At 53.0% G+C, this 141,401-nt stretch overlaps 2 protein-coding genes across 4 annotated transcripts; both read right to left on the bottom strand.

Moving 5' to 3' along the window:
• Positions 1 to 8,821: 8,821 nt before the first annotated feature.
• IL11RA (interleukin 11 receptor subunit alpha) lies at positions 8,822 to 31,922 on the bottom strand. Of its 3 annotated transcripts, none has more exons than XM_041468701.1 (13): positions 31,789 to 31,922; positions 13,902 to 14,001; positions 13,489 to 13,549; positions 13,224 to 13,390; positions 12,941 to 13,055; positions 12,089 to 12,121; positions 11,538 to 11,701; positions 11,232 to 11,395; positions 10,982 to 11,123; positions 10,462 to 10,557; positions 10,182 to 10,281; positions 9,479 to 9,558; positions 8,822 to 9,366 (listed from the first exon to the last, which is right to left on the bottom strand). In XM_041468701.1, the coding sequence occupies exons 2-13, from the start codon at positions 13,999 to 14,001 to the stop codon at positions 9,347 to 9,349; spliced, it is 1,242 nt and encodes a 413-aa protein (XP_041324635.1). In that variant the 5' UTR covers positions 31,789 to 31,922; the 3' UTR covers positions 8,822 to 9,346. The 3 variants fall into 3 exon arrangements, with proteins under 3 accessions (XP_041324635.1, XP_041324637.1, XP_041324636.1); XM_041468703.1 differs by having other exon boundaries at positions 8,822 to 9,363; XM_041468702.1 differs by lacking the exon at positions 31,789 to 31,922 and adding an exon at positions 22,297 to 22,316.
• A 24,487-nt stretch (positions 31,923 to 56,409) lies between these two features.
• CNTFR (ciliary neurotrophic factor receptor) lies at positions 56,410 to 140,963 on the bottom strand. Its single transcript, XM_041468692.1, has 10 exons — positions 140,957 to 140,963; positions 140,678 to 140,682; positions 139,052 to 139,137; positions 112,782 to 113,012; positions 79,191 to 79,308; positions 78,214 to 78,380; positions 70,991 to 71,154; positions 60,150 to 60,330; positions 58,496 to 58,640; positions 56,410 to 57,600 (listed from the first exon to the last, which is right to left on the bottom strand). Coding segments are annotated over exons 3-10 (1,089 nt in total). The 5' UTR covers positions 139,134 to 139,137; positions 140,678 to 140,682; positions 140,957 to 140,963; the 3' UTR covers positions 56,410 to 57,599.
• Between the last annotated feature and the right edge of the window lie 438 nt (positions 140,964 to 141,401).

Below are 141,401 nucleotides of genomic sequence, written 5' to 3'. Positions count from 1 at the left end.
CCAAGATGTGCTTTGAGGAAGGGTATCAGAATTGCTGATCACAGTACCGGTCACCATGGGCTGTGCTGGAGCTGTGCAAAAGGAACCTGTGCTTCCCTTTGCAGCTGATGTTCCAGTGAAGGTGGCAGATCCTTTTTGTTTTTTATCTTTGAAGTGACTGCCTTCCTGAATAAATGAAAGCATGAACTTTCAGGCATCCGTATACTTCCTCTGGGCTCCAGATCCCAGTTCTAACACTTTTATAGGTTTCCAGCCCTGCAGAACAAGGAGCACTGTAGAGGTGAAGCAGGTCTGTAGATCACCCATCAGGTTTTCACCAGGAATCCTCAGGCCAGAGCTTAGGAACTGCTGCTTTTAAAGGATTGTGGTGTGAAAAGGAAGAGAAAGAGGCTATTTTCTGCAGAACTGTGCCCTGGAGCAGAGCCAAGCTCCTATGCTGATGTAATAAGAATAAGCAAACAGCAAAAATCCCGCAGGAAGGGAAGGCCACTAACCCACTGCAGGATCTGAGACACCAACAGTGTTCACTTCTTCCTCTTTTCTCCAATTGAGGCTTTGGTTTCTGCTGGGTTCCCCTCCTGCTGGGCAGCAGCAGGCTGCCCTCCCAGCAATGGTGGCACACAAATTGTACTGTGCTTCCTTTCATCTGCCCTTCCAGAAGCCCCTGAATTCAGCAGCTCTCTTTAGCCAGGCTACAGGCAGGAGCCTGACCTTCTTGACTGTCCCAGTCCTCCTGAAGATAAAGGGGTGCCCACTGCAGGGCATCAGGGCTGCACAGGTGACAGCAACTGAAGCAAATGCCCCCTTGTGCTGGAACACTCTGAGTATCATTTCCAGCAGGTTTTGGCCCAGGTCAGCTAGCCTGACCCCAAAGGCAGGCAATGTTCCCACCCAGAAGGCAGTCCTTGGCAGAGCTGATTTCTTAGTGCAAACGTAGCTGGAGCGTCCTTGCTCCTCTCTGTGCAGGCCTGGGTGCTGGTTTCTGCACGATGATTCTGCTGGGGCTCTTGGTGTGCCATGGTGGCTTACTGCCATCACTCTGCCACATGGGGTTGGAGGGGCTCATCCCTCAGCTCTGCACACAGCAAAAGCATTTCTCCAGCTCCTTCGGCTACCTTGCCTGCTCATGCCTCTCATCCATCACCTGCTGGGGCATCTGAACAAGCACAAAAGGGATGTCCAGCCCCAGAGTCCCCTGCAGCCTCTTTGAGTCTGCCACCAGTGCCCCACATCATGTCAAAATATCATGCCATGGGAGAGAGGTGCAGGTCCTTACCTAAAGTAACTTGGCACAGCTCTACCAGATTTTCTGAAGCATTACCAGCTTCATGCTTAGAGGATTTTCTCACCAGGCAGCACGAGCTGAGGGATGTGGATGGTGTCACCCTGCTGCAGATGGGAGAGAACATGGCTCCCAGTTTGCTTCAGCCCCTGGCTTGCTGGTTATCTTGAGAGCACTCCTGAGAGGGCCCAGCCTCCGGGTATCTGAGACAAGGCCTAAAGTAAGACTGGGGGGTGAGAGGGTGACTGCTGCCCATAGCAGCCTGCCGCCAGTTAGAGATGCCATGCAGAGGAGGAAGCATTTGTTTGGTGGGAGCCACCCCCAGAACCCTGAGCCTACAGAGAAGGGACAGAAATGCTCCCAGACCTGGACTGGAAAGCTGGAATCAGGCACACATCAAGGCAAAGAAATGACAACTCCAGATATGGGGACTTGTCCATTCCTTGGCGTCTTCAGGTCAAGGGGTCAAACCCTCCTGGACTGGCAAATCTCAGCTTCAGGAGTGAAGCAGCCACATCTGTGCTTAACTTCTTCTCTGCTGCCTGTAGAGGCTGTGAGTTTCACCAAGGGAGGGGGAAGCCTCAAGCCACAGGGGTGCTGCCCCAGAGCCCACACCATCCATGTTGTCACTGCTGTCCCTGTTGTCCCCAGCCATCAGCACATACCAACACAAGGGTTGGCAGGAAGCCCAGCTGGAAAGGGCCAGAAGGGCTTTCTACCTGCTTGGCTCATCACGATCCTTCCCTGGCTTGCTGCCCTGAGCCACACACTGCAGACTGACTACCAACAGCTCCCTCAGTTTCTATTCCCCAGACACATGATTCCTTTCATTTTCAAGAGCTTTCTCTGTGACTATAAATAGCCTTGTGAGGAGTTGCCAACCCTCGTGGAAGAAGAGGCAATGATCTCTTCCTGAAGGAAGTGGCCAGGACACCTGCAGGATCCTTCCAAGCCAAGTGTAAATGTTACCAAACAATGTGCCCAGGAGGAAACTGAGGCAGGGAGGGCAGAGGAAGCTGTGAGGAGCAGGGCTCCAGAGTGCTTTGAGGAGGGAATACAGCTGCTGCCGTTACTTAATTAAAGCTTGGTGAGGGACTGCCATTGCTGGGGATCCATGGTGCTCCTGTCTAAGCATTGCTGAGCCACAGGCTTGCCACAAAACCAGGCCACAGGCTTGCCACAAAACCAGGCAGCATGCTGTGAACAGCCAATAGTCCTGTTGGAGGTCTACAAGGAATGTTTTAAGTGAGATGATTTACTACTTCTCATTTGCCAGCTCGGCACTGGAGATGGCTGCCATCCCCTCCAGCCAACCAGAGGTCTGCATTCCAGAAAAAAAGTCTTGTTCTGAAAAAACTGTCCTTGTCCCACAGGTGAAGGTACATGCAGGGTGGACTGGAGGTCTGCAGGAAGGTCTGCATCCAGCATCTTTACACTTGGCTGGTGTTAGGAGCTGCTGATCCTGCAGTGGCAGGATTTTACCCTTCCACAGAACCTCTCCTCCATACAGGACAGACACAGCTGAGATGACACAGTTTTCTCTTGACATTCCCTTATTGGCTTGATTTGTCCATATTAAACATTTACCATCCACAGTTAGCTCCTTCATTAGCTATGACACATCATGTTTAACCACACAGCAATATTGCATCAATGCCAGGGCCAGCAGCAAATACTCAGGAAACTTCTGCACAAGGATAATACAGAGACCATGAAAAAATCTGAGTCTGAATTAAAACTTAAACAAGTCTGGAAATACTTCTGAGTTGGTAGAAGACCTCAGACAAGTGTGCACATCCCCACGCACAGCCTTCATCCCTGCCTCCCTTATTTACACACAGCATAATGGCTTGCCTGTGGACCTGGGTACTTGCAGAGAGGAATGAACACTCATTTAGTTCGCAAACCACAGCGTAATTAATTCCCAGAAAAGCTTCTGGGCTTCACTCTCTGGCTGTGGAAGTTCAAGGTGCTACCCAGGGTTAGCCAGAGGCTTCTCCCGCACGCCCAGGGTGCTCAGTCCCACCAGCATAGGGCGAGGGGTGGGTCTTTCAGGACCAGGGAGAAACCAGGCAGCTGGGAAAGGAAAACCATTTCAGAAATGACAGAAAAAGCAAGATGAGGAGCATGCCGGGGTCCCTGCCACCCCCAGCCCCACGCTGAAGAAGCCTCAGGCCTGTCACCCCCAGGGCTTTTCCCTGAGCGTTTTCTCAGCCTCCTCTCAGAGGGATGGACACAATTTCTCCGAAGGCTGTTTTTGAAGGCGATGTTTGCCATCTAGTGGGAAAACAGAGTCTGTGTATCACGCCTGCAGAAGGACGCGAGTTGTGGTTATTTTGGCAGTAGCTGGGAGCCACACGCCCCCTTACCCAGAGCTGGGCAGCGGCTCCCGGCTGGGAGTTCCGGGGAGGAGGGAAACTGGAATAGGTGCTGCTGGTTCAGCTTCTTCCAGGCGGCTCGCCAGGCTCTTTGCCGCCAGCCATAGATGCCTGCCTGAGTGTGGATCCCTAGCCCAAGCCCTTGGAGAGGACCCTGGCTGAGCCGCTGCCCAGTGTAAGTGGGGAGCTGGGAGAAGTGCTCTGCAGTAGGGGAAAAAGCACCATGAATTGTGCCTTTCAGATCAGCAAACCCCTGGGGATTGGCGCCTTCCAGACTGGCATCCTCCCAGGCATCTCTCTTCCAAGTTAGTCTCCTCCTGGGGATCAGTGCCCTCCAGGCTGGCATCTCCAGCACTCCACTGGCCATCAGCACCTTCCAAGTCAGCATCCTCTCTGGCATCAGTGCCTTCCAGGTCAGCTTATTTCTAGTGATCAGGATTTTCCAGGTTAGCTTACCCCTGGGAATCAGTGGCTTTAAGACGTGCAGGTCATCCTGAGGATCAGCCATGATCCCAGGAGGGGATCTCGGGCTGATCAGACGCTTTTGGCACCTAGCAACCTCCAGATCCATCAGCACAGAGATGACTATGCTGGTGCCAGTGCCTGGAATTCATGTGGAGCTCAGCTGCTCCCACATCTGGTGGTCTCCCAGTGGAGAACAAAGGCTGGGAGTTGCCTGAATGTAATGTGGCCCTGCAAAGAACACACAAGGCTCCCAGAGGCACATCTAACTGGGATCCATCATATTAAGGATGCAGACAAAGGCATAGCTGTACAACTGTCTGGCCAGTGCTTGCTCCATGGAATCCTGGAAACATGGGGAGCACTGGAGTGCCCCAGCTGGTTCGGAAGTTTCTGCAGAGGTCTGGGCCATGCTGTTCATACTTGTTTATTCTGCCCATCACAACAAAGCAGCTGATGTGGCAGTGAAGGAAGGGAAGGAAAAGGTGCAGCTGGTGGGAGGAGAGCAGGTAGAGATGCTGCCCAGGGAAGCTCCCAAAGTGTGTCCTGCTCTGTTTTAGTCCCTGCAGCTGGAGGAGAAGATGGAGTTCCTACCATGGGGAAGGGAGGAGATCATCTCCTCTGAGCAAGTAACATGGCAGTAGTGAGGAGGTGTAGTCCTCAGAAATGTGTGCATGGGGAGCACACAGCACCTGTCCCCTAGTGCCACCACACTCCAGGGCAGGAACACAAAACACTGGGAACTTCTGCTTGGACAGCAGGACACAAAACACTGTGAACTTTTGCTTGGGCAGGAGAACTGTTTCCAGTGCTAAAAGGGATTAAAAATAAAGAAATAAAGGAAAAAGCTAGCAGGAAAATTGTGGGCTGCTGCTGCTTGGAGCAGGGAGCAGCCATTTCCCAAGAGCATCACAAGCAGCAGTGCTTGGGCAGAGCTGTGCTGCTGGCTGTTGCCTCCCAGCGTCTCTGTGGCCAGGTGCTTAGCATTTCCCATCTGTGAAACACCAAAAGCATCCTAGAGGCAGGGAAGGGGCCAGCCCCAACAAGCAAAAAAAGAAACAACCCATTTCTGGAGGGAGAAGCTGACAATGCAGCAGCAAGAGATGGCTCAGGGCTCTTCCTTCTCCACATCTGGCCTGGCAGTTCATGTCTCCTCTTCTGTTTCAGGCAAGAAGGGCAAGGAATGTTCAGGCCTGTGGCAGCTAGAAAGGGAGGCAGATGAAGAAGAGGAAGTATGGGGGGTTGCAGGGGTCTCTAATGGGTTGAGTCTTGGATCTCTAGCAAGTTCCCATGCAAAGGTATCGACATGGAGGTGAGATGAAAGCCATGGTCAGGGTGAATGCTCAGCATTACATTTTTAAAGCATTCAAGTTTGGATTGACTGTGTCTGTGGGCATAGTCCCTGCTGTTCCTACTCTCTCAGTGCCTGGGCAGTGTGAGATGGAAGTGGCTCCTGTGGGGGATGCAGTCCCTCTGGAGATGGCCCACATTCTCCCCAGTACTCTCAGGACCTGAACTGGTGACAGTTCAGGCTCTGTCTCCTCATGTTAGCTGTGATGCCATTTATATGAGGACTTGGTGCATAGGTCACACCCAAGACTTGTTCCCAAACACGGTCCTTGCTCTCTGCCCATGGGCCTCTCATCCCTCTTCACAATCAGCCCCTGCAGAGCGAGCATCTTTGATGCTTAGGATGGTAACTGAGTGTCCAAATACCTATCCATACATTCATCTAAAATTCATCTATCCCTTCCTCTGTCTGACAATTGATCTACACATCCATATATACATCTTCATGTCTCCTTCCCTCAATCCATGCATCCTCCTTCCCTCCCTGCCGAACCACTGACTGTGTATGTACCCTTTTCTCTCTGCATCATCTCATGACACATATAGATTGATGTATGTTTCATGGCTATTCTGCTGAAGCTGCTTTCACTTCTTTCCTTGGCTCAGGATTTGGCACAGAAGGAAGCAGAAGCAGCCATGAGAGGTAAGTTGAGACTGTTTTGCTTCACAGTCCTGTGCAACTCGCCTCCTCCCCTGCAAAATGCGGGCAGATCCTGGCAGCGAGGGAGGGAGAGGAGGAGGCTAATCCTGAGGGCTAGCTCAGAAATTTGGCAGGGTTGGTGGCAGTCAAACAGCCCAGGCAGTGCTGCACAACCGCCCACAACCAGTGCCCTCCTGCAGAGGCTTTTGCCAAAGCTATGGATTTCCCAAACAAGCCCCTGCCTGAGATGTGATCTGGTCACCCACCCTGTGCTGGATGGAGACAGTGGATGTGGATGTCTCTGTGTCTCAGTGCTGGGGACCTTCCCTGGTGTGTAGCATTGGCCAATGGAAATTTTTCAAACCAAGTATAACCCAGGCCATGTTCTCCTGCACTTTTTTCCTGCTGGGCTTGGGCTGGTCCCTGTTCCGTGCCAGGAAGCTGGACCCATCCCTGCCTTATGTGGATGCAGTCCATGGGCTGCTTTGACCTGGCACATTCTCAGCATCTCCAGGCCTGGCTTGTACCAGCTCCCCTGGCGATCTTGGCACAGCATCCACCCTGGGGTGGGTGGGATATGGCAGCAAAGGCAAGTTTGGATGTGCCTCTGCCTACTTGGGGCAGGGTGCGTCCAGGCAGGGCTCCAGCCTGCAGCAGGAAGCCTCCTGCTCACTCAGCAGCTGTGTGAGCCACCAGAGAGCCCAAGACCGGAGGAAGTGCCCTGGCCCCACAGTGGGACAGGGAGGTGCCGGCACTGGGACTGGTCTCATGGTCCCTTCCTGTTTTTCTTCTCCACAGCTTGAAGACAAAGTTGATTTTGGCATCTGGATCCCTCTCCTTTATTCCAGATTGCTGCTCACCCCAGCCCTCCCCTTGCATCTCCTCAGTGTGCTGGAAAGCCCTGTTTGCCCACATCCAGCACCAGTACATCTTCTCCTTTGGCAACAGGGAGGGCAGCACCCATCACCAGGCATCTTTATTCCCCAAAGCACAGAATTTGCTGACTCCTTTGGGTCCCCAAGGCTTGTATGTCAGATTTACAGGCTGCTGGGCAGGGAGCTGAGCCATGGGGCATCCCAGCAGGAAGCTGCAGTGCAGGCAGGCAGGACTTTGTGGTGGCATGCAGACCACCTGCCTCCTCCTGGTATCTCCATCTGCCACGTGGATGGCAGGTCATGACTCCTTACATCAGAGAGGAAAGGGGTCACCCTCCAGGGCCATGGGCAGCAGGATGCAGTGATGAGGACCACATGTGCCTCTCCTGCCCTCAAGCTGCCCTGGTTCCTAGAATTGGGTCTCCTTACTGCCTGGCCAGGCAAGCCCCAGCTAAGGAAGGGGACACAGGGCTTGGCACACAGGGACAACAGATCTGTGGGTTCTCCAGACAACAGCAACAAACTTCTGTTTGGAGAGTGCATGCACTTTCTGGAGTTTAAAAGCAGGCAGAATTCAGGGGCCAGAGCTGCTGTGTCCCATTTTCTGGCTGCTGTGCTGCTACATCTCAAGCAGGCATCAGTCACTAAACCAGCACCAGATGCAAGTTGTTTGCCAACACTGGAGCCACAGCTATGGGATGCACATCACCTCTGTTCCACAGCATCTCTGGACAACCAGTGCCTTGATCCCTTCCATGGTGGCAGAGTGGGACCTGGTAGTGATAAGAGGAGGCTTCCAATCCAATGGTGAAGGCTGCCCATGCCATGCTGGGGACTGAGAAGAGACAAGGGTGACTGTGACATGACAAGGGTGACTGTGTGACACACCAGAATGTGTGTTGGTTGGGTTGGGTGCTGGGGACCAGAGCACAGTGGATGACGGCAGTGTGCTATACCTGGAGCTGTCAAGCTATGGGATACACCTGGGAGAGGTGATGTGGCTGCTGGGCCTGGAAGTCCAGGCAAGATCTGGCTCCTTACACCTCCCCAGCTTGGTGACCTGCCTTACCTGCCCTGTGGAGAGCTCTGCTCTGGTCCAGGGATGGTGCCATGCCAGCAGCACACTGCAGATGGAGGGCTGACCCCCATGTCTCTCACTCAGTGTGTTGGGACAGTGAGGGGCTACAACCCCACAGACCCAAGCATGGAGAGCCCTCATGACCCCCAACCAGGGCACCCAGTGAGAGCAGCAGAGCCTGTGGGCACACAACACATTGCAAAAGGCACAGCCTGTCCCAGCTCCCTCCAACCCAGTCCACACAAGGAGCCTTTGTGGTTGCCCCAGTCCAGGCTCCCTCTGCATCGTGGGTCCATGGGCAGCCTCAGGGCCCAGGTGGGTCCCCACCCTCCACTAGCTCTGCTGCCTGTGCTCCACGCGTTGCCTCTGTCTGAATTTCCACCCAGCTCCATCTGGATCTCGTTGGGCTGCTGGCACTGAGCACCGGGCTCTGGAGGTGCCAACACATGGAAGCCATTAGAGGGGCCGGGTCGAGGTGCAGCAAGGGGGCCACATGCACAGCAAGGGGGGCTGTGCAGAGGGTCCTGTCTCAGCTGTCATGCTGGTGAGGGCAGGGGAGATGTCCCACACAGCTGCGTGTCTGCATCCTCTTCTGGCACTTAGCCTTGGGTCTCTCTCAGCCCCTCCATGCACCTGGGGAGAGGGCTGAAGTTTGGGAGGCAGCCTTGCTGTCCGTGCACCTCCTGCAGGGACCATTCCCAAGCTGGCACTCACCCCTCCCTTGGCCCAGCATCATCTGCAAAGGGGTTTTGCCTGGACAGTGCCAATGATAGCATTGGCATATCCCCTTTATTGGCATCTCTGCTCCGTCCAGCCACAGCACGGGGGATTGGGGCAGAGGGGAGGGGCAGGGGGTGTTCTCTTCTGCCTGCTGGCAGCTGGTGGGGGGTGACAGGCAGGGATCAGCACCCCTTGGTCTGGCACTGATGCCCAGCACCCCCGGGAGCCTACACCCATGGTCCCCCTCAACACTAGGCAGTGAAGTGGGGCTGGCTCAGTGTCTTATCCCCATTTGTTTAGCAGCGCTCAGAGGTGGAGCTGGCCTGTCACCCTGAGCCTAAAGTGACTCCAGCTGGCTCCTGGTGGGCTCAGGCAGTCCAACGCTCCTGAGAGCAGAGCCTCTCTCCTTAGGATCCATCCTGCAACCCCAGGGTGTTGGGGGCTCCGGCAATGTCCACAGCTGTGGGGTGACCCGGGAGGCGTGGGGTCCTTGGGGGCCAGTGGCATCAAGTCCCACGCGTGGGCAAGCGGGTGCAGGGAGCAGGGATCGGCCAGGGCTCACTACAGGATCTGAGCTTCTGCTGAGAGAGAGGACAGGAGGTCAAGGGGGACACTGGAGACACTGACCTGCCCCATGCTCCGCATTCCCTGCCCCACATTCCCCCCCATTCCCCACCCTGCAACCTGACTCACTTGGTAGTGCCTTCAAGTGGGTGGCAGCAACCAAAAAGCTGGGTTTGGTCTTGTCCTTGCCATGTTTCCTCACCCGGAGCCTGGGGATGAGAGCAATGATGTCTGAAGACCCCAAGCAGCCTCCCTGAGCATCAGGATTGCCCAGATTCCCAGTGATCCTGCTGTGTTTCCATCCAGCTGTGCCTAACTGTGCCCAGCTCAGCTTAACCTCTCCAGCGGGTCAGGGCTACAGCAGGAACTGGTCACCAGATGGAACAGGACTGGGATGGGAACAGGGACTGACAGCAGAGCCAGAGCGTGGCAGGGAGATCCCATGGTGGGGGAATCAGGGGGGACCTGGGGACAGGATTCCCAGGGAGCAAAGGCACATGGAGGGATGTCTGTGCTGACTCTGGAGTGTGAGACTCTCCAGCAGGAGCCTCTGGGAGGATATTAGAAGGAGCAGCATCTTGAGGGGATTCAGAGAAGGGTCCCTTGGATCTGGGGTCGTTAGAAAGAGCCCAGGCAGTAATGGGTGTGCTGGGAAGAGGCAGTGGTGTGGCACAGGGGCAAGGGGAGCATAAACCACCCCACAGGGCATCAAGTGTGTTTTGGCAGGAACCCCAGCGCAGGGCTGGGGGATCACAGGGCACTCCATGCTGAGGGTTCAGGATAGGATGGGGACAGCAATCATAAAGCCCCTCCTTCTCCAAACCCAGCCTACCAGATGAGGATGGTGATGACAAGAACAGCAGCCAGGATGAAGAAGGCAAAGATCCCAAGTGACACCAGGACGGCCATCTTCTCCAAGGGGTCACTGCGATCTGGGACAGAGAAAGTGTCACAGCTGAGGGATGTCACTGTCCCCAGCACCCAGAGGACCCTATGGCAAGCTCCTGGACACTCCAACAGCCCAGCCACACATGGGCTTGGGGCAAGAGATCCCTCCCATTGCTCTTAGCAACACACATGGCCCTCCTGCCCGCCACCCTAGCTCTACTCACTGATGGGCTCAGGGTTGGGAGCCTGGGAGGGCTCCTCAGCCAGGCTCTCCAGTCTGGCATCTGTAGTGGTTTCTTCACTTGCTGTGGAGGCCAGGTCTGGAAGGACAGAAGGGACAGAAACACTCACCAAAAGCATATGCAGCACCCCAGGGACCCACAGAGAGGAGTGTGGAAGGGTATCTTTGTGCCCCAGAAGTCCCACGAGCCCAAGGGTGCCATTGAGGTGCTAATGCTGCCTTGGAAGCCCCTCTCTGTCCCAAGCCTGTGGGGGGCAATCCCCAAAGGGCATCAGCACAGCTGCAGGCTGACAAGGGCTGGGAGATCTGGGGAGTTTTGTCCTAGTGCAGCTCTGCCTCCCAACCTTAAGTGGCGCTGGAGTTGAGACTCTGGCTGATATTTGGGGGAATGAGTGCCATGGGGAAGGGACTGAAGAGGGGAAGTTCAGAGTTCTGGAGGGACTTTGGGGAGGGATGACACAATGTGGTAGGCTGTTGAGGGCTGCAGCCTGTCCCTCTCTCACCTCTGACTGGTGTTGCCCGGGCCTCAGCACTCCACTCACTCCAATTCCCTGCATCCAGGAAATCCTTGGCACTGACTTGGACCACGTGCTCCAGCCCAGCGAAGGCATCTGTGATAACCTCAGACAGGTTCACCGTCTCTACCTGTGCCAGGCAGAGGGGAGGTGAGCTGTGGGGCAGGCAGGGGCACCTCTCCCTGGCCCAATGCACACCCTGCTCCTATGCTGGCCCTGCCTCTCCTTGCACACTTACCACGGACCAGGAACGGTGGATGACGGGTCGGTACTGGAGCCGGAACCTTAGCTGGAAGTGGGGCTCCTTTGGCCAGGAGGAAGGGTACTTCCAGCTCACATGGAGTCGCCTGGGGGCCAGGGGGACGGGCTCCACCACCAAGCCCTCTGGAGGGTCTGGCTTAACTGTGTGGGAAAGGACAGGAAGCCCTTGTCACCCCACACTGCCGTGCTCGGGGGTGTAGGGTGCCCCCCTCTCACCCACAGGTAACTGCCCAGGGATGGACAAACCATTGACAGACAGATGGGTGGATGGAAGGGGACTCACTGATGGCCTGCATGGTGACATCAAGAAGGCGGTAGCTGAAGCCCAGGGGGTTCACCTCGGTGATGTTCAGGCGGTAGGAGCTCCAGAACTCTGACCTGTGGACGGTGCAGGTGCCGGGGCGGGATGGATCCTGCAGGCACAGCCCCACGTGCCCATTCTTGTTCCTGCAGACAGGGAGGCAGGCCGGTGACATGTCCTACCCACCCACCATGCAGTTTCCAAATGCTGCCAAGGAGGTGCCATGGAAGACCCTCATGCCAAGACCCGGGTGGAAGAGGCAGCCCCTCAGGCTCAGCTGCACTCATCCTTCCAGTGTCTGGCATATCCCTCTGAGCATGACAGAAGGGACCCTCATCCCAGCTCCACACTCTGCCTGGGAAGATCCCTGAGGCAAACTCTTCTCCCAGACTCCCAGGGGAGCTGGGAAGTAGCTGGCCCCCTGATGGGGACCCCCAGCTCTTGCTCTGGGGTCCCTGCTGAAGACAGCAGCAGAGGCTTTGGGATGGGGGCCAGTCCCTAGGGAGCAGGAGCAGGGTGGGAGTCAGTCCTACCTCCGCTTTTCTTCGCCTGTCAGGGATTTCTTCCTGCCATGGAGACAGATGGAAAAGCAGATGATTAGGATGAGGGGGCAGTAGAAAGTGAACCCCACCATGACCCAGAGGAGGGACAGGAGCCGCACTGCAAAGCAGCCCCACACTCCCACGCTGACATACACATGTGACAGCATGGGGGAAAGAGCTAAAACCATGTCCAGCTCTTCTAGTGAACAGCCTGGCAGCAGGAGCTGGCAATCCCAGGGAAAAGAAATGGGACATCCTTCCCTGCCTGGGATTTCATCACACAGAAGCAAAAACACTGATAAAAGCAGCTCCCCAGAGCCTGGCTTCACCCTCCCCCTAAAGCCTGCCAAATCCCATGCTTCCACTCCCCCTCCCTGTGGAGCCCCCGATGCTCCACTCAGCCCCCTCCCCACCAAGCCCTCGGCTCCTGCAGCTTTCAGCAGGGCTGTGCTTTATGAGCTCTATTGGACTTCAAAGCTTCCTGCTAATTTGGCTTGCAGGGATAATTAGAAGCAGCAATGCTGTCAGGGCTCCTTTCATCCCAAAGCATGCTGGGGTGTGGAGGCTTGCAGATGACCTGCTTCTCTATTATTGCCCCTCTGGTGCTGGCAGAGCTGTCAGCAGGGAGCTGACAGCCCTCCAGTGCTGCTGAGACCCCTACTGAGAGCAAGCAAGGCTTGGTGCTCTGCTCACCCCAAAACAGGACCTGCTCTGGGGTGCAGCACGGTCCTTGGGGCAGAAGGTGAACCCAGGGCATGTGTGGGATGGCCAGATGGATTTGGTGGTTATCCTTGGCTGTGACCCAGAGCTCACACCATAACAAGCCCTATGGAGATACCTCACCTGTACGTGGTGATGTATCTGGTGGGAAGGAAGGTATCCACACTGGAGGTCCAGGAGCAAGAGAAATTCTCATAGTCAGATGCTCTGCAGGACACAAAGGGAACTCCAGGCAGGTCTGGGGTCCGGGGGAAACAGCAGTCAGCGAGGAGTCCCCCATCCCAGAGCCCATCCAGCACAGAGGGATGCCTGTGTCAACACCAAGCCCCCTTTTGGCAATCCCCTGGCAGGGCTGCAGGCCCCCCACTCCCCCTAGGACAGCCCAGCTCACAGGCATGCTACTCACGGCCCAGCCGCAGGGACACGCTGTGCAGGAGGCCGCCGTCCTCGCCATGGCAGCTGTATGTTCCCGCGGAGGCCAGGCTGGTGCTCAGCAACACCAGGGATCCCTGCTGGATGGCTGAGCCCTCTGGCAGTGCCGTGGCCCCTGCTCGCCTCCATCGCACGGGTGAGCTGAGGAGGAGACACCAGGCAGGCTGCGTGAGAGGACAGGCCCACCCTATCAACCATCCCATTGGATAGATCCCTTGATGTGCACGGGAAAGTCTTACCTGGCACGGACACCAGGGCATGACAGGGTCACGTCGGTCCCCAGCTGTCCATACTGCACGCCTGGAGGGACACACATTCCCAGATGGGTGTTAGCACTCCATACCACCCCACGCCAGGCCTGGGGGGGCAGGTGGGGAGCCCCTGGGGCTGTATCCCACAGCGGGCACTGGCTATGGGGCCTGGCTTCATGCAGGTACCACCACAGGGGCCTAGTAATGACTAGTAATTGTCCCAGTCGGGGCTGGGCAGTGAGCAGAAACACAGGTTGGCCATCACTGCAGGATGTAGGGCTGTGTTTCACGTAGCCCTGGTAGGTCTGTTCCTGTCCGGGGGAAATGGGGTGCCCTCAGGGTCCTCTTGCCTGGGACATGGGGAGGGGTGCTGCAGGGGGGGCGCTTGGTGGGGGTCTCACCTTCTTCTCCCCAGTCTTCAGGGATTGCAAAGGAGGCTGATGCCAGGGCTGCTGCGAGGAACACCATCACCCTGCCCAGGCCTGGGATGGAACTGCGCATCTGGAGGAGGCAGACAAGGGGAGGAGAGAGTGTTATTCCCTGCAATGGGGCAGCTGTTACAGTCCACAGCCCACAGTATTCCTGCAGGGCCTTGGCTCCTGCATCTCCCTCTCATCTCATCCCATCCTGCTGGGGACAGAACAGGGACTGAATCCCAGGATCCCAGCTGGGACATCTGGCAGTGTCTGTGCCACAGTCACAGCTGGTTCCTGGCTGCTGAGCAGTTCCCATGCCTGGAGCAGGGACACAGGGGGCAAACACTGACCAGAAGCTTAGGGCTGTGTGGGTTGGGGGGATTAAGGGTTCTTTGCCATTGCAATCCTGTGCGGGGAACCTTGGCTGGCTCCCAACCCCAGGGTGGTCCAGAGACCTGTGCACGTGCAGCTGGGGTGGGAAGAGACCAAGGAGAAGTTCTGGCCTGTATTTACATGGCAGGTGACAGCAATCTGATCTAAACAGGCTCACACAGACAGGGAGAGCAGGGCTGTGGTAGCTCAGGTTGTAGGAATCTCACATCACTGCCCCTGCCTGCACCCACTGTGAGGCTGGTCCAGGTAAGTCTCCATTTGTGGGAGAGTGGCACTGAAATCCCTTCCCCACACTCAGTGATCACCAGTGAGAGGGGCAGGGGATGCGGGGGCAGGGATGTGTGCCCTTTCCATCCCAACCTACACTACTGTGGGCACATCAGCCAGTGCCATCCTGGCCAACACAGCCAGGGTTGCCCTGTCCTGCCCTACCACTGTCACCCTGTCCATCACAGCCAGCAGTGCTCCACGACACCCACCCCATCCAGCATTCTTTCTGTGCCAGCCAGCACTACCCTAAAGCATCCAGACCCATCTGCAGAGTCCTGCATCAGCAGGACATATCAGCCAGTTTCACCCTGTCCATCCCAGCCCCATCTGTCTGTGCCAGCAAGCATCACCCCAGGGCATCCGTCCTGGCCAGCATCACACTATCCCTACCAGGAGTGCCACACGGTCTCTGTCAGTCAGAAATGAATGATTTCTCCCTAGAAGACTTCCTCTGCCCACCCCTCACAACTGGACAGGCCTGTTTATTTACACCCACACTGTTGGGCTCTGCTCCCAACTGCAGGCAGGGGCTGAGGGCACATAAGGCAGTGAGCTCCCTGCCAGCCCCAAGAGCAGGCATAAATCTGCAGGCATAAATCTGCGTCCCCCTGGGTTGCACAGCTGACAGAGTAGAGGGAGGGTTGCTCCAGCCCAGCAAAGGCACCCCAGAGCAGCAGCCAGTTCCCCTCCTGTGGCCGACTGCCCATGGCCACAGACCAAACCGCCTGGCGAAGGAAGCAAGAGCTACAAGGCAATCTGCTGCAGGGGGGAAGGCGTGCGGCACCCCACATCAACCCCGCGCTGAGCATGCCAGGCAGCCTCAAACACAAGCCCCAAATGTAAATAATTTCATGAGACTGTCATAAGCTTTTCCTACCAAACCACCCTAGAAATGTTCCCAAGAAATATCAGTCAAAAAGTCTCTGCCAAAACTATGCTGGTAAGTAACTGGGAACATTTGGCCTGAAAGTAAAATATTTTGGTGATGGAAAAAAAAAAAAAAAAAGAAGAAGACAAAAATGAGTGTATTTTTTCTTAAAAGCAGGAACCAAAAATAACTCCAAAAAGCACGTGGGCTAGAGTGAAGGAATAGTTCTGGGGGGAGGAGGAAGGGGAGTGGGTGTATGTGTGTGTGTCAGGAAGAAGGGAGAGTGTGTTAATATACAGAGAGAAAAATAGCTTAAAAGTAAAACCATTTCTTCTCATGACCACCCTGGTTTTTCATTCAAACACTGCAAAGGGTATCCAGCCCATCTCCATAACGACCCTAATGGTTAAGCCTGGCTAGGGATCACTAACCTAGACCCCAACCCTAGTGCTCCCTAACTCTAACACTGAACCTAACCCTAAGACTGCTCATCCTGATGGCCAGTCCTCATCTTCCACCCTTCATCACCCTTTGTCCCAGGGTCCTCCCAGAGCTCCCCATCCTTACCCCAGCACCCGAAGAGCTCCCCTGCCAGCTCCCTCAGAGGGGCACCCCTGCCAGCACAGTGTGAGAAGGCAGCCCCTCCAGACATGCTGACTCAGTAAATGACCCACATGAGCACTGCCAAAAACTATCCCTGGGGACACAGAATCACTGCAGAGAGAAGGAGCAAGCCCTTTCTTGCCTGCCCAAAGGCCAAAAACAAAAGAGGAAAGAGCCACAGAGCCGGAGAAGACCCAGAGCCCTCGTCTGCCCCAGGTGCAGAAGCAGGGCAGGGGGCCAGGTGCTACAAGACAGCCTGGCCAGAAAGGATCCCCTTATTTTCTGCCACCAAACTCCCTGGCCAAGGGAAAAACAGGCGTGCAAATGAACACAAGCATGTGAGTGGCCAGGCCTACCTTCCTTGGTGGCTCCACAACCCCACAGATGGGCACACAGGCAGAGAAAACATCCCTTGATGCTTGCACCAGCAGTGACACATTCTGGGGACACAGAGTCCCGGCACAGTGGTCCTGGAGCCGAGCCGGGACAGAGGGAACAATCAGAGCTTTTCTTCCTCCCTTCATGCTAATCCTGGCCAGAGAGACGCCTGCCGCCAGCCCGGGGCTGGGTGACATCCCGTTGCCACAGCCAGGGTAGAGGGACCCAGCTCAGCCCGGGGGTGTGGTTTGGTCCTGGTGGGAAGGGCAGCAGTGCTGGACCCTGCTCCCTCAGCACGGGATGCTCTTGTCACTGGCATGGCCAGGCTGACCAGGCAGGCTCTGGCACCCGTGGGTGTGAGCCAGAAATGTAAAATTTTACTCTCCATACCTCCCTGATCCTGCTGCTCTGCTGGGCACCATTTGAGCTCATGCAAAAGTTTTTGAGCAGTGGTGGGGAGAAGTCCTCACATAAGCCCCATCCTGCATGCAAACTGAAGTGCTATAAGCCAAAACTTCCCTCAAAACCATGGGCATGTGCACCGGCACCAATGCCCACATCGGGTGTGACAGTTCCCTTGGCATAACTGATCTGTGCCATGCCCTGCCGTGGCCTGGCACAGCCCAGCAGAGATTCCTGGGGGAAGCCAACTTTCCATTGTGTTCAGTGCTTTGAAAGACATTGGGTTTTGTTTTCTTAGGTTTTTGTTGTTTGGGGTTTTTTTTTGTTTTTTTTTTTTTTTTTTTTTTTTTTGCTTCATTTGAAGTTGCTCTTCAAAGCAAATGGGCTGCACACAGAGCTGGGTGATGGGGACAGGGACAGAAGCAGATGACACAGTGCCTCAGTGCCTCAAGGCTGCAGATGGCAGTGTGCAGACTTGGGATGCTCCCCACTGAGCACAGAAAGCTGGGGTGCCTCTTAACCTCTTCCTAGGGTGGTCAGGGGCAGCATTGCTGCAGCAGAGATATGGCACATAACCCAAGAGCACTTGGCAGCTCTGCCTACCCTGTGCCAGGCCTTGGTGGGAGTCACCCACCTGCAAAAAGCAATGGGCAGAGGCCCAAAGCTGGCTTTAATGTCCCAGAGATGGCACCACTCTGAGCATCCCCTGAGCTGGGGGAGCATCCCTGGCCCTGTGCTACAAACTCTCCTGTCTGCCAGTGATTGCTGTAGGAAGAATGTCCTACGCTGAAACACAGAATACTGCAGGAATTCCCCTCTCCTTGTTTCCCTGCAGGGAAATGTGCCTCTGGAGCTGTGCCTTGATAATCCCTCTGTACCTGACAGGTCTGCAGAAGCACCATGCCTCGCTCTGAGGAGCCATGGCATGGTCTGAGTACATCCCTGTGGCTGCTGATCTGCCCAGGGCCCTGGAATCACCCCATCCCTGCAGCACTGTTGACTTCCACCATCACTGCATGAACGTGTGCCCGTGAGGGGAGCATCAGCCCCACTGCTGGATGGTTCCCTGCAACAGCCACCCCCAAATGCTGCTGGCACCCTCCCTGGGTGCCCAGAGAAACCCAGCAGTGGGTGCTGGAGGGAACCATGTCCCCCACCACCACCAGGGCCACCAGGGCCATGCACAATCTCCAGGACTACCAGAAAGCACTGAGGCAATACCTTGCCCACCTTGGGCACCATGGGGGTGATGCTCTGAGCACTGTCCCTATCCCAGTCCCCAGTGCCTTGGGGACCTCAAAAAGGGCTGTTTTCCTCTGCACCACTTCAGTAGGGTGCATGGGCCCCCATGCCTGCTGTGTGTGGGGTGGGGGGGGGGGGTACCATGCATGCTGGGCTGTGCCAGAACACACACATGTATAGCTGCAGCCAGTGCAACCCCAGTGCACTGGAATTACCGCAGTTAAACCAGTAAAACCAGTTGGAGTCTTTCCCTGTGAGGCCAGTGCAGACCCATAAGACCTGTGCACAGTCTGAACATAGGACTAAACCCAGAACAGTCCTGATGCAGGGCTTAACTAAGGGCAACTCAAATATTGGATTATGCCCCACAGCCCAGAAGAAGAATTAAATTCCACCCAGCCCAGGAGGACAATTAAATCCAGTGCAGTCTAAATGTGTGGTCAAACTCAGCCCAGCCCAGGAGTGAGGCTAAACCCAGCTCAGCCAAAATGTGAGGCTGGACCTAGCAGAGGTCAAACATGTGGTTATGCCATGCTAGTGTGGGGTTAAATTCAGCACAGCTCAGGAGTGGAGTTGACCCACAGCTCAGCTCAAACACAGGGTTAACCTCAGCACAACCCAGTCATGGGGTTACACAGTTCAAATGTGGGGCTAAACCAAATGCAATCCTGGCTTAAGGTTAACCCCAGCTCAGCCCAAACACAGTGATAGCCCCTAAGTTGTCCAGGGAACCAGTTATCTCCACAGCCAGATACAATGCACATCTCCATCCAAACCAGACCAACCCCTTGGTGATACCCAGCTGACCCCAGCCCCACTGGTGTCCAAAGCCAAGCCCAAACCCCTCCATAACGCAAGGGTCACCTCTCTCCTCTGTGGGGCCAGCAGCTGCCAGCAGTCCCTGTGCTTGGGGCTGGTGCTTGGGGCTCCTACACACCTCAGCGTGCCAGCAGCCCCACGGAGGTCAGGCTCTGCTCCTACCCCAGCCAGGAAACTCTCACCCCAACACCCTGATTTCCGCTCTCCTCTGCTCCATCCTGCAGGAAGAAGTCTCTGGCTCCCGGCTGTAACTGGAGGCATCGGCAAGGGCCAAAACAGCAAGGGCTCTGTTAGCAGCCAGCAGCCCTGACACTGTGCCAGCTGGCAGAGCTTGCATTCCAAGGGGGGAGAGAAGGGGCGCCCCCCTCTCCATCCCCATCCCCACACTCCTCTCTCCAAAGCCACGTGCCAGAGACATTCCTAAAAATAATCTCCCGGCTGTAAAGACACCTACCAGCGCTGTAGCTGCAGTGCTGGTGGGTTTCTTTACAGCTTGGAGATTATTTTTAGGGTGGAGGCATGCAAGTTGGTGGGAGGGGGTGCTGCATCCCCACTGTCCTTGGCACATGGTTACAGGACAGGGATGGGCACAGTGCTGGATCTGGGGACAGGGGTGGGACCTGCCAGCAGAAAGCTGGGCCACCCTGTGATTACAGCAGGGTGGGAAAGGCTTTTCCTGTCCCAGGAACATTTTGGGATTTGGGACATTTTTCTGCTCCTGGGCTCAGTCCAGGCTGGCAGAGAATTAAGTGAGCATGCAGCTTCCAGTGCGGCAGAGCAGCCGGGCACCAGCCTGCAGCCTGCTCCCCCGGGACCATCTGCACCTCCCAGAACAAAGTTCCCCATAAGCTGGCCCTGGAGCTGATACAAGAGCGCATGCATCCACAAATGCAGGGGACAGACATACACGTACATACCTGTGAACACCCCAGGCACACCCAGCTCCCTCTGATGCTCCTCATGAACTCCAGCCTGGGGCTGGGAACTCTGATCAGGAGCAGGGCCCCACAGCATCCCCCACAGGCGATGCTCCCCCTTCCCTCCCCTCCCCCTGCTCCAAAGCTGGCCAGAGCCCAAGAGCCATCAGGCTCAGCTCCATCCCTGAGGCACGAAGGCGCATGGGTCAGCCAAAACGCAGCGGGGCCAAAATAAACAGCTCACCTTACACAAATGCTCCCCCAGCTAGCAATTTGCTGTCACTCCTTTTGCAAAACAAAATCCCTTTTGGGCAAGAGAAGGATTTCAGGAGTCATTAAGGACCACCTGGGCAGCCATATAAAGCCATCAGCAAGGGGTGGCCCAAATAAAGCCACCAGCAAAGGGCGTCCCATTAACCTCCTGTACACCACCAGCAGTGTCCCTGTGGGAGAGGGGCAGGGGGATAGAAACTGCAGGTCCCCAACAATGTGTGATGTGGGGATAATGGTGCCAGTCTCCTTCACCTGGTGGGATAACCATGACCTGTCTTCTCCAAGCTTGGAGTCAACCCTACCTGCTTTTATAGAATCACTGAATAATTAAGGTTGGAACAGACCTCTGAGGTCATAAAATTTGCCACGTGGAGGTGGCTCAGGGGTGGCAGCTGGTTGCAAGGCACATGGAAGGAACAGAGGCTGGGAAAACACCTCACTGAGGGCAGCATCCATGCTCCCACACCACACTGCTTCCCAAGCCAATCAGATGGCGTGCCCAAGCCAAAAGGAGATGGAAACGTGGCAAAAAGTGGAAAGAAGGGGAAAACATGGGGGCTGTAGTACAGGGCCAGGAGATGGGGGCTGAGCCTTGCCTAAGTTGAGAAGGTTGGAAAAACACCGTCCGGCTCATTTTTTGCAAGGGGAAAAAAACCCAGCCAAGTTCTGAAAGATTAAGTGTGATTGTATCCAAGAGGGGGAAAGCAGGGCCATGCAGTGAGTGTGCTGACACATCTCCTTCCCCAGTGCTGGAGAGAAGCCCCAGCCTCACTCGGGGCCAGCTCTGTTTACAGGCTCCTATTGTCTCTCTTTTTTCATTTGGATTCCCCCCCTCCAATGTTATAGTTCAGAGTAAACAAAAGCAAGCAGCCTCTCGCTCCAAACATTTCAGCCATCCCAAACTTTCTCTGGAGGGGGGCTGCCCGTGGAATTTTCCTCATCCAAAAGAATTTCGAAATGTTCCCGTTGCAGCCTGCTCTGACTGGAGGCCAGGACAGCTCTAAAATTCTTCACGAAATGCTTGAGCTGCCCTGTGCACTGCCACAGCTCCGGCTGTGCCCCAAAGCTCCCCCCATGCACAGAGAGATCCTCTGGCCTGGCCAGAGGGAAAGAGAGACACATTCCAGCCTGGATAATTCCCCATAGCTCATCCCATTCACCTGAAGTGAGACAGCAGGCCTAGGTGAGGCTGGATCCTACCTTTCTATTTTAAGCTGCCGCTTCACTTCTTATTGCTCCAAGTCAGCAGCGCTAGTGCGAAGTACTTGGGTGCACTGGGGGGGTGTGTGTGGCAATGCACCCCAAGAAAACACGGTACTACCCTTTGCAGGCAGCATCTCCCTAGCACCAGGCAGAGGGGAGAGGGTGCCGTGGGTGCCAGAGCTCCACCCGGGAGGAGCACCTTGAGCACCAGGAGCGCTTTTTGCAGCAGTGAAGCCTCTTCGGTGCTGCTGCGTGACTGCAGGGCAGGTGGAGAAGGAAGGGATGGTGTGCTGACACACCCCCGAGGATGGAGTGGGGGCACAGCACTGTGCCCTGCACACCCCTGTTAGATGGTGTGTGGAAGGGAGGAAAAAATGTACTCCAGGATGAGCCACGTGCTGGGTGACACCTGAGTGTGCTGCTGCTCCTTGGCACACGTCGTGCTGTCAGGGTATGCACCCCGGTCCCAGAGGAGATGAACCAGGGACCCCCAACAGCTCTCTTGCCTTTGGCTAAGTACAGATATGAGGTGCAGCCCATGAGATCCTGGCATAAGAGTGCCAGCACTGCTCTGCCTGCTGGTAATGGGGGCACTGGAGGTAGACCCTGAAACAACTGGAAGGGGAAGAGCCTAGCTAAGAAGCCCCAACACTTGCAGGAAGAAGTACCTAAAGCTCAGTTCAGTGTGGATTCGGATGTCAGTGCAAGCCATTGGAGTGGCCTGGAATGCTGATGTCCCTTGTCTGCTGTTCAGAACAGCCCCTAAATAGGTTTCACTGGGTAGGTGGTCCTGTAGCCCGAAACACAACCCAACATGCTGGGGAACCCCCACATCCTCCCTCCCCAGGCACACACAGATTTTGGGGACTGCAACCCCTCGATGAACATGCTGTTCTCCACCCCAGGAAGGCAAAACATTGCTGGTACCTGCTGCACCTCCCACCCACAGCATCCCACCCTGGTGGGCACAGAGCCCTGTGCCACCACAGCAGCACTGGCAGGGGAGAGATACCTCAGCTCCACGCCGGGCTGGAATCTTGCTGTGGGACAGGGCTCTGCCGGGTGCCCCCGCTGCCTCTGCACCATCTCCCTGCGCCGCCTCGGTGGGTTCTCCTCCTCCACGGAGGTTGCTCAGTGGTTTGGCGTGGGAGCGGTCCTACCCCCCCAACCCCAGCAGCCCCCTCCCCTATAAAGGGGCCAGGCAGCGGCTGTGTGGGGAGCAGAGCCCCCGACACAGCAGATGGGGTCTGTAAAGTGAGGCTCCCGCAGGTGTGTTTGCCTTGGCCGGGGCTCAAGCCCGTCCAATTAGAGCTATAGAAAACATATCTTACAAAAAAACGAGGGGGGAAAAATAATCCTCTCCCCTGCGCTGGGGCCCAGGGTTTGGCCGGGGTTTCTCGGCAGGCCAAGCGCAGGCGATGCAGGCTCTGCTGGCAGCAGCCCGGGGAGGGCGGGATGTTTGTGGATATTAAAATGCAGTCGTAAAGTAGAAGAAAAGGGCAGCCTTGTTTCAGAACGAGTCTCCGAGGCTTTCCCCTCTCCCGTCATGCTCGGCACCTGGCCGGCAGCACGATCAACTCCCCCTTCCCACAGCCCCCCCAGCCACCCCCAGCTCACCCAAGGGCTGAGGTGCTCTCAGTGAGACCCCATCCCTCATGGACTGAAACTCATTGTCTCCAGGAGGGAGCAGATTTGGCAGGGTCTCCCTCTACAGAGACCCATATTGGGTCAACATTACAGCGGTGATTCTGTAAAACCCACCCCTGCACCCTTCCTTATCACCCTTGCAGCTCTCTGCTTTCCCTTGTCCATTGCCCTGCCTGCTTGGAGCCAAGGCTGCCAGGCTCCAGCTCCTTGGCAGCAGCCACATGGCAGCACCACTGTTACTCCACTGGTTGGCCTCTCCCTGCCTCCCTGCTGGAAGTAAAATAAGCTGGATGGTCTTTTGGTCAAGGCTTCAAATTATTCACAGGCACCCAACACCCTGTGCCCACGCAAAACAAGGGGGACATGGCAGGGTCCCGTGGGGATCCTCCCATTCCCAGGGACCCCAAAAACCTTTGGAGAAGCCCTCTCCTTGGGATATCTCCCCAAATCCACCCCTGAAGCAGGATGCTGCCCCTCCACAGCATCACCTCTCTCTCCATGCTGCCATGTCCAGCTCTGGAAAGTCACAGCAGGAGGCTGGGAAGCAATTGCAGGCATCAGCTCAGTGAGGGTGGCTCCATCCCGGCCCACCTGCTCAGCTGGAGATGCCCAGCGCACATCTGGCTTCACCACTGCCTTCTGCCCCCCTTCCCAGCCTAGTAAGGAGGGACTTTGTGCTGCCAGCCTGGAAGGCCCCCCTTCCCCATCCATCCCGCCCCCATCCCTCTCCCTTTGCCTGTACAGGCTCTCCAAGTCCCCGTCCCCCTGCCCCACGGGGACCCGAGGCACATCGCATCCCCAGCCACGGCCCAAATGACTAAGGCCCCAGCGAGCGAACCGGGTGCCGCCGGGGCGAGCAGGGCTTGTCCCTTGGCTGCGCTCCCTCCCCGCAGTGGTGAAATCACGTCTGGAGAAAGCCCGGGGAGTGAGGCGCCGGGCCCCCCCGCTGCTTCCCAGCGAGGATGCTCGCTCCCCGCCTGCCGGCCCCTGCTCTGCAAACCCCACATCCCAGCAAAGGGGTGCTCCAGGCACGCAGCCTGCAGCACAGCCTCATACCTCATCTCCTCCTCCTCCTCCTCCTCGCTCCAGATCCCATAGCAGCATCCCAGCTGTGGAAGTGGCTGTGAGAAGTGGAAACGCAGCAGCGAGCCCCAGATGCTCGTAAAAGTGCTCCCGGGGAGTGGACAGGAACCTCTAATCTCCCTGTAACTTCTGTGAACCCGCCAGAGGCTGGGGGGCAATGGGGGGTGGAGCGGCTGGCGGGGGTCCCCCTCTCGCTGACACAGCACCCCCTCCACGGCAGAGCAAGCTGGCTCATGGAAGGAGCTGGTGGCTCGGGCTGCCTGGAACCAGCCCCGGGCAGCACCAGAGGGGACAGCGAGGGACGGGCCACCAGCGCTCGGCCTCGAGCTGTCACGCGGCACGTGCCGGCTGCCACGGGGGGTGACAAATGCGGCCCTGGAAACGCCCCCGCCGGCACGGGAGCGTGGCTCCGGGTTAGGGTTTAATTATCTGCCTTCCTCCGCAGCCCATGCTCTGCGCTCCCTGAACCGCCACAGGGACCCCGGGAATGTTGTCCATCCCCCCGCTGGCCGGGGCTGCTGGCATGCAGTGAGCAGGGCTGCGGCGGGGAGCTGGCTGGGAGCACGCCGAGGCTGCAGCTGGGGGCTATAAAAAGCACGGCTGTGGTATGCAGCGAGGCACTGAGAGGGGAATAAAATAAAATCAGGTGGTGGATGAGTCGGGTGCTTGCTTCTGCACCGGGTCTGGAGACGGTGCTGCTCCCCATCACCCCTTCCCTGCTCCCTGCCCGGCTGACTCCCGGTGAGGCTGGGGCAGAGCGGAGAGCTGGGATTTGGCAAAGGGTGGAAGATGCACGGTTGGGTTGGCAGGGAGTGGAGGGGGTCAAGGCTGGGGAAACAATCGCTGGCTGTCTCATACATGGGTTCCTGCCCGGGATGGAAGCATTGCAGCCACCCCTTGTCCAGCTCAGAGACGCCTGATCCAGGCACTCAGTCTTCTGGCAGCTCTCACCAGAGGATTAACTGTGTGCTGATGGACGGCCAGAGCTGTCTTTGCCAGGAGAGAGCCCCACCATCCCCCAGCACCCGGGTCCTCGTGGGGACCCATCCAGAGGGAACAGTAACGCCGCAAGCTGGGTACAGAGAGGGCTCCCCTGAGGCCAGCAGGAGCTCCCTGCCCACGGACGAGCCGTGTTTGCACAAGTCTGAGCAGGGGAAGGTCAGATAATTTTAAACCTGAATAAACAAGGAGAGAAGGCAATGCCAGAGCTCGCCCTTCTCAGTGGGGATGCCCAGAAGCAGAGCACAGCACCCGCAGCACAGCTCTGCCCTGCCGAGGGGTTCATATCCCCCTGAGAGAGCTGGAACAGAACTACAACCAGGGGCCTCCCTTTTCCACAAGGAGTTCCCAGCTGAGTCAGTGTTGGCAGCAGGGAGAGCAGCCCCTGCTTGGTTCTACAAGATTCCTCTGGTCTCCACAGGGAGGCACCCCACCCTGGGACCCCCATCCCACTGGGAACAGCACCAGGGCTCTCCTGTTCCCTGGCCACAATGCACAATGTGGTCTTGGGAATGAACAAAGAGGAGAAAAGAAAATAGTAAAATTGTTTGTAGGTCAAGAGGCAAATGAAAAAAAAAGAAGTTTGTGTTTTTCATGCCAAAAGGAAAATGAAAACCAAAACATTTTGTTCTAAATGATAGGCCTTGTTTAGTTTTCAGTGGTTTTACTTTTTAAAAAAGGTTTGAGTTAAATCGAGCTAAATTTGTCTTCCAAACATTACCTTGGGGCAGGGAATAAAATAAATTGGAAAAAAAAAAAAAAAAAAGAATAAATCAAAACATCTCATTTGGAAAATGTCAAGCGCAAAACGCGATGGCTTTCCAGCCTGGGAGAACCGCAGCCGGGCGCTGAACCCAGCCTCAGTTCACAACTTGTGATGGCCCCCCCCCACCCCGAAGCAACTGTTTTTTCCCAGAAAATAAAGCAACTACTGTGCCAATTGATGGCTGGCATGGCTCGTGCCCTGGTGCCTGGCTCCCATCAGGGATGCCCCCACTGCCCATGCCAGCCCTCAGGACCTGCTGGAGCATGGAGAGGCCCTGCTACAATCAGCAGCCATGTGCATGAGCTGAATCTGAGCTGAGCTGCTCTCCAAAACTCCTCTTTAAATGTCTCTTCTATTAGGTCAGCATTCCTGCGTCGCCCAGGGAAGGTGGTTACGGCCGGCAGCCCGGCACACAGGCTCCTCGGTGCTTGCTGCTGGCTCTCCGACAGCAAGCAGCCTGCCCACGCTATTAAATTACTGAGAAAAATGGATCGTTTCACCAAAAATTAGGTGCAGGAACCTCTCACACAGTGGCAAAGCGAGCTGGTAATTGGAAATTCATAGAGCTGGCCGCAAATGCTGCCTCTGGCTCTGCTCCACCCTCCTCTGGTTGTGGTGAGGGATGGTAGAGAGGCATTTGCTGCCATCCCTGAAATGCTGCTGCTGATGGAGATGCAGCAGCCACGTTGCCAGCAGCAAATGTGAGGTCCCTCACATATCATTGGAGGGTTAAATGCTGCTGTACAGTCCCTCTGACCTTGATAGGTGGGGAAAATAGGTGAAAAAAGCTCTCAGAGACCTTTCCAAGCACTGGAGGAAGAAAGTTCTTCATGCACAGCTCACCATCAAGCACCCTGCTGGGGACATGTCTCATGGGGACATAGTTTGGGGATGCAGCAGGACACGCTGCCCCAGCACCATTCCATTCTTAGAGCAGCACCCCAGGGGTGCTTCCCCACAGACCATGCCTTGCTCATCCATCCCTCATGCATCCCAGGCACAGGGTAAGCACCACTGCTGCTCCGTCTGAGCTTGGGCATCTCACCATCCTCCTGAACCACTCTGAGCCCAAGCCTCAGAGCCTTGAGAGCTCAGAGCTCTCCAAGACATCTTCAGGGCCAACCAGGCAGCTTCAGGAGCTGCCAGACAGCCCAGTGCATATCTGCAAAAAGCTGGGAAGGAGGAATGTGGATGTGCAGCAGATCAAGAGCTGTGTCAAGGTACTCTGAGAGACCAGTCCCTCACACTGACTGCTCCCTGTGCCAGCACAGGAAATGGAGGCACTCATCTTCCTTGCTATGTCCACTGTTTTTTGTATGCTGGGGTGCAAAGACTGAGGGCACACTCCCAGCTGGAAAGGGGAAATGGAGCTAGGCACAGGATCAGGGAGGCCAGAGAAAACGGATGCCTTCCCTGGCACAGCCACGCTCCAGCCATGAAGCTGCAAAACTCAAAGCCAGGATGGGGTGGAGCAGCCTCAAGGGGGCCATGAAACAGCCCAGCGGGAGCCTTGCAGGAGCTAAAAAAATCAAAAGCAGCCGAAGCACTGAGGAACCCCCGGGGCTGCATGTTGGCCCTTGCAAGACAAGGATGGAGCAATAGCTGGTTGGGTCCACCACCTCCTCCTAAGCCTTGAGGCCTCAGGCAAAACTCATGGAAAGCAAAGACTCCTGCAGACCTCCCCAGCAGCCGGGGGCTGGCCCTGGCCCTGTAAGGAAGTCTGGAGAGGTGCCAGCTGGCCTGGGCACCCTGCGTGACAGCGGCTTTTGCAAAACCACTCTGGGCCACTGGGCCGGGCCATCCCTGGAGACCTTTGCAGGGCTGTTGCAGCACAGCTGTTGTGAGCTCTGTCGCAACACTGGCACGGCACTGGGCTGGAACACAACGAAGACCCTTCATGACAGAACCCTTTCTGGTTCTCCCTATCTATTTTTGCAGGAAGATAAGGGCTGAACTGCGCCTTTCATGATGTTACTGAATTCAAAAGGCACTGATGCCCATGCCAACCTTCATAAAAAAGGGACTGGTGATGTGCCTTTGGGACTATTGGTCTGGCTAGGATGAAAGCCTTCTGTCCCAAAGGAAGGGGATGGTGAAAGCACAGGAAGCCAAAGGAAACAGCTGGACAGGCACAGCCACGCCAGCCTGGGGGCTCCAGGGATGCTGTGCCAGCCCCACTGCCTCCCACGTGCTCTTCTGTGAGGACATCCACACCCCCAGCAGGATGGCAGGCAGCAGCCCCAAGCCCTGTCTGGAGCTCCCCAAGGTGGGATGACACTTAGCTACAGCTGAGCACAACATTCCTCAACATCAATGGGCCAGAACACTCGCCCCAGACAGCTGCAGAGATGATGGTCCACCAAAGCTGGAAGCTTCTTCCTTCCCTTCTTCCCCTCAGTGTGCCATCAGTGCTGGCTTCTCAACATGGGTTGGCATGCCTTGTTTTCACTTGGGAGGTGAAATAAACCAGAAGATGCCCAAATGATTTTCTTTCCACCATAAGGATTTCATTAGATGGTGGAGCCCTGAACTTTCCCACCTCTCCCTACACGGCAATCTCTGTGGGTCCATAACCATTTTAATTAGGCAGTTTCTATTTTGGCTGTCTCCATACTGAGAGGAACGGACCAGAGCTGAGCAGCCTCTGGGGAGCCCCAGGCTGATTTCCAAAGTGCTTTCAGCATCCTCCCTTCTCCTGACCAGTGCAGTCTTGCCTGCATGCAGGCCATTGCTATCTGCATGGGACAGCCCCATGTTCAACCACATCAGATCTCCTGAGGTCCCTCCAGCCTCCTTGTCCTCCCTAAAAACATCTTTAGGAAACATGCATGAGCAGGTGGACATGATCTTCCCCTGCCCAGACTCTTCCAAAATTCCTCAAAAGCCTTTTCAGCAATGACCAATGCCTGCTGCAGCAAGCCCAAGCTGTGCTGGTCAGATGAGAGCAGTGAGACCTCAGTGAGCAGTCCTGGTAAGACAGAGCCAAATCAGGTCTTGATATATTTCTTGTCCCTCTTTTCCTGGATGCCCCAAACTCAAACGAGAGTAGGAGGAGCATTTTTCTGCCATGCCTCGGATTTGTACCACTAGAGGGAAGGAATTGCACCTTCCAGCTCAGCCATCCACCTGTACTGGACAGCTTGGCAGATGCTCCAGGGGCTGCAGGTGCTGTGACCTTTCAAAAGAGCCCAAAGCTCACCCCATCCCACTGCCATGCCAGGGTGACTCAGAAACTGGGAAGTAGTCAAACTTGAGAGATAATTCCTAATCACACACTGATCCCTGCAAACCTGCTACTAATCTCCAGAGGAATTTTCCTTTTTCCAAGGAAATGGTCCACGGGAATCTTGCTGTTGGAGAAGACTCAACCACAACTGCAAGGCATCTGCCCTTCCCCACCTTCATAACCTGGATGGGAGAAGAAAACCACCACTGGGAGGTGCAGAGAGATCTGCTGGTAGAAACTCAGGTTATAAGGTCATGGCATCCCTGGCCAGAGAGATTTGGTGATTTTCACACATGCGACGCTGTTGTAACCACAGGAACACTTAGAAAAACCAAAAACTCTCTAAACATCCCAGCAAGCCAACTCAGACATCCCAGGGCTAATCCCTTATGCTGGCATTGTATCAGCATCCCAAATGCTGCTGAAGATCCCGTGTGTTGCCTATAGGGAAGAGCTTTCATACCATCCAAGCTCTGCCCTTGGCCATATCTTCAGCAGGGGCAGAGCCACCCTCTTTCATGCCTAAACAAGAGGAGGGGAAACAAGCTGTGAGAGATGCTGAAATTTTCCAATGGGAGAAAAGCAGAGACACAAGCCGGCACCTGCCCCTCCCGCGGGAAGCATCTCACAAGGGGTTTTCCTCCAGAGCCAAGCCAGCGGGAGAAGAGGAGGCAAGAATCCTTTGGCTTGCTTAACCTAATGAGGAAGCTATAAATATAGCAGGGTAAACACCAGAGAGGGAGAAGAGGTCTTGAACTAAAAGCACAATGTTGGCACAAACCCATAGGGGAATAAGCTCTCCAGGAACGCATTCGGCAGGAAACCAGAGGGAGGTTGAGGCCTGTGTGAGCAGGAAGAGCCTGGAGTTGCCTTTGAACAAGAGCAGAGTGGAAATAAAACGTTTAAACTGAATGCTCAGCTAGTTCATGGCAGGTGAGGATGCCATACACTGTTGCCATCCATGAGGGTTTCCCCACTCAGGATGGTCCAGGTGAGCTGCGTGAGAAGGGCAGCAGAGGCAGGACACCTTCACCTGTGGGCTGCAGCTGTGGGCCACCTCAGTGCCCACCCAGCATGACAGCTTCTGATAAGCCCAGCAGCTGCAAAGGGGAACTGCTGCTGCTGCCATGATGAAAACGGCGGGGAGACTCACTGTGCCATGAGTCATTCATTCATCCTTCACAAACAGGGCCTGCACTTGGCCAAGCATCCTCCTCCCCCCGCCGCTGGGACAGCTTGCTGGGACAGGGAAAAAGTGGCTTATTAGATATAATCAAGTCAAGTTTTCCCCTCCCTGTGAGGTTCCTCTTCCTGGAATAGGAAGCACAAGACCAGAGCTGCTTTTCTTCCACCTTCCTGCAGGCTCTGCTATTAGCTGCAGCCTCCAGGGAGTGCCCCCCCCCCACCACCCTACTGAACCCCACATACCCTGTTCACCCACTGCAGGTGACATCCAGCCCTGAGCACAGCCCTGCTGTCACCAGTTTGACCCTGTTCCCCACCTCCAGTCCCACTTTGGCTGCCAAGGTCGGTTTGCAGCTCTCTGGAGAGCACATATTGCCTCTTGTTTCTGCCCAAAAGGTGCCAGGTTGGTGGAGCAGAGGGTGTATAGGTGATGAGGGGGCATTGTGGCCATAGCTTATCCTTGTCCCTACTACAGGAGGTCCTCCATTAGCTCCCAGCTCCCTGTTAAGATCCTTTCCCTGTGCCAGGCTGGGATGATATGTGCCTCATGTCACTGCACACGCCGTAACCTTGCTGCGACCTGCCCTCCTGTAAACAGATGAGTGCAAACGCGCCACCTCCTCCTGCAAACACAACAGCCAGACATGGGGCAGTCACCTCCTGGCACACAAGGCGCTTGGGCAGCCCCAGAAGTCTCAGCTCTGGCTATGACACCAATGCCAGCCAGTCCAACACCATTTTGTGTGCATGGCAACACATCTGTGAGCTGCTGCAGCGCTGGGTTTCTTCCCATCCATGGGGACCAGGCACAAGGTACCCTCAGGCCCCATCACAGTGGGGTCACAGTTGCTGACAGTGATGTCCAAGCCAAGCTCAGCCCCGTGGACACCTCTGACAGCCTTCACCAGCCCGGAGGCAGAGCTTGGAGGGGACCTTGTGGGTGACACAGCCAGCCGGTGAGGGTGGTGGTGGGCACAGCCCAGGGCTGGTCACTCATCAGGGCTGGCACGGGACAGACAAGCTGGGATTGACACAGCATCCCGGGGCAAGGAGAGACAAGGCAGGCAGAGCCCTGCCAGCGCCCGCGCATGGGAAAGCGCCTCTCTCAGCGCCTCTCCTAATTGGGAGCAGCTTTTCCCTGGACCCCCCAGGAGAAGAGGGGGCCCTGCCAGGGGGGCGCTTTGCCTGGCATTCCAGTCTTTCTCCAGAAAACTCCCTTCAGAGACAGCAGGGGTGTCCAAATCGGGAATGGTAGGGGGTGGTATGTGGAAGCTGGGGAAGGGGCTCAAACATCCCAGCCCAGGAACATCAGTCCCCCGAGCATCTCCGGGCAAGGCGGAGGCGCGGAGGGCGGAGAAGGGGAAGCAGCACTGGGAACCCACAAGCAGCCGGGAGGGACCGGGAGGGCAAGTCCCGGCAGCTGCTTTGCGAGGGGGCACAGACACACGGACATCCACACACACCCGCACAACTTTCTCCACCGGGCAGCAAACAGCTCCGGGAGCTGCCTGACCGCAGCCGCGCGTCCCTCACCGCGAAGCCGGGGCGGCGGCGCCTCGTTCCCCTCGCGGGCTGGGGACCGGGGGACTGTTCCCTACCTTCCTGCGTGGCGCCGCGGCTATGTGTCCATGGCCCTAGCGGAGCGGGAGCCGGGCCGGGAGCGGGAGCGGGATCGGGATCGGGAGCGGGAGCGGGGCGCCCGCACCGGGCTGGCTGGGGCCGGTAGCGCAGGCGGTGCGAAGCCGCCGGGGCTGCCGCCGCCGCTCCATTGGAGCAGGGCTCTGCCAATCTGCCGCCACCACCCCGGGACGCTTCCTGCCTGTGAGCCGCCCCCCGGGACCGGGAGGGATCCGAACCCGCGGCCCGCTTCTTGCCCGGGGTTCGCGGTCCCCCCGGGGATCCCCTTCTCAGTCCGGCCGCAGCGCTGGGATGGGGATCCCACCGTGGCGCACTGATGTGCGGTGCCCTCCGGAGCGCCGGTGTCCCCCCGAGGCTCAGGAACCCCCCGAGAGTGCACATCCCTCCCCGGTGCTCTCGGGGGTCAGCATTCACCAACCGTGCCTGCTCCCATCCCTGCATCCTGGAGGAGTGGAGGCAAGCAGGTCCTGCCTGTGACTCAGTTTCCCTTGCCCCTGGGCTGGCCATTTCTTTGGGGTTTATTATTGTGGTTTATTTGATGGGGAGCATGCAGAGTGAAATCTTGCCTCCAGGTTTGTGTCCCTGGGTTGAAGAAAATGCTCATTCCTCCTCTCAGCTTGTGGTGTGTGTTTGCATCCCTCTTTTGAGGACACGTCCACCACCCAAGCTGCTTTCCCTTGGAAATAGGTTTGGTTTGCCATTTTATCACAGTGAAAATTCTCAAGAGGCAAAAGATTTGTTGGAAGTGTGCAACAGGAAGCCAACTGGTGAAGACCCACTGGGAACTTTCCTCCAGGTCTTTTTTGGGGCTTCCCCCTGTGATGCCACAAAGGCTGGCACTGCTAGAGCCCTGGGATGGACCCAGTATTTCCCACCCCACATTGTCTCTGCCTGTGCAGAGATAATGGCCACATATTCCCGGTGTGTGCAACACCCACGCAGCACTTCCCCTGCAAAAACAGAAGGCTCTCTAGGTTGGCAGGAGTGAACAGGGTCAGAGATGCCTTCTGCAACCCTACAGTGACAAACTGATCCTTGCCATATCCAGGCACATCCCTGAGCCCCTGAACCTACAGTAACAAAAGACCACCTGCTGTTGTCCAATCCTGTCTCTTTAACACCACAAGAACATACCCATGAGCTATCCCACCTCCTGTGTATCCATATCATAATAAACTAGTGTTTTCCTTCATCCCAGCTCTCCCATGCAACCCCACCATATCAGACTTTGGGAGAGGTGGAGGCCGTGTGTGGGGTGAGCAGTTCCTGTACTGGGTCCTTGCTGCTCTGTGAGTGTTCAGCTCAGCCATGGTTGAGGCTTGGGGTCCACATCGCCTGAGGAATTGCCCAGTGTGGCACATCTGCTTGTGGCTGAGGCTGCTACCTCACCAACCACATGTGGCCAGATCCATCCCACCTGCACTACAAGAGCTGGGGATGTGCCAAGGCTGGGGATGTCCCTCCTTCAGTCAGCTCACATGGCCTTTCAGGTGCTTTGCGGGTGGGGTCTGGTTCCACCAGCCTGCTCACATCTTCCCTCAGCTAGTGGCTCATATGGATTTTGGGAACCTGAGGATGTAGGAGGGGCTGGCCTAGGCACAGAGAGTTTTCCTCCATCCAGCTCCAAACTTTCCCCTTCCCACTTCCCGACACTGCTCTGCTCTCTGCTGCCTGCGTGAGCTGAGGGACGCTGAGCATCTTCCAGGATCAGCCAGCTCCTCTGGAAGGAGCAGAGTTGGACGGGCTGCAGCACACATTTGGCCCTGGGTCCTCCCCCGGGAGCAGACCCTGAGCTCTCCTCAATGCCTGGTGGTGCTCGCAGTGCACCGGGAGCTGGGCTGCTTGGCGCCACTGCTGGCCGGCAGCCACGCGCTGCTTTCTCCGCCGCTGCAGTGCTGGAGAGCTGAGCCGAGCCCAGGATCTGGGGAAACCCCCAGCTCTGCAGGGCTGGGGCCACCCTGGGGGGTGGGAATCTGAGAGCAGAACCTGATTCAGAGGGGTATCTGTGCAGGGGGTTGGAGCTGGCACTGTCAGTGGTGTGCTAGGAGGGGGGATCTGGACTGTGTTGAGCCACCAGGTCTGAGCAGAGCTAGAGAGCTGCAATGTTGGGTGAGGAAGAAGGAGGTTTGAGTGATGTGGGGTCTGCTGGATGAGCAGAGCACTTGATGGGGCTGCATGCACCTGGGGGTCCTTGGGGCAGGATGTCCCTGACACAGGGCAGCTCTGACATTACAGCTCTTCCTCTGCTCCATTCTCAGGCTCAGATGAGGATCATGAGCTCCACACACCTCCCTGCTCCTCCTTTCTGCTATGGCAAAAGGATATGTTCAGGCTGTCTGCAGCATCCTGTCCAACAGCTGGTCTCCCTCTCAGCAGCCCAAAAGGACTGAATTTAGGGACCATAGGGTCCCTTTCCCTTTCCTCTTGGGCAGGGGAAGCTGACAGCTCTTGTCCAGGCAGATCAAGGCTTGGACATGTGAGCAGACGTCTGAGGGTTAAATTACACTACCACAAACCCACGCAGAACAAGCTGAACTGGGCCATCACATAAGAGCTGTGTGCTGCCCTCCCTTCCTGTCCGCAGCTTTGCGTGACTTGCGGCTGCTGTGTCCTCAAAGATGTCCTGAGATCTTTTGCCAGAAGGAAGCAGTCCCATCCATGTACTGGTCTCCCATGTGCTAGACTAGGTGAAGAGATTGAGAGATTTGGGATCGTGAGCTTGAGACCTGGAGCTGGGCCAGCCTTGAGGTGAGATGTGTCATGCTGATGTACAGGTGCCCTGTCATAATGATGTGCTGAGGGATGGGGACGCTGGTTGTTGGCCGTGCTGGCTGAGTTAGCACTTGCTGGATTTCTGTCTGGATGATGTGAGGGGAGCAGATGCATGAATGGAAGAGGACTAGGGGGACTGGAGATGAGTACATCTGAAGTCTGTGGTGTCCTCTCATGGTTTCTGTGCAGAGGGGACTGCCACAGGCTGTGTCTCCTCATGAGCAGGCTGATGGTGTGAAGTCTCTCCCAGTTTCCATTTCAGAGCTGCCTGTCTGAGGATGCTTTATAACCCCGCAGCCTGGGCAAGGATGGGGCACACACATGCCCTGGAAGCCAACCCCAGTGACTGTCCCTGACATCCCAGAGACACATGTGATCATTTCAGAGGTGCAGGTGCCTGCTGGATGCAGGGCATTTTGGGGCAATGGGACTGTGCCCTTCAGCACCAGCCTATTTGCCTTGTGTGGGACTTGCCCTGTGAAGCCTCCTGCTCAGTGGCTTTGCTCTGGCTGGCTTGGCATGTGTCCAGGCTCTGGCTGACGTGCTGTGGGCATGGCCCCGTCTGAAGTGCAGGCTTGTTGTGTGTTTACCCTGGCCAGCCTGAGGTGTACAGGAAACCAGAGAGCTCTGCTCCCTGGCTGTCACTTTATTTATTATGGTCACAGTTTGGGCTGCCCACACTGTGAAATAAAGGTAGCAAAAACCCCAAATGCTGCAGCACAGTTCCTGCCCTGCCAGCCCTGCTCTGCTCTGATTCAGACTGCTATCCTGGAGCTGGGAGCAATCCTGTCCTGGAGCAAGACGCAGGATGCTCAGTGCTGTGCACAGATCATCCTGTCCGAGAGTAGGATGGCTTTTCCCAGATGTGTCCAGCCACACTGTGCCAGGAGAAATTGCTTATAGATGCCTAAAACAATGTCACAGCACAGTCATTACCTGTGCTAACACCTGGATGTCCCAGTCTGGCTACATCTTCTCTGGCTCTTCACTTCTGCTCTGCAAAACAGTAGTGAGCATTGCCCGAGGTCTGCACTGCTGCTGCTCCAGGGATTTTCATCCATCTCACCTTGAAAGGAGATATGGGGAAACACTGCCCAGCCACCACTGCAGTGTGTGGAGCCTGGGCTCACTCTTTGGACCCCAGTGTTTTGTTGCCTGTGGCTATCAGCTTCACACAGCCTGTTCCATCCCTGCTGACATGGCAGGTCCTCACCCTAGAGAGGACACCATGGTGGTGACTATAGTTGCTTTGAGGGTGGAGTTTAAGGTTTGGAGGCTGCTGAGGACTGGGAATATCTCCATGTGGGGTTGGGAGCAGATGCCTGTCAGAGACTTGAGCCATCCCAGCTGCTCCCACCACTGTGCACTGCAAGCAGCTGGGGGGCACCATGTGAAGCACTGCATGCTGAGAGACTCAGTGAACTCGCAGCTGAGGAGTGAAGCAGAGCGAGGTGACTTACACACATGGCTGTTTACAGGGACTGCCCTCCTGCCAGGCCCCGACTGGCAGCAGCAAGGGCTGGGCTGGCATTTGGGGAGTGCAGTCCAAAACCACCAGCCAGCAACCTGGGAACATGAAACAAAACCTCCCAGCCTTCAGAGGGCTCCTGGTCCCCATAGGGTCACATGGCTTGCTGGATTGCATTGCTATTAAAGGGAGAAAGTGCTAGTGAGCTGATAAACAGGGGAAAGTGAGCCAGCTCCTGAAACCATGGACAACTTGGCAGCCCTTCTCCCAGAACAAACAGCTGGGTGCTGGAGCCTGCTAAACAAGAGTCAACACTTGGTCTGAAATCATTGACACAGTGTTTTAAGTCACAGAGAGTTAAATCTATGAAGGAGAGAGAGACATTTGCCTTTTAAGGAGGATTTTAAGAGCTTGATATTTTGTTTTAATTAGGCATCTTAAATTTCTGTGTTTTTTACCAAAGTAAAGTCGAGGCAGACATTCACTGAAGGACCATGGCAAAATTTGAGTATGATATTGACAGCATTAAATTTACAGGGTGAGAGAGCAAGCAAAAACCAACTAACCAACCCAGAGACGCAGACCATGAAAATTTATTTACAAAGGAAAAACGGGAATGTTCTGGAGGGTGGATTTCTCTCCTGGCTCTGCACAGCATCTCCCTGGTGCCAGCCCTCAGCATCTGGATGCTGCCCATGGAGCCACTTCCTGGGCACTACGCAAGGAGATCCTGCCCATGAGCAAGCTTGGCTGCTTCCCAAAGCCCTTAGTGGCTGTGTGCAGGCTGTCTTTTTGTTGTTCAGACCCAGGGGTATACCAGACACGTTCCTGCTCCCCAGCCTCATGGCAGAATAACTCTTCATCTCTTCAGCAAATCCCAGCAGGGCTGAGATGCTGCTGATCCTGCTGATGCAGCCGTTCCTGGTACCTGCTGACATCTGTGAATCTGGGCAGGGTGGGGTCTGTCCTTAAACCCCTGCCCCTGGAGCCTGCTCCTGTTTTGTGGCTCACATGGGATGGAAAAGTTCTTGGTGTTTCCTACGAAAAGTCCCATTGCTCCTGCCCTCCACAAGCCCAGATCCACGCCTTTGGAATGGGGGTGAAGCTGTAGCATGGAACAGAGCTGGGAAACAGGGATAAGATGGGGAGAGAGAACCCGGTGGTGAAAACCTTCTGCCGTGTTGGATCCCCGGCTCCATCAGCACGCAGTGGTTTTGCTGAAGGAGGAGGCTCACCTCGGGGACGGGCACGGGCTGGTGTGTGCACATCCCGGCGGGATCAGCCGCCCCCAGGCTGGACCACGGCGTGCTGGGCTGGGGCTGCGCGGCTGCGGGGAGAGGGAGCAGCGCCCGGCGGGGCCCGAATGCAGGCATTCCTCCCGGCCGCGCTGCTCGGGCTGCGGCTGCCCTCTCCCGGCTGCCGAACGGGGCTGAGCTTCGCTTCCCGGGCCGCATCCGCCTCCTCTGGGCTCCCGGAGCGCTGCAGAGCTGCGGCTCGCAGCCCTCTGTCCCCTTTGCCCGCCCCACAGGACCTTTGGTATCCAGCAACTACGAGCCATCAAACTGGAGCTTCCCTGGGCGTTGTGTGAGCCCGCTTTTTCTGCTGAGAAAGTCACGGCAGGGGAGAGGACAGCGTCAGGCTTCAAATGGCCAAATGCTGCTCCTTACACTGGATGACAAAGGGCGCTGGGATACCTAAAACCAGGGATCTTGTAGAATCACAGAATGGTTTGGAGTGAAAGGGACTTTAAAGATGACCTTATTGCAACATTCCCCTGCTCTGGGAAAGGTCATGTTTTACTAGGCCAGAGGTTCAAAGTTCATCCAAGCTGGCCTTGAACACTTCCAAGGGTGGGACATCCACAACTTCACTGGGCAGCCTGTGCCAGTGCCTCACCACCCTCATAGTAAAAAGACTTCTTTCTAACATCTAATATAAATCTCTCTTTTAGTTTAAAATCATTCTCCCTTACACTGTTACTATCTGGCTTTGTGAAAATTCCCTCTTTTTATAAGCCAAGCTCCCTTTAAACAGTGATGTTGTAATGACTTGTTCTGCAGAGGTGACAGGTGCATCTCTGCTCCAAGCTCCAGGTCTCCTGGTTCCCTGGAGCTCAGGGGCCCAGTACTGCGCAGGGGTGCAGTGGAACCATGAAACAGTCAGAGCTTTGGGGACATCTGTCAGGAGATTTTTATTCTGAGCAAAAAACCCCAAAAAACCTCTGAAAAACCAAAGTTTGGGAAGTGAAAAATCAGGAAAAGTATGGTGGAAGGAGCAACTGTGCTGTGTGGACTGTGTCAGGTGTAATTGTTATCCCAGACAGAACAGAAACGTGCTGGGGTTCAGGGAAAGGCAGGCAGCACAGAGGATGTCTTTGAGACAGAAATTTCCTGAGAGGGGTCAAGCCACACCCCATCCTCACTCAAAACTTCACCAGGGTTTTGAATTTTGCTGCTATATCCTCCAAGAAGCTCCTTCAGGCAGCAGCTTTCCAATCTTGAAAAAGGGAAAAGCGTCCAGTTTGACCATTTTGTTTCAAGCTGCTGTTGCTGCTCCATGTGGCTCCAAGCAGAGCGGAACACCTGAGAGAGAAGGAGCATAACAGCTGAGGATAACAGCGTAACCTCTGCCTCTATGGCACCAGGATCATGAGAAGATGAGGGTCTTGAGGCTAGAGGCACCAGGAAAAAAGAGGACTTTAATATTTAACAGCAAGCATCCCTTGAGCAAGGACAGGTGTAAACGGAGAACAGACCACCCATACAAGAAAGGGAGCAACAGCCACCCCTGCACCAGGGGGAGATGCTGTGGGCTGGAGATTCATGTGAGACACCAGGAAAATCTGATGTTTCCCTGTGTGTCACTGGGTTCACACCTGCCCCCCATGAGAAGTGACACCTGTGGAGCAGAGGGTGCCACTTGCAGTGGCAGGAGCAGCATGGCAGGGCTGTACTCAGGGAGGAGGGGAGCAGTAGGGCAGATGAAGAAGTCTGTGACCAGAAAAGAGGGATTTATGCAATATGTCAAAACGTATTGCACCCCAGGAATAAACACCCCAGGAATATCTATGTAGTTCCTTTTTTTGCCTCATGCCCAGCAGAGCAGGCCTTTCCTCTCTGGCAAGACAGTTCTCCATGAACTGCAAATCCAGGTGGAAGTTGAAATATGTTCAGGAAAATCAAAGTGAGGAGCTGTTGGTTAAATCTGAAGAGCAGACTGAGCTGCTCTACCTGGGCTGTGCCAAAATTGTTCCTCGGCAGCTAATTCATCTCTTCCTCCTAGTACCCATAAGGAGCAGCCAAGGCAAGGGTTATCTGAAAGGGTAACTGGGAATTTTGACCTAACCAAACTCAGGATTCAGCCTGGGAAATTTCCCAGCTGATGAAGAAGTCGGTGACTAGAAAAGAGGGATTTATGCAATATGTCAAAAGCCACTGTCTCAAGTAAGTCCCTGGAACGTCCAGGTCATTGCTGGAAGCTGGTCTGGGCCGCTTTCTTGGAATCAGGCTGAGAGGGTGATGTGGGAGAGGGGGAAGCATGTCTTCTTTGGGCAGACCCTCACTGAGGGTCTGCGTGAGCCGCCCTGGGGCAGAGCACCTGCTGCCGCTGCCAGGGAGTGTCACCCAGGCGCGGTCCCTGCGGACATCCCACAGCAGGGTGGCGTTGTTGGTAAATCCTTGTCCGCTCGGGGTGTCCTAGAGGCTCGGTGGTAGCCGAGCAGCGCAGCTTGAGTCTATGGATGCCTTTGCTCGATTTGGAGGATCCTCGCAGCGCTCCCAGAACAGCCGTGCGAGGGCAGCACAGACCGCCGAGAGCAGGAGCAGGAACGGGAGCAGGAAAAGGAGCAGGAGCAGAAGGAGCAGGAGCAAGATCAGGAGAAGAAGGAGCCAGGAGCAGGAGCAGGAGCAGGAAAAGGAACAGGAGCAGGAAAAGGAGAAGGAGCAGGAGCAGGAAAAGGAGCAGGAGCAGCAGTAGAAGAAGGAGCAAGAGCAGCAGTAGGAGAAGGAGCAGGAGAAGCAGCAGCAGTAGTAGAAGGAGCAGGAGCAGGAGCAGCAGTAGGAGAAGGAGCAGCAGCAGCAGTAGGAGAAGGAGCAGCAGTAGGAGAAGGAGCAGGAGCAGCAGCAGCAGTAGGAGAAGGAGCAGGAGCAGGAACAGGAGCAGGAGCAGAAGTAGGAGAAGGAGCAGCAGTAGGAGAAGGAGCAGGAGCAGCAGCAGCAGTAGGAGAAGGAGCAGGAGAAGGAGCAGGAGCAGCAGGAGCAGACCAGAGCCTGCACACCTGCTTGCCAACAATTCTCTGCACAGGTCCTCTAGGACCTTGCCGTGTGCGTCCTCTCCCCTGAGCAGGCCAGGGCTTGCTCAGATTGAGTTGCTGCAATTCCTGCTGCTGCCTCAGGAATGTTTTATCTCCTTTCTCAGTGGTGGATGAGATGCAGTGACCATCGTGTCTGGGTGCAGGTGTTCCAGGTGTATTTCATCTGCCTCAGGCTATGTGAATCCTGCTCTTTCACTAGGGAAATGAGGTTGAAAATGGGAAAAGACATGAGAAAACAAAGGCAGCTTTTTGGGATCTGCATGGGGAGCCCTGACCACTCAGAATTTGCCCTGTGCACCAAGCGGCCACGTCCCTGCATGACACTGGGGAGAGGGACTGAAAGGTTTTTGCCAGTTTCATGCTGGCAAAAACCTTGTGGGTTCTAGGAGGGTGGATCTGCTCAGCCCAGTGCCCCCTCAGAGCCCTGTGGAGAGAGGAGAGGATGCCCACAATGACAGAAGCCTCTCCAGTGTGACAGGAGACCAACTTTATTCCTGCAAGGGACGAGAAAAGAGTCTGGGGCTGCGGAGGGTGACAGGGCAGAAGACGCGTGGGCTGTGAGCTGCAGAGGGAGCAGCAGGCTTTTGGCAGGAGGCTGAGAAGATAAAATTTTGTTCGGGATATGGCTGATAATCTGTCAGGTATTGCTTGTTGCAGACACTGTTCATTAGAGACAGGAAAGCACAGGGGGTTTTCCAAAGTTTCTGAGTTTCAGATGGTGTCTGGGTGACTTTTCTCCCAGGAAAATATCCTGGTGGACACCGCAACTGGACTAACTGTATATGAAGAAGGACTGTGTAATAATATCTCTCAAGGCCATCTCCTGATCAGCCCAGACTGATCAGATCCCAACAGGCTGTGATGGGACTGACTCTGCTCTCCACATTTGCCAAAGAACACCAAATAGAGGCACAAAATTTGGGCATTGGATAGCTTTATCCCTGATTTAATTGCTGGGAAACTTTTGAGAAACAGCCATTCTTCCCACTACAACAGCAGGCAACAGCACCAGGGGGTTGTCAAGAGCCTAAATAAATTGTGTATGCTCCATCCTGTTAAGTGTTCAAGGCCAGGTGGGACAGGGCTTTGAGTAACCTGCTCTAGTGGAAGATGTCCCTGCCTGTGGTAGTGGGATTGAATCAAGGTGATCTTAAGGTCCCTTCCAACCTGAACCCCTCTATGATTACATGGTCCTTATGCCAAGTACAGAGAAGGCTGTTCCATTTTTGGAGGAGCCAGCACATCAGGAGATCATCTACCCACCAGCTGCAGCTAACCTTGGTACCTGCTTGGGTTATGAAGCTGTGTAGAATTGCAGCAGCTCCTCTCTGGATTTGATCTTCCTTCCTTTATGGTTTCTGGAAATATTCCTTCTCTTCAGAAAAAGTGCTCTTGGGAATGTGAAGTATTTGAGGAGATGGGTCTGCGTGAATCTAAGAACATCTGAAAGCAAATACCAGCCCTTCACAGCACGGTGTGTGGATGATGAATTGGTGTCCTCCCTGCTGTGATGGGCCGAGGCCATTGCACAGCAGCTCCTGCCCCAGCTGTTGGGCTCAGGGACAGGGCATCTCTGAGAGCTGCCAGCTCCAGAAAACATCTGGGCTTCTAGAAAGCCAGGTTGGTTCTTCACATGGCCTTTGGAAAGTTGAGCTGGGAGCACAGCTACGGGCCCTGTGTTTTCACTGGGATCTGCGAGGGGCTTCTCTGGGGTCTTGATCCCTTTCCCCTTCTCTACTCCTGGACTTTTTTCATCCCCCTACTCCACTGAAGCATAAAGTACTGCTCAATCCTGCAAACACCTCCCCTGAGGGAGTACAAGGCAGTAGAGACATAGACATTTGCAACTGCCTCTGTTCTTAAGCCACAGCCTTGTCCATGCTAAAAGCTCCAAGGTGATGTACATGCAAGTGATTGATCACACCAATTACCCCATAAAAGGCAGAGCCACCACTCCTGTCTCAGGCATCTTGCTGCCTGGCATAGGCTGATAATGTTGCTCATCCCTAGGGTTTGCCAGACACTATTCAGAGGGCCTAAATGTGGGGCAAACAGCTCCTGCTGGGCAGGTACTCTCAAAATTCTGTCTGAGTGTCTGAGACTGGGGAATCCATGGCTTCCCCTGATTTCTCCTTCCAGGTGATTTGCAGATCATGATGACACCCAGGATAGTTTATTCTCAGCCATCTGATGCTTTCTTTCTTGAACATACTCCCATGCTGAGGGAGTGTTCAGCAAAACATACTTCTGGAAGAGAGTCCCCCGAGACTGCAAGAGTCCATGGGATTTATCTCTGCAACTTATAAAAGTTTTACTGCAAATCTTCTGGCCCAAGCGAGCCAAGAGCTTGCTCCATAAATTACTACCAAGCTAGGGATTAGGAGCACTAAAACAGACGTACTTCGCAGCTAAAAATAAGGCACGGCACAAGCTTGAAGATTTGTTCTGCCTGGAAGTTTTATTGCACCCAAACTGTATGAGATAATGTGCAAGAAAGAGCCGCTTAGCGGATCCATCTGCTTTTGGACACATTCGCCTGCTCAATAGCTCTGGAACGAGGCAATGAATCCGTGAAAGAAAGTGGAGTTAGACTGTGTTACCCAGTGCAGTAAAACTTTCTCCAGACAAAGAGAAAGGCTGCCCTGTTCCCCCCCAGCTCTGCTCTGGGGATGCTCTGAGGACCCTGAGCTTAGATGGTATTTGGGGCTGCTGAAAAAGGAGTGAACCCCACCGGTGCTGGTGCCAGGTGTTGCTCTTGCTGGGCTTGTTTAGCGCATGGATGTAAACAGGCTTTGAGAAAGTATTCTCCCTTCTGCTAAGGCTTGGCAGTGTCTCCAGGAGTGCCCAAATTCTCCTGTCTGGGTAACTGAGTGTAGCCCTGTCAGCCTCCAGCCTGCAGGCACACACAAAAAAAAAATACAGTGCAAAAGTTGTAATGCATGTAGAATTTGTAACGTAATGTAAAAATTGTAATGTCTGCAAAGTTGTTCACAGAATCCCAGAATGGCAGATGTTTTCAGGGACCTCCAGAGCTAAACTTTGTTTAAGCAGGGCCTGCTAGAGCTGGTTGGCAAGAACCACATCCAGGAGGCCTTAGATATGTCCAAAGATGGTAAATATGTCCAAAGATGGTAATCCACAGTTTCTTGGTCAATCTGCTCCTGTGGCTGGTCACTTGGATAATAAAAGTATGTGTCCCATGTTGTGGTTTGTGCCCATTGCTTCTTGTCCTGTCACTGGACAAGTCTCTCCCATCTTTTCATCATAGGAGAGATGATCCAATCCCTTCATCATCTTGTGGCCCTTTGTTGGACTCTCCATTAAGTCTATATCTCCCTTTTGGGATGCCAGAATTGGATACAGGGCTCCAAGTGTGTCCATGTGTAGAGCACAGGGACCTTTTCCCTTGACCTGCTCCCAGCACTTTCTGTAATCCAACCCAGAATGAGTCTTTTTCAGCAAGGGCACACTGCTGGCTACTATTCAGCTCAGTGCCCACCAGGATCTCCAGCTCTTTCCATCTGAGTGGCCCCCAGTGTCCATCAGTGCGTGGGGTTGTTGCTCCCCAGGGGTAGGACTTTGCACTTCTCCTTGCTGAATGCTATAAAGTTCCTGTTGGCCTCTATCTCCAGCCTGTCAAAGCCTTTTAGGATGGCAGCGTGGTCCTCTGGCATTCCTGCCACTCCTGCATCAGGAGCAGAGGAGGATGAATTCCTCTTGCACATTCCAAATCTGGACCAGGGACACCTGCGAGGAGTGGGATGGAGTATTGTGGAACAGCCACCATGCAGGAGGGGTGGACCCCATGAGTGTAGGATGTGGGTGTGCATGAACTGCGGATCCCTCAGAGATGGAGCCACGCTGGCTGGTTGCACATTGAAGATCTGTATTCCGCTGAGAGACCCTCTGGTGGCATTGACAGTTCTGGGAGCAAAGTCCTGACATTAATCAGCCTCTCTGGGGTCTCCATGACAGAGGCAGTGTATGCCTTTGACCAGAGGATCCTGTTCTCACAAGGACAAGCAGGGAACAGAATGACTTATGGACTTGCCTGTCTGTATGTCCCTGGCTCCTCTGCCACCTGTGTCTTACTTTGCATCCCTTAAATGTCACTGGGGCTGAGCTTTTCCAGCAACAAATCAGAGGGGACAGCAGACACGTGGCTGAGACACCAGTCCTGTAGTGAGGGTCAGGCCAGGCTTTTCAATATCTGAGGCCATGATTGCAGCAGCTTTTGAGGAGCCCTGAACATGCCCTGACAGGAGTTACCTGTCTCAGGATGAGTTTGGAATGTGAATTTGGGCACAGGGGAAGGTGAACACTGAAGCAGCCAGGGGGTATGTGGCTTTAATTGATCTGGGAATCACAGCTGCTCTGTTAACTTGTCCCTTGTCTGGGACAGAGACAGCCCTGTCCTGTCACCCTGCTGAATGTGACAAGTGTGCTAGTGGCTTTGCTGGAACCACAGCTCAGGAAGTGCAGCACTGTTGGACTTCAGCTGGGGCTGTGCTGCCCCTCAGTGTGAAGGAGCCCAAGCACTGATCTGTGGTGGTCCCTTTGGTCACATCAACAGGACACAAACATGCACCTGATGCACAACTCCATGTGCATCCTTGTCATACATCTGCGTGCCTCGTGCCAAAGGGCAGAGGAGTAGGATCAGCCACCCTGCTCTTCAAAGTGTCTGTGTGCATGTTTAGGGGTGGAGAGAGGCAGAAAACGCTTTTCTGGGAGAAATGTAGCAGTAAATGACACCACAAGCCACCTCCCCTCAAGAAAGCTGCCAAGTGTCCTGTCAGCTCCTGGAGGCTGTGAGCTCCTCCTGTGTGCAAACACAGTGAGCAGCAGAAGGCAGACAGGTCTCCTTCTCTCCTACTGCTGACCCACAGACTGCCACTGTAGCCCCAGTCCCACAGCAGCACTCAACCACCTGCACAGACCCCCATTTTGGCTACAGCATTTGCTGCTGCTCCGGGGATCTGCAGCCTCAGGTGTGCCCAGGTGTTCTTCAGGGCCACCACGAAAGGGCCAGCCCTGGGAACATACCCCGCACTGAGACCAAGCTGTGGCGCACGGTGAAGCCATCTGTTTCCATCCTGCAGCTGCTGTCCTTCCCATTGCAATTTACTCGGCCTCCTATAATTTATTCTTCCCAGGATGCAGCTTGTACATCTGCAGTATCATTACTAGAGACGCCATTAGCTTTAAAATTTTATAAACCTCGGTGCAGGTGATAAGTTGAAAAGTTAAAGAGGGTAATTGTGGCAGGAAAACAGGGTATTTGATCAGTGTTCATCCCACACCAGAGATGCAGGCTCTGGGGGAGCTTTGGAGGGGGATCAGCAGACTGGTGTGAGCACGTGAACTGCTGCCAGGTCCCAGTCAGCTCACCCAGATGTGAGCCCATTCCTGCTGGATCCATGCACTGGGTAAGGGACCTACAGGCATTTCCACATATTTCTCCCTCCTGCCTCCTTGGCTGCACAATTTCCTCGGGTCAGTGATGAGAGGGGCTGCACAACCAGATGTTTGCATCTGGATGTGTTGCTCATGCTCCTGTGAGGGACTTGACAAGGGACTGACAAGGGTTAGGGCAATCCTGAATCATCTGCCTGCTGTCTGTTGGTCTGGGTGCTTCAGAACTCTCCAGGGAGCTGGGAGAGTCTCCACCATGTAGATACTCACCACTCTGAGCATGCCTGAGTCTCCCAAGCTGCATGTCCTGCCTGCCGTCCCCTCCTGCCTCTCTGCTTCCTGACCAGGTTCATGTGCCCTCATTCAGGAGCGTGGCAATTAAGTCATGCTGGGCAATTTTCCTAGAAAGTTTGCATGGCTGGGGCGCAAGCATGCACCAAAGGTTTGGCACGGAAGCAGGCATGGGAGCCTTCCCTGGAGCCCTGCACCCTTTGCAATGAATTAAGAGCATCCTGATCACTTCTGGCAGCTGGAGGTCTCTGACAGCTGAGCTAGGGGGATAAATTCCCTCTCCCCAAGGCCAAGGGAGATATGTGTACAAGGATGATTTAGAGGTTGCTTGCAGGGATTGATGAGCTGGAAAGCTGTGGGGAGCAGGGTCAGTGCCAAGCAGGGTGGGGCATGGAGGAGTTTGAGGGGTGGTGGCATCCCAGCTACCCAGCGAGGGGTAGCTGAGATCAGGGATGGAGAGGATGAGACAAGGTCCCAAAGGTGACCTGAAGTCTGCAGACAGCTTTCTCTCTCCATGCTACAGGTGAGAAGACCCCAAATCCACCCTCCCACCCAGCAGCTCTGCTCAGTCTCCTGCAGCCTGAAGATTTGGACACTGTTGTCTGTCCCCAGGGTATGATGAAGGCACAGGCAGCTGTGAGTGCTGGGGACAGGCTGCTCATGCTGGCATGATCCTATTCCCTCTTGTACAAGTTTTCATGCTGGCTAATGAAAACAGCCTGTAGCTGGGTGATTTGACTTCCACCTGTCCTTTCTGTGAACCTCATCAGTCCCTCATACACAGCATCACTCTGTGTCCTGTGGGTCGCTGTCCTGCAGGGTGAGTGAAGCACACACTGTGCAACTGCATTATCCAAGCCCTGAGCCCTCACCTGAGCTTTGCCAGCAGTTGGTGGCAGTCCTGGTTCAAGCTGCAAGAGGCATTTCCCCCTCCATTCTGCAGGCATCTTGTGCCTCCTTCCTTAGTTATGTTTCCCAGGATGCTCCAGCACCTAGTGTGAAAGGATACAGGATCTGAATGTTCAGCCAACAGGAATTCACAAACCCTTGAGCAGCAGGAGGGGAATGAAGCATGGGGAAGTCTGGAAGACACATCAACCCAGCGGAGCCTGACTGATTCCCAGCTTGTCCTGCTCTCCTGACATAGCCAGAATGCCCTTTTCTACTCCAAATGACACCCACACACTAGTTTTGCTGGTGCCCTTTCCTCTTCACTGTGACCTTCTGTCTCTGGTTTACAGTGGGAAATTAGGTTGAGATAGGACTGAGAAGCCTAAAATGGCTTTAAGTAGGAGGACAGGCTCATTCTGCTGCCTGCCTTAGGTAGCCATGATCTGCTGGGGTGATTTTGCCCCAAGGCAGAGTTCCCATTTGCATTTTGGGGCAATATGCCATGGTCTGTAAGCATCATCATTCCCACATTCACAGACCTTGCACTGTTGATACCAAAACAGCTCAGCCTTTCTGCCAGGTCTTACTCTGCTGCATAGTTCACAGCAAGGACCTTTTCCTGGTTTTCCCTACAAAGTCCTGGCTCCCTGGGAATAGACAGTGAACTCCTGGCAAGGCCTGGTCATCTTCTGCAGAGTGTAGTTCTCTAAAGGACTTTACAACCCTCCAGCAGCCTGGATGGCCCTGGATTTGACTCCATGCATCCTAGGAAATTATGACAGAAATACACCCCTGCACAGCAATTTATTCTGGAATGTGAAGACCAAGCAAGAGCACATGCAATAGCCAATTTTGGCAGCCAAAGCTGGCTCCTTGCTCTTCTGCTTCATTGGCTTCCTTCCCCCCATGCTGCTCAACTTCCATCCGCTCATACACCAGGATGAAGTCTTCTCTAACTGTTCCTGACTTCAGCATGCTGCCAGGTAAACAATGTGGAAATTAGTGGAGACAAGTAAATAATTTGTAAACAATCATTTATTCATTACTTTCCCCTCCTTTCCCTGTGCAAGCAGATTGCAAGGTGCCTCAGAAGCACTCGCAGTTTGGAGTGAGTTCTCTTGTAAGGCATTTCCCACTCCCCATGAATAACTTATGAACAGATCAGAGTGAATATTAAGGGCCTGAAAATCCAGAGACTTGGGCTGCTGAGCTGAGTGAGTACCACTTGAGCTTCTCCAATAGACAAGATATCTAACAAAACAGCACTAAGTGGATTCACTGTGCTGTAATTAAAGGGTGTGCACATCTGTTAGTCAATGGGCTGCCTGTCAGGTAGGGTAAGGTGGCCGTGCAGCAGGGGATGGTGTGCCTGAGAGATGTGGCCTGTGACTGGGATACCAGGTCTTAGCATTTACTCTTGGGGTTGATTCATACTGTACAGTGCTTCTACTGAGCCGTGGATGAGAGGCAAACATGACCCGACCAGCTGGACTGGGTTCATGCAAGAGGTTCACTGAAAAAATTTCTGAATAGCCTCACGTGCCTATAAATTACCCAAGCATTAGTAGAAAGCACACACAGAGGGCTTAAGCCCCAAACTAACAGAGAGCATAAGGATGTGCTGACTTCAAAGAGTCCAAAGTTAAGCTTGTGCTTGGCTTCAGTCAGGTGCTCTGTGATGGGCATTTATCCACCTTTGAGCTCAGCCACCTGCTTTGTGTTATTTTTTTTTTTTTTGAAAGATGATTATAATTCACTCAGAGAAAGGTTCCTAACCTCCTGCCTAGCTCCTAAGGCAAGGATTCAGATCAGTGCTACATGAAATGGGGGAGGTGGGCCATGAGCTGAAATCCTTTTGCTCTTGCAGAGGTTGCTCTCATCCCTGTACATGAAGTTCCCCATGTCCCAGGTCCGGCAGTACCTGCTGCCCAGGGTGGTGCTTGTAGAACTGAGGGATATGTTGATGCCAGTTACCTTTTCCAGTGTAGGCCTCAAGCATCTCCCAGTGTTGCGGGGAGGTCAGGAGCCCCCATGGCTGGGGACAACACCAGTATCCTCTCTTGAGGCCTTTGGCACAGCATCTTTCATGCCACCATGGCTGAGGCATCAGGCCTAATAGGGACCTAATAGGTGATCTCCTGTTGCCTTCATTACAGTAGCTAGGAAGTCCTGGGTAGGATTTAAACCAGGGGTGAATGTGAGGCACTAAGTTAAGGATTAATGTTCCAAACACCTGGGGTACCCAGGGGATGCTGTGGGTACCCCCACAATGCCACAGGTCTCCTGTGGACATCCTGCAGCACATCTACTGGCATGGTGCAAGTCTTCCTGCACCCCTGAGCTTTGCCATGGCAGGCTGTGTGCAGGCAGCCCTGCCAAGAGCACCCACAGAGCAATGCAGTGGGCTCCAGAGCAGGCAAGGGAACCATTCCCAGCGCTGGGATGGACCCAGAGCAGCACACAGCTTGAGACCGGCCCCAGCTCCCCCTTGCCAGATCCCCCGTGCATCTGTAGTCCTTTCCGCTCCCCGGCAGCCTCATGCACCTGCACTCCTAGCGGAGTGGGATTTATCCTGCCCCAGGCGCTCAGTGCAGGGGTCAGCCCTCATAAACCTCTCCGGCACAGGAGCCCAGGCCAGCTGCCTCGCTTGCACCCACAGGGAGAGCCTCTGCACCTTGAGAGCTTTTCTATCCGTCGTTCCCCAGGCCCGCACTCACCCAGCTGGGTCCAGGGCATGGCATGGTGGCACATGGTGAGGATGGGGCCCCGTGCTGCTGGTCCCCCGCTCCCCCCACCACACCAAGCACTTTGGGTAACCCCCGGTACGTGGGAGGCGGCATGAAGTCATTCTGGTCCTCCAGCAAACCCCTCCAGCTGTCTGGAGCCAGTGCAGATTGTGGGACGTGTCTGGTGACTGACGAGGCCTCAAATCCACGTTTGTGAGAGATGATATCTAGAGTTTTAATTTTTTTATGAGCGAGGGGTCGGGGGGAGGCAGGGACTCCCAGGGCGGCTCAGAGGGGAGGCGGCAGTGCGTGCATGTGTGTGTGTGAAACACGTTTCACCCCAGAGACACCCAGCTGCAGGAGTCCTGCACAGATAAAACCGGCATGCCGCCACCTCTGAGCGGCAGGGACCAGCTGGGGAGGAGGTTGGACAATGGCAGCCAACAGGGATGTGTCAGCAGGGCTCAGTGTCAGCTCTTGGATCAAACCCTCTGCTCAGTCCCTCCTGCACGTCACCAAAGTTCTCTCTGGGCCTTGCCCATGGGGTTACTCCAGTCTTGGGCCCTTCCTCAGTAGATGAGCTCCTGGGAAGCTTTTTGGAGCTGGTCTCCTCCTTTCCCACTGGTGAGACCCCTCGATGGAGTGCCTCCATGTGACTGCTCCACCATCCAGAGTCTGGTGAGATGCTGTGGCCACTTTCAAACCCTACTGATGCTCCTGGAGAAGCTGCTCTCTCCTGCCCTGCAGTCTCATGAGCGGCATTTGGTGCATGCTGGTGGTTTCCACAGGAAAACCCTGTCTGCAAACTGCTCTGCCCTGCTTTAATCCCAGCTAACCTGCACTAAACCTCACCACACTATTGGAGGAGTAGGTCAGAGTCACCAATGCTTTCCAACTGGCCAGAAAATTGCCTGGACCTTCATCAGGCAAGAGCAAGGCAAAAAGTGAGCCCAGGTGAAGCCATGATGCCTGCTCCCAAGTGCACTCTCTAGGATGGGATCCTCCTGGGAAAGGACATGGAGCAATCTCTCAGCCAGGAAATCTTCGAAGAAGGCACTTGCCTGCTGCACACCCAGGGTCAGTGTTTGAACCTGTTCCCACAGCTACCTCAGGTGACTTCCAAAGGTGAGGGTCTGGCAACCATTTGCCATCAATGTCCCATGGCCAAGGCTGCAAGGTGACCACCAAGGTCACACACTGCCACCCATGACTGCAGGGTGGTGCTTGGCTCTTTCAGTGGGAAGATCCTGTCCCCACTTCCCACAGACAGTGGGGATGGAGGAACCTCTCCTTGAACTGGCCAGAGTGCCTGCATGCAGTGACTCTCACCCGGAAAGGAGGAGGGGGGCCGAGGCCTCTTTGTAACCCAATCTCGTCTGCATGGGCCCCTTTGTTGTTATTACATTTATTTATTGATCCCCCTTGGGAAAACCTTAGCGGTGCTGGACTTGCCGAGGCTTTATTAATGGGGATAGGGAGAGAGGGGAGGGAAGGGGGGGCCGAACAGAGCACTCGGACCATCTGTTCCCACCAAAGGGATGGAGCAACAATAGCCATGTTTATAAAACTTCTCTGCGAGTCATTGTGTTTGCGAAAGGAGAGCTTCCACATCAAAGGCCATTTCCGCTCCCACTGCTCAGGGGCCCCTCCACCTTCCAGCATTCTGCAAGGATTGCCCTGTCCTGGTCCCTTCTCCTCCCAGCCCTGGACACATGGTGAGGTGATAGTGGCATCACCCACAGAGGGACCACCATGACTGGGGACACCCCTGCCAAAGCGAGTGTTCATCACCTGCCCATATCCGCTGCTCCAGGAGGATTTTCCAAGGAGGGGTTTCTCCTGGAAGCAATAAAACTATCACAAGGCATTGGATAGTGTTTGCCAAGCACTGGTGTTGGGAGCAACAATATGTCCAGTACTGGAGAACTGTCGCCTGGATGGTTTCTTTCAGTCCACTGAAACAGCAGTGTTCGCAAAGTTGCTTTGGTTTTCCTCAAATTTCATATGTGGGAAAAAAATAAAGGAAAAAAAAAAACCAAAAAAAGAAAAGAGTTTGGCCACGTCAAAGCTGGCTGATGGGGTCCTTCATAATGAAACAACTGTGTTTGGCTTTGCTTGAGGCTTGTATTAGATTATCTGTTACAATCAGACATGAAATAAAGACCATTAAACAGCTATGAAATATTTTGACTGAACCAGTATGTTGTTTTTTTCTTCCCAAACTGATCTTTATGGACAAGATGAGGGTTTAGTTCTGGCTCAGATCAAAGCCAAATGCCTTCCTGAGGACTTGGAGTTGTCTGCCATATCCTGACCACGACCCAATCCTGCAGTTGGGGACAGGCTTCTCTGGGGTGAATTTGCAGGCTGGAGGTTTGGGCTGTCACACATCCACAGCATGGCCCTGAATGATGGCATGTCACCTCCTGGGACTGCATGTCCTTCCCTGTTTGTTGGTGCTTTATGGCTCCATGGGGTAATTCACATATGAGCTGGTGACTGTGCTGGGGTTTGTGACCACTGGGTGTGAGAAACAGAGAAACTCCCTAGGGATGTAGAATTATCTCAGTCCAACTTTGGATAAAACTGAGACCTCTGGAAGTTGCTGCCAGCCTGCAGGTGGGCACTTTGGGGAAGGCTTCTCTCTGCACCATGTGTTTGTGCAGGGACCTGATTTCCAGCTGGCAGGACAGGCATCCTGACAGCAGGCTGGTGGCTGGGCAGGGCTCAGGCTGTCTCACACCTTTCAACCATCCCTTCCATCCTGGAAGGGGGAAACCTTCCCAGAGACTGTATGACGCCTTCTCAGGAAGCCATCCAAGTCCCTGTTGGCTGTGTCCCCTTGGCCAGGCTGCAGGAGGAGACCTGAGCATGGTCCCTGATTGCTTTTGGCAGGGCGTAGGGAGCATGCTGCTCTCTCCCAGCACTTAGCAGCTTCCCTGGGAACCACGCAGGAAAGGAGGAGAGGAGCCCAGACTTGTGGGAGACACTTTTCATTTCATGCCTAAGCCACTACTCTGCTGCTCAGCCACATGGCTCCATTAAGTCCCTTTCTGGCTGTCTTCTTTCCATCAATCACTCCGTCTCCGCGAGCAACCCAGACACCGGATCTGGGTTATAAATAAGACAATCAATCAGCGATGCTATTAGATAAACAGAGTGGCAGAAGCCAAATTAATGCTTGGCTTTTTCTTGAAAGGGAGGAAAAAAGGAGTCAATTGCTTATTAGAGGACCCTGGTGTGGTCTGGTCTCCACGCTGCAGCTGAGCCGGGTGGGCTGTGCTTGGCTGCAGTGTCTGCGTGTGGGGAGGTTTGGGATGCTGTGAGCACATTATCCATGTGGGTCACCCTGGCCACATCAGGGAGGGGGCTGGGGCAGACGGGAGGCGAGCAGAGAGGTTGTAGCACTGGGGCAGTGATGGGAGATGGGAAAACAGTGATGGGAGCTGCCCATCTGGGCAGTGAGGAGGTTTCAGGGCGGGTCTGGTGGGGAGGGAGGGCATGAGGCTGCAGGCAGAAGTGTGTGGGGACTGGGGACACAATGCCAGAACAGACATTGAGCCAGTCAGGATGGACACAAAGAAGAAAAGCATCACTGCTTGGAGGCTTTTCAAACAACAGGCAGTTTCTTCTGGAGGTGAATCAAGTCCTTGTCTGGAGCCACCAACAAATAAGATGGTCCAAGATTGTAATTTGTGGTTTGCTGTGACGATCTGTCACCCCTTGTTGCTACAATCATCTGCCCTACAGCATTGTGAAGGTGCCCAAGGCTGTTTTTACCTCCAAGGTCTGCACCTGCAGCTCCATCTGCTTTATGTGTGGTGGTGGCTGATTACCTCAAAGCTCCTGGGCTCATTCCTGCACCAAAGACGTCAGAGGAGAGGCTTTCCTCATGGTAGGATCTTGTTGCCTGAGCTACCCCTCCTGCCACTGGGGAAGAAAGCCTTGGGAGGAAGGCTATAATCTGCCAGAGGCATCCAGTGCCCAGGAGACATAAGCTCTGTACAGGAGCTTTTTCTGAATGAATACTCCATGCTTTGGGCTGGGCTCTTGTATTTGCTGGACTTGATGCTACTGCAGGTTGAGGAATGGGGGAGTCTGTGCTTCTCCAAGTGAAGCTGACTTTGTTTACAATCTCATCCCTCACAGACGCTGCTCTTCAAGCTTTTATCCCAGGGACTGCCTTTCCACCAGCTCCTGCTTCTTTCACCTCCACCTGACACTTCTCCCATTTGCTGTGATGGAGGAGGGTACCTGCCCCTGGAGGACCAGGTCTGCCACTGTGCAAATAAGGAGCAGCTCTCCTCTGCCAACTGACTCAAAAATCCCACGTGGAATTTCCACCCAGCCCAGCAAGCTCTCAGCTCGGGTCTGGCAGTGCAGCTATGGGTGTGCTTTCTCAACAGCTGAGCCTGCTTTCATTCCCCATTTTCACCTGTGACTGTGCCAGACTGAAGCTCTGCCAGAGCTGAAACGCACAACACAGTACCCACTGCTCCTCCTTCCTCCACCAAAGCATGTCACCCCATCACAGGCTGCACAACACATTCCTCTCAGCCTAATTTGGGATAAATAAACTTGTTATTCCCTGGGAGACCCAGGCTTGCTGGTGCAGGTAGCACCAGCAGGTAGGTTTTCTGACTATTGGGTTAGGGAGAATGAGGTCTCTGCTAGCACCCACTTAAGGGAAGGATGCAGGAGGTGCAGTCACTCGATCCCATTCCACTCGCTCAAGCGTGGGGAGTTCCTGCTTCCTCCAAGGCTTCAAGTCCAGGAAATAGCTCCTGCTTTCCAGTCACACTTCTGATCCCTCTTGCAGAGCTTGGGGAGCTCCGTGCAAGGCTGCTCTCACATCAGCAACAGCCCAAAACAACACCTAAGGTGGGATTTACTGCCACATATGTGCTGGGAAGATGCAGGGACCCATTGCACCCGGGTGATGTATTGGATTTCAGGTTATGTGATGCACAGGTTTCTCTGAGCATTGTAATTCCCTCTTTCTTCCTGTATGGATTTATACTGCTAAGTGGATGGATTTTCTGCTTGGCAGGGATGCTCCCCTGGGACCTTCCCCAGTTTGAAACATCTCAGCACATCTGCACATAATATTCCTGGGGCACTTAATGAGTGGGCTTTTACGACACCCCTTGCTTTATAGACTGCTGCTTAACGTGGCCAGGAACCACGGAAGGGCTGACAAACAGCATCCTAGAGCTGGCAGAAAGCCGAGTACCAACTCCAGGTGCTGGATGATGCCTTGGGCTCTGTGTGAAAGCCACTGCTCTCAGATGGCTTCTCACACAGCTGCCCTGAGCAGTGGAAGCACCACTCCCTTGGTCCCTAAAATAGCTTGAGAGGAACAGGTTTCTTCTGCTTAATAACCTGAGACAGCATGCCTCTGGACCAGCTATGGAAATCCTGGGAGGAGATGAAGGTGATCTGTCTGTCTGGGATGATTCCCCCTAGCAAGGGCTGGGCCTGACATTTTCATCTCTGCTAAGAGCTGTCCCTTCCCCCTGCCCCAAAGAGCCATCTGCTATGGTAGATTACCCCAGCTTTTAGCACTGTGAATCCATAATTAGTGCATAATTAATTACCAGATGTTTTTAACACTAATGAAACATTAATAAATGACGGAGGCATGTTGTCTGGTAATGGAACATTAACCAGTGAACCAAGTCAGTGCTGCCGCCAGCATGGCCAAGCCAGAGACAGGTTTGCATCTGACTGAGCTCTTCCCTAAATAAAGCTCCAACATTGTTCAAATCACAGCAAGTGTCTGGTGGGAGCAAGTGACCAGCTTGGTGCTGCCTTCAGGCTTTGCAGAGCCAAGGCTGTGGCTAGTTCATGTCCATCCTTCCTTCCTTCCTTCCATCCACTCACCCATCCATCCACCCCATTCATGTGTGCATCCTTCCAGCCAGCCAGCCAGGCACACAATCTCCCTGCTGTAGAGACTTAGTTGGGGCACCAGAGAGGTAATTTTCTAAAAAGTGGAGCTTTTCCCCCTGGGCATTTCTTGATGGCACCCCTGCTCCAAGTTTTGGCAAGGCACGTGGGGAAAGAACAGACTCCAGCAATGTACTTTGCTGCATCCATTGCCCCCCACGCTGGGTCCCTGTGAGCCCTGCCCTGACAGAAGTTTAATTCAGAGCATCTGGGCCAGTGACATTTCCTAACATGAAATTATTAATCAGACATGGGAAGTGCATTAGCTGTGACTACATGCCACCTCCCGGCTGCCGTGGGGCACAGGCAGGTCTCCATCCTCCTGCCTGCCCGAGAGATGTCAGGGCGCAGCCAGAGCCTGGGCACGCAAGGGACCCTCCAGGGCCAGTGAAGGGGGAGGTGTGGCACTTCCCCATCACAGCAGATGTGTCACGGGGTGGTGACAAACACCTCCTTTCCCTCACCAGGAGTCTCCAGGCTGGGCATCTGCCTTGCACCTTCTCAGGATGTCCCAAATGCCAGATTTTGTGTCTCCCACCCCTCTGGGAGGATGGTGCTATGGTCTCAAACACTCCAGGGTGTGTGTGTGTCCACTCAATGCTGTTCCCGTGTCTTCCCCAACTCAGCCAGCACCATGCACAGAAGAAGGCAGCCAAAACGCCCCTCTCCAGATGGAAGGGAAATGACACCCAGAGCCATCAGTCATCATGAAATGAACATTTAATGAAGACAGTCTCTCCTGGTGTATGTGTGTGTGTATGTGTGTGTGTGTGTGTGTGTGTGTGTGTGTGTGTGTGTGCGTGTGTGCGTTGTCTCTGTGAGCTTAGTTTTATCCCCTCTATTACTTTTTTTTTTTATTATTTTTCTTTTTTTTTATATATATACATCTATAAAAAATTCAAATACAGCATGTCAACAGTGGGAATACTAGGACGTATGGTATTAAATACTGCGCTTGGGTCCAGGCAGGGCCAAGAGAAGGTGTCTTTACAAAACAGGACATTGGGCAGGATGGGGAGGAGAGCAGAGCAGGCATGGGGACAGCTGGGGACAGCCAGGGACAGCAGGGGACAGCGGGGCGCAGGTCTGCAGGGCTCCAGCTCTGAAGGCAACAGCAGAGCTATTCTGCTTTTGTTGGAGAATGATACAAAGACATCAATGGGGGTGATTCCCTGTATCCAACATGGTTAAAAGTTTGGGGGTGATGTTGGGTCGGGGTTGGGGGTGGCGAAGGCTCCTGCAGGGTGCTGTGGAGGGGGAGGTGGAGGGACAGCTCTCCCAGATGCGCGGCAAGGGGCAGGGGGGTTTTATCGGTGTTTCACTTTCTTTTTTAAAATTCCATTAAAACCCCGCCAGCTCCCTGCTCCCCATCGCACTTGTGAAAGCCACCAGCTCCCCCCTCCACCACCCCCTCGGAGGGGACCAAGACCCCCGCCCACTCCCCCGCCCCGATCCGTGCACCCCTCCAGCTTCGCCACGCGGTCGAGAGCTCAGGGGAGCGAGTCCAGTCCTTGGGGGACCCCCTTTTGCCATAAGGGGGTGCACAGCTTGGAGCATCATTCCCCTCACCACCCCCCCGTTTTCATATCCCCTTTTCTCGGTGCGCGGCCGCGGGGGCGGCGGGCACGTCTTTGGCGTGGGGGGGTTTGGCTGCAAGAGCGGGACCCCCGGCTGCGGCGGGCCGGGCTCGCTCCACTCGGCTGAGGAAAGGGGCACGGACATGGGTCTCCTCGCTCCGGGCCGGGAGAGGATTTTGCGGCTCCCGCGGGGGACGGCAGCAGCTCTGTCCTCCTCCGAGGTGGCGGCGAGAAGCGTGGCGCGTCCTCAGTGTGTGCAAAATCGAAGAGCTAAGAGACTCAACCCGGGAGCGGGGCGGGGGCGGGGGCGGTGGGCGGTGGGCGGTGGGGAGGCGACTGCGCTGGGCTGCGGTGGGTGGACAGATGGAGATCTGCAAGCGGGGAGAAGGGTCAGGGTGTCGCTCCAGACTCAGCTCTGCTCACTCACCGGTGGGACACACCCAGCAGAATTTCCTTCCCCCCTCTTTCCCGGCCTTTTTTTCCGCAGGGGAAATTCACTCAGGTACCCAAACACATCATTTCCACCTCCTCCTCACAGGGCTGGGGCCTGCCCACCCTCACCTGGCTGCATGCCACCACCTCTGTTGGTGTCACACGTGAGATGTCACTGTCAGAGGGGAGCAAAGAAGCCCGTGACCACGAGGGGCTTATCTTTGGGCACCAAAGGATGGCTGGCTTATCCTTTATCTCCCAAAAGTGACACACGTGGCTGCTACCAGGATCCATCTCTGTCCTTGGGCAGTATGGGGACAATGAAAGGGCATTAGGGTCTGTCACCTGAGACAGCAGCCCTGGTCTGTAGAGGAGAGGGGCATTTTGTGGCTCTCTGGGCTGCCAGCTCCATCCTAAGCCAAATAAAGGACATTTTTGAGATGCAATCTGAATTTTTTGATCTCGGACAATTTTTCTTTCATCATTAAGCAAAGGCCTTAGATTTCCATGTGGTTTCTTTGCCTCTTAAAAATGTCAGCAGAGAGAATGGGAGAGGGCTGCTGAGAACAAGACGTCAAAGACTGACCACTTTGCCAGCTTTGCTTGAAAAGCCATTTTTGAGACCTTCAGCTGAATATCCATCTGGAAAAGCAGTCAGACTTGGTGCATTTAAAAAAACTGCAAAAAAACCCCAAATGACTTGTTCCCAATGCCCTCCACCCACAGTCTGGCCAGAGCATCCCCTTCCCAGCCCCATTAGAGTGTCCCCATATCCCTGCCCCATCCCAGCACCCACCTCCTGCCTCTTATGCCTCAGATTTGGGAGATACTCACTAAATAAAGAGGACACTATAGGCAGCCATGACCAGTCCAGCTGTCCAACACACTGCCATGGCCCCGCTGCCCACCATGGCCCCCTTGTCACAGATCTTGGTTGTGGGTGGTGCCATGAAAGAGGAGGTGCTAGCGCTTGTTGTCTCTGCAAGAAAGGAGAGTGGATGGTGAGAGAGCTGGATGCCCTGGGATTCATCCCACAGGGGCAGCCCTGCTTTCCTGCTGGTGTGGCTTGGACCTGGCCCCAAATTGCCCTTTTCAGTGCTATACCACACGAGGGCTGAGGTAGAGGGCTGGGGTGATTCAAGGGATGGTGTGATCCATGAGACTTCCCTGGCTGTTACAGTGGACCTACTGCTCAGAGATGCTTCTGCCATCAGGCAGAGCTGGGCATCCTTCTCATCCCCATCCTGACCAGCTGAGCCACTCTATGTACCAAGTCCATGGGAATTTTAGCTAGGAAGCCACAATGAGCCACTAGTGCTCAGCCAAGAGCATCCCACACCCACAGAACACGCCACACACAGAAGGCTGCATCTGCTGGGCTAGCTCACAAGGTTTGTCCTGAACCAGATGGATTGTCTATGCCTGCAGAGGGCTGCAGGATTGCAGGGAGTGCATGGATGAGCAGTCAGCAGGTGGGGGCAGCTTTGGCCACGTCTGGATGACCCCAGCATGTCCCTGGCCAGACTGCCTGGGCTGATTGCTGGGGACCACAGAGTCTGTCTCAGCATCTGTCAGACTCCATTGAGATGTCACAGTGGGGCTCAGCGTTGGAGTTGGGGTGTCCCACATCAGCCCTGCCTGGCTGCACCAGGCTGTGTGTGCAGGGGTGTGTGTGTGAGGGACACACGTGTGCCTGCACAGGGAGTGGGCCAGTGACACTGAGGGGCATTTGCATTTAGCACAATGCAGGTGGGAATAGAAGCAAAACCAAAACACTGACAGTAGCGCTGCTGCAAAGTGTTCCTGCTCTCCTTGTGAGGGTTTATCCACCTGGGAATGGTGGGGAGGTCTGCAAATCCCTGCTGCTGCCTGAATATCCAGGTGCTCTACCAGGTGCTGTTTTGAAAAGGGGAGTTTCTCTGCACAGGAGTCAATGAAACCAGTGCAGGGTCTGCTTCATCCTTTCTGGGAAACAGAGGGCTGATTTGGACACAGTCCCAGCTCCTTCCTAGAAGCAGAGACTTGGTGTTAACTTGGTGGCTTTTATTTTGAATTGGCATCTCTTTGAGCCATTGTGAAGGGTCAGAGGTGTGGAGGGGGTAGGACTGGAGAGGGGAGGGAGGGCTAGAGGGAGGCAGCACTCCAGGGAACAACAACCACAACGACAACCACAACCACAACCACAACCACAACAACAACAACAACAATAATACAATGGCCAGCCTCATTGTCCTGCCCCAAGTATCCTGGTGAGAAGGATGCTGGACCAAGGTGAGCTGAGTCAGCATCCTTCAGGCCATGGTTGCACCTGCTGACAGGGCCACAGGTGGGGGAAAAGTGCAGGGTGAAGGGCTGCAGCTCCACGAGTTTTTTTGGGCTATCCTTGGCTGTGGGCAAAACTTGCATGGAGCCAAAGAGGAGATCCCTCAGCCCGGAGCCCTGGGTTCCTCCTGAATGAAGCCTGTTTGTACTGGGAGGAGGCTCTTACCTGTGATCTGGGCCTCCGTGGTGAGATGCTTGGGCTCCTCTGTCCAGGGGGTGGCATGAACAGCCACGCTCCAGTCGCTCCACGTGCCGATGTCGTTGTCTTTGGCTGCCACCTGGATGATGTATTCCTTGCCAGCGTACGCGTCCGTGATGGTGTGCGATGTCCCATCCGACAGCTCGACCTGAGGGCAGCAGAGGGGAGAGGAGGGTAGTCAGAGGAGTCCCCAGGAGGTGTAAGGCAATTTAGCTCTGCTAAAAGATGATAACAAGGCTTTTGCAGCACTTTTAGAAATACTGAAGTGTTGTCGGCAGAGGCACAAGACCAGGACGGGAAGGGAAGTGGAGGGAGATGCTCCAGCTGCAGCTCCACTAAAAGTTTAAAGACCTGGTTCCATTCCCAGACTCACGGCGTCAGAGTGGAGCAGCTTCCTCTAGAGGTCACCAGAAACTAGCAGATGTGTGTGCGGGCTCCCTCGGACATGTTAGGGCAGCTGGGAGCTGGATATTGCAGGCAGTGGCTGGGATGTGCTTTCAGGGCACCACTGTCGGTGCTGGGAGAATGCTTTCCCACCAGCAACACCTCTGGCCAGCCTGCTCCCGTGCCTGCTGGCATCCCATAGTTTTGGCTTGCGTCCCTCCAGCTGGGCCCTTGGACAAGCATCAAGCTGTGTCCAGACATCTTTCCTAGAAACCATTCCCTCTGTCCCATTGTCACTGCTGAGCTGTAGAAGACCCTGCTGTTCCTTGTGCTGCAAAGTGCAATGGTTTAACCCCATTTAACCTTCCAAGGGATCTCTGAGCCATTTGGAGCTTGGCTCCAGGACAGAGGGATGCAGGTGCTCAGCAGAAATGCACCCCAATGGCACGGATCCCGGTGAGCAAACACATGTGGCTGAGAGAGGGGGAGGCTCAGCATCCAAGCGAGCAGGGCAGGAATATCTGGAGAGGCTAAGGGGAATATTGCCCTCCAGCCCATCTCCGAGACTGAGGACCAGCATGCTGCCCACCTGAGTACCCCCTGGTGCTGCTGTGCGTGGTTTGGGGGGCACACAGGCCACCCCCTGCCCAGACACATTTCTAATAAAGGTGCCACAGGATGAGGGGTGGTGCGGGACTGACACAGCCCATCTGTGAGCACCAGTGCCCAGCCAGGGGCTCCAGCAGGGCAAGCATCACATCATGGGTGGGGGCAGTTTCACGGTGCTACATGTGTGGGGTCCTCCACATCTCCCAAGCCAGCCAGGAGAAGGTCAGGGACAGAATCACCCTGTCCTGGGGAGCACCAACAGCTCAATGTCAGGAGGAAGATCTAAACTTCTGCCTAGTCAGGAAGGGAGGAGGGGAGGAAGGGAGGAAGGAAGGGAGGGCTGCACCATTGGGGTGCCCAGGAGGTATCTGGGCCACTGTACCTGTGCGACGAGGCAGCCCTGGCAGTGTGGCTGTACACACATAAGGGATGATGTGCACACCAGATGGTCAGTGCCATCACCCCACAGCTCGCAAGAGTACCTTAAAGGCACGAAAGAGATCCCACCCTGAGAAAGAACCAGCCCTTTTCCAGTCCCTTCTGTGCAGCACATGCGACAGCCCAGCACAGATGGGCAAAGGGATGCAATTCCTTTGGCATGAAAGCTGCAGCCCCCTCCAGGCTTTTACTGTCACTCTGGGGGATTCCTAACAGAACGAGGGGCATTTTTGCTTTCTTGCTCCAAGTGAAAGCCTTTCCTTTCCTATTCCCACTTCCAGCCTTCTGCCCTGAACATCAGAGCCCTTGGGTTCTACACTCCCAGCTGCTCCTGCTGCCCGACCTGAGCCCCACATCTGGAGCACATCTGGATGCAGGCCTGACTGGTCTCCCCCACAGCCACTGGGAGCCCAGGCACCTCAGGGTGGGTAGGCAGGACACCCACCAGGTTGTGGATCATCTGGTCTGCTAGGCAGGGCACCTCCCTACAGCGTAGTGGCACAGTGAGGCTCTCTCTGCCACCCAGACTTTGGGAGCTCTTTGGTGGCACCCACCAGTGTGGATGGCAATGCCAAGGGAATCAAGTTAAATTAATTCCTAATGATGATTAAATGAAATGAAACCTCAGAGGGTGAGCTACCAACACCCTGCTGACTTGACTTGCTCTGTGCTGGGATACAGCTTGGAATTGGAGAATGAGGACAGGGCTCTGAAAGATGCTGGGCTTATCCAGCTGGTGTATGACTGTCCAAGACTTCCAGCATGCTCTGACCCCCCTGGCTCCTCCCTGAGACCTGCACCAAGCAGGCTGCAGGCAGGCCAGCCCTACTAAGGTCCTGATGACCTGCCCAGGCTGCTTTCCCATCAGGATCATTTTCCCCAACCCAAGATCCCTCCCAGCTTTCCCTTGGGAGCAATTCCTGCCTCTTTCCACCCACAACCAACCAGCAGCTGAGTGTTTGTAGGTGGGGTGTCACAAGCACAAAGGGGTTAAATCTGTGCCTTGCCTGGGCAGGGGGAGTGTCCCCCCAGGACCCAGACCTTCCTTGTAGGACCTGGGAGGTTGTTGCCCTAAGCTCTGCTTTACACAGCAGTTAAAAAGAGAAATCATGGATGTTATCATCCATCTCTCCCCACACAAACAGCTTCTGGATACATAACTTCTGAGCTGGGCAGCCATGGATACATCCAGCATTTTTCATGGTGGGGAGAAAGCCCCTGGGTGGGTGCCCGTGACCCAACACAGAAGTTCCCCAATAAAGGGGAAAGCACACCCGGATTGGGTCCAATTGGACACAGACAGGGAGAGACAGAACTAGGGGAAGACACACTGGGGAGGCTGTGGGGGCACGGGTGGACACACAGCATCAAAGGCAGAGGGAGAAATTCCTTAATCCATGTCCTCGCCACACAGAGACAAAAGTTGGAGGAAGGCTGTGCATGGTAATGTTTTTGGCCAGGGTGGGGGTTTGTGTGTCACTGCCTGCCTTTGTGCACCTGCCAAAAGTCACTCTGACTGGCTGTGAAGTGCTGCCCAGATTAATGAGGGATCAGTAGCCAGTGCAATGCAGAGCTATTAGCATTGCAAACAAAGAAAAAAAAAAAAAAAAAAAAAAAAAAAAAAGGAAAAAAAAAAAAAAAAAAAAAAAGGAAGAAAAATAAAAGAGAGAGGAGAGGAGAGAGAAATTTGAAAAAAAAGCCCTTGAGCCCAGTAATTCAGAAGACAGCTTGCTGAGGACATCGTGGGCTGGGATCCCATTCCCTGCCATGGTCACATACCCCCACATTCCTGCTTGGAAAGATTATAGAGCTGCTGAGTGCCCACCCACAGTCCCAAGCATGATGAGCACATGGGCCAGTGCCACATTGATGGGATGGAGACAGACTCTTGGGACAGGCTGAGGGGAGGACTGCCTGCCACTTAGCTTTCCCCCTGTCCATGCTGGTTCCCCCTGCACAGGCTGGAGGCCCAGGGACATCCACAGCAGCCATACACACTCCAACACCTGGGCCTGCCCTCCTTCCAGTCCGTGCCTGCAGACGCTGTCCCTGTCTCACAGTGCTCCGCCCAGCAGGACTTAGGGAAGCCATTATCCCCTCTGAGCTCCCCTCATCCTGCTCCCATGGCCCTCAGCCCACCCTGCCAGGGTGCCCTGGCAGTAAAAAAGGTCACTGTGCTTTGTTCCCACCCAGGCTCTGCTCCTGGTCCAGTGTGACCAGGTAGCAGGTACTTGTGCCCAGGGTGATGCATGGGCAGGTCTGAAGCCCAGATGGCCTTTGGGAGGGGATGGGGAACGGAGGCAGGGAAGAAAACCCCACCCTCCTCTGCCCTGACAGGTGGGCTGGGGGCTGCTGGGTGTTGAAAGGAGGTGCAGGGGGAAAAGGAGGGGTCAGATGCCTCCTTTTCTGCATCCCACATGAAAATGTGTTTTTCCTGGCTCCCATGTGGCGGCAGTGGCTCTGTTTGCCATTCCTTGACACCTCCTGCTTTCCAGTGCAGCTTCTGGAGTGGGAAGGGAGTGTTCCACTGGCAATATGGGGATGAGGACTGTCACCCCTCTCTCCCAAGGAAGGGATGCACTGTCTCTGTGTGTGACAGGACAGTGACCATGCACCTGTCCCAGGTGCTGTATCAAGCTTAGATGAGTCTGTCTTCCCCAAAATAAAAGAAGCACCATCTCTGAGTATCATAAGGTGAAGCTGGTGTGCTCACACAGCCTTTGCTACCCACAGCACTCATGGGAAGAAACCCCTTCTAAGAGCACAACCTGGAACTGCCAAACATCTGGCATCCTCACAGCCTTCTCCCCTGGATGCTACTTGAGTTATACAGGATGATGGGGGATAGGGATGGGACATGCAGTGAGCTCTATTACACAGCCACTTTTCCCACAGCAAGGGCCAGATCCTGCCACTGGGCTGCTATGAGCTTTGCAGGGACTCAGCCACACAAACAGCTGCTGTTTCAGGTGCCTTCAGTCCCTGCAAGTGCAGGGGGATCCCAGCAGGACTTCCACCTGTCCTGGGGAACAAGATAAACCAAAAGCAGGAGTAATCCCCAAGCAAACTGCCCTGTCACTGAGAAGTTCAGGAGGGTCACTGCAAATGGCCAGTGCAGCTTGAGAAAACATGTTGCCATGTGGAAAAGAAATGTTTTGCTTTTTCCCTTGCTTGGAGAGCCAACATGTCTGACAGTGATGACTAACAAAGGTACCTCCAGATATCGCCTCCTTCTGCAGAGCTGCAAGAATCAGTCAGTATAATCCCAGACAAAACTTTCTACCTGGACTCTGGGATAATTGAAGGTTGGGGAAAATGAATGACCCCCTCTTATTCACTGCCAGCTGGGTAGTGGAAGGCCCACTTTTGCAGGGTCTGAGCTGTGCTCTCTGCTGTCACCCCCTCCTGGAAAGGCTGCTGTGGTGCTGCACAGAGCCCAGCCCTGCTGTGGGTTTGGGAGGATGAGCTATCACAGGGCTCCTCTGCAGCCTGGGCTCTGCCACACCAGATGCAGCTGAACAGATCCCTTCTGGCTCAAAATAAAGACCATCTTTGAAAGCGGGGGCTATTACAGGAAAACAAATTAACAGGAAACTTTCTCCAGATGTGCTGGCCCCCTCCTGCCAAGTGACAACTGTCAGAAGTCACTTTTGCTTGTGGCCCTGGGGAAGATGGGATCAGGAATGCTGAGGGCACTCAGCAACAGCTCTAACCCGGCCAGCTGCCTGCAGATGCCTTCACCACGCTGATGCAGTGGGCTGGGGCTGAAAGTAGCTTGTGCATGGGCATGGCAGAGCACAGACACCAGCCCAGCGTGGTCTGCATCTGGGCAGGGAAAGTTAGGCTCGCCAGCACCTTCCTACCTGCTTGTAGCTGTGTGAGCCTGCAGGTGAGGACGTGCACAAGTGAGTGCTCTGCTGCACTGTGGGACCTTTACAGCTGCCAGCTGCTCAGTACTTTTAGGTCACCAGCAGTTTCCAAGGGGGCTGAGAGCACCCAGGCTATGCCAGCCAAGGGTCCTGAACCTGCTCTGTCCCAAAAAAGGTGATTTCTGGGCATTTCCCACCCCCACCCTCCTCTGAGAAAATCTCTGCTCCAGCCCTGCCTGCCCCACGCTGAGCTGTGAGTGACACTATTACAGACTAAATATTTTGCTCCCACCTATTATTCTTTGGATTTCCCCCCCCTTCTTTTTTAATCACTGACTTTGCAGCCGGGAGGGGAAGGGAGAGAAATGCCGCAATAAAAGCTACCAGGCGTGAAGTTGTAACCCAGCTTGCTCAGGGTGACCTCCCTGCCAAGACTGCCTTGCAAAGAGGGGGAGTGCAGGCAAAGCAGCAGAGGCACAGGGGGATGCAAATGGGCACAAAGAGGCACTCCTGCTGTTAAGTGACATTGCCACCGCGCCAGCAGGGACGCTGCTGTGGCAGGCAGTGGCGCTAATTGCCTTCCTACCCAGCTTGCTCCATCCCTCCCCTTGCCCATCACAGACAGGATATATGCATTAGCTCACACTTCCAGGCTATTTCAGGCTGCTCCAAGGCAGGAACTTCCAGAGACAGCATGTAAGATTCACCTCTCTGATGAAAAAATGTTGCTTTGCCCTGGGAGACAAGCCTGAGCCCACCCTGGCAGCCACTTCCAATATGGATGAGGGAGGTCAGTCCAGGGGACAATGGACAATGCCATCCTTGCACCAACAAACCCAACACTAATTATTTGGCAATACCTACAAACTTTTCATTCCTGTCCCCAGAGCCCCATCATTTAACCACATCAGAGCAGGCACAGATGTCTGCGTGGGTTTTTGTTTTTTTTTTTTTTTTTTTTTTTTTTTTTTTTTTTTTTTTTTTTTTTTTTTTTTTGCCCCAGATCCTAAAATCCTGTGATGGTGGGAGCACTTCTGCTTGCACTTCCAGAGAAGGATGCTTCCAGCCTTTGCAAATGCTCACGAACATGGCCCTAATGCTTCCAATGCAGAAGAGGAAGGAGAGAACTCAACCACATTATTAGCTTTAAATATCTCATGACCTTTTACTGCAAATCTCAAGATCTGAGGTGCAGCCCGCCTCACGGTTCGTTAACATTTCATGTTGTCAGCGCGGCCAATGGGTTCAATTAGACTTCAGGACGGCATCTGCAAATTGCTGGCAACCCACAGTAGGAAATCCTCCCTCGGTCTGGCCACCAGCTCTGACGCTGCATAAGAAATACCTTCTTGAGCCTTGCCACATTCCTGGGACGTGCATCGAGCTGGCAAGCGCTCAACGCACGTGATCTCCCTCCAAGAACTGTGAAAAGGGGGGATCCAGCTCCAGAAAATGCCATGGGAAGGGAGCAAATCGGGTGCAAGACCTGCCCGTGCTCCCCAGAGATGCTGAGGATGGTGTCTGGCCACCCGCCTGCGTGTAGGGGCGAGCGTGCAGATGTGCTCGCAGGGAGATCGCATGTGTGAGTGCCGCAATCGCTGCTGTTGCGAGTTAACTGAAGGAGCCTGTAAAACCAGAAACAGGCTATTAGCAATCCATTAGGAAAGGGTATCCAGTTCCAGCCTAGGTAAGCCATTAGAGGAACATCTGAGAGCATTAGGAGAGCTCGCTTGGGGCCAGGATGGGGCTATAAAACAGAAGAGGAAACCACGCTAATCTGGCTTGAATTACAAACTTAAAAGCGGGAGAAAAATAAAGGATACCCTAAACATTTAATGTTTTATATTTAGGAGACAGAAGGGGAGATTTTGCCAAAAGGAGAGAATAAAAAACCTGTTTAGGCTACAAATATCCATCTCTCTTCTGGCAGCAGAGAAACCACTAGCCCCTCTTCCAGAAAGGGAGGAGTGTGATTTTAAAGTTCCTTGAGTTTCAGAGTGAGCTCAGTGCTGATGGGGTGGAGGAGAATCTTGAGCCACATGATGTGACATGGTGTGACATGGCTGCATCCCCCAACAGCTACAAAGTGCTCGTGCCCAGGCTCAAGGGAGCTGCTGTGAGGTGGCACGAGCCCGCACGTGCTTCACTGCATGCCCATGTGCAAACTCATCATCATCATCCCTCCATGATAATCATTCCCAGAGCACATCACCGTAATTCCCAGAGAAAACTGCAACATGAGAGCTGCTAAGTGGTCTGGGTGGAAAGGTGCTACTGAGCAGGGGAAAGGGACTGCAAATGGCACGCTGGGGCTCAAACCCTATTTGCAAAGCACTGGGAAGGATGTTCTCCCCATTGCTGGGTCAGCCCCAGAGATTGCTTCATGGTGGGGGATGCTTGGTCCAGGCATCACTGGACTTTTCTCTGGAGCAGGGGAAACTGCATTTATGGCCAGCTCACACAGTGGCAGTCTCGATAAGATCCACTGCTCCCGCCAGGGATGGCTTCATCTTCTGGTGCCAAGCCCTGGCATTATTAAAATCCTGAAAGGAAGAGCCTGGAAGAAAGCAGACGCTGATTGAATCAGGCCCTATGGTATTCGACAGCTCGACATCCATCTGATCCTATTAGTGCTCATTCGGTCCTGCCTGCCGAGGTGCTGTGCATAAATCAGACCCTGCAAAGATAACGGGAGGTGGAGAGGTGAAAGAGGAGCTGCTTCTTCTGCCAAGAAACACCACGTGTGAGCAGGGCCTGCATGGATATTGTCTCTGGGCAGCCTTGGATGCTCCTTTGTGGGTTTTCTCCTGCAGGGACGCTGGGCTCCCCACAGGGCTGCCAAGTGCCTGCTTAAAACCCACTGCTGGTGCAGAGGTGGGTTGCCATGAGGGGGCAGGGACAGGGCTCAGCCTGTGGACCCTGGGCAGACAGGGCTGTGCCAGAACATGAGGTTACCCAACTCCTCCTGACTGCTGGCAGGAACTTCTCCTCTCCCTGCTGAGCTCCAAGCTGCCCCATTACCAGCGTGCAGGTTGTGTGGGCATAAAAAGCAAGGACTTCTCTGTGCCAGCTGCCAGTGGGGACAGCAAGAGCCAAGATGGGGGGCAGCTCGTGGCAAGAGCCCCACGAGAATTTAGACACCTGCACCTTCATGAGAATTAAGACACCCTCATGCAAGCGTGGCACGTGTGACCACCTCATCCTTTCTCAGGGCACTCGTCCTTTTGAGTTGAGACCAACAGCACCACTGCAGGACAAGAGGGACAGATGAGCTAGACTTGGACCTACCAAACTATGTCCTTCCCTTTCCTGTTTTAATTTGGGGGAACAGGGACACCCTCCAAAATAACAGTAAGTCAAACAAAGAGTTCAGGGAGGCTTGGGCATGCTCCCAGCATGATAACATTGGTGGGGTTAATTTTAGGTACAAACACCTGCATTTGCAGGGTGCTCAGCTGGGCTAAGCAGGTTGATTGTACCAGTGGGGTCTGGGGTCAGAGCAGCTCCAGCTGCTGCAGCACTGCCTTTCTCTGGTGTTTGGGAAACGATTGAATTAGGCTTCGCAAATAGTTCATCTGATGAATAGTGGCAGTTTTCCTCAAATCATCCACAAATCAGATTTTTCATTAACCAGCCAGCAGGGTAGGGACTCAGAAAACAAGGCTGGCACCTCACTCACTGAATGCTTGCACTTGCTCACTGAGCAAATTATTCCCCAAATGCTTTTCTCCATCAGTCAGTGATCAGGAACATGTCTTTTGCAAGGGGATATTGATTAAAAGCTGTACCCAGGACTGCTGCACCTTCCCAAAATGCTAGAAAATGAAACCGTTCCCAGCCATCCTTGTACCCACCAGGAGAGCTGGTACCTTGAGTTCTCTCTGCATCTCATGGTATTTTTACATAGAAGAAGTAAGGTTTTTGCTGCCCAAGAACTGTCTTTACCAACTAGGATGGCCCTGCCACCAGTGTCACCACCACCTCACCTGTCACTGCCTGCCTGAGGGAGCTGATGGAGAGGCCACAGCATCCCCTCAGGGCTCTGCCAGAGGGGACTGGCATGGCTTGACTCTGCAATTATGGTACCCCACACCCAGTGACGGAGGGACCAGCCACCCCGAGGGCGTTGAGGCAGGAGGTAGCTCAGTGGCTACCCCACCATTTTTGGGTGCAAACCAGGGTATTTGGCTGGGTCAGGCTGTGACAGAGTAAAACCACCAGCTTTTCCCACAACAGTTGCACACCTTGGGAAAAAAATCAGTGCTCTGTTTGGCAGTTCCCACTAAATCTTCCCCTTTTTACACAGCTTCTACAGTTTGAGTATTCCTTCCCCAGATGAAAAAAAACCATACCTATAGAAAACTAATACCCAAACTTTCTAACCCCTCTGGATGCTCCACAGATGCTCTCCCACTACTAGGAAAAAAGCAAAGGGCAAAGAGGCAAGCAGGAAAACCATCTTATTTTCAGAGCCACCAGGAAATACCGCAATTTGAAACACAACCTGTGGTGCTGCCTCATCAAAAATCCCTAGCAAATGCAAGAAGTTACCAAGACACCTCGCAGAGCCACAAGCAAAAACTCCCATCCACTCCTCCAACATTTCTCTCTCCAGGAAGTGCTGGCTGGAAGAAAATCCCACCTGCCTCTTTGATGAAGGTGCCAGGGACCCAGTGCTGCCTCTTATTTCACTTTTGGTGTTTTTAGCAAAATCCTTTATCAAGCAAAGCACCTAACTGGCTTTCAGCTGGCCCAGCTTGAGCACAGAAGGGATGCTGGATGAGCTGTGGCAGAGCAGCAGCACCTCCTCTCCAGCCACAGAATGCTTTCCTACCCAACTCAAGCATAAAAGCAGCACACAGAGGTTTAGGAAAAAAAAAAAAAAAGGAAAAAAAAAAAAAAAAAAAAAAAAAAAAAAAAAAAAAAACCTTTTTTTTTTTCTCTCTCTAAAAAAAAAAAAAAAAAAGCCTGTTTGTTATCTTCCTGCAGTAACAAATGAAATCTGTCCTCCTCCAGGCTACCAAGGATTTCACTGACTATTTTTTTTTTTAAAGAAACAAGAAATAAAAGTAAGAAATACGATAAGATCTCAGCAATTGCTCAGTGACTGTGCTCTGAGTTATAGTGAGCGGTATTTTATCTCCAGTTCAAAATCTAAATGTGGCAGAGGCACATTTAAATGTGGTGACATTTATACTTTAAATGCCTTTTACATCTCGTTGGCAAGTTTTATATAGAACATATGTATGGAAAGTAGATAGGGGCCATGGATGAAAATGCGGAGCAGGGAGAGGCTGCAGAGCCATTTGCAGGCAGAGTGTGAGCTACAAAAAAGGTGGAGAGGAAGAGAAAAGCAATGAGAAAGAGAAGGAGAGGAACAGGGTCCAGGTTGCCTGAACAGTAAATATATATATTTTTTGTCCCTGAACACGTTTTTATAATGCAGCTTGTTCCCAGACAGCAGCTCGCCCCTCTCCCTCGCATGCCAGGCAGTGCAGCATCACTCACATGTTGCCACTGGTCCAGGATGAGAGGCCGATACCGCAGGAAGAACTTCAGCGGGAAGGACTCAGGGTCAGGCCACGATGAGGGGTTTTGCCATGACACCTCCAGTCTTCGAGGGTTATTGGGCACAGGTTTGGCCACCACACTCTCCGGAGGGTCTGGCTTCACTGTAAGAGAAGAAAAAAAGGGGGATTGGCAAAGCTTTGCATGTGGCATGCTTCCTTTGTACCCCTTGGCAAAGCTGTCTGGGCTTCGCACCATGTGCTCTCCAAGAGGAGCAGCCAACACGCATCCTTTCCCCAAACCAATTAGATGCAAATCACCTTTTGTTGTCCCGGTCAGTTGTACGGCTGTCCTGGCTCAAAATCCCACCATTACAGAGGTGACAGCACTGCAGACACGTGGAAACAACTGGGCCATGGCAGAGAGCGTCCCTCCTGCACAGGGCTAATTGGATCAGGATGAGGAGCCCACCATGCCAAAATCTTGCACTTCCCTGGCAGCTGCTGATTTCTGTGAGTCTGACACACATTCAAGCCCACTTGCCTCACAACAATGGGGCAGAGTTTGGCCCCTGGGCTCAGGGCTGGGGTTTTGAGGATTCAAAGCACTGGCACATCGTATTTGCCCTGGTCACCTTCCACCCCAGCTCTCTCTCTCACTGCCCTGCTCTGCTTTTGGGATATGGGAATATTTTCTTGCTACCTGCCATGTATTTCAGGTGAATATTAATTGGCTGTGAGCTATACAACGTGCTTTGATGTTGCAGCTACTTCCAGAGTGCCGGAAGCTCATCACAGACAGGCTGTGATGAATGTCACTGCCTGTTGCAGAGCAGTCCTTGCTCCTTGCCAAGGGTTTGATCAAATCCTGACAGCTCAAACTCCCAACTGCAATAGCAAAGCTGAAAAAATTTGTGTACGCCCATGCTTATCCTTTAATCATGGTCAGGAAGGAGCTGGACACATGGAGCTAGGCACACAGCTGTGCCAGAGGTGGATGAAGGCTCTCTGTGCACTCCAAAAATAGCAATGCACATGAGTCTTCCTGTCCTGGGAAGGCACTTAACCCCGTTCCAAGTCCACAGGCAGGCAAGTGGATCCCTCCTGACCTGAAAATCTCTGGATTGAGCAATGGTCCCCAGGCTCTGACCGCCTTAGGCAGAAGCCTGTCAAGATGTCAGCACCAAACTCCCCTCCCCAGGATGGGGGAGGGATGATGGGGCTGTGGGGAGCCCCTTCTGCCTGGAAGAGTTCCTGCCCTGCAGTCAGAGGTCTTCTTCATGCTGACTCCAGGGTCCACCTGCTGTGGGTGGGAAGTGATGCCCTCACTGAAGCTTTGCTTACCCTGAGAGAGGAAGGAGGTGGTGGTGAGTGAGCTGCTCCCTCACCACCTGAGCCTGCCTGCAGCCCTGCTCTGGGTGTGAAGGACATCCTTCCCTCACTCAAATGGGATCAGATGCTGATGCGTGGCCAGTCTGGGGCAAGTGCAGTCACATGTGAGCTGCTTGCTGCCACCCCTGCTCCAGAATGATGGTGGCTTTGCAGCAACTGTCCCTGCAGCGCCACCGCTTGCTCCTCTCAGGAGAAACCAGCCTGTGATGCTTTGAGAACACACTTTCTTGTCTGCAGGTGAGGCAAAAAGGTGCTCAAGTGAAGCCACAGCCCAGCTACCTTAGTGGGACCTGTTTCCCCCAACACAGCCCAACTCTACCTCTGTCTCCCCAGCCTCCTCTTGCTCAGCACCCCTGCACACACCCTGCTGCTGTCCTTTATCACCATCATCTTCACCACCACACTGGCTTTCACCACCTCCCCTCTGTCACAGCAGGTGCCAGCAGGGCTGGAGAGCTTCCTCTTCCCAATGTCATTTCAGGCTCAGAGGATGGTCACCTGTGAGCCTGACTACAGGTGCCAACTCTCACAGACTCCTCTCTGTGGCAGGATGGGGCACAATTTTCCATTTACAGCTTTATCCTCGGCAGCAGGAACGCTTCGCTGGGGCTGTGCTGTGCTGAGCTACTCCAGATGGCTCTGCAATTCCACTGCTCACTTCGAATCCCAGGGCTGGGGCTGGACATCAGCTTCCATCGACAGGGACTTGGAGTCCAAACACATACGGAAAAGTATAAATCCAGCGTTGGCTCAGCAGGATGGGTTTGCAAAACAAAAGTCTGTTTGGCTGAACGAATGCAGATGACTGTGAACTGGAGCTCTGCAGCGAGGAAGTGGGAAGGAAAGTGCTGGGCTAGTGATGGATGCAATGGATACTCCCTGGGGTAATGCAGGGGGCCTGGACCTGGTTTTTAGTATGCCAGCCTGAAGGCATGATTAAATTCAGTTGGGCATGGCAAATGTGCTTGGGCAGCAACAAGAAATACTACTGTGACTGTTAAAGGAAGCCAGAAAAAAAAGTGCCCTGAGGCTGAGGTGGGAGTCACCTGCCCATTTTGCAGGGATGTGACCCCTAGGCCCTCTCCTGTGAGTTGGACACTGTTGCTGGTGCACAGAGGAAGGCTGCCCTGGCTTCAAGTTCATGTTCCTGGCTGCTATGAGCCTTCAAACAGCACTGCATGTTAACAGGACAACCAAAAGTCCCTGATACCTCCTCATGTGTCCCTCCATCCACAGGATTCCTGCCCAGGCTCAAGAGCACAGCAGGGCCAATTCTTCCAAAACCACAGAGCCAAAACTGTTCCTGCCATGTCCTTCCAAGGCAACAGGAACACAACAGCCAGGAGAGGGGACCATACCTCTGGCAGCCAGTCCAGGGAGGACAAACCTATGTCTCTCAGGACAGACCTCATCCTGCTGTGCTCATCACGGGAAACACCTGGACTGGTCCCACAGGGGCCAGCTGAGGAGTGAGGGGAGACAGGCTGTGTCCAGCTTTCTGATTTCTATATGACCTTGAAGGAGTCCTTTATACCCCGCAGACAGGGACGAGTGCACCTCCTTCCCCAGCCTTTGTCTGCCTCCATTCAGCCTGCACATGGTGAGGCAGGGGCTGTCTGGCTGTACATCAGCCAGCATAATAGAGCCCTGTCCTCACTGAGGGCCTGCAGGCAGTAACGTAATAAAAGCAGTAATAGTAATAATAATAATGGATGATGGGCATTAGGCTGAGTACTGGTTAAGCGGCTATAAAACCAGATGTAATATTATCCTGCAGAGCTAAGGGAGCATCATCAGACATTCCTGGGAAGGGGACTTGGCCAGGAGGCTACTCACAGCTCTTCCTGCTTGGTTTTTGGCTGCTGTGTCTAAGAGAGGGCTTGAAGTGTGAGAAGAGCACCAGGGAGCAGCTTCTCCTTAAGGCGCTGCACGCTCACGCTTAACTGCGAGTCTTCAGCTATCCATCGCCCCTGGCTGTTGTCAGACATGTCTCAAAATGAATCTGGTCGTTCAAAAAGGCAGCTGAGACCCTGTGGCATGGAGCAGCCCGTCACCCATCCCGTCTCTCCAACAAGCACTAAAATGGATCCCTTGCAGCCATTAAATATCCCCTGGCATTTTCAATGAGCAGAGGGATATTAAACTCCATGTCTTAGCCAAATGTCAGTCTAGGTAATTTAATTCTGCCTTCCTAAGTAGTATGAATTGAACTGACCTTCTGCTTAGGCAACTGTATACCTGTGTTCAAAGACTCTGAATTTCATACATACATGGGCATCATGCAGCCTCTCTGAGATGCTCTGCATCTTCATCACCCCAGAGCTGGAGCTGGAAGGATCAGATGACCTTCCCAAGGTCACACAAGGCAAGGGCAGCACATTTGACAAAGGTATCCACACCTGCAAGGCCCCATCCAAGGCTGCCTTCCTCCTTTTAATGCTGTGCATCTTGTCATATTTTTCCCCAGGACTGTATGAGGAGAAAGGTGCTGAGGCAGGATGCCAATGTTGCTGCCTGATGGTGCTGTTCTGGCTTTCCTGGGGAATGCAAAAAACCAGCTCTTGGGCTGAAACACGAGTGAGGAAGGTGTGGTTGTATCCTAGCTGGCTGAAAATGTCCCCATGCTGTTGCAGCCATCATGAAGGAGGTGGGAGCTCCATACACACCACCTCACTCCTCCCTGGCACCTTCCTCTGCCTCCAGGTCCTCTTCCCTATAGTCCCTTTTCCTCCTCTCTGAGGCTGGAGCCCTGATGTCCGTAGGGTTCTGCAGGACCTCCTCGCACTCACCTCTATTAATGTCAATATTTTTGCAGAAGATGTAATTATGAAAACAATTTGCAGGAGCAAGATGAGGAAGAAGGCAGTCCACATCTCCTACCAATAGGAGATGGGGGCCAGAGGGCTGGAAAAGCTTTTCCAGTCATCATTGAAAATGACAATGCAGAGTGACCCTTTGCAGCTGGCTGCTAATAACCAGCACGGCACAGCCGCTAGCAAGGCATGGGCTCAGGACAGCAAAAGAAAGTACCAGTCATTTTCCACTCAATTAGAGACCATCTTCCGAGCAGCCAGGGGAGGGATTTCTTCTGGCGACTTCAGGGATGGAGAAAGGAGTGAAGAAGCAAAACCAAAGGAGGTCACTCCTTCCCAGGGGGTTTTTGTGTTTGCCCAGGCTGGATGGGTAGTCTAACCCCAGCAGAGGGTCTTCTCCCAGCTCAGATGGTGCTGGGAGGGAGAGCTGCCTGCCCTGCACTGCTCTCTCCTTGGCTTCAGGTTGCTCTGTCCCCAGCAAGGCACGAGATTTGAGCTACGTGGCTGCACTTCAGCCTTCATGCAGGAGGTATGATGTTTTTCTCTAGGCTAAGGGGAAAACACAAGGCAGGCTCTGACAACCAGAGCCCAGGGATTTCTGGAGAAGCATCACACAGGTTCTGGCTGACACTGTCTCTTCATTTTAGCAGGATGTGTGCAGATGTTGCAATGTTCCCACTCAGCATTTTCTCAATGAGTAAAAGCAGCGACTTTGCCCTGAGCCATAGATTTTCCACCCTCCATCTAGCAAAGGGAAACCCAGAAAAATCTCCCAGATAAGAGCTCATTGGGCCAGCTGAGATCCCCAGAGAACCTATTGGATGCTAGATCCACACCTCCAGAACTCCCCACGCTGGGACACAGTCCTGGATTGCAGCTGCAGAGAGGAAAGCTGGAAGAGACACCGAAGCTTCAGCAAGGACTGCAGGCAACCTGGGGCAAAACCGCCTAGCAAAATGCAGCAACACAGCAATGCACTTGTTTTAACACCAGGATGGCATGAGGAGAAGTTCCACTCGGGGTAGGTGGCTGCTGTTCAGCAGCAGCAGATGCTGTAATGATCTGCTAAGCTGTGACTGCCTGCTTCAGCACTCTGTCACCACCCTGTCTGTGCTGCTGCTGCATGGCACCCATTCCAGATCCAAGGAGGAGTATTTCACACTCGTGCAGCATATGGAGATTTTAAGGGCACTGGATACTGAATTGGTTATGGGAGTGGGCTGGTGCAGGACATGGCCTCTCCTACTGGCATCAACCCATCACCTCTTCCCCAAATGCCATTCTGGAGCCAGGTGATGCCAGGTGGTGTGACCTCTCTGAGACGTGTCCTGGCACCCTGCACCCTTCCAGGCACTTGTGCAAGAGGCAGCAATAGTACACCCGTGCTAAGGGCTGGCCCAGGGCAGTGCTGGCCTCTGCTCACCACTCCTCTGACCAGGGCTGAGTTCAAACTGCTGGGCTGGATCCAGCTTTGCGCTGGTGTTGGGATGCCTGAGGCTTGCAGCTGGGTGTGCTTCCCCAGGGGAGCTGCCCTTGTGTGCTGGATGGAGGAGCAGATGTTTGGGAAGCTAGGCAGGGCATGGGTGGGATACAGATGTTACGAGAGGGTGCCCTGAACTCCTGCAGGAGGGAATGCAAGGAACTTGGAAAATGTTGCTTAATTGCTGTCCAGGGCCATGCAGGCTGGAGGTTACCTTCATTTTTAAGGAGTGTATCTTGCACAAACACAATAATTTCCATTTAAAGGCACCCAAGTGACTGAAATTCCACCACTTCCCTTCTAAGCTCCCTGCCTTGTTATTGGCATTCCCAAAGCACTGATGAACACAAGCTTCAGGTATGGACCATGGCTGCAGACACACAGCAGGACAGTCCCTGCTCCAAAGTTATTTCCCTGCTCTGTTCAGAGCTGGTGCCTTGTTTGATATTTTCCAGGATTTGGGGTACAAAGGGGAAATCTGGTATAGCAGTGGAGCTCCTCTTCTTGCGCTCCAGCACTTCCAGCTTTTCCATGCTGTGATGTGCAGCACATCAAAGGCAAAGACCAACCACTGGCTGCACTTTAATTATTCACTTATTTGTTTTTCAGGTGCAGTAATTGCCACACGCAACCAGAAAATTGTTTTCCAGTGTATTCCTGAACTCCAGTCTCTCTTATTTTTCCTGTTCTTTGAGGATGTCACAGCTGTAATCCGGCTTTGGATGGTGGCAAAAGCTCCCTGCTTTGCTGTGTTTGGCACTGGATTGCTCAGTTCATGCCCACCCTTCACAGTCAGGGGTGTATCTCTGCTCTGGGTTTGGACATGTTTGGGAAGCATCCCTGTGGCACAGCCTGGGACATGGACACCCCAGTCCACAGGGCCTGCTGCTCCCTGTCCCACACTGCACAGCAGTCCTGGTGGGGCAGTGAACAGGTGCAAAAGAAGGAATAGGGTTCTTAGGACAATATTAGGTAAGGGCTGGGGGGACTTGAGTATAGGAAAGCTTTATCCTGACTAAGGATGGAGACAAGAGAATGGGACATTTTAATGTCTCTTCCACTCCTAGTTCCCATGACTCTGCTTCCAGTACATACACCAAACCTCTCCTTTAGGGACACTCTGAGGGGTAAGAATGGCAACACCATTTGGACCTCACAATTTTCACAGCTCTCTGTCCTAATATGTGGCAGCTTCTTCCCCAGCACCCCAAGCAGGGAAGAACTCGGCAACCATGGGCGATCTGGACCACTGGGAGTGGGATCACACATGACACCAGGCCATTGATGTGACCAGCATGGAGGCTGCCTGTGGGCATCCTGCCTGGCTCCCCCAGGATGCTCAGGTGCCAGCAGGGCCCTGAGAATGGGAGGGACACAGGGGGAATGCCAGAGTGGCTCAGACCTCAACTCCATGGATAGGCAGAATCTCCACCTGGAGAGCCAGTCCTTTCCCTGCCCCATCTTCCCAAGGGATGACAATGCAGAGCAAGCCAAGCCCAGCACCGCCCTGGAGAGGCCAGTTGCTGCTGTGGAAGTTACCTATGGCGAACTCGTCAAAGGTGAGAGTGGTGAAGTTTTTGCCCAGAGCATTCGTGACTGTCAGAGTCACCTTGTACTTCACTGTCGAGAAGAGCTGGATGTATCTGATGTGACACCTGTTTTTGGGAACGGCATCCTTCTCACACACCATGTCTTTTGTGCCGTGTCTGGAAAGCAGAGATGAGAAGAACAGTTACCTGTGGATGCACCCAAGCTGCTGGAGGAAGAGGACAGACTGTGCAGCTCTGCATCCCCACTAAGACAATGGTCCCCATGCACCAGCCCTTGCTGCAGACAAAGGGCTGCTTTCCTCCTGCCAGGGAATTTTGGGGGCTCCTGTGTGTGAGGTTTTCTCCTAAGCCTACACAGAGGCTTCAGTGAACATCCTCATGTTGGCCCCAAGGAAAGAATGGGACCCTGCTGGGGTTGGGTTTGGGTCTGGCCCTCCCATGGGACAAACAAGGTCTCCTGATGGTGACACAAACCTCAGATAATACACGGCATCAGCCCGTATAAGGGCTGTGCCAGAACTCTGGCTCAGGGTAGGGAATGATGCCATGCCCATGGCCAGTTCTGGGTGGGAGACACTGCTGCTGCCCAACAACAGCCAGCTTACACCAGAAAAGAGCATGGATGTCCCAAATGTGCCAAAAACCAGCAGGCACAACATTCCCTACAGACAAGTGGTGCAGAGGCAATGGTCTTGGGAAGCGTGGAAAGGGGACCTGGGGCATGGGGACTCTCCTGGTCCCTTCTAAGGAGATTGAAACTTTCTTGGCGCAAAGTCCTGATCCCAAACATCCAGTTTGTATGTCCCCAGAAAATCCTTCCCCATACCCATTACTGGGACACTGATGCCATATGCTCAGCACAGGTCAGACCCAGTGCCCCAAGACTTCATGGCACTACCTGAGACCTGCTCCGGGCTGCGGGCACTGAAACTCACTCTGTTGCACCCTTTCTTCCCAGACACTTACATGACAGAGATGTTGAAGGAGTTGGGGATGTAGGTAGGAGTGGGCAGGTGCCAGCTGCAGTAGAAACCCTTCGGGTAGTTGTTGGACCGGCACATCAGCACTGGCTCCTTCGGGGGGGCTGCCAGGGAAAGAGAAAGGGTAATTAACCTAATTAACCTGCTGAGGTGGGGTTATCACCAAGTTCTGAGCAGAGGGATGACCCACCACTCCTAGCTGCTGCCAGACTGGGAAGGGAGAGTTTGCAAGGGGAGCCTGGCCTGTGCTTATCAGATGCTGGAATGATCTGGGGGTCTTTGTCCCATGTCTTCTGCTGAGGTCCTCCATGACACCTTGTTTTGGGCTGGGCTGTGCAAAGCTCACCTTCTCCTTGGGCAGCTCACTGCTTCTAATGAGGGATGGAGTGATAGAGATGGTTTGCAGGTACCAGGGGAAATCGTCTTCAGGGCTGTGACAGAGATGTGGCTGATGAGGAGGAGGTGCTGCTCTCTTGACCCCATTAATCTACACTGCTCACAGCTTTGTCTGCCACATCCCTGGGGAGTGATAAACTTATGGAGGGATGATCCTCCAAATGATCAGAGGTTGCCAAAGGGAGGAAGAAGGACCACTGGTAATATGAGGAGGAACAACGTGAAACCAGTGGAGAAAATCCAGCTCTGCAAGAGGACTAAGAATGTTAATACTTTTGGTGTCAGGAAGAGCATCCCTGGCTCTGCTGCACAGGCAAGAGGAGACAGCATGAGAGCACTCAGTGGGAGCAGCCTTCCTCTGGCCTCGTCGTCAGCTGATCCTAGAGGTTGGAGGCAGAAGAGGATTTTAAACCCAGTGAAGTGTTCACGCTGTACTTGGCTTTCCTGGATGCATGTGCAGTGTACTCTGCTTTCTGCAGGAGCACAGCAAGGGCTGCAGGAAAACTCTGCAAGATGCTGGGGGAAGGTGCATGCAAAGAATGAGATTAGATACCTTTTGGCTGATAAATTTTGCCCTTTTTGTTAAAAATCTTACCTGATCTGACACCAAAGTCAACTCTTCTTGGTACCCAAGCACTTGCACTGATTGCTAACAGCAGCACCCTGGCACAGTGCCTTGCCATAAAATACACTGGACTGGATGTGCACCAGGATTCCCCTTGGAAAGGTTGTCTGATCCTGTGGTGTTCCCTCTTTCCTTCCTTAGCCCTCATCCCCATCCATCCGCTGTGAATATCCCAGGACAAGTTCTTCTTTCCAAGCAGGTGGTTTGAAACAAACCGAGCAGACCCGGCAAACTCAGAGCCTCTTCAGCCCCACAGCCCGGGTGCCCCTGGGGCACGGCTTTCTCGGGAATGAGCTCCAGCTGCGGCTGGAGTCTACAGCCTGCTACGGTCTACAGAAGGGAAACCGAGGCACAGGCTTTGCGCACCGCCGGCGCCCTGGGGCAGGGCTTAGAGGGCGCAAACAGTTCATAAGGGAGCCAAGTGCAGCCGAGTCAGGGAGCAGGGAGGAGAGGGAGAGGGAGAGGGAAAGGGAGAGGGAGAGGGAGAGGGAGTGGGAGAGGGGCCGGCGGGAGGGAAGGCTGTGCCGCTGCGCTCCGCGCTCCTCCTGATGGCCATTTCAGCCTTCAGCCGACAGACGAAGGCCAGACCTGGTTAATGAGCCTCCGGGTTACATTATTCAAGCAGACCCTCCACATCAAAACAGAATGGCTAATGGCAAAGCCAGAGACAAGGGCCTGATCCCTGCTATAGCCCCATCCTCTTCCTCCTGCCCGCAGCCTCCTTAACCCCTTCCCTGCTGCGGGAGCAAGGGCAGCACTGCTGCTTGCGGGGTGCACTGGGGGTCGGGAGGTGTCCCGCAGGGGCTGAAGGGGTTCAGGGGGTTTGGGGACAGCCTCTGGGTGCCGGGTGACCGCGTGGTGGCACTGTGAGCTAACAGCACCTGCCCGGCACCCGGCAAACCGGGATGGGGCTGGGAATGTTGCACGGGGATGCTGGGGACACTGGGGATCCACCGTAGGTGACTCGCACACTCGCTGCTTGCGCTCAGCTGTTCCGTCCGTAAGCGGGAGTGGCAGGGAAGCCGGGCTGAAGCGGGCGGGGCTTTTTCCAGCATTCCTGGAGTCCTGCAGGGTCCAGCCCTACCAGCAAGGCCCAAGATGCTGCGCTGCTATGCGCCACAATTAGTCCATCTCAGGCTAATTTATCTCCCTTCTCTCCAGTATCTCTGTGATCTGTGCTAATTCCTCCGCTGAGGAGGCTGGGGCGGGCTCACTCCTCCAGGTTCATTTTGCTGGGAGGAGGAGGGAGGGCTGCACATCCTGTATCCTGCTTCGATCCCCACTCTGCAGCAGCCTTTGAAGATGCCCATTTCCATAGCATTGAATGCCGAGAAAATCCTGCCCTCTCCTTCTAGGCTGGTCCCCAACAGCAGCCCCAACCTTTTGTGCCCAGCACGCTCCACCTTTTACCCTCTGGTGTCTTTTAGCAAGCCAGAGGTCGAAGGAGAGACTGGGGAAGGGAGACAAAATGATCCTCGCATCCGTGCCCTCCTGATGCAGAGTTCAAGGACGGATGCAGCCAAAGGGAAGCTGCTGTATGAAGCCTGTCTCAGCCCAACCTTTGCCCTCTTTTTCTGGGCAGACACAAGCTGTCACATAGACACTCCTGCAACCTCCATCTCTGCAGAGAGCCATCAGTCCCAGAGCCACAGGTGTCCCAGGAGGGATTTGACAGGCAGATACCCCACTTTCCACCTTGCTGGGCAGCAGGTTCATGGCACGGTGTGAGGCCTGTGCAGTGTGCCACAGAGGGCTGTGACCATGACACCACATGGGTGACCGTGGCTACCACTGCCAGGCACCACAAAGGACAGGGCTGCAAGCCCCTTCTGAGCTGCCTTGCTGCACCAGGAGGGCTCTCTTTGCCCACCCAGCCATGGTATCTTCTCCAAGCTGGTGGCAGGTTCCTCATCTCCCTGTGGCAGATGGTGGCCTGCTACCTTGTTCCTCTCCCCTCCTCTCCCAGGAAAGGCACTCGCTGGCACAGCTCATGCTGCCCATCAAAGGCTCTTAAAGACAGCAAATAAAATTGCAGGCTCCAATCGATCCAGCGCGCTGTAATGCTGTCTTTGGAGGTGGGCCAGCCCATCAGGCCAACAGAGAGAGCAAGAAAGGCAATGGAGGAAAACAAAGCCATCAAGGGAGCAGCATTAAAGGCTTTTTCTGCCCTGAGGTTTTAGGCAGTGCTGCTGGGTGTGGGGTGTCCTGCTCCAATCTTCTCCATCCTCCCTCAGATGATGTCCAGCTCTCAGCACCTGCCCCACACCACAAACAGCCGGAACAACAGGTTGAGCTACTTGGGCACTCCTCCCCAGGCTCCTGCACACAGCCTCCCTAATTCTGGCAAATACTTACATCTGTGTTGCTTCATGGAGCTGCTGAACTTTGTAAAAGCAGAGCTCTTTTCCTTTTGCCACAAACAGCTCCTGCCCTCTCTAATCTGTCTATTAACCTCTTACATGGCAGGGAGCCACTTCTCCCATGTGCTCTGCTGATGTCCTCTCTGAAAACCCAGCATGTTTAATGCCTGGCTGTGGCAGCTTCCCAGAGGCTTGGGTTGCAACCAGCCTCGCTGCAAAAGCTCTGGGTGAGGTGAAGAAAGGCTCAGAGCTGAGCTCAGAGCTGAGCACATCGCATCTGGGCACATGGCTCACAAACTATGAGATGCTCCAGCAAAATCTGGGTCTGCCACAGCAGTGAAAGCTGGTGCCAGGGTCACTGTCTCTGCAGATCCCTGAAAAGACCAGTGGCAGGAATAGAGTTGGCTTTCCCACCACACAGTGCCCTGTGCTTTGCCTCCATTTAACTCTGTCTCTACAGCTTTTTGGAAACAGCTGTCACTTGACAGCTTCAGCACTTCTGCTCAGCTGGGGACAGCACCACGAGTGGTCCAAGAGGATGAAACAGCTCTGGATACACCAGTACAGAATCAGATTTTTGTTTCCCTCCTCATCTCTGAAGCCCAGCTGTCCTTGTACCCTCAGTCCCACTGTGCAGGGGGAAAGTGTGACCAATCCATTTTAGAAACCACTAAAAATGATGTACAAGAGCTTTTCCTAGCTCTGCTAGGTCATGAGATAATGGACATTAAAATCATGACACTTTTATATATAGAAAAGTTATTTTGGGTCACTTTTAGAGGCTTCTGAAATGGATCAGTTATAATTTTCCTCTCCTGCTGAGGGCTGAATGTACTAAAGATGCCTTGCTCCACAGGTGGAGGGATACAAAAAATAGCACCAATAAAAGTTTTAAGAGGCCTCTCAAACACTTCTGTAGGAGATATTTTTTCTGGTGCACTTGGGGCACATTCAGGTGCTGGGCTGATGGGGGATAATGAGCCCATAGTGTGCTTTTGGGGTCACCTGCATAACTCATCATCTTGTCTTGGGCCAGCAAAAACTCCAGGGTCCATGACAGCAGCATGTGCTTGAGCTAGAGGTACAGCTGTGACACAGCCTGCCTGCACATGGGCAGGAGCCCCGTGCTGCCCTCCACGGGGGGATAACCCCCCAACCAGTGCTGTTCTGCTGCCAAACTCCTGCTGTTTGCACCCCAAGTGCCCATGGCAGGAACACATCACCGCCCACAGACTTTTCTCACACCACTGGTGTGGTGTGGTGGGCACGTACCAATACAGCAAAAAAACCACCCAACTGACCAAAAGCAAAGCTGCAGAAGCTTGGACAGCACAATAGGAATCCACACGGGCACAAGATGCCAGCACTGAGCACTGGGCACAAGAGCAGCAGACCTTGCTAGTCCACACACGCATCTACACAGATGCTTTTGTTATGCACATGCTGGCTGCCAGCACGATGTATTATTTATCTGACACCGCTCTTCTAAAAGCCTGTTTGTGTACAGGAGGCTGGTAGGAAACAACAAAGAAAACAATGATGAATAAATCATATTTCTACTGCCAGGTGTACCAGGGGAGCATCTGTCTGCCATGTGCCACCTGCGCTGGAGTGCAGCATGGCTGTGGCTGGGGACCGTCCCTGCCATGGACCCAAATGTTTGGGTGCAACTGTGTTTTGTTGCTGGAGAAAGGGAGGGAGGTGAAGCTTTGAATTTGCTCTGTTTCACCTTGACCATCTGTTCCTGGGTAAGTGTGAGGATGAGAAGGGGTGTGGAGGACAGCAGGTGATGCTCCCTATGTTCTGGGAACATCATGCTCACAGCCAACACTTCTTCAAGAAGGATAAAGCAGGTGTTTTTAATTTGTTGGTTTTGTGTGTGTTTGTGTGTGTGTGTGTTTTTGTTTGTGGGTGTTTTTTTTTTTTTGGTTTTTTTTTTGTTTGTTTGTTTGTTTTTGGTTTTTTTTTTAGTTGATGCAGCAAAATTCATTTGAGAGAGAACTAGAGAACCCAGGGGTGCAGGGGCACAGGATGAGATGGGTTTATTTCTCCCTGACCTCCTGGGTGACCTGGGCAAATGATGGAGACAGGGTTTGCATCTCTCCCTTTCAGTGTAAGCCACCCCAAACTTAGCAAGTGGACATTTTCAGGGGGACATTCCTTTCTCTTGAAATTAGACACTGAAGATATATCCCTCTGGAGTGTGAGGCATCCCAGCTAATCACCAGAGCTGCCCACATTCAGCCAGCACCTAGCCCAGCCCTCAGACTTAACAGTGCAGCACCTCCCTGGCAGCCCCCAAAATCGGCCAGGGACACCTGCAGCTGCAGCCAAACACCCCCGACCCTGCTGCCACCTAGGAGCCATCTCCCCAGCTCAAAGAGCAAGAATTTATTCCCCAAGAAGGTGCTAGAGAAAAAGGTGGACTCAGCAACAGATAAATTTCTAAAAGGCCCTGTTTTACACTGATTGGGGCTCATAAACCAAGCTATGGATTTTCTCATTTCCCTTGCAGAAAATTCAGTGAGCATGGCAAGAGGCAATGCTGTAAATTTTTGGTCAGGGCATGAAGAGAGGAGAAGAGAGGAGAAGAGAGAAAAGAAGAGAGGAGAAGAGAGAAGAGAGAAGAGAAGAGAAGAGAAGAGAAGAGAAGAGAAGAGAAGAGAAGAGAAGAGAAGAGAAGAGAAGAGAAGGAGAAGAGAAGAGAAGAGAAGAGAAGAGAAGAGAAGAGAAGAGAAGAGAAGAGAAGAGAAGAGAAGAGAAGAGAAGAGAAGAGGAGGGAGAAGCATCCCACGTTGAGCCAAAGTGACAGGGCAAGCTCCCAGTGTGATCACAGGCTCTCTGGAGTTTGCTCCACCCTGCAGTGCATGAGGCCACGCTGTTTCCAGCACAGCAGAGCTGCTCCTCAAACCTGACCATTCTCCAGCCTCCAGAAAATTATCAAGCAAACCTCACAGCATTGATCTGTGAAAGGAAAGAGCAAGAGCAGAGGGGCTCTGGCAACCCTGACACAGGGTGGGCTGGTTGTCTGGAATGGCAGCCTTTGCTGGAGGTGCTTCCCAAGGTGCAGGATGCTATGGGAAGATGATTTAGGCAGAAGAAGCCATCTGTCATCCCAAACCCATGACAGATACTCTTGTTCCCATTCCGTCCAGCAGAGCTGGTGCTTGGCAACATTGCTGTCCCAGGGAAATCCTGCTGAGCACACCAGCACTCCAAACCCAGCTGTGCTCCTGGAGGTGACTTTATTCCCATGGCACATGCATTCTAGGCCGGGAGCCTTAGGGAGTGATGCCCAGCAGGGATGCTGGACACCTCCACCCTTCACCTGGGACCACACCACAGCAGGAAGTCCCTTCTGACCCCCCAGTCCTCCACCAGAAACCGAAGAGCAGCTTTGCTCTGAAACAATATTAAATATTGAACAAACGAACACAAACCTGTTATCTGGGATAATTGTGAGTAAATAAAACATTTAACCAAACCAAATGCAGCTGTTTCCACTTGGAGCCGGCACAACAGCAGGGAAGCCAGCTCAGCTACTCTGCATCCTCGTTACGGCAGCTGATTATTGTTTTGTGTATAACAGTAGCACCGCCAGTCCTGGAGCGGGGCCGGGGCCGCGGTGCTCGGTGTGGTACCCCTGGGATGGGTACCGCGGCTCGGGGGATGCGGCAGCCGCCGGGCACGGGAAGTTCTCTGCTGCGCTGGGGTTTGCTCATCAGCCCAGGGAGTTCACGGCGAGGCCGGCTTTCCTCCCCCAACACCTCTGCGAGGGGATTTGCATGTAACATAAACCATTTCAGAGCCAGGTCACTGGTTCGCACATAGCCCCGGGCAGTAATGACCAAACCTCGTTACCGGCTGCTCTGGGATTGACTGTGCCGGGCCCCCGTCCAGCTCCTGGAGACCTGGAGAGCGGTCTGGGGTGAGGGAGTGCGCAGCAAACGAGGGAAAAGTGCCGGCAGACGGGGCCTTGGGAGGCTCCGGGGATGGAGAGCATATCCCCGCCTACACCTCAGGGCTGGAGCATTCCAGGATGCCAGTCTGCCACGCCCAGACAGCAGGGAAGGGAGAGCAGGGGGCTGATGTGCTCTGTTTCTGCACATTCTCAGGGCTTTCCACAGCTGGGATTTGGAGAGGAGAGCTTCATGCCCCTGTAACACCCACCCACCCAAATGCTGGGCCTGTCTCTTCTAAAATGTCTGGGAAAGATGAAGGGCATAAATTACATGGGATTTTCCAGTCCCTGCTGAAAAAATTTCTCCTTCCAGCGGACTATTCCCCTTGATGTGGGGCTGGATACACTGTGCCAAGGCAATGCAGGCACAAGATGCTTCCTTGTAACACACGGGTTCCCCAGCAACTGCTCCACACCCCAAGGAGGTTGTGGTCAGTGCACACGGGTGCACACCACAGCCCTGGTCTCCAGGGAGAAGTAGCTGCCTTCCTTGGTTCTCCTTGATAAAAGGCTTGACCAGAGCAGCCTGCAGACACCCAACAACCTCCTTTGGGAGCTCAGCTGGAAAAGCCATAGAGAGGAAACATCCCTATGTGCTGACTGGGAGAGCTGTGCCTTTTTTGGTCATGCAGGGAGAATGCAGGGTGATCCCAAGGGTTCTTCAGGTATTGAAGACCTCGAGGGTCCCCTGCCTCCATTCCTGCACTGCATGCAGCAGAGAACTCAGCACTTCCTTCTCTCTCTTTTCCCAGCTCCAGGCAGAAATCCACTGCACAGCCTACACCATGCAATGCCCCTGCCCCCTCCATCACCTTATTTAATGGCTGCAAGAAAGCAATCCATCCTCCCTCCAGATGGAGAAGACAGGGAAAATACCAGGTGTGATCAGACACAACTGGGACCATCAACAGCCATGTATCCTCAGCAAAGCTGTCCCACCAGAACTCCTGGAAGTTGTATATTTATCCAGGAGGTGCCTCTGGAGGGAAGCTATAAGCACTTTGTCATGCACTGAGCAACAAGCTAGCCACGAATATTACCAGCTATCTCCCAGTGGGGGAGTGTGGGCTGCCTTTAACAGGCAGCAGCTCTCCAAAAAAGCCTCCTCTCTCTTCATCTCTCTTGACATGCAGTCTGGATATGTCCCCTTCTCTGTTCTCCTCTTCCCCAGTGAGGGAAATACCTGCTGGCAGAGAGGCCTCTCACCCCATGGGAAATGGAGAGGAAGACGTAAGAGGTTTCTGACTCTCTCAGCAGCAGAGGAGAATATTTTTGGGTTTCTCCTGTCTGGGCAGGAGGAGCTGATGGGAGTGGTTAGTAAGCACACATACCCCCCTACCCACTTTCTCCTCACAGTAGCGCTGGCTTTTGCATGTAAAGCTCCTTTCCTTCAGCACTTATTGAAAACCACCCTCTCCTTTCACCCACATGTTCTGCTAGGAATATGTCGCAGTCTGTTCTTCCATCCCCTCACAAGGCAGACCCCACCGTGCCCTTGAGCCTGTACTGACTGCTCTACTTTGGATTCAGTCAGGACAGGAGGCTTAAAAGTGGGCATCTGTATCACATGGTGCACCAGACGTGTGCACAGGCAGAGGAGCCACTTGCTCATCCTGCGTTTGGCCATTCTGATTGCATTTGGGTTTGCTCATGCAGATTCAGCATCCCCTGGTCAGCGATTCATCCTTGGGGCTGCCCTTCTGCTCCACAAGACCTCCTGGTGAGATGCTGCTCTGCTCCTGGGGCTGAGCTGCAGCCTGTGCCTGTGCCTCAGCTCCTGGGACCCTGCTGTGAGTGTGGGAGAGCCCTGTAATGCTGGTGGCTTTGCCCAGCTTCACGTCATTGTTGCAGTCCTGCTGGGACACCACCTCCAGGCTCCTCGCAAAAACAGCTGGGCTGGAGCCATAGGAGATGCTGGAGGTCGGTGTAGAGAACTAACACAGGACCAGAAGTAGCTTCTCCCCATGCTGTTCCCACCCTGGATATGTGAGAGTCCTCCCAGCAGCAGTCAGCCTCCTTGGTACATCCAGAGAAGCCATCTGACTCATCCCACCTGTGCTTCTGCATGATACACTGGAAAAGCCACAGCACAGGGCCGTGGTGGGCATGGAGCTGAGATGGACACCACAGGGGATGGCTCTGGTTTGTGGGGCTATTCTGGCTGCTCAGGGATGATGATAGCCCAGTAATGATAGGCATTTGGGAAGATGCCTAATTTATCATGGGAAATGAGGTCTCCACATCAGTCCATAGCTGCTCACTCTCTGGCTTTGAGAAAATACCCGACATGCCACTAACAGTACAAGTGTTCCCAGTTCAAGCTGAAATTTCCCCTGTGCTGTTGGTACCTTGGGGTGGAGGCAGTAAGAACATCAGTCTCTGTAGCTCACTCAAAATGTGTCCTTCAAGCAGATGAAAAACAAAAGTGTGTGGCATTTCTGGAGGTATTGGGCTGCAATACCAGCTCAGCTAACAGCACTACTCAATACCATGCTCTCTTTACTAATGTCTGTTTTTTTATCCTGGGCCTGAATCAGACCCTGGCCTCATTCTTTTCCTAAGGCAATGAGGTCCTTGGGATGATGTAAGTCACACAGCTCCGGACTTCTCTGCATTTGGAAGTAATAGCTGTGTCCTTAACTCAGCTAGCTTCAAGGGAGGTCCCATTATCCAGCCCATCTGTAAAGAAATTGAGTAAAAAAAAGGCCTTTTGCTTTATGAACACGACGCTCATCCTCCTCAAATCCTGGCTCGATGCTTAAATCCCCACAAGCAGCAGCGGGCAAACCCCAGGGGATGTTTATGGCATGTGCTGCCGGGGCAGCTCCAGCTCGGGGAGCCCCTTCCCACCCGTGTGTGAGAGCCTACCATTTGCAAAACAAAACGTGAGGCACAAACCAATTCACTTACTCACAGAGACTGTTTCCACCTGCTCTAATCACCACCTTTGCAAGGTTGTTTTCATTTTGCTCCCTCCCTACCATCCGCAGCTCCACTCTGCATCAAGCACCTCACTAAATTCCCCTAATCTCCCCTTTAGGTCATACGATATCTTTTAATTCTTTAATCAATTTTCCTCCGGACTCCCTGTAATTTATCGATGGTCTTTTAACAACGAAACCCCAGAAACAAACACACCTTCCCTGGGAGCATCAGCACCGGATCAGTGGCAATAGCAGCATCTTTGCCAAGTCTGCCCCGACAGTGATAATCTGGATGCTCAGCACAGCCTCTCCCGCCTCGTGGAGGACAGCAGCCTGCCACGCATCCTCTGATTTGCTTACAACAAAGAAGAAATAAAAAGCACTTAAAGCACTTATTGTCATTTAAAAATACTGCTATCAGTGTTTTAATTATTTCCTGAGGAATGGTGGGAGTCCCCAGCACAGAGCTCCCACAGGGTGGGCAACCTTCCTGCACACTCCAAGCACCATAGCAGGGAAGGAGCTGTGACCCAGAGCTTCACAAACCTGTTTTGGGCAGGATGAGGGGGCCACGATGCTGGGATGGGCACCATGCACAGGTGGTTGGGGCACTGCTGCTTTTTTAGGGAACACACCACACTGTTCATGCAGCAGCACTGCCCAGCACAGTGGAACACGCTTGAGAGACCTGGGGCAGAGGAGAGAGGAAGGCACTGTGCCCAGACACCCCACTGATGGTCTGGGAGAGATTTCTGACTGTGTTGTGGTCTCTGCAAGGGGCTCAGCAAAGGATCAAGTAGTTTGGCAGGGAAGCCTAGGGCTGCTCTTTCTTCCCCTCCCTCTCTCAACCCTCCAAGGTCAAACAGTCCTGGACTCTCAATAAACTGTCGCAGGGGCTCCAGGGGATTTTAGGAGGCATTTGCTAGGATTTCAGCAGACCTGAAGCATGACTTCACAGGGATGGGGGGGAAATACCCTAGAGCTTTGGAGAGAAATGTTATTAGAGTCACTGAAGGATTTTGCTGTGCTCTCTGAAGCGTTGCACAGAAAATTACAGGTGAAGAGCAAGCCCTGTGGTCTGGACCTTGCCAGCAGCATAAGGATGCTGTGGTGTCTGGGCTCACATGTATCATGAATCAGAAGCACACTGCAAACACCTCCTGCAACAGGGACTCTCCTCTTGATGCACACAGATGGCTCACAATCCTTCTGAGATGAGGTGAGCAGCTGGGACAGGTCTGAGAGCCAGGGCTTGGCTGCAGATGAGAGCTGCAAAGCTGTGCTGCAAAAAACAGACAGGGCAGAGCAGTCTGGGTTTGCCCAATAGTTTGCCATCCTCTACTGGAGCAGAGAAAACAGCTCTGACTGGTTTAATGCCAATGCAGTTAGATCTGTCCCATGGTGTGTAAGTCACCAGCAGCATGGGAAGGAATGCAACAGGCCTGGAGTAAGTGGGGAAAAGTTTTGGCCCTTTCCAGTGGTGACATGAGGTTGAACCTCACCAGAATCCAGTATGGGAAGATTTGGAGTTTGTCTGCCAGAGGGAGATGATGGAGGCATAGCATTGGTACCTGTCCCATGCCCAGAAGGTTGTTCAGAGGCATTTCTGGAGAGTAGATCCCACAGCAGCACCCATGGCTTTATGGCAGAGCAGCTCAAACCATGGCCCAGCATAGTGAAACTCAAATTACTTTTGAGGTCCTAACTCACACATGCATCTCAGTTGCTTTCTATCCTGCTTTCTGCACTAATATGCGATGGAAAGGCAAGAACTGGGCCAGGACCACCGGGGCAGATGCACTGTCTTTGTTTCACCCCCATGCTGATGCTTTACTTGGACACTTGAGGAAGTTTATAGCTCAAAAGCAGCTGTCGCTATGAGCCAAAATGGGTTGCAAATGTATTGGCATGTGTTGTGTCATCTGCAGTGTTTAATAGGATCCATTTTCCAGGGAAGGGGAAAAGGAAGAAGAGGATGGGAATGCTTAAATCAGCAAAACAAACATTCACCGCCCCTTCCGAAGCACTACACCCAAGGCAATAGATTATTTATGGAAGTTTGGTCTGGAGCAATAACCTGCAAGGGCTTCTCACAACAATGCAGCTGGATTCAGATGTCAAACCAAAATCCTTAGCACTTAATACCTTCAAAGTCTGTACACAGAATGGATGCGTTGCTGGTCCCAGTGGAGTTATTGTGGGATTTGTCTCTCATTTCACCATCAGCCCCGTTAACATACTAATTCCTGCTGCCCTGGAACTGGGCAGTGGACCTCCCTTCCTGGTGACACCTACACCATGCCTAAGCTCTGAAATGATGCAGGAGTTGCCTGCCCATGTGGGAATTGCTGCAAGGCTTGGGAAAAGTGGTAGATGGGAGAAAAGCATCCTATGCCACCTTACAGTCACCTTACAGGGAAATGGAGGCACAGAGCAGTTAAGGGAAGGCTACTGAGGATGGAGAGGCTGACAGAGGATGCCTGTTAAATCCCTCAGCCCCGAGTGCAGCTCCCTGCTGAACCCCAGGTGCTCAGTCACCTCTGCAGGCATTTGAGCACTGCTGAGCTCAGCACCCATGGGTGGCTGAGCTGACCAAGCCTCTGTCTCTTGCCTGGCCCCAGGCAAGGCTGGGAGATCCCTTCTCGCCTGCCTGGCTTCCCTGCAGCCCAAGCAGATGTTCTGGGTCCTGTGTCCCGGGACAGATCCCGGCTTGATTTATTACTGGACGTGACTTCTGGAGTTTGTCAAAGGCACCCGCTCCCCCTCCCCTGACTTTTCCCACACCCTTCCCATTTTGTTTTACGTTCACTTTGTGGTCTCCCCACCATAGCTTGCAATAAACAGAAACTCATTTCCAGTATAAACAACTGCACACTCTGCCCCAGCGAGCCATACGACCCTGCCTTTCCCGCTCCCCACCCCTGTCTGCTTTAGGGTTCTGGGAAAACAGTCTCTTTCTTCTGCTTTTTTTTTCATGCCCCCCCCTCAAGTCTCCTGGCCCTTTGCATTTTTTTTCTTTCTGAGATTTATAATGTGCCAGCCATAGCTGGAGTGGTCTATCCCACTCCACATCACGTACATGCTATTAAAAGTAAAGCTGCCAATAGATCTCAGTAAGGAAAACCACCTGAGCTCTGCCTGAGCTGAGGGTTTACAAGACGGGGATCTTGGCCCTGACATGGCCAAAAGCCTTTCAAGATATGGGATGTGTCTCTCAAGGCAGAATTTAGAAGACTTTGGCATAGAGTGAAGATATGCAGGGCAGATCTCGTCCTCCCCAAGCCCTGAGTCAGGAGAGATGCCAGCCTGATGGGAGCCAAGCCTGGTGAGAAACTGCAGGATTACCATGGAGAGCTGGATTCACCTCTCTGAAGGGCTGGGCTGATGCTCTCAGTTGCCTTTATCTATCTTTAACCACCTGGAAAGGAACTGGTTGGGCTAAGCAATCTGTCTCGACTCTGTGCCTGATGGGGACAGACAGACACTTGGGGACAGCAAATTGAATCTTTCCTTTATATGGTGTACACACCTGTCTGCAGCATTTTCACAGAATCATGGAATATGCTGAGTTGGAAGGGACCCACAGGGATCATCAAATCCTGCTCTTAGGATTAGGCACACCAAGTGCCTAAGAGCATTGCCCAAACACTTCTTGAGCTCTGTCAGGCTTGGTGCTTGCTTCCCACTTCCCTGGGGAGTCTGTCCCAGGGCCCAGCCACCCTCTGGGTGAAGAACCTTTTCCTATTATCCAACCTACGTCTCTCCAGACACACAAATTGAGGCCGTTCCCTCAGGTCCTGTCACTGGTCACCACAGGGAAGAGATCAGTGCCTGATAAAAAGGAATAAAACGTGGTAAATGTTTTTGACACCTGGAAGAGCTTGCCAAAGTCTCAAGAGGATTCCCTGCCATTGGAAGTCTTCATATCAGGGCTGAATGCTTTCCTTGCAGTTTGGCTGCCCTTCAAAGAGGGATCTATTCACAGCAGTATCCTGCCCTGCAGGGGCCACACAGCAGGGCAGGCAGCAGCCTTGGGCCCCCAGGTCTTCCTCACATCCCACATCACAGGGATGCTGCAGGGGGTGCACACATCTGCCTTTTCCCATGGTACAAGGATATTGGGGTCAATCATGTTGTAATTCTTGAGGACAAAGCTGGCTTGCTTGGCCAAAGTTCTCTGGTTGCAATTTTACTCTCTATTACCCCTCTTTTATTCTCTACTGCCATCGTCCTAGGACAAGCCAGCCCTGCAGCACCAGTGGCCAGGAGTTTGTCCTTTAATTCCAGGCAAGGAGCTGGTCAAAGCAGCCAGCAGCCATCAGCTTTTGCTGGGAGATTAAGAAAAATGAGGAAATGAGGTGGGTTAGTGAAAATCTGAACCCAAGTGGTTTAGCTGGAGAGAATCCCAGCATTGTAAGCTGGCCTCTAAGAGTGCTGGAAATATCCTTACCCCTGTTGCAGATGCTGACATTGTGTTCATACTACCACTGGCTTGCACTCACTGACAGCAAGGCTTGTGCAGCCCCAGACAGCTGGATTTTGATTGTGCTCCTTTAGTTTTGCCCCATGTGGGGTTTTCCATGTAGAAATAAGCTCCTTGAGGGGTTGTGCAGAGTGTAGGGGTGCTGCTGGGAGGGCTGCGGCGCTGCACTGGGGTTTTCACATCTACAAGAAGGTTGTGTTGATTTGGAAAAAAGCCCCACACATGTAATTTACAGGGACATTAAACCTGAGTGACTGTCTCAGTGCAGAGTCTGAGTGTCAAGCAGGCACTGTGGTGCCACAGAAAGCAATGGGGAGCTCCCAGCCACAGCTCCTGGCAGCTGACCACTCCCAGCAGCCTTTCCAGTGCAGGTGAGTTTGCTCATTTTGCCTTGTCCTCAGAGGGAAGCTGGTACTGATCAGGTGTGTGATGCTCCCAGGACGGCCCAGTGGGCAGGACCAGGGCTGGATCCAGGCTGGCTGGGTGTCTCCATTCGCTGACTGTAGTGCATGGATGCGCTGGATTGACCCTTACATGTGCTGCTCAGTGTCAGAACCAGACTGAGCTGGCCTGAGGGAAGCTGCGTCCTCCCAGAGGAAGGGGGCTGCTCCAGGTGGTTTTAATTCCCTTGAGCAGGAAGTGACAAGAGATCTGGTAATGCAGATCCACCTTGTGCTGTCTGTCCAGCAGGTCCAGCAGATGGTCTGCCCAGATTCGATGGGAAAGCTGAAGGGCATGGGAGGTTTCCTCTGCAAAACACCCAGTTCTCATGGAAGCACTCTGATCAGATGGAACCACACTAAAAACTCCACATCCAAAAATCCCTGGAGTGGAGAAACCCTTCTGTTACGTGCTGAGACCCTCTCTGCCTTGACAGCTTGGCTGTAATCTCGCATCACATCTCTGTTTGCTGACAGCACATCATGACACGGCTCCATATCGTGGTGGGGACAGCTGGTGTTGCAGGTGGCTGTACCCACGGCAGGAGAGTTACAGCCAGCTACAAGGAACCGCACCGGCCTGCCGGATTCCCTAACAACAAATCCATACCGATGGATTAGCTGTCTATGGGGACAGTTGGTAGCATTTTATCACCCCTTCACGCCCCATTGATAAAAGCACTCCTGGTATGAAGGGTGGCCAAGAAACTGCTCTGCTCCTCTCCTCTCCCATGGAGGAGCCGCTGAAATTGTCCCCAGCCGACCTGAGACCCTTAGCCTTTGTGTTGTCCACCCAAACCGAGCATCCCCAGTGCAGTTAATCACTGCAAGCGCCAGGGCAGGAGACAGCTGAGGCCGCTGAAGCCCAGCACAGTTCGCTGACCCTGGGGAGGAATGCAGCTGACTCACACCACGGGAATCTGACCTCCACCGGGGCTGTGCAACTGGCTGAGATCATGGATATCCATGTCCTGGCACTGCGGCTCCCAGCAGAACTGCAAACAGTGCGGTGTGCCCTCGTGGGTCACGGTGGGTCCAGCCTCACCTCACCACAGTGATGTTCTTTAGGCGTCCCAGTGTGTGCTGCACACCTGGCATAGTGCCTGCTTCCCTGTCCCTGCTCCGGGGCATGGGCAGCAGTCCTGGCTCTCTCCAGCATGATACTTCCAGCTAGGAAGTGCTCTGAGTGTGGCAGCACTGGAGCTCTGCTGCCTCTGATTCTCCTCCAGGTGACCCACAGGGTACTGTTAGAGCTGCTGTTATGGTGATTTTTATTTAAATCAATACCTTCCGCGTTCTCCCTCAAGCGCTCACTACTAATAACCTCTCATCTTCCCAGCATGCCTTCAGTGGCCGTCAGCTTTGCTTTGCTCTACACAGAGCTATGAGCCCTCAACACTTCTCTGCAAATCCACCTCTGCCCACGCCTCCTGGGAGAGAGGCTGCTCCCACCCCGGGTGCCATTCAAACCCAGCAGCAGTCACAAATACCTGTGGGCCTCCCAGCTGGTATTTAAGTTTCCAGTCATTGTGATGGGAGTAGAAAGCCCTGAAAAATCTCATTTCCAAAGACTTTTTTTTGAGTGCCAGCCCCATGTGGGATCTGATAAGGCAAATCCCAAATTGTTTGAATAGCAGGTTTCAAGTCCAGCATATGGCTTTTAAATCCCAACATTTATCATTACTATTCCTGGAAAGAGCAGGGGTTTCTCTGTCTGGAGTTTCTGAGCGCAGAGCATGGAAGAAGTCTGGGTCACTTGGTCACCTATACCAGCAAAAAGAGGGAGGAGAATTCCCCAGGGAATGACACAGTCCTGCTAACCACATAGGGCACAGAGAAACACCCTGATTTACCAGCATCTCCAAATTACAATAATAAATCTTTACCTGTTTCATCTGAGCACATATATGTCCTTATCTACCAGAGCTGAAAATCTTGGTGAATCTTCCCCAGGTACAAGTGTGGCTCAGCCTAACAACAACAGTGTGACAGTCCTGGGGCTGGGGACCTGCCAGGGTGAGGCACAGTCCTGAGGTGAACAGACAGGGATCCCCCATGGGCACAGGCTGCAAAGCCAATCCTCACTGCCAAGCACCACGCCTGGGGTGCTGCAGCCCCTCATGGGAAAGGCCCCTCAGGATAAAGCACCAGCCACCATCTCACTTCCTCTGTCTTCCCTGGCCACCTTCCCCAAATCCCTCCCCAGCAACTCCCCTCAGTCTGCAAAAGCCAAAACCAACAGGGGGAAAAAGTGAGGCATAAACCCATCATTGTGATGGCAGATTAGCATATTATGGATTTCCCATGTCAAAATAATGGATCAAAATTCGTGCTGCCACCCTGGCTCCAAAAGGGCACCGCTGCTCCTGCCCATGGTTTGTGTTTGATGAAACTGAGTTAGTAGCGTTTTTATCTGTCAATTAGGAGCCATGAAACAGTTATTAAATAGAGTCAGAGCCCTCCTTGCTGCTCTCCTGGGCAGTGCAGGAGACACATAACAGCCTGTAATGAAGCATTAAGCAGCAGCAGTTTTGTTTCTGATAGGATTGGAAATGATAAGCCAGCGAGGCATGGCTGGGTAGGGGGAGCAGGTCCCTGGCTCAGAGGACACATAGCAGCAGCTGCTATGGGGAAGTTCAAGACTGAAATTTCTGCCCCCTGCCCCAAATAAAGTCTCTGTAGGACTTCCATCATGCTGCATCTGCTTGATGGGGGATAAGCAAGGGCCTGAATTTAATTATCTGCTTTTCCTGGTGGAGCCTTGGATGATTTCCATGGAGGCATGAGGGCCTTCGGCTGTGAACAGCAATGATATCCCAGCCCCAAGGAGAAAAAGAGCTGGTTTAAACAAGTTTTAAGAGACAGGGACTGGGCTGTTCATAGAAGGGAGATAACACAGGCACAATCCACTTCTGGAGGTCATCAGAGTCCAGGGAATGCTGTCACTGCCCTCCATCTGCAGATGTGGATGCCCTAATCAGGCAAAGTTAGGATGTCTATTTGATCTCAAGGACTCTGTGTCCGAGATCTGACATGGGGCAAAGCCAAATTCTGGGCAGAGTGATGGTAGTCCTGCACAGGGAGAGGCACCCAGGGATGGGAAGCATGGAAGTGGGCAGAGGTTCACAGTCCCAGTGTCAATGGACACATTTACCTGTGTCCTTCCCACCTTCGTGTCTCAGGGCTTGGTAAGCCCTTGCTCTGCACCCACAGCAGTCCTAGGGGGCTCAGAACAGCATTTGCTCACCCACCCACAGCCATGGACCCAGCAGGACCAGTTTGTACCAGGGACCACCCAAATGGGTATAAAGCAAACTGTCCTACCAGCACCTTGCCCAGGGGATCACCACAGATCTGGCTATGCCAAAGGTTTTCAGACATTTTGGCTGCTTTGCAGCCTGTTTGTTCACAACAGAAACAGGACAACAGCAGGGCTTTTTTTTTTTTTTTTTTTCTTGCTTCTGGTGACTTCAAATGAAAGGTTGGGTTTTCAGGGCTCTTCCTTTTGGAGCACCCTCTGATTTAATTAAAAACCTCATCAAACCAAAATAAAATGAGAAAAATCTTGAACACAAGTGGTTAACTATATAACAATATACAACAAAAATTTTCATCTGGCTCTGACTTCCAGGGCATTTTTCCAAAGTTGCCAGTGATTCGCAAATCCTATTAATTTCTTCTTTCTGGGAAAACTGCTTAGGAGTCTGAAGATTAGCATCTCGAGTGCAATGAGGGCTTCTGCTAGCTCCTTCTCCAATTGCCACCCTTCAGAGAGCAGGAGGGATATACGCTGCACTGTTAGGCTGGCTCACTACAAGCCCACACCATTCAACTCTCTCTTCCAAGGGACTTTTCAGAGTTTCAGTGTTTGCAAGACACTAAGGGACTCCTGGACAGGTTGCACCATCACACCACTCTGTCCTGAGTCCTGCCATCACAGTATTCACACGGCACAGTCTTCAGTGCCTGGCCTCCAGGCTAAGCCCTGTCCTTCCCTTCCCTTCCAGCCATGAAGAATGAGAGGGAGACCTCACCTAAGCAGAGATCTGAGCTCTCCCTGCATGGAAAAATGTAGCTGTAGTAACAAATTGCTCAGAGCTGCAAGGCAGTGATGGACAGGTTTCAGCAAGGCAGATGGGAAGGCTGCTGGAGGATAGGATGGTGTGAGAGGAGTGTGGAGGGCACAGTGATGGGCATGCTTCCCTAGGGAAAGAGCCTCCTCACACATCCCCTGTTCTGCTGCATGCCCATGCCATGGGCATGTTGCACCAGCATGAGGCTCTCCAAACTTCACAAACAGACACACACTTTCTGGGTATTTACTGCTGCCAAGCCACCTCCAACACTTTCACCTTGCCAGGATGAAGATGCCCAGAATATGGCTGAAGCATTTGTGCTGCCTCTACAAACTCTCTGCAGAATAAAGCGGGGAAAAACTTGAAGTGGCAGGAGAAGTAACAGCTGCTGTAAAAGCAGAGGAACCCAGGAGACAGGAAAGGCACAGACCTGTGTCTGCACACACCAGGCTCTCTGAACTGCAAGCTGCTTCCTTGAGACAATGCTACCTTGGCCCCTTACCATCTGTTGGGATGGATTGGTGCCCAGAGCATGATTTTCATCTCTGTGCCATGGTGGGATGGTCATGGCTGCAGGCAGCACAGGAGCCCAATATCAACCTGCCAGGCTGAACTTCATCCCTGCTCCTGCTGGAAGTGGTGTGCAAGCCCCTGGAGTGGTCCAGTACCACTGGAGCTGTCACACAAGCTGGGCTAGGCTGCAGAAAGGAAGATACAGCAGGGACAAGAGAAGTGGGAATCCCTGCCTGTTCTGGTACTAGATGGTGAGAGGTTTTCAGATCACTTTCCACCTTTACTGTGCCTGCAAGGTGACCAGGATGGAAGATTACTGTGTGTTGCTGAAGAGAGGCACATCTGTATCCAGCATACCAATGTCAGGACAGGGGGTAAGGAGCAACCCAAGTGGTTCTCCCTACAGTGTCCCAAAGAGGATGCAAAATTAGGGCCAGTGGCTGCCCAGGGTCCTTACAAAACACTTATCACCCTCACCTGGCTGGGAAACTTGGACTTTGCATCCCTGCAGGAGGAGGATGTTTCCCTCACTGCACCTCTTCAGAACAGAAAACCCAGGTGCTCCTCAGAGATCAGTATTTGCTTCTGGAAAGCAGCCAAGTGGCTAAACCAGGCTGGAGTCTACTGCTGGTGCTACAGGCCTGATCAGCCAGGAGACAAACCCAGAGCAGTGATGGGTCAGCAACACCCGCAGTGGCTTTTTGCAGCACTGGTGAAAGGGCTCTGAAATGCCTCTTTCCTAGTGTGGGCATCCTCCAGCTGGGAAGAGGGGCTGAAGCCTGACCTGCTGTGCCTGCCTGCTGTGCACCAGAAGGGATTCTGGGACTGAAGTGAGAGAAGGTGGGCAACCCCTCCTCCTGCACCTCCCTGGCTTCCCTGAAATTTGCCCTAGAACAAACTCTCTGGGATTAGCACTAGCCACATCCTGGTGAGAACAATATTAAGGGATTATGAGATTAGAAATACCATTTATGCCTAGAGGAATAACTCTAATTCTTATCTCATTGTCTACAGATGTCAGCAATCAAAGCTCCTCTTTCATGCAAAGCAGGGAGCACTGTTGGGGTGCGAGGTGAACACTACTTGGCCCCCTCCTAGCAGGAGCCAGCTCCTCCTGCTGATACTTGCCCTGGATTGTGTTTGCCAGCAGCTGCTGGCATGTTAGCTCCTTCGTGGGGAAAAGCAGGAGCCCTGTGCTGGGGCTGCACCCCCCTCCTCTTGTGTCTCTGCTGGGCTGCCCTCCCAGGATAAGCTCAGCTGTGCCTGCTGCTTGCAGGGTGCTGGTGGAGAGCCTGGGGGAGTGAGTGCCGCTTTGCCCACAAGCAACACCACCCTGAAACTCCAGTTGCAAGAGCACCACAGCCCTTTTGCTACCCTGGGCCACCAGCTCCTCCTGCGGTGGTGGTGGCCCCATGAGCAATGCCACTGCTGTGACATGCAAGGTGCACGGCCCCCTGTGGCTGATGCAAGGCTTTTCCTGCTCCTGGAGGGGTCAGACAACTTCAAAAAGAGACAAACTAACCAGGTTTGACCCCAAACTTGCATGCTGCCCCACTGTACTCTCAGGGTCTGCCTTACACCCAGTTGGAGGGGCTGGGACTCTTGGGGCTGGAGCATCACTGGCTCTGTGGCACTACTGCTCCTGGGCTGGCCAAGCACTTCGTGCCAGCTCGCCTGGGGAGGCAGCTCGTAATGGGGTGGCCTGGGAGGCTCTGCCCAGCCATTAAGGAAGGTAAGTGCTTCTGGATGCGCTGTGCCAAGCTCCTGTCTGCATGCTGGAGGCAGAGTTCGTGCTGTTTGATGGCACATTATCTCCATTCGGCTCCTCATCAAAAGCTCTCTGTCAATTCCTCCCTCGAAGGAGGGCTGTGAGAGCTTTATGTCCTTCATGCTAATGCTTACATGAGTATTTCCATCCTATCTCTCTTCTTCCTTTCCTTTCTCAGACCTGAGCCATCTTGTCCCGTTTTGTCCCATTTTCCTTTCCTGCCTTGTCCTCTGCCTTACAGACACTGAGGCAACAGATGTCTCCTCCCAGCCAGGAGCAGGGCACACAAAAAGCCAAGGCATCATGGAGCTGGGATGGAGCAGGGTGAGAAGCATCCTAAGTGGGGACAAGCAGCATCCTCTGAACACCCCACACCCTCCTTTTCTGCAGGATTTTCCTTGCAGCCCTGATCTGCACCACCAAACACCTGAGCCACACTATACGATGAAAGAAACAGCAACCACGAAGCTAAATCTGCAAGACAGGGATATGCACCTTCCTTAAGTCACTGACTTGAAGGCCATGGGAGAAAATTAGTTCATCTCACCTGACCTCCTGGGTTGCACAGGCCATTACATCCCTCCATTACCCCTCTATTGAGCCCAATAACTTGTGTTTGACAGAACCATCTTTCAGCAAGGCAGCCAGCCTTGCTCTGCAGATAACAAGCAACAGAGGAGACGACACGGCTTTTGGCAGCTTGTTCCAATGCTTAATCATTTTTTCTATTAAAAATATGAGCCTCATTTCTAATTCAAATGCGGTTGTGGCTCAGCTTCCAGTTATTGGCTCTAGTTATGCCTTTGCTTGCTGGGTTAGTACCCAGTATCTTTTCTGCTTGGAGGTAATTACCAAAAGGAGTCAAGGCATCTTTCCAGCTTCCCTTGAAGTCACTGAACAGACTATTTTAAGTCTTTCTCCTTTTAGCAGTTCCCCCTGCTCCCTTCATGTTCCTTCTTTACTCCTGTTTTCCCAGGGTCCTTCTCAAATCACTTCTTAGATAACATCACGGGAACTAAGCAAGGATCTAATATTGTCTTTGTTTGTACATATGCAGCAGTTGGCAGAGCTGGCTCAGTCTTGGATCCAAGAGTCCCCTTTTTGGCCAGCCTGTCATAACACAAACTCACTGTGTGGGGCACCTCCATCCTGGCATCCTCCTTCAGGAGCTGTCTTCTGTGCTCTCTGCTGTTTTGCTATTTTTTGGTCATAATTAAGCCCTGGAAGTGTGTAGCAGCATACACCTCATATTGCCACTGTTCCTGGGCAACTGCTCTGCTCACTCCAAGTGGGAATCACCCCAGAGTTTTGCTGAGAGACAGGGAAGTGGGAGAAGGAAATGCTGCAAAATGATGCCTGCAATGACTATGTCTCTCAGCAGCTTTGTGAGCTTTTTAATGCCCGTGAAAAAGACCACTGCTCTTTTCCACTTCTGCACAAAACCCGCCATGGGCCGACACAGCAGTCCTCACACCACCATGGCAAAAATCACATCCATGAACACTGTTTGGCAGCTAAACAAGCAAGTGGTGCTTCCCCTCCTGAGCCTTTGGAGGAGATGGGAGCAAAGCTGGTGTGGTTGTGCTGCTCCAGCAAAGCAAGTGGGGCTGGCAAAGGGGCCGTGTATCACCACTGACACTCACAGCAAGGAACAGCCTGGTGCTTTTGCACAGAGCAGCCCAGCAGCATAATCACACCTGCTTTGCATCGATGCGAACAGCAGGGGTGCCCACAGTACCACCTCCTCCCTCCATGCTCTTTGCTCCAGGAACTCAGGGGTTTCTGATTTTGGACCTTATCTGGCCACTTAAGTGCAATGCTTCAGGTCAGCTGGAGATAGGGGAATTCCTCTCTCCCCAGAATTCATAAGTCTGTTAGAAGAAGCAGAAGCAAACCCACATGCTGGCCAGGAAAGGGAGGAGGAATGGGAGGGAGGGCTGGATGATGAAGGCTGTGGCAGAAAGGGGAGGTTGCCTATGACACGTCCAGGCTGGCTGCCTGGGAGCTGTCCCATACCATGCTATGATCCAGACCTGAGTGATCAGAGGTCCCTGGGCTGGGCTGCAGTGGGTGGGAGTCCTGGCATTGGGGGTCTCCAAACCCAGAGGCCCCATTTGGGAAGCCTTGGAGGGTGAGGATGGCATCCTCACACAGAATCATCACACAGGTTTTTAAGCCCAGTTCTGTACCTTCAGAAAATTCCTCCCCAGTCTTTGTCTTATTTTCCCCTTCTGTCTTTTCATTTAGACTCTGACATCCCTGTTTTACACCAAGCTGGGGGAGGAGTGAGAGGTGACACAGGCTGCCCTGTGTCCCCAGTGCAGCACTGGAGTACACGTCCCTGGGTTTCAGTGAGAGCAAGAGAGAAAGAGGAGGAAGAGGCTGCTAAGGCCAAAGAGCCTTTTCAGAGGGCAGCTGCACCTGGCTGGCAGCTCAGGGAAATCAGGCACAGGGGGAAGGGGAAGCAGCTTGAGTCCATATGGAAAGAGCAGGGATGAATTCTGCACTGGAAGGCTGAGCAACTATTTCCCAAAAAAAGTGAATGGCACCCCATCAACTGCAAAGACATCAAAAGATGGCAAGTTCTAGCTCATCCACCATACAAACAAAATATTTCACAGATCCCTGGCTCCAGTCTGCTGGAAGCAGCCATTGGCTCAGACCAACACAGGTCACACAGCATCCAGAAAGCAGCCAAAAGGCAGAGAGCTGCTTTCAACCCTCTGCTTTCTTCCCTGACCAACAGGACATGATGCATCCATGACATGTCACAAGCCATGCCATGCAAAGCTGCTCCTCATCAAATGTACAGAGTTGGGGTGTGCTCAGTACAAAGCTACTCACGCTGTCCAACTGTGGAGAGGAAAAACATCCAGGGCTGGGAATGCTCAAGACAAGACAGCCCAACATGAGCAAAAATGCAGCACCAAGGTCTGAGCTACAGCTCCAAACCTCCTCATGGTTTCCTGGCATGGACTCCTTGAGTGATCTCCTGTACTCCAGAGGTGAACCTCCAGAGGATCCACCTTCTCGTCCTACACATCCACACTCAGCCACAGAGGACACTGAGTTTCTCTGTGAACCTGACTCTGGTCCAGTCATGGTTTGTGATCTCTCTGTCCTCCACATGTGCCACTTGGGGCAAACTGCAGCGCTGGAGAGCCACTGCTGGTCCCTGCTGACACAAGGTTCTGTGCAAACACTGCTGGGCTCTGCCCTTCAAGTTCCCAGAGCCAGACCAGATTTCCCCACGCTGCTTGGCTAGTCATTGTTCACTTGCTTTTGGCAAACACACCTCTCCCTCCCCAGCATCATCAGCAGCTGGGCTGCCCAGGCTGGCACCTGTGAGCTGGTGGAGGGAGGGGCACACAGCCTGACATTACCCGTGCTCAGCAGGCTCTGTGTGACTACCGTCAGTGCAGAGGAGACCATCCTGAAGAGAAAACAAGCAGCCATCACCCTAGGCATGGTATCATAAACCATTTTAATAAGGCACGTTGCTCCCCCTCCCCACCATCCTAACTCATGCGAACGCTGCCTTGTTCAGTTGGCAGCAAATGATAAAGACCCCCAGGGAGCACAGGAGGGGGAGAAAAGGGACATCTGTTTAGAGCATTTCTACTGCATGGCTCTCCCAGGCTATTTCTATCTCTTCTTGTCAAAATTTATCAACTGCGTAATTGTTTAAACAGCATTAAAGTGCTTGCAGCAAGAACAACTGGAAATTGTCCTGCAGTTGCCTCTGGTACTGATGCTGACAGCTCAGGAAGGGACTGGGGAGGAAAGGGATCCATTGGGCATGGGAACCCTCTGACTCCTTTTCCGGGGGAGAGACACCACCCTGTCCTGCTAACAGGAGGAAAATAATCTCACTTTATCCTGGTGCCCTTCCCTGCTGTCCAGGCCCAAAGCTCTGCTCCTTCTCCTCTGCTCCCTGTCCTGACCTGCTGTTAGCACACATTTAGTCTGCTGAATTATTTACAGCAGACGCAGTGGCTCGGGAAACCACAGCTAATGACAGCGTCTTTCACGCTGATGTACCCTGGGCCTTGCCCTGACCCTGCTGAGCCCTTGGCTGGCACCTCACTGCATGCGGGGCCCCACTGTTGTTCCCGGCCACTGCCAGAAGTTTCAGAGAGAGATGGAAGAGCTTTGCATACTGGTAAAAGATGAGATTTTGCTGCTGCCTGCCATCTCCTTTCCTTCAGACAGGAGGGATGTGGACACCGAGGATCTCCACTGTGGGGTCTTCCCATTCCTGGTGACACCACCTGGCCTGGGGGCCTGCAAACATGGGCACGTGTGGGCAGGGACAGGCAAGAGTTATGCCCTGTGCTGGTGACATTGGTGGGGTTTCTTCTTTCAGCACCTCCTGGGAAGCAAACAGTGATCTTATTTAAGTACCACAGCCCTTTGGAGCTATGGTGGAGAAAGGAGAGCAGCATTCACACATGGAGCATCAACTCTTTTGCTCCTTGTCCCATAGCTGCAGTGACAGGAGGTGGCTGTATCCCGGCCTGTTCCTCCCCTCCCAGGACCTTGGAAGCTGGGGACACATTGCTGGTGGGTGGCAGGAAGCTTGCACCAAATATTTTGACAAGGAGCACTTAGGAGCAGCTCCGATAAAATCCTTCCTGGAGCAGAGGCCAGTGCAAACAGAGAATCAGCGTGTGTCCCCTCGAGTCACCAGAGCAGTCACGGTCCCCACCCATGGCCACCATCCCCCAGCCAAGGAGGAGGGTTTGTCTTCCCAGCCCTAGGCATTCTTAATTCCTGGCACTGCAGAGCAAGGGTTGTGGGAAGCTGTTTAGACTGGACTTGGGATTCTTTAATTACAGAACTGTTTTTGTCATGTTGGGCAGCATAAACAAATCTCAGGAGAGCAGAAGGAGGCTGTGCTGCCATCCACCCAGGACATGGGATGTTGGTACTGCATGCAGCATTTGGTATTTGTGCTAGGCAAGGATGGAGAGGGTTTTCCAGGAAGCTGCCAAGCCCCAAAATCCTTTTTCCTTTTCTCCTCCAGCCCAGCAGCTGGAGCCAGGCTCCCTCTCAGTCCTATCCCATGATCTTATTCCCAGCCCAGCTGCAGGAGAAGATGCACAGAGAGCCTCTGGGCTCATTTCACATGGAGGTCCAAAGCTCACGATCCCACATTCACTGAGAGGGTTCCTGCATCTTAAGCAGCCTTTCTCTGATAGACACTCCATCCCCGGCTCTGGCTCATTGCTGGCAATCCTGAAACTCTGAAGGAAGGAAGATGGCAAGGGAGTGACCACCTTCTCCCCTTCTCACACCTTCTGTGTGTTGTGCCACACGATGCTCCTGCCATGACTCCACCATGAGCTCCCCACAGCACCCAACACCTCACTGGGGTGTTTGGGGCTCACCGCTCACTGGGGTCAAGTGTGGGGCCACATCCCTTCAGGTACCAGTGGTGACAGGACGTGGGAATGGGACACTGCATGCATTGGCCACCTCCTGGGGCACGTTCCTCCCACAAACAGCATTGGCAAGGCCAGGGGAGACCTGCTGGTGCTGTTGTCCCGAGCCGTGGCTACTCATAAATGCCCCGTGAGGCTCCGCTGGCCCCACCACCGCGTGCTCCTTGCTGTCCCCGACTCCCCCATGGAAAGAGGGGAGCCGTAAGCATGGGAGAGGGGATATTTTTATTGTTTCTGACACCGGCTGCCCCAGATTATCATGTTTTACATAGCGAGCCAAGGAAGCATCACTCTGCTATGCTGCAGCTGGGCTGGCTGCCCAGCCCAGCGAGGGGAAGGAGGAGAGGAGCAGCGGGGCGCGGGTGCGAGCGTACGAGTGTGTGCACGCGTGGGCCACGGGGCACGGCTCCTTTCAGCCCTTCCCGCTGTGGCATGCAGCCTGCAGCCCACTGAACGGGGCGGAAAGGTCGCCTGCTGCCTGCAAACGTGTTTGTTTTTCTAGTCCGGCTCCTAATTCGATTACGACTAATTGCATCTGGGAGCGTGGTGGGGTTTTTGGGTGGGTTTTTCTTGGCTTTCTCCTTAAAGAGCCGGGATAGTAATTTGCATAGTGTTACCCAGTACGCCTTTTCAGCTCTCAGCAGGGCCAAGACCCGAAATCTGGTCGCAGGCAGCAGCCCAGTTCATCCACTGAATTCTCCCAGCCATGCATGAACAGCGCAACATGGGAAGGCAGCAATAGGAGAGCCTGCATGCCTTGTAAAATAAAGCTGAATTTCAAAGAACAATGCACACCTGCAAGCTTGTTGATGCTCCCTTTCTGTGGCTCTCAGGAATTGGGGGGGGTGATGCTTGGCTGTGAATCACCCCAGGACCACTGCACCTACCCAGCCCTCAGTGCTGCAGGCACATGGGAGGAAAAAACCCTCCACAGTAAGGAACCCAACAGCTCTGGGGTGCATGTCCTGATTCTGGAATATCAATTTAAATTTATTAGCTTCGCCCTTGCCGTAGGTTTGGTCCATGTTAATGTAGTCCTGCCCTCAATGTAGCACTGCCTGTGCACAGCCTTGGGATTTCCCTTGTGTGGGACTATCCCCAAGGGGCAGGAGCACGTTGGGAGGGAGAGAGGGATGAATTGAAAGGGTGGGTGGTGTTCCCTGCCAGCTGGCCCTGGTGCCAGGGAATGGTTGCAGTCATGTTTAACTTGTTGGTCCTGAAATAGCCTAAGTTTACATCACCACAGGAAAGGATTGGAAGAGTTCAGAGGGGAAAAAAATCCATCAAAAGGGCTTTTCAAATAATAATAATAATAAAAAAAGCTCTGCATCACAGATCACTGGACATGAGCAAGGAACTATCTGCACATGCTGACCCCGAGCCTGTGCTTCTCCAGCAGCATCCAGGCAGGAGCACCAGGCTGGTGCCACCAAACTTCTGTTCTCCGAAGCTGGCACGTCATCAGTGCCCTCCTGCAGTTTTTTGCCACCCAACCAAGCCATGGAAACAGGCAGGGACACACCTGGGACTACCTTCCTCCACTCTTTAGCTAGTGCCCAACATGGGATGCTCATGCCTGCCCTAGTGGAGCCAGAGGCACATGTCTTACATGGAGAGGTCACTGCCTTCTTGTTCTGCTTCTTTATTTTGGATAGGTGAAACAGAAAAAAAAATGTTTTAAAAATAACAACAAAAAATAGATGCAAACTTGCAGTACAACCCTCTGGTTGCAGCTGGAGCCCAGCTGGGAGGAAAAAGACTTCTAAGGCAGAGAAAAGGGAGGCTCTGATTATTTATTAGTGGCCGATGTTTGATTGCTTGCTAATCAGTCCAGAGAACACTCTGGCTCTCCTGGCCTCCCCGCTCACATGTGGTTCCTGTTGCTTTGCCCCTTTCCCCCTCCCTCTCTCTGGTTTTGCTTTGTTTGTTTTTCTGTTAATTTGGTTGTTTTTTCCATGTCATTTTCCGTCAAACCGCATGTTTTTTCCTCTTTCTCTCGCCAGCCACTGCAGTGACAGGCATGGAGGAAGCAGGCCAGCCTGGGACTGCTTGTACTCTGCCAGTCCCTCTCCCACATCCATGGCCTGGGAGGCAGCAATGCCCATGGGACAGCGCTGGGGCTGGCACCAGGCTGCAAGACCCCAGGCCACGACTGCAACATAAAGACAACTCCAGTGCCTGCATCCCAATCTGTGCCCCTGCTGCTGGAGGGGATTCTGCTGTATTTCCTCTCCCATGCTTGCACTCCATCATGTCAGGCAGCAGCCTTTTTGGGCAGCAGGCCGAATCATGAGGGTCAGATGCATGTCCACCAGAGCTTGGGCATCCCCAAAGCAGGACAGAAGGGCAAAGGGGAGGAGGTGCTGGGTGGGGATGGAGATAAGTATGTTAGAAAGGGATGGAGGGATGGGAGCAGAAGGAGGGTGCCTGCCCTGGCTGCCTCCCTCCCTCCCTCCTTTGCACACAAGGCCTCCCCTCTCTCATGTGCACTCTCCAGCTTCTGGCAGCCTTTCCGACGCGCGTTTCCACTCCTCTCTGGCCCATTAGCAGTATTTTTATAACATTCTGTAACGCACAGCGCCGTGTGCCAAACCTCAAGAGTGCATTATTTCCCAACATCTTTGTTATATCCACCCCCGGGCCCTCCGGCTGCGCGTTCCCAAACGCAGAGCTGTGGCTTGTGGGGGCAGCCAGGAGCCCGCCACCACACTCCTGTTACCCAGAGCCTTGTGCTCCCTCCTGCCCTGCTCCTGGTGCTCAGCCCTGAGATGCCTGGTGTGTAAAAAGACCTGGACCTCTCTTCTGCTTCTGGCCACACGTGGGCATCTGCTGCTGTCAGGCTGCAGGGCAGGTGATCGCTGAACACCTGGCTGTTCTCCTGTCCTTCAACTCATGCACAGCTGCCTGAAGAAAGGGGCAGACCAACAAGTCACTGCTCAAAGTGCCCTGGAAGAGGTTTCCCCTGGAGAAGTGCCAGCTTCCCCCAGGCCAATTTGTGCTGAGGAGGATGAATGCCTTGTAGGTGGCTGACCTGGGACCTTTAGCAATAGACAAGCCTGGGGATCCCTCCTCGCCATCCCTGAATGCACACTGTCCCACCACATGTGCACCAGTGCTCCCATCTCTGCAGTGAGTGAGACAGCCCAGCCACCCCCAGCCTCCGCACGGTTCCCAGGTGTGCTGGGCTCCCAGCCACATCCCCCATGATGTGCTCTTGGGTGTCAAACCCTTCTCAGGGATCAGACGAGCTATCTGTGCCTTCCCTCCCCCTGCTGAAGCACACTGATAAAACACCTCCACACATTTGTGCCTGCACCATTAATGTAGCATGCTGGTCCCTTCAGCATGAAATCCCCACCCCAGATATCCTCTTTTCCCTCCTTAGCCACTGGCATACCCAACCAAAGCCCCTGGTCCTTGTGGGCCAGAGCCATTACAGATAACACCTCAGAGAGTGGCCCAAATACAGTCCAACTGTGGTGCCAAAGTTTCCCCATCCCTTCCAGGAGCTCCCCCTTTCAGCACAATCTGATCCCCTGTAGCTATTTCCTAAGCTGTGTTCCAATTCTCATACTAATCCACATTTTCTCTGGTTTAACTCATAATTTCCCATGTGGCACCACAGCAAATTCTTCACTGAAGTCAAGACAGATTACACTGACCACATTTCTGGGCTTAGAAAACCGGTTCCCTTATCAAAGAGAGCTATCAGGTTAATCTGCTGTGATATATCCCTGGCAAGCCCCCCTTGTGTTTTTTTCCCATTTTCCATTTGTCTCCATCTTTAATTGCTCCCCCTTCCAAGTGCACCACGCAGCCCCACTGTGCTGTGGGGTCAGGCTGTCTGACGAGGACTTTTCCTTCGCTCAGGCGACGTTGCACTGGGTACCACCACTGGCCTCTCAGCTGCTAACGAGCCTTGCTAATGAACAGATGTCCTCACATGGGGATGAGGTGCTCCCCAAGCCGTCAGTGCATTGTGGTCTTTGAAGGTGCCTCCAGAACAGAGGATAACCTCCAGGTTTTATGCTCCCTCCTCTCCCTTAGCCTGTGCTGCCCTTGCTCTCAACATCGCTGCTCAGACCCGGTGGGGTTCATTTGGTATCGGGCTCTGCTGAGCTTATGTTTAATCTCCCCTGAAACCTGTCTGCAGAACCAACTCTGCTCTTCTCTCCTCGTTTGCTCTGTATTTATATGGCTAACCCCCCTTTTCATTTCCTCTGCAAGGTCTCGCTCAGCTTGACTCCTGGCAGGTCTCCCTTTATCCCTGTGCTCGCTGACCCCCACGACAGAGCTTGCTTTGCTAATTGACACCCTTTCCTGGTCCTCAACCCTTCTCTGCTCCCTCTACACATCCTCCCTGTGGTGTTGTATGCTCAGGAGCACTCCTGCCTTGCCTAGGGAGCGCATTCCAGGTACCATAATTTATTTAATGAGATCCCCAGCACTTCTCCACGTGCAGCCCCAGCCCCTCACTCTCGCTGCAGTCATCTTTCTTGTTGCCCCAGCAAAAGAGAAAAATGCAGGCAGAGGCATGTTTTCATTTAATTTCCCATGCAATTGGAACGAAATGAGTCCAAGATCCCTCAAATCCCAGGTCTGGGCTCCCAATGCACTCAACTGCAGCAGCAATGCTACCACAGGGCCATGCTGCAAACCTCCCACAAGTCACCCATCTCCAGCTACATGCCCAAGCCCATCTCTGTTCCCTGCTGGGATGCTCCCAAACCCACTCCACTCCCTTGAATGAATCCTCACACCTCCAGGGAATCAATCATTTCCAGCAGAGCCAGGACACTTAGGGTGGGGTGGGGGAGGCAGGAGCTGGGGGTGCAGCACTGGGAAGAGAAACTTCACAGAGAATGTTAAATTAAAATCCAGACAGTTAAATTAATTACCACTAAAAGCGTCTCACCTGATTAGTTCCTTGCACAGTTAATTGTGTTAACAACGCCAGACACTTGTTTATTTATTTGTCACCCTTTCTCCACGGGCTGCTGGCCCCAGCAGTGTCCAACTGGGCTTCTCAGCTGCCCAGTGCTCAGGGGGCTGTGACTCTCCAGCAAATGGGAACACACAGTAATAGGGAACAGCAGGATTTGGGCTCTAACGCTGAGCAATTCCCACGGGTCCCTGAGCGGATTGACAGGGATTACTATTAGCGAGGTGCTTAGCAGATGGAGGAGCCATTGCAAAATCACAGCGGTGCCACAGCTGCAGAGGAGGTGGCTGGAGGCTGTGGACGTCTCCCCACTCCCCTTGCTTCCTGCAGGCCCGGGCTGCAGCTCTCTGTGCACTGGCACAGCCTGGGACCTCTCCCTAGATGGGATTTGGTGAACACATGCCCAAGCAGAGGAACTGCACAACCTCCTTGTGCTGCTGCCTGCACTGCACCCAGCTCCTGCCTTTTCTGGCTCTGAACTGTGAACACCTCCTGACCATAATGCAGCTAAAAAGCCCCTGACTCATTTGTTAGGCAGTGGCAGTAGCCTTTTGTCTGCCATGCTCCCAACCCCCACATTCACTCACTGGTGTAAACTCTGCCCTGTGCTGACTGCTTCCCCTTATCTGCTTCTCACATCGCCTTCCAGCTCCTTCCAGCATCCCTTCTCCTTGGCCCAGACACCAGGATCCATCCCACATGACCTTAAGTGAGTTGGACACTGTAGAGCATCTCTAAGATTTGAATCTTTAGGTGCAGTGAACCTCTCATGCTTTATTTTCATATTTATTACACAGACCCTCCTGGGACCCTCTGTCTCTGGAGCATGGCCTAGGATGGAAACACCACTGTGGCTTGATGCCAGGTGCAGAAGGTGAGATAAGGAGTAGAGAAAGACTCTGCTGTGTCTTCCAAACCCGGGAACATACAGCCACCTACATGACACATCCCTAGATGGCGGGGCTCCCAGCTGGTGCATCACAGTTAGCATCCCACAGCCAGCTATGCCGGCTGGTGCTCCCAGACACCCACAGCTGCCAGTTCCGCACGCCGTGCTGCAAAACACACACTTGCTATCAGCTGTACAAACACAGCAGCCCTCAAAACACACAGCTGCTATCAGCTCTCAGCATCATGTGAAATACAGCACAACTCTTATCTCCCCCACCAAGGCGCAGGAATCCTCTCATCCCATGCTGGAGATACACAAAATGCTGGGGAATGAGCAGCTGTCCTCCAGCACACCTGTGCACCCAGGATCCTGCAACACCTTTTGGGTGCTCCTCTGAAACAACCACACTGCAGTAATCCCAGACAGGGCTTCTCCTTGCTGACTGCAATCCTCTCTGACAGCTCTTTCCACCTACAGAGATGGTTGTTGTGTCACAGGGCTAGAGGGAGAAGTTACATCCCTTCTCAAATTATTCTTGAGGCATCATTTAATCTACTGGCCTTGATCCAAAGCTTGGGGCAGAGTGGCTGATTCCAGCCGGGATTAGTATGCCATGAGGACCTCATACACTGGTGTGCAGAGGACAGCCCCATGTACGGAAAGCAGAGGGGCTGGCACAGCAGGAGTGGGGCTGTGGGAGTCAGTATGGGAGCAGAGACTGCCCCCCTTAATGTGACATGCTGGGGTACTCACTTCCCACCCTCAGGGTGGTCTGGTATTTGAGGTGCCAGGAGGAGCCCTCGTAGCAGGAGTACTGGCCACTCTGTGACAGGTCAACATTCTTGAGGATCAGGTAGGACCCGTTCAGGTGGGACTCGTCGATGTCGGTGCCGTTGGCTGTCCAGGTCACGGCTGCGTCCCAGTCCATGGAGCCACACTTCATGGTCACGTCTGCACCTACCCGCTCGTACTGGATGTGGCTGTCTGTGGGAAGGAAAAGGGGAAAAACAGTGAGCTCAGAGCCCCTCAGCACTGCTGCCTTCGAAACAAGATATTAGCTTCCCATCCGGGAAGTAAAGAGAAGGACTGGGGTGTGGAGTGACACTTTGCTGGTGGACAGGGAAGACCAAGTTCTGCTCCTATCCCCAGCCATGATTTATTTTAGACTAGAGTGGACCAGCTGACAAATACCAGAGGATCATGGACCACCTCCACCCACAGGACGGCTTCCTCTCACCTTTGCTATGGTGAACACATGTCAGGGCTGCACGTATGGCTCACCAGCCAAACACCCCACAGCACAGCCAGACACACAGGACATTGCCAGTCGTGTTCCAGGTGACTTGTTCCAGGACACAAACCAAACGCATGTATCACAAACTCCCACAGAGAGATGACACAGCCCCAGGACTTGTCACCAGCAAACTCCACGTATTTACTAGCACAGATGGGAAGCAGGTAATTCTCCTTGCAATTCCCTAACCAGTAAACCAGGCAGGAGGATTGCAACCTAACTGTGCTGTGCTGTGGAAAGGCACAGCTGCATGGTGCATGCAGTGCTCTTTGTCTCCCTGTCTGGGTTTTCTTTTCTTTCCACAATAACATGATGCTTGCTGAGCTGTTTGATGTAGCAGCTCACGAGTGGGGCAACACAGCTCATTGGGCACCAGCTGCCTAATTGAATTTTCTCAGGTTTCTGGACAGGAGCTGGAGCTGACATTCATTAATGATCCTTGGCAACTGAGTATTTCCTGTGTTGCTACACTTGGCTGTGCTGAGCTGCATGTGGCAAGGATAAAACCACGTGAGTGCATGTGCATGACACAGGGTGAAGCAGGACGGGAGGATGAATGGGGATGAGGTTCCTTCAAGTCTTCATCAAGCCTTTGTGCACAGACAAGGGTGGTTCAGTTCTCAAAATTCTCCCGGGCTTCCAAATCACATTTGACAAGGTGCCTTCCAAGGAAACTGAGCAGCAGGGAAAGTCCTTGTGAGGATTTATAGCAGCTAAAGTCACGAGACCAAAGGTGAAAACAAGCTGTAAAATCTAGCAGTAGAAGATGTCACTGCTGAAGTCTGATGGAGATCCAAGCTGGATCAGATCTGCCCAACACCCTCGTAACTCACAGGTAAAAGGGGTCAGGGCAGAGAGAAGACAGAGTGCTGCTGAGGCTGTCAGGGCAGCCAAAGCACAGCTGGGTTCCAAAGGGCTGCAGAAGGACATCAGGGTACAGACCACCAGGCAGCAACCCTGTGTTGATTAACGTGCAGTGGAATGCATGCAGCCTTCCTTCCCCTACGCACTCATGAGTTCAATTGTGCCACAGCCTTCATGGGAACCCACCTTGGAGTCATCACACTCCCTTCCCTGAAAACATCAGCTCAGTGGTGACCGAGAACTCAAACCCAAAATGGAAAGCAGTGTAACTCAAAAGCCATGAGCAAACCTGTCCCCGTGCTGTTATGAGCACAGCATCCCTCGGTATGCAAGGAGGACAAATAGAGAAGGACTGCTTGCTCTTTCTCGTAATAAAATAAGGGGGAGCAAGACAAGCAATAGAAAGTAGTTTGGTTTTTTTTTTTTGCATGAATTGTGATTAAATTACAGAAATTTATATCCATCAGATGCTGTTGATGTCAACATTGGAGGGGGGAACAGTGAGTAAATGAATTCACAGCAGATGACCTAAAACACTGAGCTGCCCAGTGAGCCTTGGGAGACTGCAAGCAGCTGATAGTGGAGACAGATGGGATAAGCACCTCCAAGGCTTCTCCTCTCTTTTCTCCCTCTCCAGACATCAGCTCCTGGGTCCCACTGATAGGTGGGACCACATGGATATGATCCAGCATTCCTTGTGCCTAAGCCCATATCCTGATCCCATCTGCAAAGCTGGTTCTGGAGGTGTGTCTGGCAGGTCTCAGGCATCCTGCAGATGGTCTGTCAGGATACCTGCTTCTGACAGGAATAGAGCAACTTTGGGGATGTTATCCCTGCTGGGAAAGGGGGTGCTAAAGACAAGGAAAAACTGGTATGTTGTGAGTAAGTTGCTGGTGGGATGCCTCAGGGCCATTTCTGCACTAGACAAAGATGGAAACCTTTGGGAAACTGCTGACCAAAAAATTGTATTTCAAGGGTCTTTAAAAAGCTGTGAGAATGTACTGACAGGCAGAAAGAGGGGAGGACATCTAAGATGAAGCATCTATGTGAGGAGGGGTAGCTGGAACAGGACCAGATACACAGGCAGATAGGCAGAAGTGGAAGAAGACAGTGCATGGATGAATGTGTGTAACGACAGACAGATGGACAACAGGCTGGATGGGCACAGATGGAATGGAGGAAAGAAGGCATGGAAGGACAGTGAATGTGATGGTGTTGGGTGGATGGCTGGCTCCTTGAATGGCTCTGGATGTGGATGAACGGATGGACAGACAAATGACTAGGCACATGTGTGGATAGACAAATAACAGATATCAGAGTTTCAGTAAGAATTCAAACATCTTACTCAAGTTCTCTAATTTCTTCTACTGCATAAGGTAAAGAGGTTTTGGGTTTTGTCTTCCCATTTCCTGTTGGCTCACACGAACATTGACTATCCTGCCCTTACACTTGGAATTCTGCTTATCAGAGGCACTGGAGCTCTGACACGCACTATTGCACTACCCACCAGCCTTGCACGGAGAAAGGCTCAGTGCAGTGAAGGATCCATAGACCTGCCTCCCTTGCCTGGCTCCTGCCTGCTCAGTGCCTATTTCCAGAGAAGAACTGAGATGGGGGAAAACTCTGGGATGCTCAGTTCTGCCTCTCAGGACTGTGGCTGAGAGCTTTTCTGTAGCTAGTGGCTGAAGGACTATGTTGGGAAGGAAAAAAGTCACCTTGACTTGTTTCCTTAAACACAGTACAAACACATTGGCATTCATCCAGAAGGGCTGAGCGAGCCATTCCTGGAAGACAGGTCTTTGAAAGCAACACTCCTTTCCAAGGCAATGATTTAAGGTTCCTGATGAAGGAGAAACCCAAAGCACAGCTTCAGAGGAGGCATTTCTTCCAGCAGGGTTTGCTGAGGATCTTACTGGAGCAGAGACAAGTCCTCATGTCCTCCCTTGTGCCATGCCAGGTGTGGGAGTCCCACCCAACCACAGTGACATCAGATGTGTGGCAGCCCCTTTGGGAAGGGGCACCATGGGGACAGCTCCCCTGAAATGCTGGAGAAGCCTGTCTTCCACTGAGAACAGCAGCTCTGCTGTAGGATGGGGATGAGCAGGGGTGACCAGAGCTCTACTGGGACTCTCCACTTCCTGCAGGCTAGGAATGCACCCAGAGCTCCACAGCTGCCTTGGAGGGAAGGGAGGTTTGTCCACACTCCTGGTCACCGTGTCATTGGTAACCTGTGGGATCAACGACCACGATGGTGCCTGTCCTGCAGGGCCAGCCCTTTGGATGGATATCAACTGGTGACAGGAGTGTCCTGGTGGAAGATTTGAGCTGGACATGGATGATAATTTATTCTCCTGAAGGGTACCACAGCACTGGCACAGGTACCCACAGAGAGGGAGGATTCTCATCCATGGGGTTTGTCAGGGCTCTGTTGGCAAAGCCATGGCTGATCTGGTCTTCTGCTGAGGACAGAGCTTTTCCAAGTGGGGCACTGGACTAGACACTTCCAAAGATTCCCTCCCAGCAACATGGATTTGATCACTGGCTACAACTGGCACTTCAAGATGCTGCCCTGCCCCTACACCACCCTGCTTCTCCAAAGCATGCTGGCTTTTGGGTCAAGTGACATCACAGGGCTGTGATGTCATCATAGAGGGGCTGCACCCCAACCAGCAACATGCCTCTCAGCATCCAAGCCCACTACGGGCCACATCCTCCTCCAGGCACAGCACACCTGTCAGGCATAGCATGAAGTCCCAGATCTAGAAAGGAGCCATGGTGATGCATAATGGGAGAAATTACAGCTTTACCCACATCTCTGCAAAATTGTAGTGGAAGGATGATGGGAATAAGCATTCAGAGCTTCTAGTTGTGGGATAAACATACACATTCTAGTAATGAGCTTGGGGCAGCTTGGTGAAATGAGCTGTGTGAGCTGCTTTGCTGCGCTAGCAATGATGAGTGGCAGCTTGATAGGTGCTGCAACAGGCAACAGAGACCAACAGGGCAACAGACAGCCATCCAGCAGAGAGATGTGGAGGGAAAATGAGACAAAGCAGCTGAGACATGGGGCCCATGGAAATATATTCTATGCTTCCCAAACCCATCCAGCTGGAAATCAAATAGAAACCTCATCCTCCTTCATGAAACCTACATCAAAACTGGAAGGGAAACAGCACAAAGAAATCCTGCAAAAAGGGGAGCACTGCCCTGGCATGCACTGTACTAGGAAGGAGCAGAACTCCTCTTGGGACTGTCCCACTCCATCTCCTGTGCCTTTGCTCCAGCTGAGGCTCCCACCCAGCCAGCATGGGCAGCTGGCAGGCATGGCAGGAATGCTGCTGGGCACTGGCATGTGTGGAGCCACAGATGTGGCACTGGGGGTCTATGCCCAGAGTCCTGAGGGGTCACTGGAACACGGAGCAGAGGAAGTGAAGAGGATGGTTTGCATTCCTGGCACCAGCGCTCACCACAGCCCTTTAATGGGGGTCTTTCAGCCAGGGCCTGTGGCAAGACAGCATCCAGCAGACACAGGGCCAAAATCTCACTGTCACAGCGATTTGCAGGCAGACTGGGACAAATATTCCCTCTGAGCACTCTGCCAAAATGCACTGCAGGGCTGTGGCTTGTGTAAGCAGAGAATGAGCAAAAGAAAGGCACTGCAGCATTCCTGGGGAGAGGAAAGAGCACTCTGCAGGTTCCACAGCCTCTGGCTCTGCCCTTCTTTTGCAGATGGTGAAACCAACACAGTGAGAAAGGCCAGGTCCCCACATTCTCTGACAGGGCATGGAGCCCTTCTGCAGTGGGACAGAGCACATACATGTCCTTGGACAGAGGCCTTCACATCACCCCACTGGCCTTCATATGTCCCTTCCACAGCAGAGAAACCAGCCACAAATAATTGTCTCAGCAGCTAGTTAGCTGTCTGTGTACAGAATAAATTATACATTTAATATTTATACAGTGCCAGGGCTACGCCAAGAGCTTTCCAAGCATATAAACCAGAAGGGTCTTTCATTCCTCAACTTCCCATGATAACTGAGATGAATCAGCCCACAGGAGATGAGCACAGAGCCCCAGAGGATGGAGAGGGCAAGGGGACAGAGAGGTGGCCTGACCAGCCTCTGTGGGAGGATGTTCCTGGCCTTCTCCAGCCATGGAACAGGGTAGTGGCACAATCATGTGGCCTCTCCCTTGCTCCAGGACCCATGCCCACTGGCCTGAGCAGCACCAACTGTGTCCAAGGAATGTCAGTGGTTCCACTCCCCTGTGCAGCCTGACAGCCCCTGAGGTCTGCCCTTCTTGAGATGAAGCAGCCCCTGGCCATGGAGAGGGTTTCCTGACACCAGCTTCCCGAAGCACACCCTACTCTTGATCTCACATCTGTTCCCTGTGATGCCACTTGGTCTTTGCACAGCTTTTCTTGCCAGCAGAAATCTTCCTTCAAGGAGAAGAAATTTCATGCTTAAGGAGGCACTTCTTCCACAAGTGATTTAAAACTGGATATATCTTTGTAAGGAAACAAGCATAATTAAGTGTCATTGATGTAGCCAAAGATATGGACTGCTCCAAGTTAATTTTGTCCATTAATGAAGAGTTGCAGAAAGCAGAGACCGCATTTGTTTGCTCTACTTTGGTAAATCCCTGGTGTCAGCAGCTTCGCTCTTGACAAGAAAAAATAATTAGAAAGAAACTTTAATTAAGAGATAACAGATGGGTGCTAAAGGACTTGTACTCAATCACACCACGATAGCCTGGAAGCAGACCTTGGATTACTTCAGGAGTGTTGTGAAGAAGGGACTTGACCCTTCCGACATGCTTGGCTCAGGGCAGGATCCAGGGCAGGAAAACCTCTTCCCTCAGCCTGGATGTGACCACAAAACATCCTCCTGTGGACACTGGCAAAGCCCTGATGTTCCTGCAAAAGTTCTGCTCCAGCTCTGCACCAGCCTCCCCTTTCATGTCCCTCTGGAGCTGCACCCCAAGCCCAGCTGGGGATGTCCATCGTGGGTGACAAGGGCCTTCATGGCCCTTCTAGCTGCTCAGCTGCACAGGGCTGGTGCCTTAATGCAACATCTTCTGAGGATGAAGGGACACTTTTACCATCAAATGTTCCATTGTCACAAATGATAATCCAGCCCACAGGCTCCCTCCTGGACGTGATGGTCCAGCAGTGGGGAGGTGCGATGCCTGTCCTGCTATGAGCTTGACGTGCCACTGCCCAGCTGAGCTCCAGGTGACAGGAGCAGACAGGATGGCAGCACCATCAGGATGGTGTCACTTGCATCACTCGTGCACAGGGGCCAGCAAGGCTGTGCAGGGGCAGAGAAACAGCACCCTCCTGGGGAGAAAACAGTGCTAAACCCAGCAGGAAACCACAGAACAGAGAGCCACTGCTGGAAGCAGAAGACACACATTCTCACAGTGGAAGTGAGGGCCAAGTCCTCGCTGCAGCACTGGCTCAGCCCATGGGATGCAGCAGCTCTCCATGTCTTTTGGGCTGCTGACCAGTGGGGAGCCGTGGCTGGCAGAAACTGTAGGAGGATGGGAAATGCTGCCTTAGCAGACAAGTAACTTAAGTGGCATTTTTCTGCTTGTACCATATCATCAGACTAGCTGAATCAACAGCTTTGGTCTGGTCTGAGTGGGATCTCACAAGGGCAAAGGGTGTCCTCCTTGTGCCTTATTATGTCTGTGTCTTGTCCTGGTACTGCTGCCTTTTCATCACAGCCACACTGGGACAGAGCTTCTCTAGCAGCTCTCTAGCCCTGCCAAATCACATCAGCCCAGAGCTCCACACTGGCAGTGCTCCTGGCTGCAAGCCAGAAGGGCTCTGTGTCAGAGGCAGCCTTGTTTTCCTGCACGCCATCAAGCCCAGCTCTCGCTGGGAGTAGTAGGAGCTGTACAGTGATGTGGTGCCCCAAGCATAACTTCACCCTGGTCACAGGGGTCAAGCAAAACTGAGAACAGCAACCAAATTCATTCTGCCTCTCTGAGAGAGCCATGCATGGGCAGGAGACCATAAAGAAGCTGTCCTTTCCCATGGCTTCAGGGCAGGAGTGAGCTCTACCCAATGGTGCTAATGCTGGTGTGCACCCACCTGCAATGCCTCTATCATGGATCATGTTGTGTTGAGACAGCTGCGACCAGGAGAAGAAGCAGATACTTCTGCTTTTCTGTCTCAGCAACTCTACAGAAGAGAGGTCTGGATTCTTTTGGGCTGGTGATCTTGGCCTTTTAGGTTTTTTCCACAGGAGGTTTTGTTCTTGCATCCCAGGAGGGACCTGATTTCATGTGTTGATCTGTTTCCCAGAAGGTCTTGGTAAGACCATCACTTGGATGCCTGTCCCAGCTCTTCTGGTTCCTGGGACTCCAAGTGCTCTCCTTGCTGCAACTGGCTGAGCTGTGACACTGTTTTCATCCTAAGACAAGGCTGGATGGGACTTTGCCCACTTGGCTTCCTTGCAGAGTCAGCTTGAGATGACTCACCTTGAGGAAGAGCAGTTGCTTGGCAAAGCAACCACTCCTCCAGTTCCCTGTGACTGCATCAGGCTGCCCCAGCATGTGGGGTGATATAGAGGGAAAGGTGTTGGAGCACCAGAGGGAATAGCCCTAAGGGGAACCAGCACACAGCAGGAAAATCCCACCAATATCCTCCAAGCTGGGCTCACTTGAGCCTTCAACCTTCGCTGCCAAATGACTGGTGCTGGCACCGTGGGTGAATTAGAGGCTTGTTTTTTGGTCCTGCTTTTTCATGCAGACAGGACAAATAACTCTAAGCCACAGAAGAGTGCTTAGATCAGGCATTTCAATGCTGTTTAGGGGGAAATCAATACAATTCAGAATTAGGTGACCAAATCAGAGCCATAAACACAAGAAGAGTTCATTGTGGTCCAGCAACAGCGTGAAGATGCCGGTATTTACTGAGGTTTGGGGAGGTGGGGGCAGAGCTGGATAGAGACACAGGGGCGCCTCACTCCCTGCTGACCTCAACCTTTCCAGCCTGGTGCACCTCCCCATCCCTGTTTGCCAGTGCCCACACGCCCTCCCTCAAAGAGCAGCTGAGCTCCACTCAGATGCACAGGGAGCGACCGCTATTTGTTCACACAACAACCCAGCTCCCGCCTCACCCCACTCAGGGCTGCGGATTAGCATCAGGCATTGTGCAATGTTTTTTTATTAGCACAGAATTATGGAAGTCAGAGGCGTAAAAGACCTGTTGGGTCCCACTCAGTCCATCCTCCTTCTGCCAAGACAGTATTGGTCCCTGCAGCATATTTACTATTTCTCCAGTCTAATTTTACATACTGTACAATCTGTGCAGTGCCAAGTTACGATCCCTGTGTGAGAAGCAGAGCTCTCAATTTCCAGGCTCTTGGGTGTGTAAAATCACAACCGCGATGCTAAATTAACTTTTTTTCCCCTTGCATTTAATCATTTAATAGCTCTAAAATTCAGCCCCTCAGGCTCTTTCTGTCTGTCTGTTGGCTTGGGTTCTGCCTGCTGTAGGCCAGTGGCTTTCCCTTACAGATGTAATGCTCACGCCCCTGGGTGGATCAGCAGCAGCTGGGCTTGAGCTGGGGTAACTACAACTTAACACATGAACTTCTGTGCCTGAGGATGGAAAAAGTCCTCTGCTTTTTTAAACACAGGTACTGGGGGGTTCATCCTGCTCCTTATTGCTCAGCCCCACAAGGAGGAGGCACAGAGTGCATTGCACGCAGGGACAGGACTCAAAAGCATCACTGAAGCTGGACTGAGAAATCAAAACAGGGATGCAGCCTGTAGCACCAAGACATGGGGGACAGGGCACTCCCTGGGGCTCTCAACAGAGGCACCACTACTTTTCTCTCCACCTGTACATCCACTGAAGGCTACACCACAGGGCTTGTTTCTTCCCAAAAGAGGGATTTTTTCCCCCTGCACCAAGATCTTCTTTGTGTGCATGGCTACAGAATAGCAGAGGAACTGAGCTGCTGCCAGGGCAGCACAGTGAAGAGGGTGGGAAGACTAGACGATGATAAAATGGGAAACATTTTCCCAAGTTTGAGGATTTCTTTTGACCCAGTCACCATCACTTCTCCAAGTAACACCTGCATATCTGAAGTCCAATGCTGATTTCAAAACAGTATTAAAAATAAGGCACTCATCTTCTCTCCCCTGTAGGGGCTGTATTAAGAACTAAGACAAAGCTCAGGATTTGCATTGGTAATAACAAGATACTAGATTCACATTTGATGCCTTTCACTCTGAAGGATCCTCAAGCAAGGCCAAGCCTGGAGAGGAACACCTGCACATGCTGAGCTGTGTCACAGCCAGCAGAGCTGCAGCACACCCATCACACAGAGCATCTGCTGGGGGGGAAGATGGGCACATAGCAGAACCATGGCATGCTGGAAAGAGTGTTACTTACACCAGAGACACAAAATAAATTGCTGAGTACAGCTAATGGAGCACTACAGGCCACACAATAGGACCCCAGGACAGAGCTCCTGGATCTTGGGTAGAGCTTGGAGACAGGTTCCAGCTCGGGGCTGAATGAGGCTGGGACTCTCATTAAGGGCTGGAAAGTGTATCTGAACAATGGAGGTCATGACTGCAGGATTGTGGTCCCCAAATGGTTTCTGAGCTCCTCTTGGAGGTCAGCATTATTCAGGAGCCCCATAAATCCACAGGCTATGTGAGTATTTACAAATTACTCTGCAGTCAGAGAGCTGTCGAAGGTGGCAGTGTCTTTTGGATTTGTCTCTGAGCAGGAAGGAGAAACAGGGTCTTCTGCACACTGCATGGAAGTTCCCAGAAGCAAGAAGCAGATCCATGAGAGAGCAGGGGACTGAAAGTGCTCAATGCTTTGGGGCAGACAGAGCCTTTGCATGCCTTCTTGTGCAGATCACAGAACCTTGGAATGGGTTGGAAGGGACCTCTGAAGAACATTAGTGCACCTATCACAGAATCATAGATTGGATACGTCCCATTCATCTATCTGCAAGGCACAACGCAGAAGCTCAGAGGAGATCACACCACCTCAGAACACAGAAGCTTAAGATGAGGCCAGTGAGGCAGGAGCTTTCAGCAGGGGTGGTCCCATTCTCAGCAGCATCGCAGAGTGCTTTCAGAGCCAGGAGCATGCAACTCCTTGAGGACTTCTTAACTGAGCCAGATCCTGCCTGGCCCTGCTCCTCTGTTGGTGCCCTAAGCACCAATGTCCAGGACCTTTCCAAAACCTGTGAAGAAGATGCTCTCCATTAAGCAGCTGAGCATTTCCAAAGCAGCTCCCACTGGCTGGCTGGTGGCCCCATCGTGCAGAACCCTCATGGCTTCATCATGCAGAGCCCCAAAAAATCATGCAGCAATTTCTATTCAATATTTGAGGCCTCTCTGCTTCTACAAATACATTCTCCTTCTCCTCCTCCCTCTCCTCCTCTTTGATACAACCTTTTCCTGCCTGTCTACCCACTGCTGTTCCCTTTCCATACCACTTTTGTTGCCATCCATCTGACTAAAGCAGAGAGCAGCGCTGCTTTTGGGAGCCCAGTCTGCCTTTCAGAGCATCTCCTAACCTGCAGTTACTGATCCTGCCACGTCAGAGAGTCTTCAGTTTGGTGCAGGTTTTTTTATTGCCTTTGTTGGGGATAATAAGCAAATATTTGTTCAGGAACAGACATTCATTCTTGAACCAATTGCGCATTATTTCCTAAATTTCAGTGTTTATAAAACTATAAGTGTCTTACTGCAAAACAACAGCTAAAAGGCCAGTTATGTTTCATTGACTGAAATACAAGTAAGCGTGCCCTGTTCTCTGGAGAGCTCTTGGGTTTGAAGCAGAAGATTTTAGGGAGGCATGTTTTCTGAAAGTAAGACTATTCAGAAGCTCACCATGTCCAGAGCTCCAGTCACCTGAAGGCTGTACTGAATTACAACTACTATTAGCACAAGAGATACTTGAAATCTGGAATTTCTGTAAAATGTTTTGAATTCAGGTTCTGAAGCATTTAAAGGACTTGAGAAAATATCTTTGGCTCCAAGTCAGCAAAGCACTTAGGCAAGGCCTTAACTTTGAGCATGTGTTTAAGTACCTTGCTGACTTGGGGCTTTTAACCCTGGTGAAAAGAAATCAAAGAGGAAAGAAAAGCCAAGGAAAAAAATTCTGCTGTACATAGAAATATCCAGACAAGCCAAAATAATAGAGGAATCTCCTCTGGAAAGTAAGAAAACAAAAAATAAGAGTGACTTGCATTAAAATTAAACACTAGAGGAAGCTTTCTGGAGGAGGGTGGAGAAAGGCTCCCAGAACAAATGGAGTATTTCAATGTAGCCTAACGCCAGCTTCACTCTCCTGCCTCTTCAGCATTCAGAAATTATTTATTGCTGAAAAAAAAAAATCCCAAACCAAACCCAAAACCTGCTTCCTCCTCCCATTTCCAGACAAAGTGAAATGGGAGAGAGAAAAATCTTGGCTTCGGCAGTGAAAAAAACATCTCTGAAATGAGTCGGCTGTGAGAGACTGTCTCCGTCAGGAAGAGGATAAGGGATGAGGGACTGGAGGGTAGTAATGAGGAGGAGGAAATTGCCCAGAGGCAGAAGCCTGCAAACAACCGCATGCACTGCCCTTGAGGGGGAATACCAGAAACTCCTTAAGGAGAGAAAATCAGTGCAAATCTATGCACACATGCATGGAAAGCAGCTACAAGCAGCAAACCGAGCTTCCCCCACCTCCAGCCTGAGATTGTGAAGAGAAGAACCGGAGCACAGCAATGGGAGCATCCTCTGCAGCCCACCCAGGGCGAGCGGCAACGGGAGAGCGGCCACGGGAGCGGGAATGGGCTGCAGGAGATTCCCCCTGCTGCTCCAGGATCGCTGCTTGCAGCCCCCCCCCGCAGCTCTGGCATGGCCAGGGAGGCTCAGGGTGCCATGAGGTTGAAAGCAGTTCGCCCTGCTCTGCCACCACCAGGGCAAAAACTCAAATTTACAAATATTCTCTGTTAAAAGAGGAAAAAAAAACCCACCAAAACAGCCAATTTCTTCCTTCAGAAGGAAACCATAGGTTTTCATGTGTTTTAGGGTTTTTTGTTCCCAAAATTTCTATACTGAGTTGTACAAAAAGCTTTGCAAAACATTTTGTTTTTTAAGGGAAAGCGGGTGCCAATTCAAAGTGAAGAACCTAACCATTTCTGAAAAATACCAAAAAGACAAGCTGCAGACAAAAGACATACTTTCTTTCCCCCATGCTTCATCTCTTTTTTATCTCCCCTGACAGAGAAATATGATTTTGTAAAACATTTGGATGTTGATGGGACTTAATGCCCAACAGAAAACTGTTCTCCTGAGGATTCTTCCCATCAGTTTTGCCCAGGACAGATTGGCAGCCAGCACTTTCCTCCCTGATGGAGTTGCCCCTCATGGGAAGCACAGGATTCCAGCACAGGGGATGGAGGCAGCTCTTCCTCAGCACTCACACTTCACAGTGCCTGCAGCCCCCTGTGGATGGCCACCCTGTCATCCACTGCTTCGTGCTGGCACCCAGCAAGATGCAGCTCCTGCCGCAAGGATCTGACAACCAAGTGAGACAAATGAGGAGAGCATCATTCTCCCTGTCTTACACACGCAGAAGAAGTCCCCACAGCAGACAAAATGACAGGCCCAGGAGAGCTGTTTTAATCAGAGCTAGGCTCTGGTTTTCCTCCTCCCCTGTGATCCTATGACACCTGGTGTATTGACACCAGGGCTTGGTTGGGCTCTCCTGACCCTGCTGAAGTACAAAACCACAAAGCACTGAATTAACTTCAACTTTTTATCCTTTTTATCCACCTGGGACCCCTGTATGGCCCTCGGGATGCCAGCACTCGGGCACTGCACGGATGGCTTGTGTGGCTGTGAAATGGCTGCTGCTGTGCACACCAGTGACTCCCTGTGAGCCACCAAAGCAAAAAGCTTTCCATAAATACTAGTTACACTAAAAAACTCCTCAGGGCTAAGAAAGTTAAGAAAAATGGTGCAAATTCACTGGAGGAAGGAAAACACAATTAAATCACCCAACAGCCCGTACCCACTAATCCCTTCTGCTACCAGGCTTGACTTGAAGGTCTCTGCCGGCTGACATGCACTTCCCACCCTTCATCCAGCCCTGGCACTGCTTTTCCAGAGCCCTGGCAAGGCGTCTGTGCACACATGTTATGTGGGAAAGGAGGGCCCCCAGAGTCCCAGCTCGCAGCACACGCTCACAGCCCAGCACGCTGCGGGGCTCTGGGCTGTGCAGGGACAAGCCTGGGAGCTGCTGCTCCAGGCCACAGCACAAATTAAAGGCACTGAACGTTTTCAGGAGGGTTCAGTATTCACCAGGCTGGGAGACACATCTGCAGCATCAGGTAACAGCATTAAAGGAGCTGTGAGTGCTCTCACTGTGAGGCTCCTCATTCTGGGGCTGTGATTTAGGGCAGGATGAAGAATGTGGAGGGATTAAATCTGTCTACCTAAATCCTGAAGTTTTCCTTCTGGGTTTGCATCCTGAAGTCCTTCTCATAGATCAATAGAAGGATGCTCAGTCCCACCTCTCTGGAGCTGCCAAGAATAAAATTGCAAAAATATGGGGAAAGAAATGCATCATGGATACAAAAGCCCACGGACCCAGAGAGCTGAGTCGAACAGACTTGCCCAGATTACAGAGTGAGTGGGTTCACTGGCACAGAGGTAGGGCTGTCCACTGGGTATCTTGCTCAGATGGGGCAGGCACTTCCACTTTAAAGTCACTGACCCAACCTGCAACCTGCTCCAAACTTCCTGTAAGATAAGGCACATCCCACTTCTCAAACAGCACTTCTTAGTAGCCCAGGGGTGAACTGACCCTGCTGCCATTGAAAAGAGAGGAACAGCACCTTTGATAAGGCTGAGTCAACCTAAGGCAGTGTCAATCACCAGAAAACAAACAAACAAACAAATAACTAAATAAATATTTTTAAAATAAAAATCCAAGAAACTTCTAAAACCCCAACCCTGCACAGACATACAGACAGATGTTTCCTCTGAAATGACAGCCTCCAAAGTCCTGTGTTGCTACTATGCCCCCTGGGATTTTCCTTTCTGTCTACCATGCTGCCAATGCAGCAGCTAGGTAACTTTTGAAGAGCACCAACCAGCAGCGTGGAAATAGCTGCAGTGATTATATTGCCACACTTCACTGCTTCCCTGAGCTGCAGCTCCCTCCTCCACTGTTGGAAGTACAATCAATGCTAATTAATTAAGGACCAGAGCCTGCCAACCATGGTCACACCAACTTCCGTGCTGCTTCCTGAATATTCAGGACTCACACTCCCTAAAATTTTGTGAGGATCAGCCCCCAGCAATTTGGGTTGGAAACAACAGAAACTCTCTTTGCAGACCGGAAGGAGTGGACAGGCATGTCTGTGTCACAGCTGAGAGCTGGAGGAGTCGTCTGAGGTGGGGCAGACCCTGCTGAGCTGCAGCTGTAAATCAGCAGTGAGGCATCCTGCAGGCGTCCCTAAAGGCTCTCTGCCAACAGCAACCACGGAGCTGGCACAGCCTTTACACCCAGCAAAGCTAAGAGGAGAGTGCTGGTGTGGGGCCAGAGACAGAGCACAAGCACCCTCCAAAACCAAGGAGGAGCAAAATCCTTTACCTTAGTGCCCAAAGTGATGTGGAGAGACGAAGGCAAGGGCTGGGTGTTAATGGACAAAGATGGGGAGGCTTCTTGAGAGCAGAGGAGACAGGGCAGCGTCCCAGGAGAGTGAATGGACTTCACTGGAGCAGCAATGGGAACAGTACTGGAGCTCACTAGGTGAGGCTGCGGCTGAGCTTGATTCCTAACCCTGCCAAAGGGCTTCTGATGCTCTAAGAGTGAGGAGGGACCAGTGGGGAATCCCAGCTCCTGATCTGCCCCTCCACTATGCCACACTGAGGGACCCTCACACAAAGGAAAAACACAATAACTTGTGCTTTCCACTGCAAAGGTAAAATTACTTTTCAAGTCTGCTGAGCACAGGAACTTGTGCCATGAATATGAGCACCAGGCTCACGCCTTGCTGCATCCTATGGAATGCTACACGCAGTGACAACAGGAGCTCCTGCAAGGCTCAACAGCCTCCCACCACTCCTCAGCACATCACTGGATTTTCATCACTTTGCACCCAGCCTCTCCAGTCGTCCCAGCAGCTGGCACAGGTTGTGGCTGGTCTCCAGGCTCACAGTTGTAACCAGTCATGGAAGCTTCTCATGGAAAATTGCAGGAAAGGACTAGACAGACAGGTATTGGCTGCTGGATTTAACACACTGTGACTCCCATGTGCCTCAGTTTCTCCTTTGCACAGCATCCAGTCAGCTGGAGCTACCACACCACAGCGCAGACAAGCCACGAACTCAGTGGAGTCCAACCTGCCAGGGCTCGTGGTTTGGCTGGAGCCAGAGGCTCTCTCTGACTCATCCTGCACACTCTCGAGCTCATGGCTATGGATGAGAATCCCATTGAGAGCACTCCAGGCTCAATTTACACTCCCTGTGGGAGTGGATTTGTGCATAAACAATGCAGATTTTGAGCAGAGCTCAACCACCTGGTTGGAGAAGATCCTCACTTGGATGGATGAATGGATGTGGGGCTAATGAGGACAAGCTCCCAGCAGTGGACCCTGTGTGTATGCTCTGCACCACCCCGGTTTTCAGCTGGTGATGCTGTTGTGAGCTTGCCTTGATGCCACTCACAACAGGATGAGACCCTGATCCCCCTCTGGAGCTCTGTTACATCTGTGAGGGATGCTCATCAGCTTCCTTGGTTTTATTTCAGTTTGGATCCTGGAGGCAGTTCAGTGTAGGACCCCTGTGGGAGGCAGAGACCAGCTGAGCGTGGAGTGGACTTTTCTCCAGAGACCAGAAGTGCCCTTTGCAGGAGCAGGGCATCCATTCCCCACCATCTCTCTGTGAGCAGAGCTGTTATTCAGCAGCACACCCAAGGCCCGGACATCAGAAATGCATGCACTCATGGGCACACCTCATAACACCTCAGCAAATCCAGCAGGAATCAAGCAGGATGGGCCACATGCTGCAGCCCTGCTTGTGCATCCCAGTTAATCCCTCAGTGTGATGGTGCCAGCTCTCCTCTGCCTACAAATCACAGAGGTCTTGGCTAGAAAACATTGGCCTTGCAGGTCAATGTTTTCTAGCATCACCTCTGTAGACCTCTGGCTGTTTTGCAAAACTCCAGCATGGATAACTAAGAAGAGCCTGGCTACTGGCAAGTGACTTAAATCTGCTAACACAGGTCTGCTCTGGGGGAAATGCTGCAGGCTTTGCAAACCAAAAAAGCTAGGAAGGTCAAGTGTGCAGAACCTGGGATGAAAGGCACTACCTTTCTGTCAACTGTGTGCACCCTGAGGTGAGGTTTGGCCCCATCCATAGGGAATTTTGAACTGAGAAGTGGATGTGTCTTTCCTCCCTGCACACAGGTGCATGCAGCTGTGTACAGAGAATATTCTATCGCCTTCCTCTTGTCTCTTAAGTAGAGATGAAGGCTGTTTTATTCCCATGCTGTGAATCACACCCACAAATCCCTTTCCCCAGCACCAGCCTCCCCAGTATTGCTCTAATCAAGGGAAGGCAGTGCACTGAGGCTCCAGACAGCTCGGTTTCAATTAGCACCTGCTAACAGCTGAGCCTATATAGCAGTCTTTTCCAGCAAATTGTACACCAAGAGATCAATGGTTCATACAGGACTAATACTGCTGTAACCCCTCCTGCCTCCATCACTGTCAATTGCCTTGTGGTTTCACTTCACTTCTCCACCTGATGGGCCTTCCTGGAGCAGCCATTACAAGGTGACACACATTGCTTTTCCCCTCTGTAACGAGCCTGCCACCGCCCCTCCTCAATCCTTCTTCTTTTTCTCCTTTTAATATGCCACAATTATATTGGCTTCTCTGCATGGATCCACCCCATTTAGCGCTGCCCAAGACCACTTATCCCGAAAGACTCTCTTTTCATCCACAGCACAGACTGCACATCTTGCAAGTTGTTCTGTGTACTTTTTACACTCCAACATCTCCTGGCCTGATTAGGAATCTGGTATTTCCTTTTCCACAGAAGCACAGCATCTGCTCAGAGAATTAACCCCACCAAGGGCTTCGATAACAGAGGTCTGTGGACCAGCATCTGCACTCTTGAATATACTCTATGGTATCTTTGCTCTGTTGCCACCCCAGAAAATCCTGAGGAAACAGAGATGATGATGTTTGTACTCAATGTCTTGCTATGCCTGCATTCCCATTATCCAGGGCTTTGTTTGTTCCCAGATGTATCACAGGTGGGCTGAAGACAGCAGCAAGTGATTCCATGCCCAACACCACAAATGGATGTGCAGGACCTGAATGTCTCAGCCTTTCCTGACTTTTTGGTAATGGGTTCTGCCACACACAGCTGCTGTGACATGTCCTGGGGATGACTGCCAGCACACACTACTGAGGTTGTGCACTCCTAAAAATGGTGCCCAGAGCTGCCACATTTTCCTCTTTGAGCCTGACTGGAAATTTGCTTTGCAGTCTCAGAGCATCCAGGACTTAAGACACTGGAAACTCTTCAAATGGGATAAATAATTAGCATTACATTCAGTCCAAGTTCTGTTGGACACATGGGCTGGTGGGAGCAGGCTGCTCTGGAAATATGAGATATCTGGTTCACTGGGATGGCCACATGTGACTTCCAAGGTGAGACCTTTCGGAGCTTTTGGAGGCTAATTGGAGCCAAATTCCTGAAGCACTGAAGGTTTCCACTCTACCTGTCACAGTTTTATGTGCTCTTCCATTTCTGGAAACCTTTGAGAGTGTAAGGAAAGGATGAGGATTGCTTCATCCCCCACCAAAAGGAGCTCAGTGTTGAACAGGACACAGCTCTTCTTCAGCAGTCAGTGCTCATGTAAAGAACAAGGCTCATGGCTATTCCCACTGTGCTGGGATAAACCTCAGCTTCTTAAGGGTTAAAAATCTGTGCAAATGAGATTTTGGCTTCTATCAGCCTTTGGGGGCTCCCAGCTGCTGTGGCAATGTGTCCATTTACCACAACCCGTCAGCAGAGGAAGCCATGCTCCTGCTCCATACAAGAGGACGATGCCATGCCAAGAAGGAAATCCAAACCTTTCCTCACAGCCTCTCCTCAACAAGCAGGCCTTGCTCAGCACTGGGTTTCAACAAGGACTTATTGGCAAGGACTCTCTGGCTTATGTAGATGAGCCACAAATTTGGTTCTGCCCCCTCTGCACAGGCACAGCCTGGCAGGTCCTCCCTCTGCCCCAGGGGTTGTGGCAGCATTGCCCCATGTCAGCAGTAATCCTCCACTTGAAGCTTCTCTAGATGTCTGGGTGGACTACAAATCCCATTCCTCCTCCTCCATTGCCTGTTGATGTGTAATGAAGCCTAAGAAACTACTGAGACATGTTTTTCCTTAACACTGGCAGAACTAGTGAGTCCTGGCAGACTGTGATCCTCCTGACAGTTTCTTCTTCTCACCACAGACATGAACTATTTTCACGGGTCTTGTGGGATCACAGGTTTGTACAAAGCCTGATAGATCCACATTCTAAAGCTGTGTTTTCTTTTTTATTTTCTGTCTTTGATTCTTTTACAGATTTGTGATCTGCTTCAATACACAGGACCTATTTTTGGGAAGGGTTCCCTTTTTTGCTAGCATCACAGATATTGCCAGCTAGGTTTCCTTCCAAGCTCTTGGATGGCTCATGTGGGACAGATCTCCACTTTACTCCAGAACTTCATCAGCTCCATTTCAAACAACTACTTCCATTTCCAGAAAGTGGCAAATTCACTTCCAGTGACTCCCAGACAGAATTGTACAGGGAAAGCAGGCAGCTTCTTCCCAATGTCCACAAACTTTGGTAACGTGCAGGAAGCAAGACTTCAAAGCTCTGAACCATCAGGCTGTGTTTCCTCTCACCTAACTGTCCCTCCCTTCTCTCCCCGACTTGCACTTCAAGAACATCTCACCTCCTGCACCTGACAGCACTTACCACAGTGGGACATCAATCTTATTGCTGATCTGTGGCTATTTTTCACACACAGGTAGGAGTTGTGAGCTCTCCAATTCCTGTCTGACAGGCACGAGCTGTGCTCTGGCAGTGTGTCCCAGCAGGACAGGCCATGCTGTGCCGTGCACCAGCGACTTTCTGCAGCGCAAAATTAACAGACAATGTGTGGAAATGAACCCTCTTGATTTCCCAGCTCCAGGGAGGGAGGAGCAAGCCTGGCATGTGCTCCTGACAGGGCTATCCTGCATTGCTGGCTGGACCCCTGTGGGATGCTCGGCTCTGGAACCTGTGGAGTGATGAGGCAGTGGGCAAGAAAGCACAAGCACTAAAAATAGGCTGTTTGTGGTAGGGGCTGACCACATTTATTAGCAAGCCTGTGCTCTGGCTGACCACAAGGTCAGCTGCCTAGAGCTTGGCCGTAATTCACTCTGTGTCTGGGCAGGAAATCTACTTGAGCTCAGGGGGATGTCCAGTAATAGAAAAAGTTGTTCCAGGACCTTGGGCTATTTTTGCTGTTTTCTTTTATTTTGTAGGCAGAGAACCTTTTGGGAGATGCATCTTGTGCTGGAAGAAAAGAAAAATAAAGCCAGGTGCTCATGAACAGAGAGAGGGGTAGAAATGGAAAGGGGAGGATACAGATGTTTGTGCCTGTTTGGGTCAGGGATTCTTCTTAGACAGTCTCACCTTCACCAGGGAAGACCAGAGCAACAAAGGGGACTCCAGAACTTGATGGGCTCTTAAACACCCTAACAGTGTGCAGCAGAGTCCAATAGGTTGCAGCAGGGGTGTCCCTGCAGGTGGGGTTGCTGTCTCTTCTGCTTCCCTGCAGCTGTGGGTTGGCAGGGAAAATGGGGAGGCAGTGGGAAAACCATCACAGTAATGAATGCTAAAGGGTGGAGATGATGGACCTTCCTTGGAAAGGCATCAGAGGGCAACTTGAATTACATCCAGGTTGCACCTCTGGCCAGTAAGGGATGGGCCAGCAGAGTGTCCCCCAGCAGATGCAGTAATCCCACTAGGACAATGCTGGCTCCCAGTGGATGGCCACGAGCCTGGGCCAGCTTAGCTGTGAGCAGCAATGAGCAAGGGGAGGCAAAGAGGAGATGCCTGCCCTTGAACGGCAGCCTTCAGAATGACTTAAGCAGGCTCTGCTGAATGGGGCTGCAGTTTGGAGTGAGGCTGGTATTTTCAGCCAGCTGGATAATGAGAGCATCCAGAGTTATAACAGGAAGGATGAAAAAATGTAATTGCTAATGGGGAATTAATTGTTAATGGGGAATCATCATTGCAGGAGGGTGTTCCCGGTGTGGTCCCGCAGGGATGTGTTCTTGGCCAATTGCTAATCACTCGTCTTATCAATTATCTTGAAGGCAACATAAAACTGTTGTTGGCAAAGTTTGCCAGAGACACAAGGGCTGATGTATATAATGGAAAGGATGAGTCCATCACACACAGAGTCCAGAGCAGTTAATATACGAGCCTTTCCTCGGCATGAGCATGTGTTTCATGCAGCCAAACACAAGTCCATTCATCTCCAGGGGAGGAATGTAGGTCAGACTAGCAGAATGCAGGACAGTGTCCTGGGGAGGACAACACTGATAAGGCCTTGTCAGGAGCCACTTGGGGACAAGTGCCAGTGCTGAGAGCAAAACTTGGCCAGAGGCAGAAGGAGGTGTCATGGGAGGTAGGAAGGTGCTATGTAAGGAGAAGACAGAGCTTTTTCCTGAACTGGCCCCAACCTGAGCCTGGGAGAAGGCACCACTTCCAGCCTCCCAGCCGGCCACTCTGCACACACACTGTCAGTCCCTCTGACCTCGCCTTCCCCAGGAACTGCCTGTGCCCTGGCAATTACAAAAATTCAGATCACTCTGTTGCACATGCAACTCACCCTGGGGAAAGGGTGCAAAAACAAACAACACATGACAGATGTTTGTCATGTCAGTTAATGCATGACTGAAGGACACTGTGATAGCACCGAGAGGGGGAGGAGAGGAGAGGAGAGGAGAGGAGAGGAGAGGAGAGGAGAGGAGAGGAGGATACTTCAAATATACTTATAAATGTATATTTGTAGATGGCACTCCTGCAGAACCATCTTAGGTTGGATGCACAAGGCCACCCCATCACACCTCTTGCATCCAGCCACCTCAACTCAACAGTTTGCACAACAACCAAAACCTACACAGATCTCTACAAACAAAACACACAGCCCGGTGTGAACGTACAAACCACCTCCTACACAGCAAATCCAGAGAACACCTCCAAATTCAAAGTGTCTAGTTGAAGCATGCCAGGCAGATGGCATTCCCTGGCATGGGCTGACTTCCGTGGAGGAAGCAGAGTCCAGAAAGAGCTGGTCACACCTCTGTCAGCCAAAAGATGCAACACAGACAAGGCTGGGCAATTCTAGAATGGGAAAGAGGTTTTCCTATCTACAGCTGGTTTCTCTTTGAAAAGCCAATTTGCCTGGCTTTGCTGTGCATTTTGAAGGCTATTTACTGGTCCAGGCTTTGTCATTGCAGCAGCATTTCTAACAAGGTATGTGCAAACTGGAGCCCCAGGGAGGCTTTGCAGCAGAACCAACTGCAAAAGATTAGTCAGGGCTTAAGAGAGCAAGAAAAAAGGGAGAGTAATGAAACAAAATCTCTCTTTTCCTCGGCTGAGGAATGATGGGGGCTAATTGCTTGTTGCTGGTGAGGAAGAGAGGAGATGGGAGCTTCTTCACCCATCAATAAATTAACCCCAGCATGTGGCATCTGAAGTGCATTCATTTCCAGAGCCTTTTATCTCTTTGTCTCCTCTCCTGGGTGAAAACATAATTATTGTTTAAACATGAGTTAATTCAGCAAGGTGAGGATCAATAAAGCAGAATTACTCCTCTTTTAAAAGCAAAGAAATCTCAATCTGGGACAGACGTGGACATAACTCTGGCAAAGCTGATGGATGGGGAAGACACCTTGGTCACAGCAGAGCTCCCTCTTTCCAGGACTGCCTTAGGCATTGGGTTTAATAAGAACAAGTCAGTCCAGCAGCAGGCAGTCACAGCATTCAGTACAAAAAGCTGAAATCACCCATGCATGTACACTTTGTAGCCTGACATGTGGTTAGGCATCTCCACCATATACACACTTCCCACATAAGAGCCTGGGTTAAACCCCAAAGCTTGTGCTGTGACCTCTCCCAGACCTTTGAAGGAACTCAGACCCTGCTAGGGAGGAGGTCCCTGCACTGCAGGGACCCCTACCAGCTCTGCTCTCACACAGTGGAGGCCTTGGACAAGCAAAGGTGTCAGTGTCACAGCAGACAGCAATCGCTGCTCTGCTCAGCCTTCCCCATCACCTTCCCCAACCCTGAAATAAATTGGCAGCAAGCACTGCCTGGAGAACAAAACACAGGAAGGAAAACCGAGCTATCCAAATTAATGGGAAGTTGATTAGAGGGCTAGAATACCTCTTGTATGAGGAAAGGCTGAAATACTTGGTATTTTTCAGCCTGGAGAAGAGAAGGCTCTGGGATGACCGTCCAGTACATAAAGGGGCTACAAAAGACCTGAGGAGGGACTTACAAGAACATGCAGTGACAGGACAAGGGGTAAAGGCTTTAAACTGAAAGAGATTAGGTTTAGATTAGGTATCAGGAATAAATCCTTCACTGTGAAGATGGTGAGGCACTGGTGAAGGTTGCTCAGAGAAGCTGTGGATGTCTCCTCCCTGGAAGTGTTCATGGCCAGACTTGACCGTCCAGTACATAAAGGGGCTACAAAAGACCTGAGGAGGGACTTACAAGAACATGCAGTGACAGGACAAGGGGTAAAGGCTTTAAACTGAAAGAGATTAGGTTTAGATTAGGTATCAGGAATAAATCCTTCACTGTGAAGATGGTGAGGCACTGGTGAAGGTTGCTCAGAGAAGCTGTGGATGTCTCCTCCCTGGAAGTGTTCATGGCCAGACTGGATGGGGGTTTATGCAAACTGGTCTAGTGAAGGTGCTGCTGTCCATGGCTGTGGGATTGGAGCTTGATGATCTTTAAGGTCCCTTCCAACCTAAACCATTCTGTGATTCTTTATGGAGGGCACAAGGCTCTCCCCTTCTCTCTCAGGTTTTCAGCCTGTTCTGCCTGCTGTGTGCTCTCCCATTTTTCCTGCAGCACCTATCCATCCCTCCAAGCCAGCTGGATCTGTGCAGGTGGGGACAGCCCTGTGGGGGCAATGCCCATCTCTGCAGGCAGGTATGGCCCAGTCTGGCAGCCCCATCTAAAGCTGTTTATTCATGCACTGGGGATGACAGTCCTGGACACCCTCTTCCATTGCCCCTCGGCCTTTTCCTGCAGCAGGACACCCCAAACCCACTGCTAAAGCCAGAACGTTAGTGCCAGCCTCCGAGCATCCCTCTGGGGCTGCCCTGCTGGATGTCTCTGGTCTCCCACCACCCAGTGCACACCCCTTGGGAAGTTCCAGTCCACAGCTGTGTGATGTATGTGAAACCTGAGCAGCCTGCCAGAGATGCAAAGCAATCTGTCACCCCAAAGGTCACAGAAACCCCAAATCCACTGACCTCTGAGCCCCTCCACTCCCTTCCCCCATCACTGGGGATCATCCCAAGCTTCTGCATCCCAGACAGATGCTCTGCAAGCTCCAAGGAGAGGGACTAAAGGTGAGCAGCAGAGGAGTTAACACATGAACAGCCTCACCTTCACCAAGCCTGATGCTGCTTTTATTAATTCATGTGGCACTTTGCAGGACGCTCCAGTAATCACTGCGGTGCATATGAGAGCCAGGAGAGGGTGGCCAGGCTCCCTCCGCCGTGCTCACGCTCACTTAACAGCTTGTCACATCCTCCTCACTCAAGTATTCAGTGCTAATGCATCTCTTAGAGTGCTTCATGAGCTATTAAAGTCGAACGTGCCTCAAGTACATGATAAATGGACTCTGTGCCAGCATCTCCCCACCACTCCACCGGGTCCCTGCCACCAGTGGGATTAATCCATCCTCCCACCCCGTTCCTGCTGTGCAGTTCCAGCCTGAGTGCCCGGCTGGTGGGGGATGAGCTCTGGGTTGGCAGGTGAGGAGAGGCTGCAGCAGGGCAGGGGGGGGCTCTGGGCGGGGGGCACAGGGCACAAGCTTTGGGTCTCTGGTGCTGACGTGCCTGTGTGCAGCCTCTCCGGGCCGGGCACGGTGGGGTAGGCGGGAGATCTGCTGCTCCAAAGCTCAGAGCATACCTCAGCACTTCAGAGATGTGCCCCTGGGGGACAGACTGAGGACAGTCCTGAAGGTGTCCTACTATCTCATAAGTAATTTTCTGACCCTGTACTCTTTTTTTGTCCCCCAGTGAAGCAGCTACAGCTGGGAAGAGCCCTGCCACACTTCTCACACTCCATTCAGGCAGTTGTTGATGCACACAGGTCACAGCAGATTCAGTTTTGAGCTGGTGGCCTAGGAAACTCCCTCCCAGACACAGGCAGGCAAAGGAAACAGGAGGGACATGAGGACATGGGAGGCTATGCTGCCAAACTGAATCCTGCTGTATCATAGAGCAGAAAGTGACACAGGTCACTGCAGCTCTGCACCAGCTGTCAGTGGCAAAATATGTGGTCCTGCTCACTGCATTTGTTCTTCTCTAGACAACACAACTCAAGTGTGTGCAACCATGAAGTACCTGGCACTTCTGTGTTTTGTGCATCTCCCTGTGCATCAGGTCTGGGTTACCATTCAAAGCATCCAAAGGATGCTCTGGCAGTCCTACTGCCAGGTCCTTTAAAGATCCCCAGGCAGTGATCCTGCAAGCACACCAGGATGAGCAGCTTTGCTTCTCTGCAGGAAGCATCACACCATCATCACATACAGCTCAGCACCCAAATGCTTTGAGCAGGCACCCTGGGAACACCAGCCAGCAAGATCCTTCTGTGTCCAGAGAGTGGCTGTCCCCATGCAATGTGGGTGTAATACCAAACCCTAGTGCTTTGTGACCAACCTGGAAACTTGGGACAATGTAAACCCACCCAGCTGGATTTAAGGCAGCTCAGTGGGCACTCTGCCTGGATTCCTCAATTTCCCAGAGCCCAAGGATACACAGATGTCTTTACTGGATTTAATGAGCAAAATTCCCCTCTAAGATCTTCTAAAAGCTACTACAGACAGGCTGCTAGGAAAAGCAGGGAATTCTGGAGGTTCCCCATTTTTTCCTATTTTTGCAGAGCTGGACTCTACACCAGGACCCAACCATCCCTCATAAGCTTCCTGCTCCTGCCTAGACCCAGGATCATGTGAGCTCCTCCGGCTCCCAATGCCAGCAGTGACTCGAAAGTGTAATCTCTCTAAAGCCACCACTAAAATAAGCCCTGAAACCTCTGCCAACCTGGAGAGATGTGAGCTAGTGGTGGCCACAGATGTGTGGTGGCAGTGGGGATTAAGTCACCCCAAGGAGGTGAGAGCAGGATGAAGCATCATCCATCATTGTCATGGGTCCAGGCATCATGGAGCTGTCAGGGGTGATTGGAGTTGGGAGCTGTCAGGCTGATGCTTCCTCCCAACTCCTCACCCCTTCATGGGTGGGCTGCTTGGGGCAATGGCCACAAAAGAGTGGGCAAAGGGGTCCAAAGCAATAGAGACAGAGAGTTGTGGGCAGGGCAAGGGGCGTCAGCAGATGGAGATGCAGGATGCCCAAACCCCAGAGTGATGGGCTGGAGGGGACACTTGTCATGGAGAGAAGTGATAACGTGCACAGAAATAACGTCAGGCACACCTGGAGGGTGCACCCAGCTTCCCCCAGGAGAGAGGCTGGAGGAGCAGCATTCCCATTTCTCAGGACCCCCAGGGCCTGGGAGGTGTGAAGGACTCACCCTGCTGGCTGTGCCTCTGGGCGTACACCACCACCACCGCGGCGAGCACCACGCAGCAGGCTGACGGGACAGGGTTAGCCATCTGTGGAAGCAAACACAGGCAGGAGCAGTCAGGGTTTGCCCCCAGGGCTGAGGGCCCCCAGTGATGGCACTGCAAGGAGATGACAGCTCCATCACAGGGAAATTCACTGCAAAATGAAGGATTTTACTGGGACATGCTTCATCACTTGATAGCCTGTGGCACTTTCCATGGGAGGTGCCTGGAGGCGATGACATGCCTTGCACAAATGCTCTATCTTCCCCATCTCATTTTCAACATTTTCCTTATGAAAGCCAGCCCCTGGTGGGGCTCCCCTTGGCAGATGCAGCACCATCCCAGGAGCCAACTCTACCTGCATGTAGATTCCAGAGGGGTTTTGAGGAGAGGGGAGCACACCCAGGTAGTCCACAGCAGCAGTTGGTGCTGCAGGATGTGCAAGATGTTGATCTCAGCAGAGACCTCAGCCTCAGCCATCTGCCACCAATATCTTGATGGACCACAGCTGTCCCCCACTTCTCTGGGCTGGGAGAGGGGAAGAGGCTACTCTGTCCTGGTGAGCTGTGCCTTGTCCCAGGAGATGCTGTGGTGCAGGGAGGTGTGGAGAGGGTGACAGCTAAGAAACATCCTGCCTGCCCCAAAAAGACCCTCCAGGAATGGACAAATGGCAGCAATAACTACAAGAATACCCTGCACCGCCCTGCCAGGCTGGAGATGCCCAAGCTCTCATTTTCTTGCAGCCAGGGTTGGTAGAGGAGACTAGAGCCAGGAGGGAGCTGCTGGGGACAGCAATGGGAATGCTGGCCCACCCACCAGGAAGTAAATTGCACCATGTATGAAAAGCAAATTGCACCTTCAAAACCATTTAAGCCTCTCTAATCTCCAGTGCCATATCAGTAACGTGCACAGGATTGCCTTTTAATCTAGAACATGAGTATGGGCTCATTAGCCAGATGGCATCCATTTAAACCTAAATAAAGGGGGAGCTCCATTGGTGAGAGAAAAAATGTGCAGCAGAACATATTCCATTACCCAGTGTGACTGTTGCAGGAGCCCAGATGGGCTCGGGTTCACAGCCAGCCTTTGCAGCAGCTGGGTGGGATTGCACGAGCAGATTTTGGGGTGCAGCTGGACCAGCTTGATCTCAAATGTGTCTTAGGGGCAGGGATGCTGGCGGAGACAGTGGGTCTGAAGAGGATGAGCCTGGAGATGGGCAGAGAAGGGATCCATGTCCTTTACCACTGATCTTTTAGTGCTGGGTTTGGTCTCTAAGGGCTGGCAGCAAGAGCCATTCCCAGTGTGCTGGTGCTGCAGAGCATGGACAGGCAAGCCCCAGACCTCGCTGCCAGCCCTCACAGGTCACCTTGAGCAAATCACTCTAACTGCCTTCCCTGTGCCTCAGTTTCCCCATCTGTAAAACAGAGATAATGAAGGTGACCTTCCTCTGAAAGCTCTGGGTGAGGAGCGCTAAGCGCTAATTACAATCTCCTTATCACTCACTCTCCTTCTTCCCCCCTCCTTCTCTCCTGCCTGCTCTCCACTGCCTTTCCCATATGTGCTGCTGTGCCTGCAGCATGGCTCCCTGACTGCCACCCTACCTGTGCTCCAGCTGCTGTCACAACTGGCACCTCAGGGAGTGGGTGACAGCTGGAACCTGAGGCAGGTGGCAACGCCACATCCTGGGGCACTGCTGGCATGTGGGATGCTGAGCAGCTTGGAAACCACCTGCAACCCAGGAACCAACTCTCCCTATTTACTCTCAAACTTACTTTCCACTGAATCTTCCCTTTCTACAGCCCTGGGAGTTGATGGTGGCACCAGGACTTGAAGCAGGCAAGGGACCAGGGGCCACAGTCTCCCTTCATCACAGTCCAGATTCCTCCAGCTAGTGCAACCACCCCATTTCTGGGGACAATGGCAATGACAGGAGGTGGGACAAGACCCCCCAGAAACCAGCCTACTATTTGGAAAGTGTGAGATCTCCTTGATGCAGCCTTCAGCTTGGCTCAGGGCAAATATCATCACCAGCATCATGCTCTACCTCCCGCCCTGCCAGGGAACAAAGCCACCTGCTGCCCACCCCCTGCTGCTCCTCCCTCGTCTCATCAGCTCTTAAAATAATTGCTGCTGCTCCTGCCCATGTGCCTAGGCCAGCACATGTCTCTCGAAACAGAGTTCTGTAGCAGAGAATGGCTCCTGTCCCAAAGCACTGATAGTCTCAAGGGACACAGGTGGAGTAAGAGAGAGCAGAAGGACCCAGATATGATCCCTGAGGACTCTGTGGCATGGCCAGTGTTATGAATAAAAAAATTA

The sequence above is a fragment of the Pyrgilauda ruficollis genome, unplaced genomic scaffold (assembly GCF_017590135.1).
Source record: "Pyrgilauda ruficollis isolate IOZ18807 unplaced genomic scaffold, ASM1759013v1 scaffold228, whole genome shotgun sequence".
Taxonomy (NCBI): Eukaryota; Metazoa; Chordata; class Aves; order Passeriformes; family Passeridae; genus Pyrgilauda; species Pyrgilauda ruficollis.
Note: the sequence above shows the minus strand (reverse complement) of the source record. Positions and strands in the feature narration are given on the sequence as shown.

What these genes read in the sequence shown, in the direction of transcription:
- CNTFR (XM_041468692.1), bottom strand. Translation starts at nt 139,133, where the DNA reads ATGGCTAACCCTGTCCCGTCAGCCTGCTGCGTGGTGCTCGCCGCGGTG. An exon ending in GACCACCCTGAGGGTGGGAA is followed by an intron (nt 79,309 to 112,781) that starts GTGAGTACCCCA and finishes TTTCCCTGGCAG; the next exon opens with CCCCCCCGAAGGAGCCAGTG. An exon ending in TCCTGGACCAGTGGCAACAT is followed by an intron (nt 60,331 to 70,990) that starts GTGAGTGATGCT and finishes TGCTGCCCTCAG; the next exon opens with GTCGAGCTGTCGGATGGGAC.
- IL11RA (XM_041468701.1), bottom strand. Translation starts at nt 14,001, where the DNA reads ATGCGCAGTTCCATCCCAGGCCTGGGCAGGGTGATGGTGTTCCTCGCA. An exon ending in TGAAGACTGGGGAGAAGAAG is followed by an intron (nt 13,550 to 13,901) that starts GTGAGACCCCCA and finishes GTGTCCCTCCAG; the next exon opens with GCGTGCAGTATGGACAGCTG. An exon ending in CCGGGCAACACCAGTCAGAG is followed by an intron (nt 10,558 to 10,981) that starts GTGAGAGAGGGA and finishes CTGTCCTTCCAG; the next exon opens with ACCTGGCCTCCACAGCAAGT.